General features: G+C 41.7%; 1 protein-coding gene across 1 annotated transcript; it reads left to right on the plus strand.

Moving 5' to 3' along the window:
• The first annotated feature begins 4,105 nt into the window (after positions 1-4,105).
• LOC124613402 (carboxypeptidase B-like) lies at positions 4,106-83,257 on the plus strand. Its single transcript, XM_047142106.1, has 7 exons — positions 4,106-4,249; positions 17,315-17,620; positions 33,244-33,331; positions 35,306-35,451; positions 61,534-61,590; positions 61,675-61,759; positions 82,991-83,257. Exons 1-7 carry the CDS (start codon positions 4,106-4,108, stop codon positions 83,179-83,181), a joined length of 1,017 nt encoding a protein of 338 aa, XP_046998062.1. The 3' UTR covers positions 83,182-83,257.
• Positions 83,258-136,770: the final 53,513 nt, after the last annotated feature.

The following is a 136,770-nucleotide window of genomic DNA, read 5'->3' on the forward strand; positions in this document are numbered from 1 at the left end:
GCCATCACTCAAAATCCGACGCTGTCCATGCCCCTTTTTCCTACGAGGCCTGGTAACAACACTAAACATGAGCAATACTAATGCACTCTGGTGGCCACAGTCACTTGTCACAGAGAATTGCAGCTCTGATTATTTACATACACACGAAGGTGGGTTCGTATATAAAGTTACGATGACATCCGACCATGTCTTCTGTGTGCTACATTTTTTTTGTCAGTACATATATATATATATATATATATATATATGTGTGTGTGTGTGTGTGTGTGTGTGTGTGGTGTGGTGTGGGGGGGGGGGGATGTGATACGGTCTACTTTTGTCAAAAGCTTGTAATTTTTGAGTTTGTTTTGTTTACCTTCAGCCTCTAAGCTCCAGCGAACAGTGAATGGATGTTGAGCGAAATTTTGAGATGCAATGGGCGCTTTGTACGACAAACATGTGGTTGTGCAGTACCCGTACAGTAGAGGAAGTGGCTATTTGAATTGCAAGCAAGATTTCGGTGTCTTTCATTGCTCTCATCGACGCAAGCTATTTGTGAGTGAAAGCGAATCTTAAAGGAACCATGACAGCTTCGGAACATCGAGGGCAGCATTATCACTACATTCGCTGGAAGTGCGAATGAAGGATCCTCATTTTGAAATTTCAGTGAATTACAAACATCAGCTGTGTACGGGACGTGATAGAATCAACGGGCAGGGTTGAAAATGTGTGCCCGACTGGAATTCGAACTCGGGAGCTCCAGCTTACTAGGCAGGCATTCTAACCCCTAAGCCACCGAGGACACAGGACCTCAGATGTTAAGTCCCATAGAGCTTAGAGCCATTTGAACCATTTGAATTTTGATTCTTGTCAGTGTTGTCATCTCGTTTGTTTGGAGCTACGTATTTGATATTACAGATTATCCATCTGTAATGACACATTCCTATGCAGAGACATACGATATCTTAAAAGCTGCGCCAAAGATAAATTGAGAGGCATGTATATTATAATCTTTGTAAAGTTCACATTGGATTCTCTTTTGTTTGATACTCCAAGGAGCTAAGGGACACTTTCGATTGTTGCCTTGTGGAGGATGGACGTGATTTTGGACTGTGCGGGAAGGCAGCCATGTGGTTGGTAATTATGGTTTGTGCGATGAGCACAGCAAGTCTTATTGTGTTGTGAATAAAAAATAGTGAAAAGTATCGAAGTGTTACGAAAATTATTTATAGCGACGTAGCATAGTATTCCTTGGTTTCCACCGTCTTCGTGAAGTGAACCGATGCCGACTCATGATGGTACACACGGTCAACAAAGAGAAGAACGTCGATGGCGACTAATGAATTAATATTGTGGCAGAAGGACTAATTCTACGTCTAAGGTGAGAACTCTGATTAAGTCAACAATGACGTGGAATTTAAAATATAAAATGTTTTTTATTTATATCGCCACACTGGCGACCGCTGACAGGGACAGTGCTGGTGGAACAAAGAGTAAGTACTTCATTGTTGTGCTACAAATGTACTTGTACTAATTACTGTTTCTCTGTTACATGACGCACATGGAAAATGACGAATAAAGTGAAACAATATTAACTGTATAAACGGATGGCACAATAACCAGAAGGAACAAGGACAAGGATTTACAAAACTAACGTAATCGTGAGTGACGCAGCTCAGTCGGAATTAAGGTAGGAAAGCGCAAACGCATGCAGTGGCTGCACCTTGGCTTAGCTCCACTTAAAGCAGAACCTTTTCCGTCCATATTAAAATCCTGGTAGTGTTTGTGGCAACACACAATTACACTTTGATAATTACTTTTTTATGTTCAACAATCGCAGAATTAGAAGACGTAGTGCGCCAACTTGTAAATTTCCGACGCGCAACAAATAACAATCGCGAGATATTTTTATTAATTCAACTGCGAGAGAATTTAAAGATTTAGATTAACAGTAAAGTACAGATAAAAATAATATCTTCACAATGGAATCGAAGAACTTTAATTTGACAAATGTTCATGGACACGTCACCGATTCTGACAATAGTGACGTAAATGATGACGCAATTAGTTTTTCAGCACAACATAATGTAGAAGTAAATACAATTCAATTGCACTCCACAGGGATTAACAATAACGAAGCACTTGCAAATGAAACCTTGTGCACAGTCGATGAAGCATCGATTACCAGATCAGATGAAAATATTTCGCGTGAAGTCAGTGAACCTAGCCCGGTTTCGATTCAATCAGACCGTGGCAGAGAAACAATGGCAACAAATAATGGCATAAATACAAACACACAAGCTTCGTCAGTTACGCTTGAGGCATTATATAGTCTGATGTCAAATGTGAGCGAGAAACTGGCGAATCTAGAAATAATGACAAACACAAAATTGTCAAACATGGAAATTGGGTTCCAACAGCAGTTTTCAAGTGTAAACACGCAATTTGAAAACATACACAGACATTTCGATCAACGCTTAAATAAACTCACCAATGAAATCGATCAAAAGATCGAAGACAAAGTCATCAAAACCGTCAATAGTGTATACAATGTATTGGCAAATGACTTAGAAAAGAAATTGTCAGATCTTACAACCAAACAGGAACAGGAACTGTCAGAAATAGTAGAAACACACAATCAAACACAAACCGTACAAAAAGAAATACATGAAAACGTACAGGCTATTCAATTAAATTTAACAAGAGTACAGTCCGCATGTGAAGAAATACCTGACCAAGTTAATAAAGTTAACGAAGAAGTCGGTTTTCTGAAACAGGAGACTCGATGTATCAACGCGGACATTATCAAAATAAATGAAACTTTAGAAAACGGTAGTGTAAATGAATCAATAACTGACCGGGAAACAAAACTTTTTGAAAAATTAGGTAATGAAATCAAAGTAGCCGAGGACAGAATACGCAAGGAAATTGCTGGTAGACTGAATGTTTCAAATGACTTGCCTACGTCAAGCAACAGGCAGTGCGACACTTATTCGCCCGTGCCAGATTACGATGTCAATAACGCAGAACATCACGCGCCCAGTCCGGCGTATGTGCACGCACCGGCACAGGCAAACAATGGCTATTCGCCAAACGCGGTGCTGCAACAGGCAGTAGGCGTGTCGCCTTGCATCTCGACGATTCTAGTCGATGAGAGCCTGTTGAAACATAGACAGTTTCCAGTTTTCTCCACAGAATCCAGAAAAACTCATCCAGTCGTATTTGTAAGAGCATTTAAAAATGTCTTACCAAGAAACTGGACTGAGGCACAGAAGATTAGATATGTAGTAGGCTTCACACAAGGCGACGCACTTTTGTGGGCCACAGACATGGCTGAACAGTGCGTCACCTACGAACAATTTGAACGGGCTTTCTTGGAGAAATATTGGTCTGCTGGGGTCCAAGAAAGACTGCGCCGTGAAGTATTCAACCCACAACCGTTCAACCTCAAAAACGGCGGGTTGAGAAAGTATTTCGAAAAGTATTTGAATAAGACGCGCTATTGGAACAATCCAATACCGCACGTAGATGTTCTCAAAATTCTGAAAAACAAACTACCCGCGAACTTACGCGAAAAATTGGTAACCATACCGGAGAACGACCTTGAATACTTTCTTTCCGTGCTTGACTCAATTGATCTAATATACGAAGAAGAGCCGAGCACAGGTAATCGGAATGAATATTCCGGAACCAATCAAAACAACGGTAACGGATATCATTTTAATGGCAGTGGACAAAACCCACACAGTTGGCATCCGTATGCGACAAGGCCAAATAATGGAACCTGGAATTACGGGAATCGGAGGAATTCGGCGCCACAGAGACGTGAAGACCGAAGGTATAGTACAGATTACGGTCCACGCCGGTACGGAAATGATAGAAATCACGTGAATGATTGGTCAGGCCCGCGTGATGAAAGGCGGCACACAAATGAAAATTACAATAGTTACAGTAATAGGAATGACAGACCAAGGAGGAATAGCGACGGCCGGTCGCAAGAAAATGTTGCACGCAGCGGTTCGGAAACTAATTGGCGACAGAATAACCACTCAGTACACTTTGTAGAGGTAACGGACAGTACTGAAGCAACGCCTTTGTCTCCCCCGGTAAACAACAATCGGTCGTAATGAGCCCCCACCGGCCGACCGATTTGACAACAGGGGGCACAAACAAGCACACATTACATCTTAGACAATTATTTTTAAGATATGATCAGGATGCGACCGTAGAAGATGATCTATGTGAAGAAGAGATGAAAGCACTGGACAAGGTAAGTGACCTCGTGCAGGCTGTAATAACAGCAAAGATAGGAACTATAATTACCAACGTAATTTTAGATACAGGCGCATCTACGAATATTATTTCTAACAGTTTATTTAAGGAAGTTTCGAAAGTATTAAAAGTACCAGTGTTGCCAACGGAAAATTGTAAAATCTTGACAGCTATAGGTAACAAGTCACAAAGTATTAAGTGCCAGTTGTTGTATGACGGCCCTTTCATTATAATAGACAAACCTCACCCAGGATGTTATCTGTTAGGTAACACACGAACGGGCAAGGTGAAAGGGTTATACCCCCACAAGGACATCAAGGAATTTTTTCATTAAAGGTTATATGTTATTTTAGCAAAATTGAAATTGTACAACCTTGGATCACATAGTAAAATTGCTGTCATTAACCTAAGAAACTTGCGAACAACTGGGGGCATATGCCAGCTTAAAAACGCAGATTTAACCAAACCTAATGAAACATGTGTTACTGTGAGTCTTAACACTATAAAAATAAACCATACAGTACTTTTGTAGTCTAACTCAGTTATTTAAGAGAGGGGAACAAAGACAAATTAGCGCGACGGTCAGAGTTTGTTCGCTTGAGACGAGCAAGAAACCACGCGTCGAAGTTGCAATCCAATGCTCAGCTCATGAGCACGCGATAGCTGCATGTCAAGACGAGGTCATTGGCCGCGCTGTAGGCAGCGAGCCGGGGTGAAATCTTCCCCCCTTCCATGTCCGATCAGCTGAGCGTATACAAAGCGCGAAGGCGCATGCGCGGTCGAGTCCAGGTGTCACGTGACTATTACACGATGGTGGCTATCACGAATAATGTTCACCAACAATGCAGAGTTTTCCCCGCGCCTACAGTCCAGTCGTGGTACGTAAGCGCGCATGCGCGGAACGTTTAAAAGTTTTGAGACCACTCTTACTATGAGACACAGAGACGAAAGTCATTCAAAAACAAGAAAGGAAAGGGTACACAAGTCTTGTAAATAGTAACTTAGAAAATTTAATTATAAACTGGTATTACGTAATAAAAGTGAACATGCAAGTACATACTGGTCATGGACGGTATTGTAATATTATATTATACTGAGTAAAATCTTAGCTTGTACGGAAGGAGAAAGAAAATAGAAAAAAAATAGATAAATAATGCAGATATATAACCGGAAGAAAGGCTATGTACACGAGAACAGCACACAATTACATATAGGGAAAAAGCAGCAAAGAGGAAATCAAAGAGATAACGCATACATTTACATTACACAGTAGATAGCGATTTTCAGAATGAACAACAAGGTAAACGCGGGAATTTTTGTGACTAAGGAAAAGAGTGACACAAGCTTTAAAATAGGAAAATAATAAACAGATCTATGCAGCGTGAGTAATGAACTGAATCGCTCTCAAAACAAATACCTAGAGTTTATAGAGAGAGAGACACACATTAACGTTAGGAAACACCTGAAGCACTCAGCAAACAACTTTGTAGAATATATAAGCTATACACGAGGGTACATGTACGAAAGCTAAAGTGTAAAGGAGGAAAATAGGGAATGTTGCGCATTAATGGACTGTAAGGCAGTTATGTATGTAAGAAGAAATATTTAGTTGTAAGTATCGTTAGTATAAGGGACGATGCTCAGCACACCCTGAATTATTTTGGAATATTGAAGGAATGGTGTAGGATACCGAGAAAGGGCCCCACTAGCAAAGTGTATATTATAGTGGTAGATATTTTTTGTGTATAAACGTATGTATGAATGTGTGAAAGGCGAAAGAAGCTCTGTACATGTACGGAACTTAAACAACGTAGAAGTGTATAAGGAAAATTAAACTGTAAGACAACCTCGTATAAACAGGTATACCTAACGTCAGGAAACAACTTAATTAAAACTGTAAGACTCTACGAGTGTACGAGAAAAGGTGAAAAACCTGACACAAAGTGCAATATTAGCGATGCTTCACTCATGTATGCAAAAGGAAGGTATGAATTACTTTACCCACTTGAAACATGAAAGGAAAAAATCATGTCAAAATTATATGTTTCACACATATTACAATTTACAGTCACAAAGAATGAAAATGATCTCGCCGCTATACGAGAAACAGGTAAGTAGTGTGATCGACGACCTGTAAGCAAAGGAATCGTCTATAAAATGAATTATGAACAAAAGCGTCGTAAAGAATTTCATGCTGCACTGAAGCTATGAAAGTCTGATTGTTCGTGTACATAGATTTTCATGACAACCGATGCATTAAAATGTCTGTATTTTTTCTCCCATGATAACACAAGACGCCTATAAGCGCACTTTAATTGAAGATGATACACGCAAACAAGGGCGTGCCGCTATTATGAAACTCTGTACATAGTAATAGTAGTTACACCCTGAACTTCAAAATTTTATGTTTGTATGTCCATGTTAAGGTAGGAAGTTTTATTAGGGTTAATGATTTACAAGCACACCAGAATGTGCTTACGCCCAAAACACTGTACATATTAGGGTTATGCTGCATAGAAATGATTATTTCGTGCATTTTCAGATTTTATACGCAAAAAACCGTAGCATACACGTAGTCGTTGCCACTACCCTAAGTAGAAGGTAGAAAATTCCCTTCCCAAGCTTCAGTGGAGCGGCTACAGCTGTATTCTCTGCATGCTGATGCATGTCGTTGCGTATGAAGAATACGTAACGGAGGTAAACCTTAACTTATACTCGAGTTCAAGAAGGAAAACAAAGGACTTGTTCCTTCTAACAGATTAATGGAAAAAGGCGAGTGTGTGTGTGTCAGTAAAATCCAAGACGAAGAAGCCACTATGAGTGGTCAAAAATTTTTTCAATTTTAGTTGATAGTTTTTTCCTGTAGTTAATGTAAACAATGTATTGTATGTATTATATGTTATTCCATTGTATGTGATGTATTTTGTATTTCATGCCAAGTCCCGTGACTTACAAATTATGTGCATTGACCAGAAGTATTGAGGGGAATGAATCTCAGTACAATAGGTAAAAGGGGTTAATGCGAAGAAAAAAAAGTGTAGTGAAAAGGAAGTTTCGATCGCAATACTCGCGGTTAAAGTGGTGTGTGTGTAGAAATTAAAATTGTGCAAAGTAGTGCTACGTTGCAAATGTCAGCGACCCTAAACAAGTGACAGCGAAAATTGAAGCTTGTATCGTCAAACGACCCATGGCGTCACAGTAGGAAAGGACAATGCCAAACAAGTTTGACATGGTACGCTTCTTACTAGGAGCTGCATCGACGGGATCGTCCTCCGCCTCGCACATAGTGTGGTGTGTTGTTCGGGGCACATATTCCAATGTACCTCGTTGTATCCAGTCTAAGTACTGGAAGGAACTACAAAAAGCACACGCATACTGAGGTTCGGAAGTCTCGACGGTACCCGCACGTCGGTGTATATTCAGTGCACTGGCGCGCGTATTCAACCAACGTCGCCCGCTAACGGACGACCAAACAATCAGGCGCGCGTATCACCCGCCCATATTCAACACGGGCTAGCGAACATAGCTCGTCGCCCCAGAATAAATACAGAAGGCAATACAAGGACTTAATTTTCACCTCGGATGAGGAAGGAAACATTTGTATGTAACGTTGTATTCAGTGTATATTTTATTGTACAAACTTTACTACATGATGTCATTTTCTCAGTATTAACCAGAACTTTGTATATTAGGATTAAGGTTTGTAAATATTAGCATAAGTATACCAAAAAACTGACACACACTCAGAAATACCAAAGAATTCACAGTGCCATGAAAATGAGACAATAAAAATGAAGTTTGTAAATAAAAGACCCCCAAACCTATCAATTGCAAGGTCGACTACTGTATCCTGTCAATCAAATAAAATTTTCTAGTGACAGTATACAGTAGGGGGGCAGTTGTAATGACACATTCCTATGCAGAGACATACGATATCTTAAAAGCTGCGCCAAAGATAAATTGAGAGGCATGTATATTATAATCTTTGTAAAGTTCACATTGGATTCTCTTTTGTTTGATACTCCAAGGAGCTAAGGGACACTTTCGATTGTTGCCTTGTGGAGGATGGACGTGATTTTGGACTGTGCGGAAAGGCAGCCATGTGGTTGGTAATTATGGTTTGTGCGATGAGCACAGCAAGTCTTATTGTGTTGTGAATAAAAAATAGTGAAAAGTATCGAAGTGTTACGAAAATTATTTATAGCGACGTAGCATAGTATTCCTTGGTTTCCACCGTCTTCGTGAAGTGAACCGATGCCGACTCATGATGGTACACACGGTCAACAAAGAGAAGAACATCGATGGCGACTAATGAATTAATATTGTGGCAGAAGGACTAATTCTACGTCTAAGGTGAGAACTCTGATTAAATCAACAATGACGTGGAATTTAAAATATAAAATGTTTTTTATTTATTTCGCCGCACATCAAATGTCCGTTTCTGAACTACGGCTCCAGTATCTGGGAATATAACCGCGGGACTGACATTTTCTAACTGATCTAATACAGCCTTTACTGATGTACTATCTTGATGCCCAACGTGGGGTCAATACATCCCACTACACTGCTGGAATGAAAACTGTAGCATCACGAAGACAAACGTAATGCCATCTACATTCTGTGCGTAAGTAGACAATACACAACCGGATTCTTATTCAGAAACGGCATTTGAACGTCATTTGTTTGTGAGAGGATCGTGTTACGCTTCGTGTATGAAGGAGAAATTTCTGTTTTTAAGTGCCGGAATCCAACAGTGGCAGCAACATGGTAAATCAAAACTGTGCTTTGTCGTTCCGCGATGCTGTTGCTCACATCGTTCGGGATCCCACGACTGTCAGGTGAATATTGAATCGATTGGTTCAGGAGGGCCTCAGTCGACGCCATGCAGGGTCTCAATGGCCCCACGCAACTAGTGCCTGAAAGACAAGACATAGCTTTTGCTCTGCCGTGCAGGATGTTACAGTCAAGTCCTGTACATGGAACCAGGAAATAGGCTGGTTTCCAACAAGGATTTCCTGAACTTGACTCGACCATAGGTGTATTAGTAGTAAAGAACAAATGTATTAAAACCTCATGCATGATGCGGTATTATTTCAGGTATCTGAGTGTTTATCAAATCTCCTAATATATGTGTGGTACCATGATGTAATTGTGTAGTTGTATTCAACGGCATATGTGGATACCATCTACGAAATTTATTGCGAACAGAGTTAATGACACAGAAGCAATAAATTTGAAAGCCATGCAATATGCGGCAGTTTTTTACGCATCTCATTGTTAATGACGCCGTAGCTCCTGAACTGTGATAAGTTTATGGGTCTTACCCCGACAGCGATTACTGCCTGACACTGAGGGATATGTGCAGCACGTTTGGTTGAAGTCGGTCCTATAGGTTAGGGGGAAATGTGGAAAACACACACACACACACACACACACACAGATATATATATATATATATATATATATATATATATATATATATATATATATATATACACTCCTGGAAATTGAAGTACGAACACCGTGAATTCATTGTCCCAGGAAGGGGAAACTTTATTGACACATTCCTGGGGTCAGATACATCACATGATCACACTGACAGAACCACAGGCACATAGACACAGGCAACAGAGCATGCACAATGTCGGCACTAGTATAGTGTATATCCACCTTTCGCAGCAATGCAGGCTGCTATTCTCCCATGGAGACGATCGTAGAGATGCTGGATGTAGTCCTGTGGAACGGCTTGCCATGCCATTTCCACCTGGCGCCTCAGTTGGACCAGCGTTCGTGCTGGACGTGCAGACCGCGTGAGACGACGCTTCATCCAGTCCCAAACATGCTCAATGGGGGACAGATCCGGAGATCTTGCTGGCCAGGGTAGTTGACTTACACCTTCTAGAGCACGTTGGGTGGCACGGGATACATGCGGACGTGCATTGTCCTGTTGGAACAGCAAGTTCCCTTGCCGGTCTAGGAATGGTAGAATGATGGGTTCGATGACGGTTTGGATGTACCGTGCACTATTCAGTGTCCCCTCGACGATCACCAGTGGTGTACGGCCAGTGTACGAGATCGCTCCCCACACCATGATGCCGGGTGTTGGCCCTGTGTGCCTCGGTCGTATGCAGTCCTGATTGTGGCGCTCACCTGCACGGCGCCAAACACGCATACGACCATCATTGGCACCAAGGCAGAAGCGACTCTCATCGCTGAAGACGACACGTCTCCATTCGTCCCTCCATTCACGCCCGTCGCGACACCACTGGAGGCGGGCTGCACGATGTTGGGGCGTGAGCGGAAGACGGTCTAACGGTGTGCGGGACCGTAGCCCAGCTTCATGGAGACGGTTGCGAATGGTCCTCGCCGATACCCCAGGAGCAACAGTGTCCCTAATTTGCTGGGAAGTGGCGGTGCGGTCCCCTACGGCACTGCGTAGGATCCTACGGTCTTGGCGTGCATCCGTGCGTCGCTGCGGTCCGGTCCCAGGTCGACGGGCACGTGCACCTTCCGCCGACCACTGGCGATAACATCGATGTACTGTGGAGACCTCACGCCCCACGTGTTGAGCAATTCGGCGGTACGTCCACCCGGCCTCCCGCATGGCCACTATACGCCCTCGCTCAAAGTCCGTCAACTGCACATACGGTTCACGTCCACGCTGTCGCGGCGTGCTACCAGTGTTAAAGACTGCGATGGAGCTCCGTATGCCACGGCAAACTGGCTGACACTGACGGCGGCGGTGCACAAATGCTGCGCAGCTAGCGCCATTCGACGGCCAACACCGCGGTTCCTGGTGTGTCCGCTGTGCCGTGCGTGTGATCATTGCTTGTACAGCCCTCTCGCAGTGTCTGGAGCAAGTATGGTGGGTCTGACACACCGGTGTCAATGTGTTCTTTTTTCCATTTCCAGGAGTGTATATATATATATATATATATATATATATATATATATATATATCCATTTTTATAATATGCATGAATTATAGCGCTGATGATAGCTGCAAGGTTACCTGACATCTAGATCTGCAATAAAAAAGACAGATGACATTACGAGCGATGCTATCTTCTTCCTGTCCTGGATTACATCACGGTCGTCGGACACAGTCATTCCCATGTAATGAAACATAATGAATATTCTGATCCTTACTGCCTCTCTAACATTTCCAGCGTTTCTTGTGAAAAGAAGCGCAGCCAAGGCACATAAAAACTCTTTTTCAGGTTAACATTATTTGGGAGCCTAAGGACACCATTCCATGCACTGTGTCCATTTCTTTATGCTAGTCTTCGGAGAAACAACCACTGTAGAATGTGCATTCACTGTCTTCGTCTTCAGACTGCACACCCAAAGCATTATCTCCAGTTAAATTTGAATTAGACTACGAATGACTGGAAAACTGTCTTCTGTATTTTCCTTTTCTCCTTATTGATTTCGCTACGGCTTTCATCTCTTTGAATTGTTTCAAATATTCCCTGTACGCATACGATGTTAGCTATTTAACCGATTCAGAACATGCTGATATTACTAGATCAGATGGCTCCAGATTTGGCTTGCCGATTTTAGGAGCTGGCCTGATGAAAATTTGAATCCCATTTGCTCCGTTGTTTGCATCTTGTGTGTCAGACTCCTGGTGTACTGAAAAGTCATTGTCTCTAAGTATACGCCTGTTAATTGGAAAGAATCACGCTTTCCAGTGACCGTTTTGGAGTGTTTTTCATTTTTACGGCTCTCAAGTATGCTTCTTACTGCTCTCACGTATGCCGCTCCAAATAATCTCGTAATCAAAAGCGATGTTGCTACTTGACCTGTATTATTTGCACACCAGATTTCTACTTCTTGAAGATAACACGTTTTAAACAGTCCCGTGAATTCTACACATGAGGCTGTATTTTATGCGTGGATTGGGGTGATAACCAGATGTAGTGGACACTGTTTTCTCTTGCTTTGTCTCTCACACAAATGTGATATGATACCCCTCAAGTATTAGCGCTACAGGATTATCGCTAGATTGATCCAAAACGTTCGCAAATTTTTCAGACCACTTAGTAAAAATAATACTCTGAATCCATCTACTATGGTCGAAAGATAAAGACATTCTAATATGAGATACCATATTCTAATACGCAATACTGTTGCGTATTAGGATATCCATGGTATCGCATGTTAGGAATAAGCCATCTAACGCTAGAAACCTAGCCCTATAGTTACGCTGCCTGGCTTGAACAGTTCACTATAGCGAACGAAAGAGTACTTTATGAAGAATATGTTTTTGTTTCGTTGTTGTGGTCTTCAGTCCAAAGACTGATTTGATGCAGCTCTCCATGCTACTCTACCCTATGCAAGCCTCTTCATCTCAGAGTAACTACTGCAACCTAAATCATTCTGAGACTGCGTACTGTATTCATCTCTTGGTCTCCCTTTACGATTTTCGGGTAAAAGTGCAAAAGGACTGCTATTGAACTTGGTTCTTACTTTCGACAGCATAATTTGAAAAGTAAATAATTACCGTTTAGATTCGCACCAATGAACTGAATAGTTACTCGATTGGTTACCCTCTCCTGCATTTTAAAAACGAATTTCGTGAAAAATAAAATTTTGCTAAAAATATAACTAATCAAGAATCAATTTCTCATCGAGATAATAACATTCTCTCAGTCCCATAAAACGAATGCCCGTAACGTAAGTTGGATGAATTTTGTATAAAATTTTGTCAGTTTTTTGACATAGCTTTTTAACTTGTACTATAATAGTTCTTATATTATGAATGAAAACACACACAACACTGGTGTAAAATTCTACAATATTTATCATTTATTTCACAAACCGGTTTTCGACTGTTACGACATCATCACGTACAAAGGTAAAAGAGTATCTCCATTTCCAGAGATGAAAATAATAAGATTCAGGAATAAAACGAGAGCAGTTATTTCAGTGTCAGTGTGATTTAAGATTATTTAACTAAGATGAAATATGTGACAAATAACTAATGAACTATACACAAATTACAGATGGTGCAGATGGCTCTATGCACTATGGGACTTAACATCTGAGATCATCAGTCCCCTAGACTTAGAACTACCTAAACCTAACTAACCTAAGGACATCAGATACATTCAAGCCCGAGGCAGGATTCGAAGCTGCGACCTTAGCAGGAGCGCTAATTCCGAACTGAAGCGCCTAGAACCGCTCGGCCACACCAGCTCATCTTGCCTAGTAAAGCGGTGCGGGTCTCCCGCATCGTTCCCCTACGCTCTGTAAAGAAGCATGGGACTTCATTTCATTTCACAAATTGAACAATAAACTTTGGTGAGATGGTCGTCTTATAGGAGTGAGAGAATACTATTATGTCGATGAATAGCAAAATAATCATGTCTTTAATGGATCTTAAAATACAAACAAATAAAATATACTAGTGAGATTAAGCAGGTAACTGAAGCAGCGGTGGTTGTGCGAACAATTTTTTTCAGCACGACAAGGTAAATAATGGTAACTATAATAAAGGAAAAATGCGGCGTGTGAGTAAGAGGAGTAATTTATAACACGACCTGGATGATATTATGAAATGGTACCAGCAGCTAGAAGCGGTGAGTAAGGGAACTGTGTTTCGTCATTCAGTACTAAGCTTGGGTAGATGGACATATCTTTATTAATTTCCACAACTTCAAGACAGTTCATCTTCCTTCCTTTATGTATGTAATATAATACTTGAGGTTGCACCTCATGAATATGTCCTTTAAGCAGATGGTCTGCAAAAGTAGGGTTTCCTCTTCTAAGTGTCCAACTTCTGCGATGTCCTTTCAAGCGGGTGCATATTGCCGTGATAGACTGACCTATACAGAATTTGCCACAATTAAAAGTAATTTTACATGTTTCACGCATTTGCACAGCTGGAATTACAAGTAATTTTATACGTTCTACTCTTTGCCAAGGCTGCAAAAAAATGACCTTGTATAATCAGGGCTGCTTCAATTATCTGATTAATATCACTAGTATAATTTACCTGTTTGTGTTTAGGAACTATTGAAGATGTAACACCCCACCTGTCACATATCTGGTTTTGGTGTGTGTTGACCCCAGGTAATTGACTAACAGATCAACAGAGAGTGCAAAACTGCCGCGATGTCAGATTACGCAAAGAAAGTAATAAGACCATGTGACTCCTGATTGAATCTTTTAATTAAAAAGGGGTGCACTTTGATGTTATATTCAGCTATTGAACACCAGATGAAAATGTTGAACATAAAATTAATTAAGAAAGTGACTTGGGATTTCAACTACTTGATTGAAAATAGATTGCAGTCGATTAGCACAGATTTATTTTAACTCACGACCTTCAATCATCACATTACATGACTCTCCTAACAGGCAGTGGTAATAAATTGCGTTTGCGTGGAGTAAAGCGCGATAAATCAAAAGTAATCCCTATTGACTGACCCAGGCGTAATGCGAAGTGCAAGAAGAATTCTACAATACACGGCCCATGAAACCCTCTTGGAAACTTTGCCGACGTGATCCAACAAATTAATGATTGGCCGGAGCGGGCGCAATATCACCGAATTCAGCGTGGCAGCACGGCATCATTATACGGGCATCAGCCGACCTCGTGGTGCTGCAAGGCTGCGCTCGTCTATTCACTTCTAGCTATCTTCCTCAGTACATAGCTGAACTAAAACTTTCTATCTCCAAGCTCAATCGTTCTGTTTGCTAAGTCCTAAACTGCAGAGATGCTCACTCTCTCTCAGGCAAGCTGAGTAAAGAACGCCATGTCCGCACTCTAGGCAAGCTGGGAACTGAAAACCACTACAGAGACTTTTCCCAGTCTGCTCTTCGCCTCGGTTTCCCTTCCAGCAAAATCACTTACGCCAATTGCAGCGCAACTCGCGTTAATTATGCATCGCTTCCAGGTGCCGACCAGTGCCTGCTCTCGGAAGTGAACAAATTCCCACAAAATTTCCCTTCCTCTCAACTTCTGCTATTTAGCTCCTTCCAGGCCACCCATCAAGGTCAGCATCTGCACAAAACACCAATTTTTCCGGAATTCTGGCTCCCAGGAGAGTACTTCAAATTCCTTGGTCCTATGTTCCCATCAGAGGCCGGCATATTTCATTCTGTCGCTCCTCACCTGATTTACTTCAGACTCTGTGGACCGTGAATTCAGCGTGAAGTTACTATAGTCACAAACACGCATATTTTGGCCTCTGTTGAGCGCTCCACCACAGCTTTGTGCGGCTTTCTCGCATGTTTCACTGAAAACGGGATGAAGGACATTTATCAACAGGCATACAAGTTCTCTGTCTGCTTCCCGGTACACCAGCATGGGGTCAACCACCCCCCCTCACTGTCACTCATCTTAAGGCAGCTGGAGGCCTCGCCCCACTACCGCTTTCTCAAGAGTTTGAGCGCCATAAGCTGCCTATTGTCACTTCCCTTCACTGCTCCCCAGCCGTGCACTGTGGTCAACTCGAATACTTCCCTGGGATAAACTAGTCTCCAGTAAATTGATGCGTTTCCACAAAGTTTTCATGTCGTGTCAATTACTTTAAAACCATCGCCCAACATTAATTATTCCAATACGTCCATACTATACCCTCTACAAGATGTATTGTGCCTTGTCAGTCATTTTTGTTCAGCCCTACTGTTCACTCAGTGTGAGTTAGGTGATCTTTAATGACTTCATGTAAGGGGCATAGTTCTTGCCATCTTACAAAGACAAGATTAGTTTGTTCAGCCACACCCTTGGTATACGTCATTGAGGTTTATTGTTTAGTTTACTTTCTTCTATGAACAATTTTTGTAATTTGTATACAGTTCATTTCTTAATTGTCACATATTTTATCTTAGTTAAATAAACTTACGTTGCAAGTACAATGAAGTAATTTCTCTTGTTTTATTACTAAATATGGCATTATCATTTTGATTTTTAGAAATGGAGAAATTCTGTAGATGCACTAGTTTAAAATCTATTGTGATGGCTATAAAGTTTATATGCTGGAAGTCAATAAAATAAAAAAGGTTTAAGATCTTTGATCCTACAAAATTTCACTGCAGCACATGTTTATCTTTGTAACTGATGATGGTGTAACAGCTGAAAACTGGTTTGTGAAACAAATAATAAATATTGTAGAATATTAGACCAATATTGCGTGTGTTTTCATTCATAATGCATAAAATATTCTACCAAGGATTGATGGAACAATCAAGGCAGTATAATAGTTCTCTTAAAGAGTACAAATAATACTACCTGTGTTGTATTCATCAAGACAAGAGAAGCTACCAAAAAAGGTCACTGACACCTACCATGATGGAGGCATAAAAAGTATTGGCCAGATGACCAAACCAAAGTCTGATTCAACGAGTGACGTCCAGGCACCTTGACGTGAAGCTGCTTGCACAGTGATGCTAACACCTCCTTCGGACCACATCTAGCGCTAGCACTACATATATGCTGAAGCTGCCAACATTCAATACTTCCGTGTATAACGTTTCACTAATATTAATTTCCTTTGTTGTAGTTAATGTCTCCCTGCCATGATCATATTTTGCAGCTGTAGCCCAACATTGGCAGTAATAGGGCGAAAGTGTTGCACCTGTTTGCGACATGTCTGTTCATGCCAAGAATGCCCGATGTGAGAGCAGTTTTGTCGACTGCTTGTTTTCTACATGAAGAGGGGGAAGTTTTCGTTCCCCTGTTTTTTTTCTTGAAATAAGCGATATTCTCACATTGAGTCATCCCCTCCACATAGGGTTCTTTGAAAATAGAGAGCTGAGGATGGAGAACCAAGTTTCATAACATTCATGTTCTGAGTGCCTTGGATTTGATCTCCCGCCAGCCATTTGGTGATGATGGATGCACGCTGTGCTGATTTTGGGGCACTGTATGTTTCACAAACTGCACTAGTACCATCCGTACTCTGAGCTAATTGTCTACCGAGGCAGCACTGGGGATGATACAGGCATATCCTTATACTGTACACTTACTTATTACTAAACAACATCCCTTTTATCATGACAGTATGCTCTGACCTAATGTTATATGGTCTGTGTTCTCCACCATGGTTTATAGATTCTGCAGTACCTGTCGGATCTGGCTTCAAACTACTCTGACACAGTGACGGTAGAGTCCATCGGGAACAGCTACGCAGGCCGCGATCTGGATATCATCAAGATATCCTCCGGAGGTGACGACACCAGGCCTGTTATACTGATCGACGCGGGCATCCACGCCAGGGAGTGGATCGCGCCTGCTGCTGCCCTCTATGTCATCAACCAGCTGGTCGAGAACCCTGCAGAAAGTGCGCTGACAGACAACGTCGATTGGCACATCGTCCCCGTGCTCAACCCTGATGGTTACGAGTACACCTTCAAAGAGGTAATGACAACAGGAACTACAGGGGAACTTATATTTATACACTCTAAGAAAAGAAAAGACGCTCCATCAAGGAATTATCCCAATGGGACAGAAATGACAGATGTGATGTACATGCACAGACAAACAAATGATTACAGTTTAACGAAAATTAGATGATTTATCCAAGAGAAAGAGCTCCACAAATTGAGCACGTTAGTAACACTATGGTATACTTCTAGCCCTTATGAAAGCAGTTATTCGGCTTGGCATTCATTGATAGAGATGGTGGATATCGTGCCAAGTTCTGTCCAATTGGCGCTTTAAATAATAAAAATCACGAGCTGGATAGAGGGTTCTGCCCATAATGCTTCAAAAGTTCTCAATTGGGGAGAGATCCGGTGACCTTGCTGGCCAAGGACAACAAAACGGGGCGTAGAATATCATCGATGTACCACTGTGCTGTAGGGGTGCTGCGGATGACAACCAAAGGGGTCCTGCTACGAAAATAAATGGCTCTCAAGACCATCAATCCTGACTGTCGCGCGTGTGGTGGGCGACACTCAGCTTTGTATCCATCCCTGTCCAGGCCGTCTCCAGACACGTTTCGGGACTGGAATCTCGTCTGTAATAGAACTGTCTTCAGTGATGAGTCCCACTGTTAATTGAGCCCCAATCACCAGAAAAGAAACGTCTGGTGACGCCTTGGACAGCAGTGGCACACCAACCTGACTCTCGCCCGCCGTACTGCCCGGTAGCCAGGAGTGATGGCCTGGGCTGCCATTTGTTTTCATAGCAGGACGCCATTTGTTGTCATCCGTGGTGCCTTTACAGTACAGTGGTACTCGATGATATTCTACGCATCGTTTTATCTGCCTTCATGGCAAGTCATCCTAGACTTACATTTAAGCAAGATAATACCCGCCCTTGCAAGGCGAGAGTTTCTGCAGCTTGTCGTCGTGTGTCCCAAAGCCTACCTTGTTCAGCAAGATCGTCAGATCTTTCCATAATGGAGAACGTTTAGAGCATTATGGGTAGGACCCTCCAACCACCTCACTCTGGAGAGCATCCAACAACTCTGTCAATCAGTATCAAGCCAAATAACCTCTTGCATAAGGGGCAGTGTGTAGTAGTTCCATTGTTGTGATATTTAAACTTTTCCCAATATAATGACTATTCCCAAAAGAGTATTTTTGTAGATGATTATTTCCCTAGGAGATTCCATAACAATTACATGGTTTCTCGGGAATGGGAGGGGAGGAGATAAAAACCACCTGCCAGCTCCTAGGCAATCAGTTCATCAGCCTACCTGATGATGGCAAGGGTGGATACTTGCCGAAATATCGTGGCCATCGAACACTGACATTTGGTCATTTACCACGAACTATTCCGTAATCTAACCCTGTCTCCTGTAGGAGTGAGACGAAGGTGCTGAAGAATATTTACAAGTTCTTCACATTAAAAAATACTGGTTCTTGATATATAACGTTGTAAGTGGCCTTTCGCGGTATAATAGGCGTCTATCTTCAAGAGTTTGCAATTCATGTTTTTCAACATTTTCGTGATGCACTCCCGTAAGTCATACAATACTGTGGCTATTCGTGGCATCGTTCTTTTTTATAAAATATATGATCAGGCTAACATCCGAAACTGAGAAAGTTATTGGTAGAATAAAACTTCCCATTCAGTTGCCATTAATTTTTTATTTATTGCACTGACAGTTTCGAATCCTAAAGCATGTCTTCAGGTGTCACGAACAGCGAACGAGAGAAGCCTCTAGCATACACGAATTATGGGGTTAACATTAAAAAATAAAGGTAAAGCCATTAAAAGTGATGTTCTTATGAAACCTTAAATCTGTGGCAGTGAGGCCAATCGGTCACGGGGAGGGGAGGCGGGCATACCCACGTCAAACAAACGCATAGGACTGGGACGAATACGCTAACATAGAGGGAGGGATCAGGACAAAAAAGACATCTATAGCAAATAAATAAATAACTGCACTCACACGTAGGACCAGAAACCACGTTGACCACATCGACAGCACTACACACAAGTGTGTAAAGCAGAGACGGACCAGATGCCAGCTGACAGCGGCAGCAGAAGCGACTGACACACTAGCCAATGAGGTGGGAACCACAGTAGATAGCTGAGAAACTACGGGACACAGGGGCTGATTCGTCTGCTCGCTTACGTAATGGTGAATCACAAGATCGATACAAAATATAACTACAAATGCAAGAATAATTATAATAATGATGAACACGAGTGTTGCGCAAAAATGCTTAATATATACTTGACAGAGTGCCCCAGGACAAAAACGTGAAAGATAAAAATACAACTAAAATAGAGGGCACAGATAGGTGCAAAAATGTTTCTAAAACTGAGCTATAAGACGACAGGTGAAGTATGGTAGGAGAATAATGTCAACATCGGTAGTGAAGTATGGACTCGTCTTAAGGAGCCAAAACAAAGTTTACAAAAGGTTAGGCTGGTTTAAAGAGATACACGCAACAGAAATAGCAATGTAGACATATAAAACGGCACGGTGCATCCCCACACTACCAATACGTAATAAACGCAAGCGAGAAGAAAAGGACTAACGAAAGCGAGTAAAGAAACTAAGCCTACATGTAGTGTACGAGAGCACTCTAATTCAGGTACAATAGGATTACGTTAAAATGGAGTAATACTAACTATTTTAAATATATGGAAGTATCACCGGTGAGACACTAAACAGAATAACATACAAACACAAGTGTTCAGCAAGAATCCCTAAAAGTCAACGTGACAAAAAACACAACAATAAAAAGATAAAAATACCAATAAAATAGGGCCTACTGATAGTATAAAGAATATACTAAAAATTAAGCAGTAATATGACGAGTTCATTTTTGTCCAAATTCCTCCCTCTATATCAACGTCTTTGTTTTAGTCCCATGCGTTTACTCGATGTGGGTGTGACCGCTCCATTACTGACTGTCCCGACCACCTCACATTTATGTTTCCATAACTACACCACTTTTCGTGGCTTCACTTTTCACTTTCATATGTGAACCCCATAGTCCTTGTACGTTAGCAGCTCCTATTGGTCGCAGTTGGTGACACCTGAAGATGAAGCTTTAGGCTTTGAAACCGGTGGTGCAGTACATAAGAAACTTATCTCAAATGAAGCAGATTTCTTCTTGCAGCGGGCCTCACACGTTTGAGAAGTATTCGAAGATGGGACCCACAGAAGATTTATAAGCAATATTTTTTGTAGACTGACGGCATTTACCCAGTATACCGCCAATGAACTGAAGTCTATCATCCCCCTTATCAAGGGCTGAGCTTATGTGATCATTCCATTTCATATCACTACAAATCTTTACTCAAATATTTGCACGAGTTGACTGACCGAAAAACTCACTGTTTTATAAGAGACTATTTTGTCTGCGTATTGTGCAGTGCACAATTACACATTTGTGATCATTTAAAACAATGTGCCAGTCTTTGCATGTTGAAAACGTGTCGAGATCTGACTGGATATTTGTGCAGCATTTTTCAGATTTAGACTGGGGGAGTAGTCCCCCCAAAGGATGCATCCGTGGTGGGCGTGCCAGGCCTATCGTCAGCCGTGGTCGGAATCCGATTCCTCTAGGATGGTTAGAGGAACCGGATGTCGATGCCACCGGTGTGGAAGTGTAGTCCCAACGTGGCGTAACCCATGGACAGTGTCCCGCAGGGAATCCACTTTCTCATAGAGCCGCCGCACGTTGTTGCGTGTGGTCGTCTATTTGACTGCAGATAACTGCATCATCTGCAGAACGTCTGAGGTTATTGTTAATATTGTCTGCCAGGTCATTAAGATGACAATATGAACAACATGGGTCCGTTCACACTTACCTGGCGCACACGCAAAGCTACTTTAACTTCTCCTTACGATTCTCTATCCAGAACATGCTGCGTACCCCCCCCCCCCCCCCCCCCCATTTCCGAAAAATCCTCAATCCAATCACAAATTTTGTTAGTTACAGCATATAATCGTAATGGTTAGGGGCGACTCAAATGCTTTTCTGGAGTGAAAATATACTGCATTCATATGATTGACTTGATCCATGAATCTCAGGATTTCTTGCGTGAAAACGGCAAATTGAGTTTCGCACGATCTATGTTTTAGAAATCCATGCTTGTGCGGTCATTCTGCTCGAGATACCACTCTGAAATAAGTTGGCATCTGTTATACTGTATCCAGTCACGATTTGGCACATACAATCAGACTAAAGGACCTTTAAAATTTCTGCCTCGAACATAAGTGATACACTCATTTTAAACAGCTAAGCAAGTCTGCGATGTCGCGCGATTGGAGCTCTGCCTAACTTCTGATCAAGCAGAGTATTACTCTAGCAGAAAGGTCTTAGGCACTTTCAGGCTATTGGGACTGTATGATGAACGATTCCATAGAAACGAAATTACTGTTTGGTCTCGTAACAAGGGCGGATGGTTCGGATTACATTTTATGTGGGAACTACCCGTCTCTCTGTTAAAATATGGGAGTGGTCGAGTTGGCACCACCCATTCTTCTATGCGACATATTCTTACCATAAAAATATTGTGGCTGTTGTAATGTTTGCTTTTGGTCTCCAGAAAGCACGCATTTGCTAACTAGGTGCATTTTGTCTCCCCGAGTGTCCTCTTCTATGTTCAGCGACACCAGTGAATTGTAATAGAGGCGGCGAAAGATGATCCCTGACAGCTGGCAGCGCTGTTGCCAGCTTTCAATTGCGAAGCTCAAATGGCTGCAGCAGAAAACAATATAGTCGCACAGCTTCGACAATACTAACGTGTTGCCGGGGAGACGTACCAAAACGCAGTATGTTATTGATTTAGGGGGATGCCGCATGGAGCAACCACAAGAAAACCCACTGCAACTGTCAGGGAACTTCTTTCGCTGACTTTACTATAAAACGTGGTGAACGAGCAATTTCGCTTGGAATCCCACATTGCTCTCCACAGAGTAATACTGGCAAACTACTACTATTAATGTGAGGCAAACCACCTTCCGTCAGACCTAAAGTAACCTCCTCATCTACATGTTCGACCCAAACTACTTCACACCCCTACAAGTCCCCAACATTCTCTTCATCGAGTTATTTATTACTGCTCTGCAAATTACGTTTCTGGAGAACGAAACTCTCCTCTATAAGAATAAACCTGGTTTCCTTACGCAGAGATGTTGCAAAACACATCTTGCTCTACATGTCCATGTGTGGTGTGCGTACTGTAAGACCTTCGGTACACACACCATCAGATTATTTGACTTGTCGCTCTAACGAAGTAAGCGAGTGTCAGCAATATGTCTCGTGGTCTTATCGTGGCGTGTTCATCTTCTGCCGTTAGGTCAGACGATAGAAATGCCACTTGCACGATTAGAGTAGCAGATTGACGTTGAACAACTTTAAACAGAACTTGCTTAATTTTCACACACATTTATTAAAATAATAAAAATCGTAGAAATTACTTAACTTGATTCTGGATGCTGTTTACAACTGACAATCTGAAATTCCTTTGGTCTTGGTGCGTTAATCTTATTCTCACATATCTCTGATACTTGACGAAGTGTCCATTCATTTATCTTCATGGCTATGTAAAGGAATATGATAATCTTATTAGGCGCAGACTGAAACTTGACTATAGACTAACGCAGACTAATGCAGACTGACTAATCGGAGGTCTGTACACTCGTTATAATACATCGAGCGTTCAGGTATCACTGCGCGAGGGTGATCCGCGAGGAGAAAAGGTTCTACGTTAGCAGCAATCTCATTGGCTGCGTTACATACTAATACGCGGATCGGCGGAAGCAGAATTTGATCCGTCTCTAAGACAGCTCCATCTCGTAGTGCGGAGACGGACGAGCGCTGCGCCTGCGCTGTTGTGCTTAGCGGGGCGCGCTCTAGTGGGAAAGTTGTGTATGCGCTGACTACGCGGAACTATGTACACAACACCATGGAATCCAGAGCGCCGTACATAGAAATTCCCAGGTTGATACCGTGTTCTTTGAGTTCTAGAAGACATCTGATACAGTTCCATAGCGTTGTTTAATGAAGAAAATGCGAGCTTACGAAGTATCAGACGACATTTGCAACTCGATTCACAACTTCTTAACAGTTATAACTCAGTACGTAGTTCATAATGGCACCAATCTGATAAATTTAGAGGTAACGTCGGGAATGTCGGAGGCCACTAATGGTTATAATTTAAATGAGTGATGCAGTGGATTCAGTCGGAAGCTCTATGAGGCTGTTCCTAGACTATGCTGTTACCTACAAGAGGTTGCAAGCTCAGATGAGTGTAAAGAAATGCAATAACATGTTGAGTATCGACGATTGGTGCAGTCACTGCCAGCTGACCCTCAACGTATTGTATATAAAGATGCGAAGACGCCCATTACTGTTCGATTACGCGATTGGCGATGAATCACTGAAAACAAGACACTTTGGAGCTACCTGAAATGGAATAACCATCAAAACTGAGAGCAGGGAAAGCAGGTGGCAGGCTGAAATTGATTGGCAGAATCGTAAGGAAATGTCGTTCAACAGTGAAACAAGAGGCTTACAAAACGCATGAGAGACCATGTTGGTTGTTTTTCACTAGTCTGGGACCCTTATCATGTTGCATTGTTACATAATGTAAAGAACATCCAAGGAATGTCACGTTTCGTCAACACATCGATTAATAAGTGCGAGAAATTCTGCTGAGTTGCTCAACAAACTCCGGTGATAGACACTGCAAAACAAAATTATACATTACAGAGAGGTTTACTGTCGTATCATGACTCGGACAACACATTAGTTGCTCCCACATGCGTCTCGAGAAATGGCCAAGACGAGAGAATCAGAAAAATCAGAGGCCATACGTACGTTTATCGACAGTCTTTCTTCCCACTCACCAGCCGCGAATGCAAGGCGGAAGGAAAGTATTGATAGTGGTGCCGGAAGCACTTCCCGCCACCCACGACAAGGTGGCTTAGGGAGTGTAAATATAGATACCCACCCCTTACCACGTTTTCACATTCTCTAACAAGTCACACAGTATTAAACCTAAATTTCACCACCGCTTACTCCCGAAACCTACCCCCATTTTATTCCGCACAGGAGACAGAATCCTTACACATCTTGAGCCATCCGCAAACTTGATGTGATCCCTTACGTTTACTCGAAACCCCATAAAGCTTTCTAACAAGCTCCATCCAATTTAATACTTCCATTTCTCACACAGTTTCAATCTCCTTTCTCACGATTCTATTTCGTCTCGATAATGGAAACTTAGGCTGGTCGCCAAGCCTCAAGAGATCATTCCCATTTGACGTACGTCAGCAACACAACTTCAACACCAGTATCAGCAGGAAAAGATAATCACTATGCAAATCGCCACCTAAGTCAATACCGTGATACGCCAGTATGGTGATGACGAATACACGCTTCCAACGTGCGTTCACCGCGATGTCGCCATCGCAGATGCGACCATCATGATGCTGTAAACAGAACCTGGATTCATCCAAAAAAATGACTTTTGCCATTCGTGCACCCAGGTTCGTCGCAGAGTACACCATCGCAGGCGCTCCTGTCTGCGATGCAGCGTCAGGGGTAACCGCAGCCATGGTCTCCGAGCTGATAGTCCATGCTGCTGCAAATGTCGTCGAACTGTTCGTGCAGAGTCGAACTGTTCGTGCAGATGGTTGTTGTCTTGCAAACGTCCCCACTGTTGACTGAGGGATCGAGATGTGGTTCCACGATCCGTTACAGCCATGCGTATAAGATGCCTCTCATCTCGACTGCTAGTGATACGAGGCCGTTGGGATCCAACACGGCGTTCCGTATTACCCTCCTGAACCCACCGATTCCATATTCTGCTAACAGTCATTGGATCTCGAACAACGCGAGCAGCAATGCCGCGATACTATAAATCGCAATCGCCATAGGCTACAATCCGACCTTTATCAAAGTCGGAAACGTGATGGTACGCATTTCTCCTCCTTACATGAGGCATCATAAAACGTTTCACCAGGCAACGCCGGTCAACTGCTTTTTGTGTATGAGAAATCGGTTGGAAACTTTCCTCGTGTCAGCACGTTGTAGGAGTCGTCAGCGGCGCGAACCTTGTGTGAATGCTCTGAAAAGCTAATCATTTGCATATCACAGCATCTTCTTCCTTTCGGTTAAATTTCGCGTATGTAGCTCACCATCTTCGTGGTGTAGTGATTTTAATGGCCAGTAGTGTAGTTTTCCAGATTTTGTATACCAGAAATGTAATTATCTCCGTAATAAGTCTGCTAAAATGTTCTACGCCTTCTCCATAGAATGATGAATACATCGCCACTCAATTTGCGGATATTCCCACTCTACGGTGTCGACATTGTGAGGCCTTCTGTTAGGATCAAGATTTTCCTCGACAAATCCCTTCTCTTTCGCGACATCTAACATTCTCACTTGATCTGTACTGCCACAGAGACGTGTACTGGTCATGATACCCAGACAGACGACATTCCTTTGTGTACCAAAACCACCAGGGTAGCACTTTTAGGAGAGGATTTGTGTTTCAGTATCTATCCGCACGAGCTAGTCTCCAGAATTACTGATTACACTGAACCGTGACTCGCTTGGCAGTATATTCCTAGCCCATTACCAATGGCCCAATCACAAGCGTTCCAGTCCCTCTTCTGACAACAAGCTCTGTTAACCACTTAAGGTCAATACGGCGATTCTTTCTTCGAAAATGCGCCGGCCGGTTTGCGTCTCCGTCATTGTACCGTTGTCGGGTGGACGTTAAACTCTAACCTTGCTTTGTTCGACAAGCACCATGCTCGGTGCAGTACTGGATTTTGTCCTGGCGGCGAACAGCGGTAAAACGCTACACACTGTTTTTAAGAGGATCTCTTGCCGCTCTGGAATTCCGCTGAAACAGCTGTGAAGGCCACCAGAAGGGCACAACTTTTCCTCCAGTAACAACACTTTTTTCAGTCGTAGGGTGACTTTATATTTGGTGTTTCGAGTGGCACATTTCTGTTCCACTACCCTTCAGCAATCATAATAACTGACTTGACGCCTTGTAGCTGTCCTCTAAAAGGATTAGACAGTGTAGGTGGCAGTTCTGCCACTGATTTATTCCAGCAATGACAATTCACAGAGAGAATTTGCGTTCCACGACTAATCATTATTAACAAAAGTACAGTTGGGGCATGAAACAAATTTTTTACTCGGCTGGGGACATACACGTATTCAGGAAGGACGCAGCATGTGATCCCGGATGGAAAGTCATCGACGGAAGGAAGTAACTTTGGGCGTGACACAGAGAAGCATGTTGGGATCCTTGTTCCTCATACTGTATTTGAATGGCCTGGCATCCAAAATTATTACTTACCTCATTTATTTCTAAGATTTTTCAGTGATCTACAATGAATATCTGAAAAAGGTCTCTCAAATATTCACGCAGATCTTGCTAAGATTTCAGAGTGATACAAAGAATGACAAATAGTTTTAAACACTCATAAATGTAATATTGTGTATTTCACAAAACGCAGAATTACGGTATCCTACGACCAAAATATTGTAGAGGCCCCAGGTTGCTGGCCTGAACAGTAGGTGATGGAGCTGGGTTGTCAGAGGTCAAGAAGCCAGTAGTTCACCTGAATGGGATAACGGTGGAGTGGCGAGTGCCTGGTTGTTGTTCGATGTTAAGTCGAGAAAACAGCATCGTTAAAAGATTAATTTATTGCTCAGCAAACTACAATAGTCGTGACAAAGTTCGGAGAAGCCGATGCCCCCATAGTATAAGCTGTACACACTGTCCTGCAGTTAGTGAGTGGGCTATTGTCCCTGGCAGCCTTCAGCATCACTCAGCCAGTGAAGTGATGGAAGCAGCGACTCAGTAAGGTTGCTGACTTTGGCAGTGGCCAGCAGCAGGCTAGCAGCAGCAGGTTAGAGGCAGCCACGCGACTCAAGGCAGGGCGCGCAAAACCACGTTATGGACCCATCGTGGAGGGGGCGACTCTCAGCAACACTGCTTGCGTACACAAGTGGAAATGGACAGCATAGAGTTTGACCACGCAAGCAATGATGGTTGAGTGGTTGCACGTCCCCTTGCTCGAACTGTAGACCACCAGGGTAGGAGGTCGGTAGTGGCTGCAGTAAGTCTGCTGGTGGCCTTCGGTTGCAGGGCGCTAAGTCGGCAACATCAGGGTCAGTAAGACAGGGCAACAGCTAGCAACGCCACGGTCCAGTGGTAGCAGCGTGCAGATTCATGTCAACTCAAAGAACAGCGTGGACCTCCCGTCAAAAGTGGCCGCAGTCAGACTGCCTACTTCTGTCAAGAAATGAGTTGTATTCATACGGGATCAGCCCATCCTTCTTATGCCAGACACCGAATCCTATCAAGCAAGCCACAACAGAGCCACAGTTTGGACACGACGGGTCATCCATGCCACAGTGGCTTTGCCTTCTGCTGTGTCGGTGATATTACAACTCTAGCCCTGCTGCTGGCTGGGGTATGTTGTACCAGCAGGTCGCTTCTGATGTAAGCGCCAGGCCACTACAGGTCCGACCCACTTTCTTGAGGCTCTTACGTTACCCCTGGCGGCATCTTTATTTTACCTAGCCGCGCCGAGTACACTACTTGCAGCACAACTATATAATTCAGACAACTCATACCAATACCTCGATGTAACATTTTGTATAGGCTAAATCATAGGTGAAGGACCTGCCAGTTTTCGATTTATTGTCAGGATACCGAAAGAATGCGACCGTTCTACAGAGGTATCTGCTTGGATATATCTTCCATGACCAATCTAAGAATATTCAAGAATGTGGGACCCCATACCATATGCCACTAACGGGAGACATTTATCGCTTGCACCTTTGTCGCGCATTTTGCGCAGGGTTGGCGTGGTTAAATCAGATTTGGCATGTTAATTTGAAGGGGTGGCCGGATGACCTTCCTGCCGCCATCTCGTACCCCCTGGCACGGAATCAGAGTACCCCATCTGTCTGCGTCTAGTGGAAATCATGAAAAAGTGTGGATGTGTTGCAAATGTCTGTGAGTCTTGTAACTGAGGTGGGACGTGGGGACCACCCCAGTATTCACCTAGAGGGATGTGGAAAACCGCCTAAAACCACGTCCAGGCTGCCCGGCACACCGGCTTTTGTCGTTAATCCGGCAGGCGGATTCGATCCAGGGCCGGTGCGCCTACCCGAGTCCAGGAAGCAGCGCATTAGCGCTCTCGGCTAACCTGGCGGGTCCACTAACGGGAGAGATTGAACGTATACAAAGAAGGGCGACACGAAAGACCACAGGTTGGTTTGAATATCAGGAGAGCGTCGCACAAACTCTGAAAATTTGAACTGGCACACTCTTGAAGATAGAAGCAAATTCGCCTGCGGGAGCCAGTTTAAAAGGTTTAAAAAACAAATACTAAATGAAAAGTTTAGGTGTTCTCTTTATCCTCTTCGTATCGTTTCCGTGAAGACAAGATTACACTATTTGCAGTACACTCAAAGCCATGTAAGCAGTCGCTCTCCCCACGCTCAGAAGCGCGACTAGAACGGGAAGGAATCCTAACAATGCTCAGTACTGTCTGTCATTGACTTCACAGAAGTTTTCACGGTGCACGGAGGTGACAAAAGGCTGGTATTGTGCTATGCACATATAGAGATAGCGGTAGTATCGCGTACACTAGGTATAAAAGGGCAGAACACTGGTGGAGCTGTCATTCGTGCTTGGATGATTCATGTGAGAAGGTGAACGACGTGATTATGGCCGCACGACTGGAATTAACAGACTTTGAACGCGGAATGGTAGATCGAGCTAGACGCATGGGACATTTCATTTCAGAAATCGTTAGGGAATTCCATATTCCGAGTTTCACAGTGTCAAGAATGTACCGAGGGTACCAAATTTCAAGCACTACCTCTCATCGAGGAAAACGCAATGGCCGACGCCCTCCACTTAACAGCAGCGCTAGCATTGAGTAGTTTGTGCTATCAGACAACATCACTGCGTGAAATAACAGCAGAAATCAATGTGGGACGTACGATGAACGTATCCGATATGACAGTGCAGCGAAATCTGGCGTCAATGGGCTACGGCAGCAGACGACCGACGCTAGTGGTTTTGCCAACAGCACGGCGCCTCCTGCAGCGCCTTTCCTGAGCTCGTAACCATACGGTTTGAATCCAGGATGCTTTTTCTTCGATGGCTCACCTGAGGATGGCTGGCAGTTGTCCAGTTGAAATATCGTGGATGGAAGCTAACGATGACTGGCTGCAAGCCGGAAATCTTTTTGAATATTCAGTTCGCAGGGAAAATTTTAAATTTCACTCCTAGATGGCTGTTAAAACGTGGCCTGGTCAGATGAGTCTCGATTTCAGTTGGTATGAGTTGAGGGTAGGGTTCGAGGGTGGCGCAGACCCACGAAGCCATAGACCCAAGTTGTCAACAAGGCACTGTGCAAGCTGATGATGGCTCCATAACGGTATGGTCAGTGTTCACGTGGATTGGACGCGTCCTATGGTCCAACTGAAACGGTCATTGACTGGAAATGGTTATGTTCGTCTACTTGGGGACCATTTTCAGCCATTCTTGGACTTTATGTCCCCAAATAACGATGTAATGTCACCGAGCCACCATTATTCGCAACTGGTTTGAAGAAAATTCTGGACAATTCGAGCGAATGATTTGGCCATGACATTGCATTACACAAATCCCGTCGATAATTTATGGGGGATAAGCGACAGGTGACTTCGTATACAAAGTCCTGCACTGACAGCACTTTCACAATTTTGAACGGCTATAGAGGTTCAGTATTTCTGTAGGGGACTCCAACGACTTCTTTATAACACGTCGGGTTGTCGTACTACGCCGGGCAAAAGAGGCCCGTCACGGTATTAGGAGGTATCGCATGACTTTTGTCGCCGCAGTATATGTATGTAAATGTAGATGTGGATGTAGATGTTTATGACAGGGTGTAATTGCTGCGCGACTAGCTCTCTGTAGGCTGCATTTTTCGAAGTGGAGAAAGGAAGGCTGATAAGAGTTTAACGCACCGTCGTTAGCGCGGTCGTTAGAGAAGGAGCACAAGCTCCGGTTACCAAAGGATGGGGAAGGAAACCTGCCGTGCCCCTTCCTAAGCAACCATCCCGGAATTTGACTGGAGCGATTTAGGGAAATCACGAAAAACCTAAACCTGTTTGGGCGGACGGAGGTATGAAGTGTCGTCCTCCCAAATGCGAGTCCGTTGGCTGACTACTGCGCCACATCGCTCGGCTGCATTTTTCGATACGTGCTTTTTATGACTCTCCTTGCACGCCATGCGACACCATCTTAAATTGCAATGTGCGGAAAATAATGTATCGACAACAGAAACTAGCTCACCACACCTTGTCTGGTTCCCATTGGTCTCTGTCCACGGTGAAAAATTCATTATAGTTAAGATAATGCTTGTTACGAAACAGCTTTCTGCTGTTTTCCTCGAGCTACATCCTTCTGCATCATACGTTAAATGCATGTTTACAAATTTCTGTGACAAATGATGCTTCATTTTTGACAGCCAATCGCAAATGTAAATCTCCATCCCAGATTCCTACTTACTGGTTTACTAAATAGGACTACCAACGTCGATGACACGTAGAGGTTTTTGTTGTAAAATCACTCATTTTACATACTCGTGTGTCACAGGCATCCCTCATTCAAGACCTCAGTCCAACAGCAATATTAATTTCAGACTATTGACTCCTAGTCTGAAAATACTCAGTTTAAGATGCTCTAGCGGCTGTATAGTTTTAATCCAAATGCTGAGACACTGTTCTTAGCAATACTAATACTACAATCGTGTTGCACAAGGACTGTTTGTGCGGTTATATATATACATATGAAGAATCGAAATGGAAAACATTCTACGTGTCATTAATGAAAGGAAAAAAGAAAAAGAAAACAAAACGCGTTCTCGGAACTCTGTTGCGTATTCATAGCTTTGATAGAGGTGGTAAAGCACGTATAAAGTGAAACTTCCAGGCAGATGAAAGCTGTGTGCCGGACCGAGACTCGAACTTGGAGTAGAGTCTCGGTCCGGCTCACAGTTCTACTCTGCCAGGAAGTTTCATATCTCAGCTGCACAGTGAAAAATTTCATTCACGTAGAAAGTGTTTAAAACATGCCTTAGTAGATGGCTCATTGTCTTTGACCCGAGCTGCGCTTGCCTTTGGTGTTTCAAAATTTAAGGAATATTAACAGTGGTTCTTATTCACTACAGTTCTACTTCTTAAAAACGTAAAGTATTATTTCTGTGCTTGTATTATCACAAATAAAACTTAGTGCCGCAGTATTAATGGTATTTGGAAGAAAAACTTTCTTTTTATTTTGTTGAAACCACGTCTTTCACACCACTGCTATGTACAAAACACAAGTTCATTCTCTAAAACAAAACAGTAACCAATGAAAGTTAATAATGATTTCTAACTATATAAATAGCGCCATTTACGATTTAGAAACGACAGGCCCGTCTTCACACGACTGTTTACTCTTATAGTACATTTATTGTTGGTTACATTAGCTGTTGGCCAGTTTTCTTCCAACGAGTAATGTAAACAACAGGAAATGTAATATGAAGATGAACAGCCGTCTTGAGATGAACTTGTCGGTTAGAAACCGGTAACGGCACTATTTATATAAATAAATAGCATTATTATCACTGGTTGTTTGCTGTTTTATTCTTTGCAAGAATCAGCCTGTAAATTCTTTCTTGTACAGCAGCAAGAAACAGCATGGAGAAAAGCACAGCTCAAAAAGAAATGATGCACGTAACCCAAAACGGAATGGTTGATACCCTTTTCTTCTCCGCACGCACCTTGTTAGAAAAATCTATACCACTTTCACGGAGATGCTCCTTGAAATGAAGCTAAGTCTTGCGACCGCTACGATGAGCACTTTTGGGCGTAACCTAACGTCATACCAACTACGCGTCGGTATTGTGACGTATACCTACATCTATAGCAACATCCATACTGTGAAAAGCCCTGTGGAATGCATGGCATAGGTAGCGTCTCACTTTCTCGGTCATTACTGATCTTTCCCCCTCCATTTGTGTGTGGTAAGTGGAAAATTCTTTGTGCACGCCTTACTTATTAAAAAAGCCTATTACTGCATAAGCCAATCATTTGCTGTGGAGCAACATTTGTAATTGTACCTTTCTGTTTGTAATGCGTATCAATCTTTTGTAGGAGACATACTTATTTAAGAATTTTAGCATATTGCCGCTGCCAACCGATCGAGTGGTGAAGAGATGCCGGGGCTGGACTTCAGTTAAGTAGTTTTAATTCGACATGGTACCACGGTACTATAGGTTTTAATTTTAATGTTAACTGTGCCTTACTCTGCCATGTTATAGTAATTTTATGCTTCTGAAGAAGGCTAGATTAATTTAGTCGAAACCTGGTAAAGACTAGAAAATTTGCGCAACTGAGGCTGATTCTTCAAAATATTAAATATTAGAAATACGAGCATATGCTTAATGTTAATTTAAAAATTAAAATTTCCCCATCAGTAAGTGATTCTGCTTGTACCCACGCCTCGAATACTTATACACTTCTACTTACTTGTGTTTTTATATGTCACAGGACCGAATGTGGAGGAAGACCCGATCCACTGAAATTACAGGATGCGTTGGAGTGGATGGTAACAGGAACTTTAATTTTCACTGGAATGGTAAGAGGAATTGCATATAGCACATGGAATTTTTATTTTATTGCCTAAGACTCAAACACACATAATACTTATTCCACACAGCACAGGGGTATAACCTTCGATAGTGTCACAAATGAAAATCATAAAATTGTAGGTGATTTACAGTATTAAGTAATTTGGTTAACCAGTTTTCCTGTTACAAGACAGTCATCAGACTATAACAGAAGATCGTCATCAAACAAGATGTAGCGCTGGTTAACAACACTCCAAAAGACATTACATGGGGGGAACGAGAGACAAATACAAAGTAAATCTAATCTTTGACAATGCAATAGTAACATAACTGAAAATATTAAAGCCGAATAGTTTGTAAATGTAAAGGGAACACAGCAGGAAAATACTAAGACAAAACATAAAGAAAACATGAGCAAAGCATTACACTCAAAAGAAGAGAAGATGTACATGTGGTGAAACAGCCCAATAAACCTATACAACAATTTAAATGAATTTAATATTTAAGTAACACAAAATATGATAATATGAATCAAGATCACTTAGGAACAACTTGAAAAAGTTTTACATGTGGAAGGTGATTTAGAAAAAGATTGAAAGATATAACTGGAAATTGTAACAGGAAATACAAAACTAAACTATGTGTCAGTGTTTTGAATAATTAATCTCACTGCATGGAAAATGTACTTATAATCAAACAACAGAATACATGAAGCAGACGCACAGTCACAGTTAAATAAATAAATGTAGGGAAAATGGAGAAATAGGAAGTAACAGACTGTGTGGAAAGAATTGGTCTCATAAGAGGCTTGAATGAAGTTTAGGAGAGGGGAAGCATTAAGCGGTGTCTGGTCATTTATCGTTAGATGAGGACTGTGTGACAGATGTTTATCGATTTCCAGGAGGTTCCAAAAGATTCAGTTTTTACCCTCTTTTAGCTAAGTGACGGCCATGGGACTGTGACTGGTAGCTGTACCTTTCATATAAAATTATATACTTAATTAGGTATAAACCGTTCTGTGTTGTCACCACAGTGTTTTTGGGGAAACTAAAATATTCAATTTGCGACTTGTTTCCAAAAACTGAAACGAGAAGAAATATATCGCTGAATAACTAATTAGAGTGGATTAGATACATTTTTGGTTCTATAGATCTACTGTGATATAGAACGTGTCATAAAAAAAACATATAATACGTAAGTACAAAAAAGAAAGAGAAATGTTGATGTCCCTTCCTCGGGTCCTAAGTGAAATGCCCCTCTCGGGAATCGCATGAGGCAAAAGCATTGTATAAATATTTTCATTAAATAAGTAATAACAAATGTGTTCAAAACATATAATCGTGCAATAAATCAAGTTGTAGATGAATAATTTTTAGCCTATTGTAGTAACGCTTCTTGTAACGGAAACTCAGTTTACAACACTTATAACTCTGATTACACTACTGCACTCGATTTATGCCGAAGTAAGGTTTTATGTAACATCCACATCTTTGGGTGTTATTAATGATATACACATAGGCCGGTTCTATTAAGAAACTCTCCAAAGGAGCGGAAGAAATTAGACACCAATAAATCATTATCCTTTAGGCCTTAGGTTTTTAGCTCTCTGAGTTTGTCTGAAGGAGCTGACGCATTTCTGCTGCCGAGGACAATGAATTACCGCCCCATATTCCACTTTACCAACGGTCTGCACCATTTTGTTTTGTCATTATAACAGCATGCCACAGTGGTGTGGGACAGAACTTTGTTGTGTACCAGATGTAGACTAGTACTTGCACACACACTCACTTACACACACGCATACACACACACACACACACACACACACACACATACACTCTCACTCACTTTGGAACGATATGTTGCCCTGTGTAAGACACTATTTTCACCAAAATATGTTTTGCAACATTTTGTTCACTTAGGCCTAGAATGATACTTGTATTATGTATTAATCTGCAAGCTGTACATTTCTGCTTTTTCAGAGACGGGCTCCAGCAACGACCCCTGTTCTGACACTTATGCTGGGCCTATGGATTTCTCCGAGGTGGAGACCAGTTATCTGAGGAACCACATCAACAGGAACATCGATCGTATCAAGCTCTACCTTACGTTCCACAGCTATGGCCCTGTGAGTACTTAATGCACTATTTTCCAAAGTTACATAAAGTGCTACTTGGTAAACAATATATTATAACCTAATATAGAACGAATATGAAGTTTTGGTGCTTCATAAGTAAATGAAAAACAATTGACATGGGGAAAATTAACGTTTTTCAAATGAACAGTAGCATTTTGTTTGTGAGGAAATAACTTTATTTATAGAAAATCCAAGATCTGTGTAATTTACATTGTCGCTTAAGAACAATTATTTCAATCAAGTAACGACCATTATCTTGTATACAATTATCAATTCTCTGCTAGAACGTTACTCATAACTCGAGCAAACAGGCGCTGATCAATCGTACACTCCACTTTCTTAGTACACCTTTCAGTTCTGGTCAACTTTGGATTTTCTTACATAGACACACCAGTTCAAATGCCCTCACAAAGAAAAGCCACACGTGGACAACTCTGATGTTCTGAGTGGCACGGCAAGTCATCAAAATGAGAAATGAAGTCTCCAGTGAAAATGTTCGACACAATTGACATGGTTGCAGTTTAGATGTGTGATGTTCCATAATCCTTTTGAAAACAAAACTTTCTCACGTGCATCAGTCGTATTCACAATTCTATAAAAAATAATGCGTTGATCATGCGTATGTAACGTACGGAGCCCATCGCCATTGTTGGACAGTCCTCCTGCAAAACGTGAGGTGCAATTACGTCAGCAACTGCTGCAGTACACCGCACAGTCTCACGTGGAGGTCTAAGAGGCCTATCATGAACTGCACAAGGCTTTTCAGGGAACTAAAGAACGATAATTCAAGTGAAAATGGGTGCATCACTCGTAAACACAGCGGCATTTGAATCTTCCTCAAAGACCTTTCTCCCATGCGCAGCGATGATTTCTCATTATTGGAAGTCTCTGAATCTGTTGGACGGATGGTAACATTTTCCTCTCTTACTCACAGTTTCTCATCCAAGAACAGCGTGCATACTGGTGTACGAATCGTCTTCTGCTAATTGCTGCTCTCGTAATGGCTGTGCTTCCATTGTTCTCGCTTTTTTCCAACAGGTCTTGGCGGCTTTGTTAACTGTTGTTCCTAAAAGCTGTAACCCACCATATGATCATAGTACGACTGGAAGTTGTGTGATTAAAAAAGCGACGAAATATTCGACACGTTACTGCACAGACTCAGTATTTAGCAATATGGTATGGAAACCAGACACGCGATGCTCTATAGCCGATTTTTTCATTGCAACTGAAATGGCAATCAGTCCGGAAGTGAATGACAGTGAAGTATGAGCCATCTCAAAAAAATGGTTCAAATGGCTCTGACCACTATGGGACTTAACTGCTGAGGTCGTTAGTACCCTAGAACTTAGAACTACTTAAACCTAACTAACCTAAGGACATCACAGACATCCACGCCCGAGTCAGGATTCAAACCTGCGATCGTAGCGGTCGAGCGGTTCCACACTGTAGCACCTAAAACCGCTCGGCCACTCTGGCCGGTTGTGCCGTCTCCCTCCCACCACTGACAACTGTGTAGCAGCCAGTAGCCAGTCCTTTTCCCATACGTCACCCTGCATTTACTCTAGTTTTGAGTCCTGTCAAACTGATAAATTTTTACAGTGATTCAGTCAAGTACTCTTCCATTATCTCACTCAACCTCAAAACACTGAGTTGACATATTGTGTTGATTTAGCAACTTCATTAAACTTATTCTATTATACTGAGTATTGTTTCTATAATTCCACTGAAGTAGATATGATTTGCCTGTTCTGCGTCACACCCCTTTGATCACAATTTTTAGCCAAAATCATTTAGTCAGCACAAATTAATTAAAGTAACATGGGCAAGAGTAATTATGCAACCTCATCAGCGCACTGCACCACATGAAAGATAATATGGAAGAGTTCAGTCCTACATAAGCACATAACAAATCTAAATCAGAAAATCGAAATCAAATCGTAAGTAATTAATGTACCCATACGTTTAAGAATAAAAATACAGACAAATGATCACCACCAAAAAACCAGCCGACGGTTAGTACGAACCCGCAATCATGTGATAAGTTACAAAGGCCTGAAACCAAATAGAAATCAATCCCCATACAAACTAAGGCATTGAAAAGTTAAACCCCGCACAAATGGCGGGTTTGAAATAGAAATCAAGTAAGAACAAAAACGAAAATCGTAAGTAAATACAACCACACATCGATATGAAGACAAAAACAGGTCTCTCTTTCTATAGTTATCAAAATCGAAATAAAGAAATCGTAAGTAAATCGGTTTCATAGATACAAGTTAAATCTAAATATCATAACAACTAATCAAGCAATCTTTCTGCTCCACTGTTCCATGTATACAATTAATGGTGGAAAATGGAAAAAAAGAAGAACATTTTGAAAAATCCATGGGGTACTCCCTTTGATCCTCAAAAATGGCCGAAAATGATTAATTTATTTTTGGTGAAGATAAAAATTTAAAGGCCATAAATAAGTTTTCTTATACAATAAATACGATGTATAATAATATAAGTGAAGAAAGTAATAATGGTATGAGTGAGAGAATGAATGAGAGTGTGAATAGAACAGCATTTGAAAGTATGTTGGTAAATAAACTACACCAATTATGTAAAGCCAATAATATTCGTGGCTATAGTACTCGCAACAGAAACAAACTAATTCAACAACTAACACAATATCACAACACACCTGACCAACTAAAACACATCTATGACATGACGCTTTTAGAACTTAAATCCTATTGCAAAAATAGCAACATTCGAGGTTACTACAAATTTAATAGAGGAGACCTCATCAGGCATATTATTAATTCGAATCCTCAACCAAGTTCCATAACACAAATGCCCTTTTACTATGACACAGATCAAAACACATTTATTAAGCCCACAGCACGAGATCGACTTAATGTAGCGATGAAAGATAAGGCATTCACTGAAAAAATTCAAAGCAGACTTGAAACATGGACGTTTGAACAACCGCACATCAAAACAAAAAAGGATCCAGTGGTTTCATTTATAAACAGAATAACTAAAGCTCTAACTAAGAGAATCGAAAGTGCACTACATAAGCACAACGTTATAAAGTTAATGTACAACTAACATGTGATTACATTAAAGGCAGAGAGGTGCAAGAGTTCAATTTCAAAACCCCAAACGATAAGATTTTAGAATCAACCAACCTAAGAGTGTACATGCGCTCTATTAAAGACAAACTCTTAAGAGAAATGAGTGAATTTCAAGGTTGAGGATCAGGTTGGTCATTACACACAATTAAAAAATTTGAACTAAGAATTAATCAGTATACACCATAATCGGGCAGGTAGGTTAGAAAATTTAAAAAGGGAAATGGATAGGTTAAAGTTAGATATAGTGGGAATTAGTGAAGTTCGGTGGCAGGAGGAACAAGACTTCTGGTCAGGTGACTACAGGGTTATAAACACAAAGTCAAATAGGGGTAATGCAGGAGTAGGTTTAATAATGAATAGGAAAATAGGAATGTGGGTAAGCTACTACAAACAGCATAGTGAACGCATTATTGTGGCCAAGATAGATACGAAGCCCACACCTACTACAGTAGTACAAGTTTATATGCCAACTAGCTCTGCAGACGACGAAGAAATTGAAGAAATGTATGATGAAATAAAATAAATTATTCAGATAGTGAAGGGAGACGAAAATTTAATAGTCATGGGTGACTGGAATTCGAGTGTAGGAAAAGGGAGAGAAGGAAACGTAGTAGGTGAATATGGATTGGGGGACAGAAATGAAAGAGGAAGCCGTCTGGTAGAATTTTGCACAGAGCACAACATAATCATAACTAACACTTGGTTTAAGAATCATGAAAGAAGGTTGTATACATGGAAGAACCCTGGAGATACTAAAAGGTATCAGATAGATTATATAATGGTAAGACAGAGATTTAGGAACCAGGTTTTAAATTGTAAGACATTTCCAGGGGCAGATGTGCACTCTGACCACAATCTATTGGTTATGAACTGCAGATTGAAACTGAAGAAACTGCAAAAAGGTGGGAATTTAAGGAGATGGGACCTGGATAAACTGAAAGAACCAGAGGTTGTACAGAGTTTCAGGGAGAGCATAAGGGAACAATTGAAAGGAATGGGGGAAAGAAATACAGTAGAAGAAGAATGGGTAGCTCTGAGGGATGAAGTAGTGAAGGCAGCAGACGATCAAGTAGGTAAAAAGAAGAGGGTTAGTAGAAATCCTTGGGTAACAGAAGAAATATTGAATTTAATTGATGAAAGGAGAAAATATAAAAATGCAGTAAATGAAGCAGGCAAACGTCTCGAAATGAGATCGACAGGAAGTGCAAAATGGCTAAGCAGGGATGGCTAGAGGACAAATGTAAGGATGTAGAGGCTTATCTCACTAGGGGTAAGATAGATACTGCCTACAGGAAAATTAAAGAGACCGTTGGAGATAAGAGAACCACATGTATGAACATCAAGAGCTCAGATGGAAACCCAGTTCTAAGCAAAGAAGGGAAAGCAGAAAGGTGGAAGGTGTATATAGAGGGTCTATACAAGGGCGATGCACTTGAGGACAATATTATGGAAATGGAAGAGGATGTAGATGAAGATGAAATGGGAGATACGATACTGCGTGAAGAGTTTGACAGAGCACTGAAGGACCTGAGTCGAAACAAGGCCCCCGGAGTAGACAAAATTCCATTGGAACTACTGACGGCCTTGGGAGAGCCAGTCCTGACAAAACTCTACCATCTGGTGAGCAAGATGTACGAAACAGGCGAAATACCCTCAGACTTCAAGAAGAATATAATAATTCCAATCCCAAAGAAAGCAGGTGTTGACAGATGTGAAAATTACCGAACCATCAGTTTAATAAGCCACAGCTGCAAAGTACTAACACGAATTCTTTACAGACGAATGGAAAAACTAGTAGAAGCCGACCTCGGGGAAGATCAGTTCGGATTCCGTAGAAATACTGGAACACGTGAGGCAATACTGACCTTACGACTTATCTTAGAAGAAAGATTAAAGAAAGGCAAACCTACGTTTCTAGCATTTGTAGACTTAGAGAAAGCTTTTGACAATGTTGACTGGAATACTCTCTTTCAAATTCTAAAGGTGGCAGGGGTAAAATGCAGGGAGCGAAAGGCTATTTACAACTTGTACAGAAACCAGATGGCAGTTATAAGAGTTGAGGGACATGAAAGGGAAGCAGTGGTTGGGAAGGGAGTAATACAGGGTTGTAGCCTCTCCCCGATGTTATTCAATCTCTATATTGAGCAAGCAGTAAAGGAAAGAAAAGAAAAATTTGGAGTAGGTATTAAAATCCATGGAGAAGAAATAAAAACTTTGAGGTTCGCCGATGACATTGTAATTCTGTTAGAGACAGCAAAGGACTTGGAAGAGCAGTTGAACGGAATGGATGGTGTCTTGAAGGGAGGATATAAGATGAACATCAACAAAAGCAAAACGAGGATAATGGAATGTAGTCGAGTTAAGTCGGGTGATGCTGAGGGTATCAGATTAGGAAATGAGACACTTGAAGTAGTAAAGGAGTTTTGCTATTTGGGGAGCAAACTAACTGATGATGGACGAAGTAGAGAGGATATAAAATGTAGACTGGCAATGGCAAGGAAAGCGTTTCTGAAGAAGAGAAATTTGTTAACATCGAGTATAGATTTAAGTGTCAGGAAGTTATTTCTGAAAGTATTTGTATGGAGTGTAGCCATCTATGGATGTGAAACATGGACAGTAAATAGTTTGGACAAGAAGAGAATAGAAGCTTTTGAAATGTGGTGCTACACAAGAATGCTGAAGATTAGATGGGTAGATCACATAACTAATGATGAAGTATTGAATAGGATTGGGGAGAAGAGAAGTTTGTGGCACAACTTGACCAGAAGAAGGGATCGGTTGGTAGGACATGTTCTGAGGCATCAAGGGATCACCAATTTAGTATTGGAGGGCAGCGTGGAGGGTAAAAATCATAGGGGGAGACCAAGAGATGACTACACTAAGCAGATTCAGAAGGATGTAGGTTGCAGTAGGTACTGGGAGATGAAGAAGCTTGCACAGGATAGAGTAGCATGGAGAGCTGCATCAAACCAGTCTCAGGACTGAAGACCACAACAACGAACACCATATTCAGGAGCAACTTACTCTGATTTACCATATCACATCAGGTCCAAACAGGTGGTACTAAACATAATGAATAAAGATGATAAGTGCTTTCTGTATTGTTTGAAGGGTCACTTGAATCCATTACATCGTTTATCAAATCCAACAAGTGTACATCAACATTACAACTGATATCGACGAAGCATTAAAAGACGTTGAATTTCCTGTAGCACTTAAAGATATACCAAAGATTGAGAAAATATTAGGATTACAAATCAGTGTGTTTGGTCATGATGAAAAACATATAATTTATCCACTATACCCACACAAACGAAGAATACCAGCTGAAAATCCTGTAGATCTATTAATAGCAACTGAAGATGAACAAAAACACTATTGTTTAATTCGTAACCTATCACGTTTACTTTCATCTCAAGTAAATAAAAACGAACACAAGAAATATATATGTAGAAGTTGTATGCTGTGCTTTAATGATGAATCTAAATACAAAACTCATATGCAGGGCTATTGTAATAATGAAACTGTTAAGATTGTAATGCCAGATAAAAGAAGCTAAATCTTCTTTAAGAACATTCAAAACACAATTAGTGTACCATATGTTATTTATGATGACTTCGAATGTTTAATCCCTAAGATTGATCCCAACACACAAGACACTGCCAAGAAAAGTAGATGTGACCAAAAGCATGAACCATGTAGTTATGCATACTGTATGATTAGGAATGGCACATTTATAAAGTTTAAGCGTTACAGAGGTCCGGAGGCACCAAAGAAGTTTATTGAAAGCCTAACAGAATAAACCAAGAAGATTCATCAAGTGTATAAAAAAGTTGTACCACTAGAAATGACTGAAGAAAATGAAACACAATATGAATGTTCTGAGAACTGTACATACTGCAATTGCGAATACACAGAAAAGAATATAAAAGTTCGTTATCATGATCATATTACTGGTAAATTCATAGCACCCGCATGTAATGAATGTAATTTAAAACTAAAAGCACCAAATTTTGTTCCTGTCTTTATGCATAATCTTAGTGGTTATGATTCTCGTCTGTTTGTTAAAGAACTAGGATGCACAAATGAAGACATAGAAGTTACTCCAAATAATGAAGAAAAATACATATCATTTAGCAAGAATGCTAAAGAAGGTGTGAAGTTAAGGTTTGATGACTCATTTAGGTTTATGCCTAAATCCCTTGCATCACTCATTAAGAATCTGAAACCTGAATAAATGGCTATTACAAAACGGTTTTTCGATGATGTGGCATTAAAACTTGTAACTAGAAAAGGTGTTTATCCATATGACTATATGAACTCTTGGGACAAGTTTAATGAAACACAACTTCCAACTGTAGAAGCCATTTACAATAGCATTGAACAAGAAGACGTATCAAATGATGATTATTAACATGCAGCAAATGTTTGGAATCACTTTAATTTACAGAATATGGACGAATATCACGTTTTATATTTAAAGACTGATGTGTTACTGCTTGCTGATGTGTTTGAATGTTTTAGAGCTACTTGTATGAAAGCTTATGATCTCAATCCAGCACAATATTACACAAGTCCAGGTTTAGCATGGGATGCAATGTTGAAAATGACTAAAATAAAATTAGACATGATAACAGATTATGATATGATTCTAATGATTGAAAAAGGAATAAGAGGTGGTACATCACAATGCTGCCAAAGGTATGCTCAAGCAAATAACAAGTGAACAACTATGATCCAACACAAGAAAGTACATACATCGCATATTTAGATGCTAACAACTTATATGGTTGGGCAATGAATAAATATTTGCCATACAAAGATTTCAAATGGTTAACGAGAGAATAAATAAAACAACTTGACATCAAACATATACCAAGGAACAACGACACAGGTCAAATCTTAGAAGTTGGTTTAGAATATCCACAAGAAATGCACGATCAACATAAAGACATTCCTTTAGATTTAGAGAACATGTGCTCCCAATTCAAAACAGCCAAAACGGCGTGGATCATTATACAACAAAGATAAATACGTTATACACTATAGAAATTTACAGCAGTGTATAAAATTTGGACTGAAACTTAAAGAGATACACAGAGTTCTTAGCTTCAAACAGTCTGATTGGTTAAGCAAGTATATACACTCCTGGAAATTGAAATAAGAACACCGTGAATTCATTGTCCCAGGAAGGGGAAACTTTATTGACACATTCCTGGGGTCAGATACATCACATGATCACACTGACAGAACCACAGGCACATAGACACAGGCAACAGAGCATGCACAATGTCGGCACTAGTACAGTGTATATCCACCTTTCGCAGCAATGCAGGCTGCTATTCTCCCATGGAGACGATCGTAGAGATGCTGGATGTAGTCCTGTGGAATGGCTTGCCATGCCATTTCCACCTGGCGCCTCAGTTGGACCAGCGTTCGTGCTGGACGTGCAGACCGCGTGAGACGACGCTTCATCCAGTCCCAAACATGCTCAATGGGGGACAGATCCGGAGATCTTGCTGGCCAGGGTAGTTGACTTACACCTTCTAGAGCACGTTGGGTGGCACGGGATACATGCGGACGTGCATTGTCCTGTTGGAACAGCAAGTTCCCTTGCCGGTCTAGGAATGGTAGAACGATGGGTTCGATGACGGTTTGGATGTACCGTGCACTATTCAGTGTCCCCTCGACGATCACCAGTGGTGTACGGCCAGTGTAGGAGATCGCTCCCCACACCATGATGCCGGGTGTTGACCCTGTGTGCCTCGGTCGTATGCAGTCCTGATTGTGGCGCTCACCTGCACGGCGCCAAACACGCATACGACCATCATTGGCAGCAAGGCAGAAGCGACTCTCATCGCTGAAGACGACACGTCTCCATTCGTCCCTCCATTCACGCCCGTCACGACACCACTGGAGGCGGGCTGCACGATGTTGGGGCGTGAGCGGAAGACGGCCTAACGGTGTGCGGGACCGTAGCCCAGCTTCATAGAGACGGTTGCGAATGGTCCTCGCCGATACCCCAGGAGCAACAGTGTCCCTAATTTGCTGGGAAGTGGCGGTGCGGTCCCCTACGGCACTGCGTAGGATCCTACGGTCTTGGCGTGCATCCGTGCGTCGCTGCGGTCCGGTCCCAGGTCGACGGGCACGTGCACCTTCCGCCGACCACTGGCGACAACATCGATGTACTGTGGAGACCTCACGCCCCACGTGTTGAACAATTCGGCGGTACGTCCACCCGGCCTCCCGCTTGCCCACTATACGCCCTCGCTCAAAGTCCGTCAACTGCACATACGGTTCACGTCCACGCTGTCGCGGCATGCTACCAGTGTTAAAGACTGCGATGGAGCTCCGTATGCCACGGCAAACTGGCTGACACTGACGGCGGCGGTGCACAAATGCTGCGCAGCTAGCGCCATTCGACGGCCAACACCGCGGTTCCTGGTGTGTCCGCTGTGCCGTGCGTGTGATCATTGCTTGTACAGCCCTCTCGCAGTGTCCGGAGCAAGTATGGTGGGTCTGACACACCAGTGTCAATGTGTTCTTTTTTCCATTTCCAGGAGTGTAGATCTAAACACACAGATGAGAACCAAAGCAACAAATGAGTTTGAAAAGGACTTCTACAAATTGATGAACAACAGCATTATTGGTAAAACAATGGAGAACATACATAATCGAGTTGACATACGACTAATAGCCGATGGTAGGAAGTGTGCCAAGCTTATATCAAAACTAAACAACGTTAGGCGGGTTATGGAGCCCCTCAGGAAAATAGCGGGTAGGTCGGGGAAGAATGCCAGTGTGCACTCGGTGTGCTTGCCGGGGGGTCTCGTCCGTAATGTGGAGGAGGCCCTTCCGGCAGCTATTGAACGCACTGGGTGTGACCGGCTGCAGATAGTAGCACATGTCGGAACGAATGACGCCTGCCGCTTGGGTTCTGAGGCCATCCTTGGTTCCTTCCGGCGGCTGGCTGATTTGGTGAAGACAACCAGCATCGCACGCGGAGTGCAAGCTGAGCTTAATATCTGCAGCATAGTGCCCAGAGTCGATCGCGGTCCTCTGGTTTGGAGCCGTGTGGAGGGTCTAAACCAGAGGCTCAGACGACTCTGCGACTATAATGGTTGCAAATTCATCGACCTCCGTTATTGGGTGGAAAACTGTAGGGCCCCCCTAGACAGGTCAGGCGTGCACTACACACCGGAAGCAGCTACTAGGGTAGCAGAGTACGTGTGGCGTGCACACGGGGGTTTTTTAGGTTAGAGGGACCCCCCCTTGGGCGAAACGATAAAATACCTGACGGCTTACCAGAGAGGACATTATCATCGTTGATAAAGAACGTCCGTCCTCAGAGACCAAAAACAGGAAAAGTTAACGTAATATTGGTAAACTGCAGGAGTATCCAGGGCAAGGTTCCTGAATTAGTATCTCTTATTGAAGGAAATAGTGCGCATATAGTATTAGGAACGGAAAGTTGGTTAAAACCGGAAGTGAACAGTAACGAAATCCTAGACACAGAATGGAATATATACCGCAAGGATAGGATAAACGCCAATGGTGGAGGAGTATTTATAGCAGTAAAGAATTCAATAATATCCAGTGAAGTTATTAGCGAATGCGAATGTGAAATAATCTGGGTTAAGTTAAGTATCAAAGGTGGGTCAGATATGATAGTCGGATGCTTCTATAGACCATCTGCATCAGCAACCGTAGTAGTTGAGCGCCTCAGAGAGAACCTGCAGAACGTCGTGAAGAAGTTTCGTGATCATACTATTGTAATAGGGGGAGACTTCAATCTACCAGGTATAGAATGGGATAGTCACACAATCAAAACTGGAGCCAGGGACAGAGACTCTTGTGACATTATCCTGACTGCCTTGTCCGAGAATTACTTCGAGCAGATAGTTAGAGAACCAACTCGTGAAGCTAACGTTTTAGACCTCATAGCAACAAATAGACCGGAACTTTTCGACTCCGTGAATGTAGAAGAGGGTATCAGTGATCATAAGTCAGTGGTTGCATCAATGACTACAAGTGTAATAAGAAATGCCAAGAAAGGAAGGAAAATATATTTGCTTAACAAGAGTGATAGGGCACAAATCGCAGAATATCTGAGTGACCACCATCAAACGTTCATTTCTGAGGAAGAGTATGTGGAACAAAAATGGAAAAAATTCAGAAACATCGTCCAGTACGCCTTAGATAAGTTCGTACCGACTAAGGTCCAAAGCGAGGGGAAAGATCCACCGTGGTATAACAATCATGTACGAAAGGTACTACGGAAACAAAGAAAGCTTCATCATAGGTTTAAGAGTAGTCGAACCATAGCTGATAAGGAAAAGCTGAACGAAGCGAAAAAGAGCGTAAAGAGAGCAATGAGAGAAGCATTCAACGAATTCGAACATAAAACATTGGCAAACAATCTAAACAAGAACCCTAAAAAGTTTTGGTCATATGTAAAATCGGTAAGCGGATCTAAATCCCCTATTCAGTCACTCGTTGACCACGATGGCACCGAAACAGAGGACGACCGAAGAAAGGCAGAAATACTGAATTCAGTGTTCCGAAACTGTTTCACTGCGGAAAATCGTAACACGGTCCCTGACTTCAGCCGTCGCACGGACGCCAAAATGGAAAATATTGAAATAAACGATATCGGAATTGAAAAACAACTGCTATCACTTAGTAGCGGAAAAGCATCCGGACCAGACGAGATACCCTTAAGATTCTACAGTGATTATGCTAAAGAACTTGCCCCCTTTCTATCAGCAATTTATCGTAGATCGCTGGAAGAACGTAAAGTACCTAGCGACTGGAAGAAAGCGCAGGTCGTTCCCATTTTCAAGAAGGGTCATAAATCAGATGCGAATAATTATAGGCCTATTTCGCTTACGTCAATCTGTTGTAGAATAATGGAACATGTTTTGTGTTCTCGTATTATGACGTTCTTAGATAATACAAATCTCCTTCATCATAACCAACATGGATTCCGCAAACAGAGATCATGTGAAACTCAGCTCGCCCTATTTGCCCAAGAAATTCACAGTGCCGTAGACACTGGCAAGCAGATTGATGCCGTATTCCTGGACTTCAGGAAGGCATTTGATACGGTTCCGCACTTACGTTTAGTGAAAAAAATACGAGCTTACGGAATATCGGACCAGGTTTGTGATTGGATTCAGGATTTCCTAGAAGAAAGAACACAACATGTCATTCTTAACGGTTCAAAATCTGCAGATGTAGAGGTAATTTCGGGAGTACCGCAGGGAAGCGTGATAGGACCTTTATTGTTTACAATATACATAAATGACTTAGTTGACAACATCGGTAGCTCCGTGAGGCTATTTGCAGATGACACGGTTGTCTACAAGAAAGTAGCAACATCAGAAGACTCGTACGTACTCCAGGAGGACCTGCAGAGGATTAATGCATGGTGCGACAGCTGGCAGCTTTCCCTAAACGTAGATAAATGTAATATAATGCGCATACATAGGGGCAGAAATCCATTCCAGTACGATTATGCCATAGGTGGTAAATCATTGGAAGCGGTAACGACCGTAAAATACTTAGGAGTTACTATCCGGAGCGATCTGAAGTGGAATGATCACATAAAACAAATAGTGGGAAAAGCAGGCGCCAGGTTGAGATTCATAGGAAGAATTCTAAGAAAATGTGACTCATCGACGAAAGAAGTAGCTTACAAAACGCTTGTTCGTCCGATTCTTGAGTATTGCTCATCAGTATGGGACCCTTACCAGGTTGGATTAATAGAAGAGATAGACATGATCCAGCGAAAAGCAGCGCGATTCGTCATGGGGACATTTAGTCAGCGCGAGAGCGTTACGGAGATGCTGAACAAGCTCCAGTGGCGGACACTTCAAGAAAGGCGTTACGCAATACGGAGAGGTTTATTATCGAAATTACGAGAGAGCACATTCCGGGAAGAGATGGGCAACATATTACTACCGCCCACATATATCTCGCGTAATGATCACAACGAAAAGATCCGAGAAATTAGAGTAAATACGGAGACTTACAAGCAGTCGTTCTTCCCACGCACAATTCGTGAATGGAACAGAGAAGGGGGGATCAGATAGTGGTACAATAAGTACCCTCCGCCACACACCGTAAGGTGGCTCGCGGAGTATAGATGTAGATGTAGATGTAGATGTATAGATCGAACTATATTAACCGAAGATTTAGTTCTTCTGCACATGAATAAGACCAAAGTGCTCTTTAACAAGCCTATATAAGCTGGGATGAGTATTCTAGAACTGTCTAAAGAGCTTATGTATGACCTCCATTATACCACAATGAAGCCTAAATACAGAGAAAACATAACTATTTGCTGCAAAGGTACAGACAGTCTGATCTACCATATAAAGACACAAGATTTTTACCAGGACATGACAAATATGATGAATCACTTTGATACAAGCGGCTACGCCAAAGATAATCCGTACAACATACCACAAGTTAACAAGAAGGTCTTAGGCAAGATGAAAGACGAGTTAGCAGGAAAGCTTTTGACTGAGTTTGTTGGTCTGCGATCAAAGATGTATGCTATGGAGTACGACGACAAAGAGACTAAGAAGGCTAAAGGTGTTAAGGCAAGCACAGGAAGGAAAAAATCTTGATTTTACAGACTACAAAACATACCTACTACAACAGACCGAAATGAATAGAAGTATGAAACTTATTCGAAGCAAACGACATGAAGTCTACACAGTTGGATTGAACAAGCCAGCACTGAGTCACAAAGATGATAAGTGATTCATACTACTAAATGGAATAAACCCATTGCCTTAGGGACACTATGAAATTGTGAACCAATTAAATCAACAATGAACGTCCATATCTAAATCTTTCCTTTATGTTACTTGCCATTTCTCTCTCTCTCTCTCTCTCTCTCTCTCTCTCTCTCTCTCTCTCTGTGTGTGTATATGTGTGTGTGTGTGTGTGTGTGTGTGTGTGTGTGTGTGTGTGTTTTAGTATTAGCGCTTTTATAGGCGGTGACGCTCAAAAATGACCAAAAATTAAATTAAAAATCATTTTTAAGCTTATGATCAAGGAACTTAAAACGAATGATAAAACTCTGAGGAAACTTAAGGAAGACAACCTCATTGCATTGGTACAGAGTAAACAAAACGCCATTGATAAACCCTTAATGACTATGCCCAATGACAAACTAGTTAAAAGTGATGCTGAAGAAATAAGACATGATGTAACAAAAACACTTAGAAGTAACAACATTAAATGGAAAAAAGTGTCAACATACCCTAACCTTTCAGAAGACTTCATAAGAGAATTTGAAAATGAATTAGATTGGTCTGAAATGTCATACAGTCAAAAGTTCACAAAAGCCTTTATAAGAGAATTCAGTCATAGTCAATTGGCATGGTATTGGCTGTTCACAAAAACTAAGTGAAGATTTCATTAGAGAATTTCAAGATAAAGAATTCAATTGGTTATATTTCATTACTCATCAAAAAGTGTCAGAAGATTTCATTAGAGAGATTGCATATAAATATAAGTCACTGAGCTGTTGGCGAATAATTCTAGTGTGCAGAAAATGTTTTTCAGAACAGTTTTTAAGAGATTTCAGTAGCAAGTATAATAACGAATTGTCGCATGTAGTTTGTCAAAATCAAAAGTTAAGTGAACAATTCATCAGAGACTTTAAAGATCAAGTTGACTGGACAGCTGTTAGCTACAAACAAGAGCTTTAAGATGAATTCATTACAGAGTTTGCAGATAAAGTTAATTGGCATGCTTTAATAAGTAAGAACAAGGTATCGAGTGTTGAAATCGAGCGACTCAATCACAGTATGTATGTAAACGTTGGGAAAAATAGAGAACCTTGTAGTGTATGTTTGTTCGTTAATGGTCATTCTAATGAAGTAGAAAGAGTTTGCAATCATTTTTTCTGTGAATTATGTTTAGAAACCTAGTTACAAAATAACAGTACCTGCCCATTGTGTAGACGCATTTTAAGATATGGGTCTTAGACACAAACACCTGAAGAGAATGAAATTATTGTTAACAGGATGCTTTTGATACTGATGATTAATTTGATTTTGATAATCCAACTGTTTGTGATGATGAATATGATATTCATTAAGAAGAAGCGGTTTCACATTGAACATCACAAAAACAAAAATGAAATTAAAAAATATTTTTACTCTTACAATAAATAGGATCATGGAATCTGTTATCACTAAACTCAATGAAATAGTTAAACCAAATATCCCATTCAAAAGCTTAAATGAACTTCCACTAAACAAAACACTATTAATCAAAAAGACTGAACTACTCAAAACTAAAGTTGGTGCTAAGATCGTTGTTTACATAGACAACTATAAGGTGTTTTTACCTGATCGCTACATCAAAGCGTTTGAAAAAAAGATCCAGAAAAGTAATTAACGATGGTAAAGAACAATTATATCTTGTCTATGGAGGTAAAATCAATTTGAGTGACAGTAGAGGTTTTCACAAGATTGAATTTACAGAAAAATCAAACAAAAACAATCAGAACTAGAAATTAGCGATAGTGAGTAACTGCTTTTTTAGTTTTAAATTTGTATATGCTTTTATGATATTAACCATTAAAGCTCAAGCTTAACTGTGTTTATGTAAAACCTAACCTTTCACAACTGTCTTTCAAGCGCAGCCTCAAGTTGTTTTTGTAATAAGATGTTTTTGTGTTTAAAACTTTCCATTTCTATTTCCATTTTTAGTTTGCCTATTGTTATGTTTTTCAGTTTAAGTTGTGATTCAAGCTGGTCTCGTTCGTTTACTAATTTTTGAAGGTCGAAGCCATACTTGTCGTTTAATTCTTCATAATGTTCTATTATCCTTTTGAGTTGTTTCTCATTAAGCACAATCAGCTCTTTGAAGTTTCAATAATCAATCTTTGCACCTAATGTGTTAAAGTGTTTAGAGATGGAACTTTCTGCATTTGTTACATACAGCAGATCGATATAAGAAAAACATTTAAGAGTTAATACTACATTATAATGTAGTCTTTTGTTCTTTCTTCTAAGTCTTTCGTTTTACCATATTTACACACAATGCAGTTATCAGCAATAACATCATTAATTCAAAACTCCTTGTGAAGGTCTTTAATGGTACCTAACGAAAACAAATAAACACAAGAAATAGAATTAGTTGCTGTCTTTAAAACAGCTATAATATGCGCTGGGGTAGCTTCTTTTGATCTTAGTTGTTTGTTCTCTCATTATAGTTGTTTAATTCTATTTTCTAGTTGGTATTGACCCGTCTTTCTTACTGATGGTAAAATTTTCTCGTAAACCCAATCTTGTTAATTTTCTGCTTCTGTCATGTTAGACTTCATAAGTAAAGAATACAGACCATGTTCATTGATAAAGATAGAGTGAGGTTGAATATTTAAATGGGATAACGATTCGTTACCACTTTGCGTCTGTCTATTTAAAGGGGGTAACGAATCACTACCCCTTAATTGTGTATATGTTTTTAGGTATTTAGATTTGATGTGATCTTTAATTGCTTTGTTTGTGTTTGTATACTCGAAAATCTCTGCCACATCTTTGTCTTTAAACCATATCTTAACATCATGGTCTTCATTAACTTTTGTTTGTTCATTTAAAGGGGGAGCAAATCGATTCTCCCTTAGTTCGAATGTTTTTTGATATTTAAGTTTGACATGACATCTAATTGCTTCACGCGTAGTAGATCTTTACATCATCATCGTTTTCTTCAATAATAAAACTCACAGTTTTGTTTTTAAAAGTAAGTAAGTTATTCTGTAAATCAATCAAACTATCTGTTTACTACGTAATGAATTAAAAACTTTGTTTGTGCTTTTATGGAACAAGAAGTCAGAAGCAGAAAAGTTTCAAGATTCCGTTACGTTTACTTTTTTTCGTGTTACATCTATGTTACGTTTACCTTATGTTTACGTTTTTTCACGTTGCGTTTACGTTACGTTTACGTTGTGATTAGGTTTTCTCGCATTACATTTACGTTGTATTTACGTTTTATTTTGTAGAATAAATGGTTGGTAAAATGAAGAAACCTTATGATGTAAATAAAGCACTAGAAGCAATTAAAATGAGAGAATATTTAAGGGATAGTTTTAGAGGATTTACAAACAAAAGAGTTGATGAATATGACAAATACAAAAAACAGGAACAACCTGTGATTGATGCAATTGGTAACCTTGGTGAACGACTTGAAAGCAAACTGGATGAAGCTCTTGAGAAAGTAAAGTAAAGACCTTATTCCATTTCAATTTAATACAAGTGAAGATTTGGGAATCAATAGAACGCTAAACGAATCGGAAGTAGATAATGTGCTTCGTGATTATGATGAAGAAACTAAGAAAAGAGAAAAGAAATACATAGCAAGTCAAATGGCTTATGATTATCAACATGATGAACCGGAAGGACAAACAACTCCAAAACCAAAACAAAACCAACTTTTATAGGAACACGTTTACTGAGATACCTGAACAACTGTATAGACGAAATTTTCGGTTTAAAATCAATTGGCGCTGAAAAATATATTGGCGATGAACCTGTAAAATTTAACACATTAACTGTTGAACGAAGACATTACGATTATTTAACTGTACAAAGAAAAGAATATCAAGCCACTGACGGTTTAATGATTCTTCTTACTCAAAAGTATATTACTTTGGATGATCTTGATGGTAAATTTGATCAAGAGGAATTACAAAATTACGCAGAAATCTTACTTGAATCAAACGCAATTTTTTGTAATGGGAAGCTTAGATCGAGTAGAGGGGCAAAATACAAATCAATAATTGAGCACATTCTAGGAAAACACTGTAGAAATGATAGCAGCTCAGAATCAAGATTTGAAACTAGTACTCCAAGACCAAAGAGAGGTAAAGGTTTTGTTAAAGAATATAATGAGCTACCAATCGAATACATTTGGATGAACGATGTTAGGGACTTAATTGATTGTCTGGCTGTTATTGATGGTGAAGAGAGAAAGCAGGAAACGATAATTTTCGAAATGCGAAAGTTGCAATAATGAAAATGTTGACGTGAAAGTTTAACGATTTTGTGATTAATAGCCCTAAAGGTACATCATACGTTATAAAATTCTTAAACATGTTACCACTATCATTCTGGGAAAATAAGAAATATGGCAAAGGAATAGTTAATTGGGCTTTGAATAATCTTAAAATGCCTGAGCTTCACATTCCTGGTTATAACTACTGTGGTCCGTTTACAAAGCTGGAAGAACGATTAAACAGAGGAGATGAAGGAATTAATAGGTTAGATGAAGCTTGTAAAGAACACGGTATAGCTTATGATGAGAATAAAGATTTAAGTAAGAGACATGAGGCAGATAAAGTCCTACAAGATAAAGCGTTGGCTAATGTTATTGGTAAAGATTCTGATTGGGATGAAAAGTTAGCATCGGCTGGTTTCGCAAGTGTCATGTACACGAAAAGGAAAATGGGCTGGGGTTTGTAAATAATTGTTTGTTAAGCTTAGTTTACGATGTTTTTATGAGCGAATCCATAAAAGCCGGTTTTAATTAGAGGCACTACAACGTTCTGCTGCGTAATCGGTAAGAGGAAACGATAGCTGTCAAGGTTGGCGTGCTTTTTGCGCTGTGCGTGATGCACCCAGCTAGTGACCTTGTTAGCCTCGCTATCTCTCACAGCTGCACGGCGCTGATTCACACACTGCGATACGTACCAGCTTTGAGCTTCCGTCAACAGATGGCTCTGATCTTTGTTCCGTTTGAGGCAATAAGAAAACATTTTTCACTTTAAACACAAATTAATTATTTTTAAAGCGGTTATCAGTATTCATACTAACATTTGCACAGAGCTTACATATCGTCTCTTCAAATGAAATACAGTAATGTGAAGGAAATGATATATTTATGTCCAGAATATGCTGATGAGCGTAGCGCTTTTTGAATATACTTGATCACTAGAATACCAACTGTATATACAAACTGCAAAGGACTACTTGTCCTCCCGGTTGCCCCAGGCGGGAAGTTGAGCTGGCCACTCAAGCTATGGGGATCATCGTTGGTCAAGACGCTGCTGTCTGGAGCTCTGCCCCCTCAATTGAAGATGACGGGTGACGGAAGCGGAAGGGCAGCTACCATCAAGTCGCTGGAAGAAGAATTTGGACTATGAGAAAACTTCGAAAAAAAAAAGAGAAGTTGGAATAATTCCCTCCGGGGTTTCATTCAATGGTGCCGAAGGTTTTTGCCGTTCTTGAGAATGATTTTCAGATCTGATTTATTTTAATTTCATTATTGCACTGCGAACTTGTTCATTTCGTTTTAACCCCGTCGTTTTGGCGGGTTTGAATTGTTTACAGTCGTTCTTTTTAAAGGCTGCTCTCTGTTTAGAAAGACAACCGTGTTTCAAAGCGTATGGTTTATCTGCTTCTTTCATATTAGCTTCATAACTAAAGAATACAAGCCGGGTTCATTGATAAAAATAGCATGAGGTTGATTATTGGAAGGGAGTCTATAGTATAGACACCTTGAACTAGAAGGGAGTCTACAGTATAGACTCTTTAATGCTTCAAATGTTTTCCGATTTTTTTGCCTTTTGTTGTTTGTTTATTTGAAGAGAGTAGCGAATTGCTACCCTTTGTTGTATGTTTATTTGAAGAGAGTAGCGAATTGCTACCCTTTATTGTTTGTTTATTTGAAGAGAGGAACGATTCGTTCTCCTTTATTTGTGTATATGTTTTTTGGTATTTAGATTTAACGTGATCTCTAATCTGTACATAACCGTCTTAAACAACAATAATGAAGTGCACATTTTTCGATTTTGTTGGTGCGGTTTCATTCATTCATTAGTTTTAAATTAGAGAATATAAGCCAACTCGTTCGTAAAAATTGTTCTTCTTTCGTTAAAATTAAACTTGTCGTTTTTGGCTGGATAGACCTGTCGTTTTGACTGCGTAGACCAGGTGTTTCACCAGGTCTCACTTGTTCGTGTGTTTTATTATTTTCTATGTCTACATGTTTCCTAATTGCTTCATCTGTATCTGTTTATTAAAGTATATCAGTCATATCTTTACCATGGAGTGTGCAAGTGTCTGTTCTATTTGGTTTCAGGCCATTGTGACTTATCACATGATTGGGGGTTCATAGTAATGGGTGGCTGCTTTTTTTTTTTTTTTTTTTTTTTTGGTGGTGATCATTTGGCTGTATTTTTATTCTTAAATCTATGGGTACATTATTTACTTACGATCTGATTTCGATTTTCTGATTTAGATTTGTTATGTGCTTATATAGGACTGAACTCTTCTATATTATCTTTCATGCGGTTAAGTGCGCTGATGAGGTCGCGTAATTGTTCTTGCCCATGTTACTTTAATTAATTAGTGCTGACTAAATGATTTTGGCTAAAAATTGTGATCAAAGGCAGGTGACGCAGAACCGACAAATCATATCTACTCACTGAATTTACAAAGCCTGCAGTTAAGACGAAAATAATGAAGCAGTTCACTACACCCTGTCAGTCTAAAAAGTTTTGATGCTGGATTAATAAAAATAGAAAAAAGGTTAAGTTTGTGATTTTGGCGCTTCAGGGTTTCTAGATAGTCTCCACTCACTTGAGTACAACGCACTGAACGTTCATACAACCATGTGAAATGTTACATAACACGTTCTTTGGGATGTTGTTCAACTCGCTTGTCACATTGGGTCGAACACTGTTGTCAAAGAATTGACTTTTCATGTGAGTTTCTGCGTTTTGTCCTTTTGTGGTAGGCTCACGTTGATATCACCAAAGAGTTGTCCGCATTTGCCATTTCAGTCAAGTCGTGGAAGGCGTACATATCATTGCCTGTCGGTTGGGGAAGTTAAGCTAGGCTGTTCCCTTGGTGCTCTTCAAGAGTAGTAGCCTTTGTGTCGGCACCAGGTTTCAACCTCCCCCATCTCTTATCACCTTTAGTGCGAACACGACGTTACCTTCTGCACACATACACCACAGTTACCTACACTTAACGGAAACACTTCAACATACAGCTCTCACACTTCGCGAAGGAAAGGTATCTGCGGCCGCGAAGGATAGGAAGAAACCGTTCCAATTTTGGGGCTGAATCTGCACTTCCGTGTTTCCTATCCATTCATGCCATACGAATTTACTTTTATTTTATTGTTTTCGTCTGGGTGTCGAGGTTTGTAGGGCAAAGTTTGAACACACTTTTCTCCTCTTCAAAACATTCTGGAAAATGTCTTGGACATTCGATTTAGAGATGATGTCTGGGAGACTAGGTGTGAAGGACAGAGTCTGGACGCACTTTTATCTTCTTCATAACATTTTGGACAATGTCTTGAACACTTGACTTGCAAATCTTCAGTTCGTTGCTCCATCGCGATTTGTGATGCAAGAAAGCTGACAAATTATAGTGGCACATCCACTACGTAACATTGTCTGCTCACAAGTCTGTTGTTTACAGTTGTTAGTTCAAGCTGTCGCCGTAGTTACTCCGCTGATGACGCGTACATGGCAGAGCAAAACCAGCTCCGCAACTTTTTGACGTACGGTGTATACAACACCTCCTGAAAGCACATCACAATGTTCAACATATTATGATCATGTAACTTATGCTTATGGTACCCTTACTTTCAACTTGTTATGTTGCACCTTTCTGTAAAAGACTTAACTCTGAAGCGAATGATGGTAATATCATTTGAATAGTTTGCTTCTAATGAACTATGAGTTATGTATAAGTCTCAAGAAGATTAAAACCGTGTTTTGGGCTGATTCTCAAATTTCGCTCTCAGTATCTCAAAATTTTGTTCAATCGATTATGCAGACACCACTCGTAAAGCTTTTTCCATGAAAGGCAAAGCTCTGTGATTGATCCTGGTTTAACGAATATATGAGGTGTATTCGAAAAGTTAGCATCTTTCGGTCAAGACAAAAAATTCATTCATTAGAAAAAGATTTTATTTGAGATTTCAGTTAGCTACAAATCTTTTTAAAGTATCCGCGCATCACTTATCGTAAGGTTTCAATATCTTCTTCAATCCCACGGCACAGAAGGCGCTCGTCATTTCAAAACCATTGTTTAACGTGCAACAAGATCTAATATTTGCTGGGTGCGAGGTCGGGGCTATAGCGCGGGCGTACGAAAAGTTTCTAACAAAAATCCTGAACTGTCGTTAGTATGGCCAGTAGTCTAGTATCACACGTCGTATTTGGACAGCCAGCCGCTGTGGCCGAGCGGTTCTAGGCGCTTCAGTCTGGAACCGTGCGACTGCTACAGTCGCAGGTTCGAATTCTGCCTCGGGCGTGGATGTGTGTGATGTCCTTATGTTAGTTAGGTTTAAGTAGCTCTAAGTTCTAGGGCACTGATAGCCTCAAATGTTATGTCTCATAGTGCTCAGAGCCATTTGAACCATTTTCGTATTTGGATATGTTCTTATACACACAAACATCGAATTGTAGCACACATTTTCAAAGTCAGTATTGGATATTTATCTGACCTTTCTTCATTTAAATACATCGCCTGACTAAGAAAGTGAACCATCCAGAAGGGAAGGAGGAATTTTACTGCTTGAGAGGAAATGTAATGATATTTCGGTGTTTCTCTATTGTGGGAGCTTTAGGATATGTTATGTCACAGTATGACATTATGTAGAGAACTGGAAAACAGTATGCTCCTTGTTATTTCATTTTGGTATATACTATCGTGCCCTGAGAGGCAGTTAGAAAGACACGCGCAAAGAGCGACAGGGAGACTTACCTCGTTCGAAGAGATCGATGAGGAACGGTTTGTGGACCGGGCTGAAAGTAGACTACTGAGTGGTGTAGAGCACGGAACTCGGTAGGATTCGCTCGGGAACTGGATGTAAATCATGTACTGGTAGGAAGGAATACACTCCGTGGAAGTGCCTCCTGTGACATTCCCTATGTATAAGGGACTATTTGCAAGTATGCAGAAATGCTTGTATTAGATTGTACTACTATTGTCTTCAAAGTACAAGTTCTACTATGGCGGAGGCTAGTGAATCTTTCTAAGTACTGCCTGTTCCAAATAATTCAAGTCCAGCCCTTGACCCCGAGCGACGCGGAGGTGGTGTCCCAAACAACTGTCGATCTGCTCTCCCCTCCAGTCGGTGGTTGGCCTATTTATAAGGAGCCGTTGCACACTGCACCAACCTTCTGGAGTGTCCCATGATGACTGTGTCGATTGCGATCGTCATGCGGCAACCGCATGACGTCCGCCGTACTTTCCCGTCGTATTTTTGTCGACGCTGGTGCCTGTACCGTTGAAGGGTCAAGTTGCTTAGCTCACCAGTTGCCTCGTAACGCTCCAATATCGCTTCTTGTTAGCTGATCAGACACTGGATAGCGGCACCTATCTCGTCACACAAATATTTCACTTCCTCTCTCCAAGAAACGATTTCCCAACTTTCTTACTAACTTAAACTGAATACTTTACTATTGAATATTTTACCCATCCCGACAATAAGCTTATTTCAGCTTTACTGCCTTCATCAGTACATGCACTGACGTTGTAGATAGACATATGTCAACTCTGAGTAAACCATTATTGCTGTCTGTAGTTGTTGGTTTTAATAATATTATTCTCAGCAACGTTTTAAAGCTGTTCAATAATGTGCTGTAGCATGTGTACTACAATCCGTTTTTTACTATCTGACAGCTATAGAATTCAAAGTTGACACTAGCTGTTCTCTCAAAGACTGAATAAATTTAACATACTGTGCACAAATATGCGAAGAAATCCACTACTGTTCTGTTACACTATTGGCGAGAGATCACTGATAAACGCGAGGAACTGCCAAATGGAAATCTGTAGTGTGTGCATGAAGTACCTAGAGAAGAACCAATGGCCACACGTAAGGAATAGAAAATTGAAAGTAAAGCATAAACCACAACCATATCTTTGTAAATAGTTAGATACTTTAAATGTGCCGCCAGGAAACACTACAGATCTCCTAACAGAACAAGCATAATTAAATAATTTTCTTTGTGTTACAGACCACTGGTGCATAGGACAAATAGACAAATTTTTCTTATTCACATGATAAACATAATAATTATCAACTAGTTACCAAAGCAAATAATTCGAGCTCTTTCCTGATCAATCACTGATAGGCAATGTAGTAATGGAGAAATAATCAAATGTGAGTATTTATTAATAAAAGGTATCATCTTCTGAACAGAAGTGACAAATATTAATCTCACTGCAAAAAGTTGGCATCATTATGTAAAATATGTTTAATTGTAAAACATATAAAAAGCAATACTATCTGTGTCAGATTAATTTTTTAAACTTATTTATTTTACAAAATTTATTTGAAAAGAATGGTAGCAGTTATAATGTGATCTTCGTTTACTTTTTGACTCCACATGTGTTTACCACAAACATAAACATCACTGAATGTGATGAAAAAGCCGCTTATAACTGTCCACGCAAAAGAACGCCTGGTAAATAGAATACTGCCTTTTGAAGTGTTTGATCTTATGCTTTATCAATGGTCATTGCCAAAGCTACTTCTGTGGTGAATTGTTGTCTTATCATAAGGAAAGGCATGGCTGGATCATGAGGTGTGAGGTTAATGTGGAGTATGAGCACAGTTTATCGGAGTCAATTAGTTTGACAGTCATGAGGTACTTGCATATGTGAGTTACCACTAATCTTACAACATTAGTAAATGTCAGATTAGCGTTAAGAATTCAATTTAACAAAATAGCAGTACTTTTCTTTCAAAGCAGACGATAAGGTGATAAATCGGACGAACTGAAAGAGTTCAAAAATTCTGTGTGGTACAAATGAACATTATTTATTTCTTCGAGTAGGATGGAATCAGAACTGAGGTAAGCCATTGTCGCTCCAGGTAACGAGTTGGAAACGACATATACATTATATGTTGTACAATCATAATCTTTTGACGTAGAATTCCATTGGATCCAATTTCGAAACATTTTGTTCATTGATTTCTGTAGAATTGAATACAGTGGTAAAAAACTATCGTGACTACAGTAAAAGTATTTCGCAATTTTGATACGGATCAATGGTATTGAGGTTAGGAGACGTGTAACACAATGTTGCAGACCATATAAAGTAATGAAGAATTAAGTTATAAAAATAAATATGTAGATTAATGGTACAGAGATCAGGATACGTGTAACGTGACGTTGCAAACGCTGTAAATGAATGAAGAAATAGAAAATAATATTTAAGGTATAAAGGTAAGCGGTGCTTACCTGTGTTGGTGAACGCTGATTTCACTTTAAGTGAGCAGTACGCATTGCTTGCTTAAAGAAAGTAAACAACTCCATTCACTGTTGTGCATAAAAGTAAAATTGGATTGTCAATAGATGGCACCTTCTACATTGGCTTTATAAAATAAACCTTCTAATAAAATTTGTTAACGAAAACAATAACATCAAACTGTGTAGTTTTCGTTATTAGTGGTGAAAAAGACCTTGAAAATGATGTCGCAGTCATTAATTCTGTTATCTTACGCTCCATTTGTGTTTTTTTTTTTTTTTCAGTTCACTCTTCTAAACTTCGTAAGAAGAAAAAATACTGTAGTTTCACGTATTCTGCACTCAGCACAGTGTATTCATTTATTCATTTGGTTTCTGTGTAGGTTGTATTGTCAACTTTGTGAGAGTAACTTTTTTTTAAAATTTAGTAGTCGTGTGTATGTGAGAGAGAGTATAAGTTACAGAAGATATATTAGGTATTGTTAGTGACTGCCGTCGTTATATGTGGGACGAGACCGCATGCTAATAACTGGCTTTAGATTCACACGATGTTCATTTTCAGGCTCCTCAGACGAAACTAAATGTTGTGTATAGAAAAATGTCATGCATTTGATTGTATCTTGCATACTACTTTTGTTTTAAAGTAGTTTACGAGTCTTAATACACTCTGTGTTTTCAGTGGAGATAAATAATGAATGTGTAATTTCTTTGCAGTACATGCTTTACCCCTGGGGCTACACTAGCGAATTGCCTGACGACTGGGAAACTCTGGTAAGCTGAACTGAACATTCCCTTCAAGTAATAACTGCTTTAATGTATTGTAAGTTGAGATGATAAATTCCTTTCCTTGTATAGGACGCCTTGGGACAAGAAGCAATTGAAGCCCAGCAGGCAGTGGGAGGGCCTAACTACACCATTGGCAGCATCTACAACGTCATGTGTGAGTTGTCCTGCTGCTCTCATTTTTAAAGGGCATTGTTTTGGGGAAACTGGAGCTACTTGCGAGACAGTATTATTCCTTGTATCGTTTCTCTCGGTATTTCGCTACTACTTTCAGGTTGAAACTCCGTGCACGACTAGCTCGTGTGAAGTCGTGTACTACACGGACCTGGCATATTATCTTAGCAAAACGCAGTGAATGTCTTGTAAGTCTTTTAAGTTACATTTTTTAGCCTCAGCTCACATTGCAGATTTCGACTTATTGCCAAGACACTATCAGATTATATGAACAGGTGACATCGGAACTGTGCCTCTTAGTTTTAGGTGCTTTGTCCCGTGTACAAGATGATACCACGACAATGTTACGAACCATCATGGGTGATGGAGAAGGATAAATGTATAAATTTCAAAGTGAAACTGGTCTGGAAACGAATGAGTTGAATGTAAGCGTAGGCTTCCGCGGCCGTTGTCTTCTTCAATAAAATTCTTCAGGGTATCAGACCGCATCGTCATAATTTAAAATGCGCCAACGTTTCGGCCAGCGTTGCAGCTAGCCTTCATCAGGGCCTTACGTTAACTGCTGAACGAACACACTTGATTCCTTAAATAGCTGCATGAGGAAACCGTGTCGTTACTTGATTGGCTGTAATAGGAGGAGGAGGAGGGGTGAAAGGTATGCTTTATTGGTGTTTCCTTTATTATCTGTCATTGGCTGAAATAGCTGTTTTCTATTGGTCTTTATATTAATCCACCCCATTCGAGGAGACGGACGAATAGCGAACAGGTGATGGCTGTGACGTCACACTGTTTCCATGCTGTCCAGAAGCCGGCTGCGGCGTGCCATTGCTTTGTGTGCTCGCGACCACTACTGCGGCTCTCCGCGTGTCTGCATGGGCCGCCACGGCTCTGCCGCCGCTCCGTAGCCCTGCTATTGCAGGCAGCCAAGACCTCGGAAGCTTATACCCGTCCTCTCTATTCATGTTGGTGGGTCTTTTGGCTATTTCTATTGCCTCTATAATCTTTCTTTTGAAGTGAGAGGCGAGTGCGGGAAACCGATATTTTTTCAAGAAGCCCGCGTCCTGGCGAAACAGCCGCAGCCGGCTTCTGGACAGCATGGAAGCAGTGTGACGTCACAGCCATCACCTGTTCGCTATTCGTCCGTCTCCTCCAATGGGATGGATTAATATAAAGACCAATAGAAAACAGCTATTTCAGCCAATGACAGATAATAAAGGAAACACCAATAAAGCATACCTTTCACCCCCCCTCCTCCTCCTATTACAGCCAATCAAGTAACGACACGGTTTTCTCATGCAGCTATTTAAGGAACCAAGTGTGTTCGTTTAGCAGTTAACGTAAGGCCCTGATGAAGGCTAGCTGCAACGCTGGCCGAAACGTTGGCGCATTTTAAATTATGACGATGCGGTCTGATACCCTGAAGAATTTTATTGAAGAATGAGTTGAATGTTATAAGAGGAAATCGTTCGCATATCTCTGACTGTGGATTGCATTTGCCGGTACTGTTGTTACTAGTATTGTAGGGTGGCAACTTTCACAGGTGGCTCCAAGGGACCAAAACAAGAAACAAGTGGCCAGTAAACATGATCTCTAAAATGCATACCTTTTGAGCTATGAGCACTTGTTCATCTTCGCTACTATAAAACATCTCATCTATTGAAATACTTCCAAAAAATGTTTATTTACGACATAGGGCTACCTTACAAGTATCAAAACAAATAAAATATATTCGTCACAATGGACAAACTTTTGGTTATAAGGATCAGCAGACTGAAAACCAATCCGTAGGTTTTGATAAATTTACTAGAATTCAACAAAGATTTCTGCAACACTTCTGGTACTAAAGAGTAAAAGATGGCTAAGATTTAAAAGCGGTAAGCACGTCTATGAAGCAGATAGTTAAACAGTAAATGCCATATAATTTTCAAAAGTAAGAAAGAGCGCTATTCTGTGATGCTGACGCAGCAGTTTGTTCAAAATTTATCAAGTCATATGAGTAAAACCATTAATGTACAAAATTTGAAAATAACATGAAATTAGACACGTCTGTGAAGCAGACAGAGCAGAATGTTGTTAAAAATATTTTAGAGAAAAATAAGTTATTGAAACGCCCCTCATCGTCAGTTTCCGTAGCGTCTGGTGAAGCTCAGAAGCAGCCGTGTCCACAGTATTGCTCCGTAGACTCCCTCCCACACCTTTGTCGGCGGGCCTGTATAATTTTAGGTCCTGTTACACCTACGCTATAAAGCCACATTAGGGTCCTCAGTCTCGCTTAGACCCAATAGACAGGGGTAAAACGCTCTCTTCCTCTATACCACTATTCAATCCTCTGAATCCATCTGACTACCTTCAAAAGCACACAAGTCCGACCACTAGACTGGACAACGAGCACTGAAATCCGTCACCACACCGTCACCAGTTGGGTTCTCCCGTCTCTTCTGCAAACAATTGGTTAGTACGTACACGAGAACATCCACACTTCTAATTTTTATTGAAGAAAATCTCAATTTATTCTTCTTCTGATAACCCCCGCTTTGTTCGATACATTATGCCTGCAGCCAACCAGTTGCTCCACACTCTTTTAGACAACCTATTCGTAAAAAGTCTGTGTACGGTCGCTACCATCAACATCCACCGCCAAAACAGTCAGTAGACTGAGATGTTTCCCACGCCCGCGCAAGGGAACATACTTCACAACACTTTAGGAACCTTCCATACACTGAAAAAAACCTTACTGACTTTTGACTACGAACTCCCGTAATACAACTTCACACCACCTCTGGCCAGAGGTCGCAATTCGCCTCCTACACTCTATCAGAGCCACCGAAAGACTCCGATTTTTCGTGAGCTTTTTATAGCCCACCCCATGAACCATGGACCTTGCCGTTGGTGGGGAGGCTTGCGTGCCTCAACGATATAGATAGCCGTACCGTAGGTGCAACCACAACGGAGGGGTATCTGTTGAGAGGCCAGACAATCGTGTGGTTCCTGAAGAGGGACAGCAGCCTTTTCAGTAGTTGCAGGGGCAACAGTCTGGATGATTGACTGATCTGGCCCTGTAACATTAACCAAGACGGCCTTGCTGTTTTGGTACTGCGAACGGATGAAAGCAAGGGGAAGGTAGGGCCGTAATATTTCCCGAGGGTATGCAGCTTTACTGTATAATTAAATGATGATGGCGTCCTCTTAGGTAAAATATTCCGGAGGTAAAATAGTCCCCCATTCGGATCTCCGGTCGGGGACTACTCAAGAGGACGTCGTTATCAAGAGAAAGAAAACTGGCGTTCTACGGATCGGAGCGTGGAATGTCAGATCCCTTAATCGGGCAGGTAGGTTAGAAAATTTAAAAAGGGAAATGGATGGGTTAAAGTTAGATATAGTGGGAATTAGTGAAGTTCGGTGGCAGGAGGAACAAGACTTTTGGTCAGGCGAATACAGGATCATAAATACAAAATCAAATAGGAGTAATGCAGGAGTAGCTTTAATAATGAATAGGAAAATAGGAGTGTGGGTAACCTACTACAAACAGCATAGTGAACGCATTATTGTGGCCAAGATAGACATGAAGCCCAGTCCTACTACAGTAGTACAAGTTTATATGCCAACTAGCTCTGCAGATGATGAAGAAATTGAGGAAATGTATGATGAGATAAAAGAAATTATTCAGGTAGTGAAACGAGACGAAAATTTAATAGTCATGGGTGACTGGAATTCGACAGTAGGAAAAGGAAGAGAGGGAAACGTAGTAGGTGAATATGGATTGGGGCTAAGAAATGAAAGACGAAGCCGCCTGATAGAATTTTGCACAGAGCATAACTTAATCATAGGTAACACTTGGTTCAAGAATCATGAAAGCAGGTTGTATACATGGAAGAACCCTGGAGATTCTAAAAGGTTTCAGATAGATTATATAATGGTAAGACAGAGATTTAGGAACCAGATTTTAAATTGTAAGACATTTTCAGGGCCAGATGTGGACTCTGACCACAATCTATTGGTTATGAACTGTAGATTAAAACGGAAGAAACTGCAAAAAGGTGGGAATTTAAGGAGATGGGACCTGGATAAACTGAAAGAACCAGAGATTGTACAGAGTTTCAGGGAAAGCATAAGGGAACAATTGACAGGAATGGGGGAAAGAAATACAGTAGAAGAAGAATGGGTAGCTTTGAGGAATGAAATAGTGAAGGCAGCAGAGGATCAAGTAGGTAAAAAGACGAGGGCTAGTAGAAATCTTTGGGTAACAGAAGAGATACTGAATTTACTTGATGAAAGGAGAAAATACAAAAATGCAGTATGTGAAGCAGGCAAAAAGGAATACAAACGTCTCAAAAATGAGATCGACAGGAAGTGCAAAATGGCTAAGAAGGGATGGCTAGAGGACAAATGTAAGGATGTAGAGGCTTATCTCACTAGGGGTAAGATAGATACTGCCTACAGGAAAATTAAAGAGACCTTTGGAGAAAAGAGAACCACTTGCATGAATATCAAGAGTTCAGACGGAAACCCAGTTCAAAGCAAAGAAGGGAAAGCAGAAAGGTGGAAGGAGTATATAGAGCGTCTATACAGGGGCGATGTTCTTGAAGACATTATTATGGAAATGGAAGAGGAGGTAGATGAAAATGAAATGGGAGAAATGATACTGCGTGAAGAGTTTGACAGAGCACTGAAAGACCTAAGTCGAAACATTCCATTAGAACTACTGACAGCCTTGGGGGAGCCAGACCTAACAAAACTCTACCATCTGGTGAGTAAGATTTATGAGACAGGCGAAATTCCCTCAGACTTCAAGAAGAATGTAGTAATTCCAATCCCAAAGAAAGCAGGTGTTGACAGATGTGACAATTACCGAACTATCAGTTTAATAAGTCACAGCTGCAAAATACTAACACGAATTCTTTACAGGCGAATGGAAAAACTGGTAGAAGCTGGCCTCGGGGAAGATCAGTTTGGATTCCGTAGAAATGTTGGAACACGTGAGGCAATACTGACCCTACGACTTATCTTGGAAGCTAGATTAAGGAAAGGCAAACCTACGTTCCTAGCATTTGCAGACTTAGTGAAAGCGTTTGATAATGTTGACTGGAAAACTCTCTTTCAAATTCTGAAGGTGGCAGGGGTAAAATACAGGGAGCGAAAGGCTATTTACAATTTGTACAGAAACCTGATGGCAGTTATAAGAGTTCTTTCTTCTTCTCCCACTCTTATTATTCCCTCTTGGTTATTGTACATATTGTGTATTACTCGTCTTTCTCTGTAGCTTACCCCTATTTTTCTGAGACTTTCGAACTTCTTGCACCATTTTACATCATCGGTTGCTATTTTCACGTCGACAGATACTATGAACGTGACTTGATTTTTCTTCAGCCTTGCTTCCATTATCAACCACAGCGTCAGAAGTCAGAACTGCCCCTCTGGTGGCTTTGCCTTTCCTAAAGCCAAACTGTTCATTATCTAACACATCCTCAGTTTTCTTTACCGTTCATCTGTATATTATTCTTGTCGCCAGCTTGGATACGTGAACTGTTAAGCTGATTGTGTGACGCTTCTCGCACTTATCGGCTCTTGCAGTCTTTGAAATTGGGTAGATGATGTTTCTCCGACATTCTGAGTCTAATGCCGGATCCCCCATTTTTTCTGTGCCGACTCCTTCCGGAGTACAAAATACTTAAATTTACTAATACAAGCACCAACAGTGCAAAGTGAGATTTACAATCAAATGGGCGTTAGGCCTAATGACATTCAGGATGCTAAGCCCCCTCAATGCTTTGGCCAGTTTACGATCTGTAGAATGAGAGGTAAGGACGACAAATGATTGATGGTGACAGTAGATAAGTCAGGTCAGTACCGCGTGCAATCACGAACACATGAATGATACGCTTCCCCATGGTATCATGCAGTAGTCTAGTAGTGGTGATGTTTATGAGGGAAGCGTATGTTGACAACGTCTAGTAGACAGAAGAAGAAGTTTGATAATTTGCTACCTAATCAGACTGTTCGGCATTTAGACGTTTTCCGGACCGTTATCAATTTGTCCAAAAGTTCGTTATCTGACGATGAGCCATCTGTGCTTGCCAAGGGAGGAAATTTTGCTGTTAGTCCGCGTTTTGTGCCGATGGAAGAAATTATAGCCAGTGTAGAAGCAGGAATTCGCAGTGTGGATTCTGTAACAGCTGAAGAAATCCGTATAGAAACAGTAAGAATATTAGCCAATGCAAAACCGCCGAAAAGTAATATAACTGTGGGTGAGAGTAGAGCTTTAAAACTCCTGAATGACGACGATAGTATTTTGGTTCTCCCAGCTGACAAAGGAAGCGCAACGGTGGTTATGGATGTGGCCGACTATCGGAGTAAAATTACTGATCCACTGGATCCGCAAGCATATAGGAAGCTGAATAAGGACCCCACTAACAGCGTTTTCAGAACTGTGTCGCGGTTAGTAAAAAAGTCCTCCATTGAAGAGAGTGTACAGAAAGGTCTCTGCAGTTCGGTTGCGCTACCACCGAGGCTTTATGGATTGCCCAAAATTCATAAAGAAAATGTGCCGTTAAGACCGATACTAAGTGCCATTGGTTCGCCCACCTACTGTTAGCCAAGTTTTTGACTACGCTGCTAAAACCACATGTGGGCCGTTCGGACTCTTATATAAAGAATTCGACACATTTCATCAGCAGATTGAATGGCATAGCGGTCCAGCCGGAGGACATGTTGGTCAGCTTCGATGTGGTATCGCTGTTTACCATGGTTCCACTTAATGATGTGTTGGAACAGCTGGATCGAATTTTTCGTGCCCATATTTCAGAACTGTTTAATTGTTGTTTGACGACCACATACTTCAAGTGGAATGAACAGTTTTATGAGCAAACGGATGGCGTGGCTATGGGAAGCCCCCTAAGTCCCGTAATTGCAAACTTCTTTATGGAGAAATTCGAAGAACAAGCCTTAGGTACTGCCAGCAAAAAACCAAATGTATGGTTCCGATACGTGTATGACACGTTTGTGCTGTGGAGACATGGTAGAGAGGAACTAAGCCGGTTCCACGAACATCTGAACAGTATAAACTCGAGAATTCAGTTTACAATGGAGGAGGAGGTAGACGGCAAATTACATTTCCTCGATGTGCTTGTTTTTAGAAACGAAAATGGTAGTTTGGGCCACTCAGTATACCGCAAACCCACGCACACGGACCGTTATTTGCACCGGGATTCGAACCACCACCCACAACAGAAGCGGGGTGTTATCAGGACGTTAGCGGACAGAGCTAGAAATATTTGTGAACCTGAGTTGCTCGACGCTGAGATGGAACATCTCCACAATGCACTAATGAAGAACGGATATTCGTGCGCCGAAATAGAACGTGCGTTGAGGCAGCCAAGCAGAAATCATACTGACGTACAGGATGCTGCAAAATCTAAGGTTTTCCTGCCGTTTGTTAAAAATGTAACGGAAAGAATAGGGAGGATCTTGACGAAGCGGAATATTACCGTAATTTACAAGCCCACCAGGAAGATACAGGAATACCTTAAGCCTGCCAAGGACGCTCGCAAACCACTGGAAAAAGCTAGAGTGTATAGGATCCCATGCAGCTGTGGTGATGTTTATGTGGGTACCACTAAAAGAACTGTTTCTAAACGTTTGGAAGAGCATAAGGGAAATTGTAGAAGAGGAGAAACGGAACGATCAGCTGTTGCGGAGCATGCTTTCCAGCCAGGGAACTACAATATTCGTTTCGAGGAGACGCAAGTACTAGCGGCCACAAGCGGATATTACGAAAGGCTCTACAGGGAGGCAATCGAAATTGCTAAACACCCAAATAACTTTAACCGGTGTGAAATTAAACGGTATATGGATGCCGGTGTTAAAGAAGATGTGTACCACCCGTCCACTACTGGGTGATGGCAACGGCCATCGACGGCGACGGACAGTGGCCAATTGCACTGACGTTTTCAAAACACGTGACGTCACGCCGCGGCGTGGGAGCGCGCGGACACGTAATTTAGCGGCAGTCAGTAGCGAGCCGGTGTGTTGGACCTTCCATTAAGCTACGGACCCTCTTGAAGATGTCTCCCGCAGTCGGAGACGAAACGTTGGGAATCGACACAGAATTCATCAACCGAACATGGCATAACAGCCCGGATAATTATAATGGACATAATCCTCCGTGTAAGCATCCCTCCATGAAGACAATACTGAGGGCAGAAAGGGGAGAGTGTCATGTGAAGTTACAGACGTTTGATTGTCGTTATTATCATTTATTTATGTTACGATATTTACCAAGACCGTGCTCTGCGTCGTACGACTAGCCGTACACTTTATAGAACGTATTTCTTAACACGTACAGGTAACATTTTAAATGAGGACGTTCAGTAATACCTTTAATCAATTTTGGCAATTTATTCCACAGTTTTATTTCGTGATAGAAAGAGTCTTACGTGTATTCTCTCTAGTAAAATGTAAGTTTGGTCTGCATCTTGTTCCATAGCCACCCACAAAGCTGTTTGTGCAATAATTGTCAATGTTATTTTGACGTGCACAACTGAGTGGTAAATTTACTCGCATGTATGGGTGTTCAAAAAAATAGCTCTGAGCACTATGGGACTTAACAGCTGTGGTCATCAGTCCCCTAGAACTTAGAACTACTTAAACCTAACTAACCGAAGGACATCACACACATCCATGCCCGAGGCAGGATTCGAACCCGCGACCGTAGCAGTCGCACGGTTCCGGACTGCGCGCCTAGAACCAAGATGTATGGGTGTAGGTAACAACCTACAGTGTTTTGAACAGATCGTCGCTATCTGCTCGACTACCAGTTCTGGTTATTATTATTATGGCCCTTTTTCTTTGTCTGAAAACAGTGTTCGTATTTCGCGCATTTGCTCTCCAAAAAAGAATTCCATAGCGAAGAACTGAGCATGTATATGAGCAGTGTGCAACTAAAAGCCGCTGCCTCTAACACGCTGATGAGAGAATTCTAAGGGCGTATAATGTTGATGACATTCTGTTAGCAAATATCTCACATAACTTCAACTGAGAATAAATGTTCTCTCCTACAAGTTTTGTCTTTGTTACACACTCTATAGATGTGCCATTACGTTTAATTTAACAGTCTCATTTTCTTTCTTAAAAATGAATTTCATGGCATTTATTTTCCTTTTGTTCAATGTCACTTCGGTGTACATTGACAAATTGTAAACTCCCTAGAAGTTTCCACTTGCTTTCGCTACGAGGGCTTCTCTTATTTTCTCAGTGGTAATTTTATTGCTGTCATCAGGAAATAGAATTTTCACCTTGACTGGCAGTGTTGGGAAAGTCGTTGCTGTATATTAATAACAGTATTTCTCCTAATATGCTAACCTGAGGAACTCATATTAACGTATTTTGCTTCTGTTAAGTCTTTTACTAAAGGTTTAGCTTATTTGAAGTATGTGTTATTTCTACTTTATGTATGTGTCTGATAGCTATGGTCTGTACCACTCGTTAGCTACACCTCTTAGTTCTAATGTTTTCTTTAATAGAATCTTGTGTTTAACAGTATCAAAAGCCACAAGAATATCGAGAAATATGCCTGTGACTCACTTATCTTTGAGAAGAGTATCAAGTACCGCTTTAGTGAATTCTATTTCAGTTTGTGCTATACTTGTATCACTTTCGTAACCACACTGTTATTAATGTAGAACGTTGTATTTATTCGAGTAATTCAATAATCTCTTTTATAAATGAGCATTATTTTCAAGAATGATCACATCAGAGGAATTGATCGGTAGTTTTCTAAGTCTTCAGCATTAGCATGCTTTAGCAGAAGCTCAGTTCTTGCCTGTTTTAAATACTCTGAAAATTTTTGCGTGGTGCTAATGACTCATTGACCATTTTTGTTAAAAGAGCTTATAGACTCTGCTTGCAGCATACATACTCGTACTTCATCAAAGTCCACAAATTTTGCAACAACTGCTCGAAATTAACGTGGTCCTAAAATAGCGTAAAACTTCTCTGATTTATTTTATGAGAATAATATGGGGTTATACGAGCAATGATGTACAGAGCATAATTTTCTACTAAAAATCACCCATAAAATACTTGAAAATGGCCTCAGACCGAAATTGTACAATCGCACATGAAATAAAGAGAGTGGTAGCTGAAGGCATCATGAAATCGTTCAAAAAATTCGTCGCAGCTTCAGATTCTGTCGCATTGAAAAGTAAGTCTAAAGACTTTATTTTTTAGGTTTTCTACAGCTTTACTCACTTCGTGTGCTGTGACTGACCGCTGCTCTTAATTCTCAATTATTTATAGGGCTTATAATAGTTTTTCGGAATTTTTGTTATTCATTTGGTGTAATACTTAAAATACACATTCACACAGTTTACTAGATGGCGGGTATTATTTCTTACTTTATCTCCCTCTCTTATTATGTAGCTGAGAGTGGGCCAAAACCTGCCTGTTAACTTATATCTCATGAAAATCTGACTTCTTCTATTTTTTTTTTTTTTTTTGTAGAATGAGGTTTTTAATATTATGTGCATGTTAAAAATGTGTGATACTCATGTATAATGTGATTATAAGTGGTTTAATTTTTGTGATTTTTTTCCTGTCATTTACCCCAAAGATGGGGTAAAACAGAAACCCATAAGATTTAAATATAAAAAGTAAGTTCCAAAATTTTTCCAAAAAAAAACCTGTACAAATGAAATTTTAAAAAGTGACGAGACATTTATCAATATGAAATAAGAAATTAACACTACATGAGCTTATATTTAAGTTTTAAGGACACAAGTCACAAACGAAATTTTAATCTTCTTCGACACAATTTGTACAGGCCTCGTGGGCCCATTCCTTACAGTTCAACCGCTGAATTCACCCTCCCTGTCCTTTGAGTTACAGTATAATTCACTGAAGAACATGCAGGCCTCTTCTTCATTCAAGTCGTCGTCATCTTTATCGACGTTAATTTCCACTTTCTTTTCTTTTACCTTGCTATTTTCAGATTTTGTTTGGAGCTTAGACTGAAAATAAGGCTTTCTCTTTGGATATCTTTTACTTTTAGTATCTTTTTCCAGTGCTCCATTGTTTTTAGCTTTCATTCTTACTTCTTTAATTTTCCATTGGTCTTCTTTTTTCTTCTCCTCTGTCTCCAGTTTTGATTTTTAAGGTGAGGATGTGAGGATGACTGTCTTTCCTTTTTTCCTTCCATTGTTCTTGTGAACCCTCCTATTCTTGTGGGGGTGCCATTAGTAATTTGGATGATATTAGAAATTCTCCTGTTTCTTCCAATGGTCTTTTTCGTAGGCCTAGTGGGGTTGGCCCGTATGAAGTATGTGGTGAATGTGCTGCTCCAGAAATGAAGGCTGGTTCCCTTCTTCATTTCGTGCTTCAGAAGTTGAATACCGAAATCACGTAGCATTAGGTATCACAGATGTAAATGGCTGAAGACGATTGTCATCAGGTATTCCAGAATCCACACTCAGGAACATTGCAGAGCCCTGGGACTGTGCAGAACCTAGTGCAGTGTTCGATGACTTAAGATAGAATTTTCAAAATTTTTAGGTGTGTCCATTGATGAGAGGTTAAACTGGAAGCAACACATTGATGGTCTGCTGAAACGTCTGAGTTCAGCTACGTATGCCATTAGGGTTATAGCAAATTTTGGTGATAAGAATCTCAGTAAATTAGCTTACTATGCCTACTTTCATTCACTGCTTTCGTATGGCATCATATTCTGGGGTAATTCATCGTTGAGTAGAAAAGTATTCATTGCTCAAAAACGTGTAATCAGAATAATTGCTGGAGCCCACCCACGGTCATCCTGCAGACATCTATTTAAAGATCTAGGGATCCTCACAGTAACCTCACAGTATATATATTCACTTATGAAATTTGTTGCTAATAATCCAACCCAGTTCAAAAGTAATAGCAGTGTGCATAGCTATAAAACCAGGAGAAAGGATGATCTTCACTATGCAGGGTTAAATCTGACTTTGGCACAGAAAGGGGTAAATTACGCCGCCACAGAAGTCTTTGGTCACCTACCAAACAGCATCAAAAGCCTGACAGATAGCCAACTAACATTTAAAAATAAATTAAAAGAATTTCTAGATGACAACTCTTTCTACTCATTGGCTGAATTTTTAGATAAAAATTAAGGGAAAAAAACACATCCAATATTTTGTGCAATGTAATATCTTGTACAGATGTCTTTTATTAACCTGACACGTTCCACATCATTACGAAGTGTCGTATTCATGATCTATGGAACAAGTATTAATCTAATCTAATCTAATCTGTTGATGTTGATGGCTGCCAGTTTGTAGAATCCAATTCTTCTGGCCTATAAGTAGTTTCACATTGAACATACAGGTAATCAGGGAACACGTTTGTATTGAATAGCTGTATTCCGGTCTTCTCGAAGCCGTTTATGGGAATCTGTATTAGAGCAGCTCTTGTAAAAGTCCTATTCACAAGGTTAATGATTTGGTAGATGGTGATGCAACGTCCAGGATTCCCAATTAACCACTGCCTAGCTTCTTGCTCCGTACTATGCATTCAAAGGGGCCATCTATGGGTTGAATGAGGTGTGTGATTCATATCCGTCAAAATTAGCAAAACTGATTTTTCCAGTGAAGGGTTAGGATATTCGACGAATTTCTTAAGCCGGATTTGAAAAGTGTCCTTATTGATTCACCCCAAGTCATGATAACAAGCGAAACATCATGGAGGAGCATCATTCGTTAACAGCGGACTTTCCTTCTTCCTGGGAAATACAAACATTGGCGGCATATGCTTCCCAGATAAATCATACATATTCCTGAAGTAACAAGTACACCACGTTTTGCAGAAGATAAACATCCAGCTTTTTTTTCGGAAGGCTAACACCTTTCAAGGTTTGTTTGGGACTGTGAGAATCCCTGTCTCATCCGCATTGTACACATCGCTTGGTTCAATTTTGGACTTCGTATAAATTGACTCCAAAAGATCAAAAAATTTCCCAATGTCAGCTCTATTAAAACCTTTAACTCAAGCTAAGTAACCTTAGTTTTAATTCAGTATGTCGGTTAACGAAACCGCAGTAACAGTCTTTACCTTCCATTTTTTCGACTCTGTTAAAGGTATGATTTATGATATTTTTCTATGCTAAATCAAATGCCAGTTGGCGTAGATTAGAAATTGTAAGGCCAAACAGTCTCTCTCATAAATAATACGCACTCAACTATTTCCTTTTCTTGAGCTTCAGAAAACACAGTGTCATAGCCACCTAATCGCTTTTCAGATGCCAGGTCAGACCTCATTTCATTTTTTTACGCTTTTTTCATCCGGAAAATCATGGTTGTTCTAGGTATGTTGAAGGATTCACATGGTGCAGTGTACTCCATCTATCCTTCAAGGACTGCATTCACTGCCTCCTTCATTCCTTGTTGTGACAAACTCTGCCGAGTTGTTCCTCAGCGAGTAGCTCCTCACCATATCTGAAATGAAATTGCAGGTGCGTTAGATTTAGGAACATAAAAATTCCACAACAGTATTTGCCGTGAGTATTAAAAAATTAAAGAAGTTGCTTTGTTAATTTGAAGAGAACTTTCTACTTGCCTTAGGCCCTACTAAAAACACCAATTTCCTGCGGCTTTAACTTTTTTGTGTAACAAGTAAAACAGTTTTGTGTTAAGTAAAAAGTAAAAATTTGGGCAAAGCCTTTTTATTTCCTGTTAACTTCCATCCCCATTTAGAGTAAATTTAATGAAACACTTAAGATTACTAATTCAGAGTTTTAATTATTTTATAAAGTCGTATAATAGAGCACTGAATTGAGTGGTATTACACTGTACGGCAAAACCGATCTTCGATCTACGGATTTGCCCCACAGTACACAACGAAACAAATATGGCGATTTGAAGTTATTGAGCAACAGTTGGTAGGCTATCTTTACTTTTTTTTTTTGGTCGTCAGTCTACTGACTGGTTTGATGCGGCCCGCCACGAATTCCTTTCCTGTGCTAACTTCTTCATCTCAGAGTAGCACTTGCAACCTACGTCCTCAATTATTTGCTTGACGTATTCCAATCTTTGCCTTCCTCTACAGTTTTTGCCCTCTACAGCTCCCTCTGGTACCATGGAAGTCATTCCCTCATGTCTTAGCAGATGTCCTATCATCCTGTCCCTTCTCCTTATAAGTGTTTTCCACATATTCCTTTCCTCTCCGATTCTGCGTAGAACCTCCTCATTCCTTACCTTATCAGTCCACCTACTTTTCAACATTCGTCTATAGCACCACATCTCAAATGCTTCGATTCTCTTCTGTTCCGGTTTTCCCACAGTCCATGTTTCACTACCATACAATGCTGTACTCCAGACGTACATCCTCAGAAATTTTTCCCTCAAATTAAGGCCGGTATTTGATATTAGTAGACTTCTCTTGGCCAGAAATGCCTTTTTTGCCATAGCGAGTCTGCTTTTGATGTCCTCCTTGCTCCGTCCGTCATTGGTTATTTTACTGCCTAGGTAGCAGAATTCCTTAACTTCATTGACTTCGTGACCATCAATCCTGATGTTAAATTTCTCACTGTTCTCATTTCTACTACTTCTCATTACCTTCGTCTTTCTCCGATTTACTCTCAAACCATACTGTGTACCCATTAGACTGTTCATTCCGTTCAGCAGATCATTTAATTCTTCTTCACTTTCACTCAGGATAGCAATGTCATCAGCGAATCGTATCATTGATATCCTTTCACCTTGTATTTTAATTCCACTCCTGAACCTTTCCTTTATTTCCGTCATTGCTTCCTCGATGTACAGATTGAAGAGTAGGGGCGAAAGGCTACAGCCTTGTCTTACACCCTTCTTAATACGAGCACTTCGTTCTTGATCGTCCACTCTTATTATTCCCTCTTGGTTGTTGTACATATTGTATATGACCCGTCTCTCCCTATAGCTTACCCCTACTTTTTTCAGAATGTCGAACAGCTTGCACCGTTTTATATTGTGGAACGCTTTTTCCAGGTCGACAAATCCTATGAAAGTGTCTTGATTTTTCTTTAGCCTTGCTTCCATTGTTAGCCGTAACGTCAGAACTGCCTCTCTCGTCCCTTTACTTTTCCTAAAGCCAAACTGATCGTCACCTAGCGCATTCTCAATTTTCTTTTCCATTCTTCTGTATATTATTCTTGTAAGCAGCTTCGATGCATGAGTTGTTAAGCTGATTGTGCGATAATTTTCGCACTTGTCAGCTCTTGCCATCTTCGGAATTGTGTGGATGATGCTTTTCCGAAAGTCAGATGGTACATCGCCAGACTCATATATTGTACACACCAACGTGAATAGTCGTTTTGTTGCCACTTCCCCCAATGATTTTAGAAATTCTGATGGAATGTTATCTATCCCTTCTGCCTTATTTAACCGTAAGTCCTCCAAAGCTCTTTTAAATTCCGATTCTAATACTGGATCCCCTATCTCTTCTAAATCGACTCCTGTTTCTTCTTCTATCACATCAGACAAATCTTCACCCTCATAGAGGCTTTCAATGTATTCTTTCCACCTATCTGCTCTCTCCTCTGCATTGAACAGTGGAATTCCCGTTGCACTCTTAATGTTACCACCGTTGCTTTTAATGTCACCAAAGGTTGTTTAGACTTTCCTGTATGCTGAGTCTGTCCTTCCGACAATCATATCTTTTTCGATGTCTTCACATTTTTCCTGCAGCCATTTCGTCTTTCCTTCCCTGCACTTCCTATTTATTTCATTCCTCAGCGACTTGTATTTCTGTATTCCTGATTTTCCCGGAACATGTTTGTACTTCCTTCTTTCATCAATCAACTGAAGTATTTCTTCTGTTACCCATGGTTTCTTCGCAGCTACGTTCTTTGTACCTATGTTTTCCTTCCCAACTTCTGTGATGGCCCTTTTTAGAGATGTCCATTCCTCTTCAACTGTACTGCCTACTGCGCTATTCCTTATTGCTGTATCTATAGCGTTAGAGAACTTCAAACGTATCTCGTCATTCCTTAGTACTTCCGTATTCCACTTCTTTGCGTATTGATTCTTCCTAACTAATGTCTTGAACTTCAGCCTACTCTTCATCACTACTATATTGTGATCTGAGTCTATATCTGCTCCTGGGTACGCCTTACAATCCAGTATCTGATTTCGGAATCTCTGTCTGACCATGATGTAATCTAATTGAAATCTTCCCGTATCTCCCGGCCTTTTCCAAGTATACCTCCTCGTCTTGTGATTCTTGAACAGGGTATTCGCTATTACTAGCTGAAACTTGTTACAGAACTCAATTAGTCTTTCTCCTCTTTCATTCCTTGTCCCAAGCCCATATTCTGCTGTAACCTTTTCTTCTACTCCTTCCCCTACAACTGCATTCCAGTCGCCCATGACTATCAGATTTTCGTCCCCCTTTACATACTGCAGTACCCTTTCAATTTCCTCATACACTTCCTCTATCTGTTCATCTTCAGCTTGCGACGTCGGCATGTATACCTGAACTATCGTTGTTGGTGTTGGTCTGCCGTCGATTCTGATTAGAACAACCCGGTCACTGAACTGTTCACAGTAATACACCCTCTTCCCTACCTTCCTATTCATAACGAATCCTACACCTGTTATACCATTTTCTGCTACTGTTGATATTACCCGATACTCATCTGGCCAGAAATCCTTGTCTTCTTTCCACTTCACTTCACTGACCCCTACTATATCTAGATTGAGCCTTTGCATTTCCCTTTTCAGATTTACTAGTTTCCCTACCACGTTCAAGCTTCTGACATTCCACGCCCCGAGTCGTTGAACGTTATCCTTTCGTTGATTATTCAATCTTTTTCTCATGGTAACCTCCCCCTTGACAGTCCCCTCCCGGAGATCCGAATGGGGGACTATTCCAGAATCTTTTGCCAATGGAGAGATCATCATGACACTTCTTCAATTACAGGCTACATGTCCTGTGGATACACGTTACGTGTCTTTAATGCAGTGGTTTCCATTGCCTTCTGCATCCTCATGTCGTTGATCATTGCTGATTCTTCCGCCTTTAGGGGCAATTTCCCACCCCTAGGACAAGAGAGTGCCCTGAACCTCTATCCGCTCCTCCGCCCTCTTTGACAAGGCCGTTGGCAGAATGAGGATGGCTTCTTATGCCGGAAGTCTTCGGCCGCCAATGCTGATTATTTATCAAAATTTAGGCAGTGGCGGGGATCGAACCCGGGACCGAAGACGTTTTGATTATGAATCAAAGACGCTACCCCTAGACCAGGAGTCCACAGCTTTTCTACAAAAACATAACTAAGCTCACTGAATAAAAATACTTTCTTACCGATCTAGGTGACGCTGTGGTTAACACACTGGACTGTCTTCGGGAGGACGATGTTCAAACCCGCGTCCAGCCATCCTGATTTAGATTTTCCGTGATTGCCCTAAATCTCTTCAGACAAATGCCGGGATGAATGCTTTGAAGGGGCACAGCTTTCCGATGGTAACGATGACCTCGCTGCTTGGCCCGCTCCTCCCAAATCCCAAATCAACCAACCAACCATACTTATTCCCTAATAGTAAATCAGATTGGCGTATTAATTCTCAAAACCATAGACAAAGTTTGTGCAACTTGGAAAAGAAATTGTCAAAAACTCAAAAAATTCACACAATCCAAACAATGGCCAGTATGCAAACGAAACCAATTTCGAACTTCTCATAATCGCTGACTTCAGTGCTTCATAATGTTGTCGCCCGATAGCTGCACCTGACAGGCAATCTTCTAGGGGTCGGTTTGGTCTGCCCAGTCAGTATTGTCCCACTCTCCCCTGTTTATCACTCTCTGTTTCCTGTTTAATGACATCACAGACCGCTTTGCATTTGATGTTTGCAGTGTATATGATTTCATCATTAAATAACTTTTTTTACAGCAATCAGCATCTTATACATATTTTTGTACCTATGATAGAAATTTAAGAACTCTGGTTCATCGCGGCGACTTTTATGGAACTAAAGTACTTAAGGGTTGTGAGGACTTCCTAATACCTGCCAGTATCAATTTGCTTTTTAGTATACTGGTAGTGATTTCACGATTACATTAGTTTTTTTGTATAATTTACCCCATCTTTGGTTTGATAGTTCTCTTTGAAAACCTTAATTTTGATTTCTGAGAAACATCTTTTGCAAGTCTATAGTTGGGGATATTTCTCCATATCCTATTTTACTGTATTTGCAGTGTATATGATTTCATCATTCATGGTCTGAGAGTCCAAGATCTTTTCCAGCTACATCTCACTGCCGATATTTGTGGTCACATTGTCGATAACGGATGAAGTCATTGTGGCATACCTTATCGCACTATTGACCAAAATGGACATGGTCTACCATATCTGCTAATGACAACAGGGGGTGGGACTAGAGGTATCCAGTGGTGTGCGCAGCATTTGGCTACGGAGCGTATTTAAACTGTTTAGTCAACTAGGTACTCACAACAGTGCTGCAGTGCAAGTGGTGTTGACACAAAGCAGAGTAATGGCAACCATAAACAAAGCAAACATTTGCATTATATCTACAACAACAGTTACGAAGTTGAAATTTCGTCAGAAATGAAACCAAGGAATTTCGCAGAGTGAGAAAGAAGTGACAGATGCAATATTAGGGTTTCTGTATGATGAGTCAGTGGAATGTGGTGTCTCCTATACGCTCGATTGTGCGGACAGTGTAAATGAGGAATACAGCGATGACAGTACGAGTATGTGCTTAACAAGTGAAAGTAATATGGAAACAGGTGAAAGGTAGTAAAGAAGCATCGCTGTCCAAGGAGCGGGAACTAAACATAATTACCTACATGGAACATCATCCCCAGCACGGTAAAAAAAGGAAAAAAAAAAGCATTATACATAGATTTTGATGTGACTGTGTAGCTACGGATAAACTACGGATATCGAAGAAAGCCATGGGAGACTTGTTGCAAAAATTAGTGTTTGCGCTTTTCAAGGATGCTCCACATAATTTATAAAATGTTCCTGATAGTCACCTATTACGTTATGCACTCAAACTGTGCATGATATGAGTTGCAGTGAATGGCTGCGTAACTTCAAACAGTGCCACAGAATTGGAAGACGTAAGATAACCAAATTTCAAACAAAGCGTCAACTTGACGATGTACAGCAAACAGCGGAACCGGCCCGAAAATTTGTAGATGAGATAAACAAACGTATTCCATCGTTCAGTAAGGAATTTGTTTTCAGCTCCACCCATTCCGGATCTGAAGAGCAAATGCATATGAGAGGAACCCTGGAAATCACGGCTACAAAGAGAGTTGTATAAACACCAACTAACATTAGTGTCTTAACGCATTCGTGTAAAATTATGCCGACTGTTAATCTCGATGGTAAATTAGCTGGAACGTTGTTTCTGTGCTGCGTGAAGTTGGAAGTACTTTGCCCCCTGCTGCCCTTTTAAGTGTCCGAGGTATAGGAAGGGCAGTAAGCAATATTTACGTCACAGCAATAAAGAGTGGGAAAATTGGCGTAAGAGAACTACAGCAACGGTATGAGCAGCGCGTTTGGCCAATAGCTGGTCAAAATACTTGCTTTTTCTTGATTCCTGGTCTGCGTATAAAAATTATGTCGCTGTAGAGCAAACTATCACTTCTGCAAAGCGTTTGGCACTGCAATTCATATCATCTGGAACGACCGGACAAATTCAGAATCTGGATGGTTGCTTTTTCCGTGCCTGTAACATATTACCGCACTATCTGCAGCTACTCCGTAAATGATAGCCTAAAGGATAGCCAGTTTCGGCCGGCCGGAGTGGCCGAGCGGTTCTAGGCGGTTTAGTCTGGAACCGCGCGTCTACTACGGTCGCAGGTTCGAATCCTGCCTCGGGCATGGATGTGTGTGATGTCCTTAGGTTAGTTAGGTTTAAGTAGTTCTATGTTCTAGGGGACTGATGACCTGATAAGTTAAGTCCCATAGTGCTCAGAGCCATTTGAAACATTTTTGATAGCCAGTTTCACAATAACCTCTACGACAAACAGTTTCGCATTCCATCAGTTTTCATCGCCCCGTTACACCAATACGATTCTATGTGCATTGTTTGAGGGTGGATACCCAGCTGACCACCCTGCACAGTTTGTAAACTGCCAAGAAGTTCGCCTTCGATCTTGATGGTGCGAGCCTTTGTCATCACGTTGGCGCGCCATTTTTCATTCGGTGTTGATGGTCCAAGTTAATGGTTTGTTTTGAACATTTCTTGACTGTCGACGATGTCCCTTTTGTTAAGTGTAACGCATACATCTCATAGAAAGCTGATCTCTGCACCTCCCGGACACTCATTTTCTGTCACCCTCCTGATGCACATGGTAAGTCATCAGCAGCTAATAGTTTTCCTGTCATAATTGTTCACGTAACAATTTCAATTGAGCCTTACTAATGATTGCGCTGAAGGGGTTCATTGTCAGCTGAAGTGTGCTACACATTTCCTGCTCCAAGTCCTACCTGAGACTTCTTTCCACTTATCTGTGGCAGTGGTTGATACATGTCTTTAGTGTTGGTCATAAAACTATCATACTGAGTTCTCTTTCTCCCTGACTGCCAACTACAGACAATCCTCCTCTCCTCCGTCTCCCTTGACCCTGATGAATTCTCTCCTTGCTTCCTCTAAATATGCCTGAAGGCAGCAGATTTTACCAGCCAGTCACGCAATCAAAATGTTCCTCCTGCGTACTCCCACCAGCTCAGCATGGATTGTTGTAGTGTTGTTCCATCTGTAATGTAGAAACGAATTGCAACCATAATACACTTTATCAAAGCCCTGTGCCATTTTGTTTTGCAGCTCTAGCGGCATGCTATAGCACTAAGGCGCGGGAATTTCAAAGTGTACCATGAGTACAGACATGTACTTTCAAATAAAAAGAAAATGCAACTTTATTTTTTGGAAGCGATAATTAAACTTTATGCCTACCTTTGTGTTGATGCTCTCTGTTTGCGAGTGAAAAAAATGACTAATAGTATGCAGTGGCTTACGGAATATGTATATAGGCGTAGATCAAGAAGCAGTTGTGAATGAAGGCCGATTTATCACTTAATTGTCGAACCTGACAATCCCAAGAGGCTTCTAATCTTTAAGAATTTGTTGTTTTTTTCTTAATTTCTAAGATTTCGTTCTCTGTTCTTGTAGACTGACGTATATGTGTGAATAATAAGAAAGATGTGTGTTTCTAACCGTTTGGACGACCCCTGTTTTCACAGACGCAGCGTCTGGCGTGAGCAACGACTGGGTGAAAGGTGTGCCCGGAGTGAACCTCTCCTTCGTCACTGAACTGCCTGGTGGCGGAGACACAGGTTTCGACCCTCCAGCATCCGACATCCTCAGCATTGTGACACCATTCTTTGAAGCAATTCGTGTTTTCGGACAATATGTTGCTGACAACTACGGATAAAAAAAGACTGCGTGCTGAAGCAGCGTCTATAACTGAGACTTGATGCTTTATAATAAATACTATTTCGTGAATCATATTCTCATAGTCATTGTAAGGGTAAATAATAAAACCATTCGTACCTTTCGTTACCTCGCCCGCAGTTTAATACATTCTTTGAGGCGCCATAGTAAGCAAACTATGTAAATGTATATGAACATCATTTATCTCATGGGCCTAAGATTGTGGTTGCTAAGTTAACTGCTATATCTATTCGCCATACAACACACACTAACGCTATATTAACACCCACCTACGTATTTCGTGAGCTACGTCATCATTATCTGTCTGACAATATTTAGTCAGTCAGAACTATTTGTAATTAGTGGACAAATAATCGTCAAATAAGCGGATTTAAAGATTCGAGGTATTGTCTTTAGTACACAAAATTAGAAGATGTTGGAACAAACTTCAAAATATTTGGGCATTTCTGTGGTACAAAACAACGAACATGAAAACTTAAATTAGAAAGGGAAAACCTATTCAAACCGCACAAAGATTTTGTTCTCCCTTTATTGTTGTATGAATTGCAAAAGCTGGAGTCTAACTTTTGACGAAAGAAGACAAACTAAGGAGACTGAAATGAGATTTCTCCTATAAGTAGCGGGGTAATCGCACCCAGATCACAAGAAAATCAAAATTAGACGAGGAACACTTACAGTAAATTTCCATTGTATTTATTATTCTTAAAATTATTGATTAATTTTCTGAGGCACAAAACACTGGCAACGCCTTCAGTTCATACACGGAGTATTTAACTTTCAGAGTGGAAAAACCGCGAAACGTCTAAACCACAGGCCGCCAACTAGTTGGATGTTCTTGATATGTGATAGCGGCAACCCTAACCATAGATGTGTCCATTTCCACAATAAATTCTTTCCCAAATTGGGCATCGTCAGTACAGGATCGCTTGCCAGGGCCCCTTTCAGTGCTTCAAATGATCAAATGATGCCTGCTGGGACGGACCTCACTCAGATTTTCTCCTTTTTTCTCAGCTCATTAAACGGAGAAACTCCTTGAAAAAAAAAAAAAAAAAAAAAAAAAAAAAGGAAGATCGCCATCGCCATGCCTGTGAAGCGTGCCACAATCTTAAGCGATGAGCCGGCACGATTTTCTTCCTTCCGTGCCTGATCGATGCTAACTACCTCAGTTGGAACTAAGTGGCTAAATAGGAGACCTCGGGCTGAGCGAATTTCACGTTAGTTGGCTTAATAGCAGATCCTGATTCTTGCAAACGTTCAAGTAACGCCCTGATATTGCCAGATGCTCTTGAAAATTTTGACTAACATAACAATAGCACCTGAATAGCTACATGCAATGCTAAACTTTCTATCTGAAACGACATTATCCGAAATATGAGGTGGTGGACAGGCCAAAAGAAACCTGGTTGTATTCGAAAGGATTCTAATCAGTCACAAAAGCAGTTACTGGTTTTAATTCCTCAGCCAAGGACAGTTGAAAATAAGTTTGATTGTGATCAAAGGTAACGGACGCTTTTGCCTTCTGAAACCCTGAAATATATGGGTGCAAATCAGGCAAGAGTAAAGAATGTGGAAGAATTTTAGTATTGGGGGTGCGGTAGTCCGTAAGAGGTTGCACCCCCATCCTCTCTGGTTTTGGGACCAGAAAAATAGGGAGGAATGCGGAATAGTGGTGGGCCTCATAACTCCCTCTCGCAGCATCTCATTCTCTGAGACGCTTATTTGCTTGATTTACGGAGGAAACAGATGATAAGGAGGATGCCTGACCATAATAGTGTCTGTTAGTTCGATTTTACACTCTTAGCACCTTGCAAGTCCGAAATGGCTAGTGAGAACGTCTCTAATTTCTTATTTCTTCATACAAATTCTCCAAATTTTCACGCTGCTCCGCATTCAAATGTCTCCACTCATAAGGAGACGTCTCCCGAGTACGATTTTCAGCAACCGCGGAATGCACGCCCAAGTGAACTACAAACCTGCAAAATTCAGTGACAGTTTGAGGAGCAAAACGAAAGAAAAAACTATTCTCGGGCCAATTAGGAATTAACCCAACAGGACGACGATCAGTGGAACTCACAACCTACGAATGACCCGGACCTTAAACCGCCATATGACGTTATGTATACCCAATCTAACAACCAGAACACATAAAAAGTGCATTTCGATGGAATTGGTCACCTTGCACGATTCACCTCGACCGCATGATGCCATAAATATATTCTTGTGTAACAAATAAAAACCCTACTGATTAAGGTAGGAGAACGGCCCGTATCGAGCAGTGCACATACCGGTTCTGTATTAACACTAGCTCATACAAAACAAACCCGAGAAGCAATAGTCCCATAACACCTTTCCACTCTTTACAACACTTGTTTTCTCCACCGTCATCTACTGACACATCCACCACTATGCGGAGAGTCCCTGGCTAAAATGACCATCACGGCGACACCTGAAACATCTAACGTTTTCCCAGATGCGTTCCCTGGCCAGAGGCCCTCGATCCTACTCCAGCACTAACGCTGAGCTGTTCCCTTCTCGTCTTTTACTATCAGATTCCCATACGTCCTCAGCTAGCTGATCCCGTGGCTCCAGTTGTATAAAATTTCCTGGAAGAGTACTAGATGTTGTTCGTGTGCTCTGCACTGAACATATTCCCTCCAGCATGTTGTTAACAACTTATTCCTCAGAAAAGGAAAGAGACGTACACTAAGTACCATGTTTAATTGTATTAACATAGTCCTTCGTGGGTCTCTGGAACACTGCACCCCGAAGTACAGTTTTTCCACCAATTCATGTTATCCTGCAGTTCGAGGAGAAATGTAATTGTATGTCCAATGTCTTCACTAATCCAAGTTGACAAAACATCTCATTCACATAATAATGCTACCAAGTGGTTAGCCAGCCTAGTAAGTAATTCAGACACACCATCAAGGTATCTGAAAATCACTGCTTCAGTATATCCTTACTTGTTCCTGGTAAAGTTTTCACTGTCTGTAATAAGTTCCGTTATCTTACTCAAAAGTGGCTGTGTATGCTCTCTTACCATTTCACTTGATCCTGCACCAAGGTGATAGGTTTCCTAACGTCTTCTATCCCATTGGCGCTGTGCATACCTCCATGTCTGTTCATACTAGAGGAGCTGATTAAGTAATGCAACACATTTTTTTCTGAAAGCAGGTTGGTTTTATACAGTATTCCAATACACCATATTGTTACTCACTCTTTTGACTACAAAACGTATGTTTCAACATAATTTACGTTCAACGCGACGGCCTTATGCCACCTTCTGGGACGGACTGTATGCTCACGGGGTACCACTTTACTGGTCAACGTCTCAGCCAGTGTCTTGCTAGATCAATAACCTCGGCATCATCGACATATTGCTTCCCGTGGAGTGCATCTACCATTGGACCAAACTGATGGAAGTCGGGAGGTGCGAGATCAGAGCACACACCTTTGAGTACTCCAACTGGTGGACGAGTGTACCAGCACTACCAACAGAAGTGTTTGATTGTGATCCGTCGATCAGCTTGAATGAGAGTCTTCGCATGTTCCGACGTTGCAGGAGTGACAGCTGCTGACAGCTTGAAGATGGTCGTACTGTTATCAGTCGCAATATCAGAAAAAGAAATACGAGAGGCATTCAATAACTAATGCAACACATTTCCTTCCTCAAACCAATTTCGGTTTATTCAGGATTCAATACGCCATATTTTTCCCAACTCTTTTGGCTTCACAACCATATTTTTCAACATATGTGACAGCCGGCCGCGGTGGCCGTGCGGTTCTAGGCGCTCCAGTCCGGAGCCGCGCTGCTGCTACGGTTGCAGGTTCGAATCCTGCCTCGGGCATGGATGTGTGTGATGTCCTTAGGTTAGTTAGGTTTAAGTAGTTCTAAGTTCTAGGGGACTGATGACCACAGCAGTTGAGTCCCATAGTGCTCAGTGCCATTTGAACCAATCAACATATGTGACGGCCTTGCGCCACCTTATGGTAAGCCTGTATACCCTCTTGGTACCACTCTATTCATCGACGTCAGAGCCAACGTCTTGCTAGATCAACAGTTTAGCCACCATCCACGTAATGCTTCCTGCAGAGTGCATCATTCATTGGCCTAAGACAGAAAAGTCGGAACGTGCGAGATTAAGGGCTGCCGGGTGGATGAGGAAGAACAATCCAATGAAGTTTTGTGCGTTCTTCTCGGGTTAGCAGACTCATGTGAGGCCTTGCGTTGTCATGGAGAAGGAGAAGTTCGTTTGCGTTTTTGTGGCGACGAACTCGCTGGACTCACCTCGAATGAGAGTGTTCGCAAGTTCCAACTCTGCGGGAGTCACAGCTATGTGCGGCCGGCCGGCACGAGGGAGGTTCGACTGGTTAGCGGGACCTTGTTCAGATAATGACAGACGCCTCGCCCAGCGACTCAACGTGCTTTTGTTCACTGCCACGTTCAAATGGTTCAAATCGCTCTGAGCACTATGGGACTTAACATCTTAGCTCATCAGTCCCCTAGAATTTAGAACTACTTAAACCTAACTAACCTAAGGGCAGCACACACATCTATGCCCGAGGCAGGATTCGAACCTGTGACCATAGCGGTCGCGCGGTTCCAGACTGAAGTGCCTAGAACCGCTCGGCCACTCCAGCCGGCTCACTGCCAGGTCTCCCTAGACATTCTGGAAGGGTCCTGTATACATCCGCGACGTTTTAGTTTTCCGTTAAAAGAAACACAATGCAGTTCTCAGTTTGGACCGCACCTCAGTTATAGAAGCTATTTTGAAGGCTATGTATAGCGCCGCCACCTACTGGAACTTCATGAACCTAATGGGACTGGGCCGATGTCCCACAACAAATTCTGCATTTTGTTCGACAATTCCTCTGTAGGTTTCCGGAGGTATATAACACCAGACGTCTACACGCTAGTCAAACAATTACCGTAAATCACGAGGGGGTTGGCGGCTGCGGAGCTGGCGCCCTACAGTGCCCCAGATGTACTCCATCTGGGCCAGACCAGGTTCATTTGGTGGCCGAGACATCACTGTCGTGCTCCTGAAACCGCTCTACCAGCATTCTGGTCTAGTGACATGGACAATTATACTGCTGAAAGACTCCATCGCTATCACGGAGTTAAGTATGAAGCGCAGCAGGTGATCTGCAGTGATGTTCATGTAGCCCATAGCTGTTGAAAATGGCTTAGATTCCTACTACTAGTCCGATGGAAGTCCAAGTGAATGTCCCCACAGCATAATTTTGCCGAAACCGGCCCGCGTTTCGAGCACCCGTTTACGTAGATCACGGCGTATTCGGACACAATCGTCGACCTGGAGTAACGAGACACGCTTCTATTGATCCACGATCCAATGCCGATGATCCCGTGCCCACTGCAGTTGTAATCTGCTGCAGAACCTTAAGTCATAGGCACACTGACCGTGCATTTGAACTTCAGTGTTGAGCATGCCGAGTTTCTGACGTCATAGCGCAGAAAAAGCATGTTGGGGTGTTTTCTCAAGGTGTAGAGCAACATCAAGTACATCGTCAGAAAGTTCTTTTCAACATAGGCCAATGAAATGAAATAACGCCATGACGTCACACGCGCACCGTCTTCAGAGGCTTTCAGTTGACGCCCATATATGGTGGCTTTTATACACACATCAAAAAAAGTTTTGCATCACCCCGGTTCCCAGAACTCCTTAAGATAGACGTTGACTGTGGATATTGTATCACAGACACAGCCCCTTTGACTGTTCAGAGATGTCACTAAATTCGCCCAAAGATGTCAACAGCCATGCATGAGCAGCGCTTATTAGACGGAGGGGGACCGACAGCCTATCAGTTTCAGTCATTCCACCACGAAGGAGGTACACGGCGCGTGTTGTCTGTAGTTCAACCATGCCTAGACAGTCAATACCACGGTTCGATCACGTCCGCATTGTTACTTTGTGCCAGGAAGGGCTCTCACAAGGGAAGTGTCCAGGCGTCTCGGAGTGAACCAAAGCGATGTCGTTCGGACATGGAGGAGATAGAGAGGAACTGTCGATGACACTTCGCTCTGGCCGCCCAAGGGCTACTACTGCAGTGGATGACCGCTACCTATTGATTATGGCTCGGAGGAACCCTGACAGCAACGCCACCATGTTGAATAATGCTTTTCGTGCAGCGACAGGACGTCGTGTTACGGCTCAAACTGTGCGCAACAGACTGCATGATGCGCAGCTTCACTCCCGACGTTTATGACGAGGTCCATCTTTACAACCACGACACCACGCAGCGCAATACGGATGGGCCCAACAACATTGCCGAATGTACCGCTCAGGATTGGCATCACTTCTCTTCACCGATGAATGTCACCTAGCAGACAATCGCCAGAGACGTATTTGGCGGCAACCCGGTCAGTCTGAACGCCTTAGACACACTGTCCAGCGAGTGCAGCAAGGTTGTGGTTCCCTGCTGTTTTGGGGCGGCATTATGTGGGACGATGTATGCCGCTGGTAGTCATGGAAGGCGCCGTAACGGCTGTACGATACGTGAATGCCATCCTCCGACCGATAGTACAACCATATCGGCAGCATATTGGCGAGGCATTCGTCTTCACGGACAATTTCGCGCTCCCATTGTGCACATCTTGTGAATAACTTCCTTCAGGATTCGGAAAGAGGTGCTGGCTCGGATGAAGTATTGTTTGTGGTATTTCGATGAAATGAGTTTTCTTCTTGACCAGATGTAGTGAACTCGGCAACAGACTGGAATCTGTAGATGGCCTGGAAGAACCACTCCTGTGAAATACACATCAGTTGTTGATATTAAATATGTCAGATTTTAAAATACGTATGCCCGCTTATCAAAATACATTGAAGCGATACTAACATGGTTTATCTTCCGAATGTACTTCAGCCTCATTATTGAAGTAACATATGAAAAAAGAAAAGTTGTTTGGGCTTTCAATTCAGCGTCATTCTGATTACTGATAAGCTTTACTGCAGGTCAATGAAACAGAGGCTGCAGGTTGCGCATTGTCTCCAGTCAAAAGAAATTAGAAGTTGTCAAGAGGAGATCCTAACTTCAGCCCGTCAGTGCCTGCTTACCAAAGGAAGCGACACGATGCCAATTGTCAAAGCTTGGGCTGTGAAGCTGCAAAGAGTGACTCCAGAACAACACATACATACCAAGAAAGAAATTTCATATAGAGATGTACCCACCTCCCACAACCACAGCTTTGTTCTCTTCATCTACTTCTATCTCAACAGCACTGAGTCTACAGGAGACTATAACAATCCACACAGCAGATGCAGCGCAGTTTTTTTCGCAGTTTGAGTCGTTCGTTCACGTTATTCTCGTCGAAATACCATAAAGTACGTTCCAATACATCATCAGAGCCTGCACTATTTTCAATGGAATTTTTTATTCTTTTTCACTTTTTTATGATTATTTGTCCTTAAAGAATTATTTTCTTTAGCACGTTATCCTTTGTGGCTGGGTGATAATTTTCTCTGTGTTTTATTAGTAAAGCATTATAGTAATCATTCTTTATGTTTGTTTTTGTAACAACGCAAAGTTTGCACGTTCTCAAACAATTTCATAGAAAAATATGCAAATAATTAATAAAGGTTATATGATTTTCCAACCTTAGGCTTTCTGCACCGTCATAACTGCACCAAGTGGACTATTCCTGTCATTGTAGGCTAAGCGTTTTGCGTCCACAGGTCAACATTAACGGCTTGTTCTTGCCACATGTACCATCGAAAAACATTCTTCTCCTAGTAGCTATAATTATTAGTCTGCAAATGAAGTAAATTCTGATACAGTGTTGTCCAGTGCATTGTTCTCAGCCACCATTAAAATATCTGCAATTGTACCCCTTATATATACTGTTGGATGCCATGTTTCCACAACTATTTCTGCAATACTGTGTTGTGTTGCTATTGTGTAATGTCGTGAGAGTCTGGAATGAGTGGTAAAAAAGGGAGAGAGCCTTTTCATTAGAATGACATCATTTCTAGCAATGTGGCATGTGAGGGGAGAGCTTAACAAAAGTAATTGTGTAAATATTTTTGTAATCCACTTCTTCCGGGCGTGAAAGTCGTGCCAGTCCCCAGCACGAATCCCTCTGGCGGATTAGCGTCTAGGTCCAGTGTGCCGGCCAGTCTGTGGATGGTTTTAAAGGCGGTTTTCCAACTGCCTCGGCGAATGCGGGCTGGTTCCCCTTATTCCGCCTCAGTTACACTATGTCGGTGATTGCTGTGCAAAAACTACCTCCACGTACGTGTACACCATAATTACTCTACCACGCAAACATTTGGAGGGGGGGAGGGGGTGTCACTGGGGGCCGAACCGCACAATAACCCTGGTTTCGGTATTGTGAGGCGGGGGGAGGTGGGGGGGGGGGGCTGGACTACTATAGCCTGTTGTGAGGTTGTGTACTGCCGAGGGCTACGGCGGGGACGAAGCCTCTCCGTCGTTTCTAGGTCCCCGATTCCATAGAATACAATACAAGACATTCATGTGAAACGCACAACAATAAATGACTATTTATTATTTACAAAATAATAAAAATTGGGTGCACATGAGAACTGGATAATACATGCCAGGTTATTATAATCCTTTCAAACACAACTAACAAACTTTACCTTGTCCAAATACTTTATCCTCGGTATTGAGGTAATTACGGACAGTGTGGTTGTTGTCGTCTTCAGTCCTGAGACTGGTTTGATGCAGCTCTCCATGCTACTCTATCCTGTGCAAGCTTCTTCATCTCCCAGTACCTACTGCAACCTACATTCTTCTGAATTTGCTTTGTGTATTCATCTCTTGGTCCCCCTCTACCATTTTTACCCTCCACGCTGCCCTCCGATACTAAATTCGTGATTCCTTGATGCATCAGAACATGTCCTACCAATCGATCCCTTCTTCTAATCAAGTTGTGCCACAAACTCCTCTTCTCCCTATTTTATTCAATACCTCCTCATTAGTTATGTGATCTACCCATCTAATCTTCAGCATTCTTCTGTAGCACCACATTTTGAAAGCTACTATTCTCTTCTTGTCCAAACTATTTATTGTCCATGTTTCACTTCCATACAGGTCTACACTCCACACAAATACTTTCAGAAACGACTTTCTGACACTATACTCGACGTTAACAAATTCTTCTTCTTAGGAAACGCCTTACTTGCCATTGCCAGTCTACATTTTATATACTCTCTACTTCGACCATCATCAGTTATTTTGCTCCCCAAATAGCAAAACTCCTTTACTACTTTAAGTGTCTCATTTCCTAATCTAATTCCCTCAGCATCACCCGACTTAATTTGAATACATTCCATTATCCTCGTTTTGCTTTTGTTGATGTTCATCTTATATCCTCCTTTCAAGACACCATCCATTCCGTTCAACTGCTCTTCCAGGTCCTTTGCTGTCTCTGACAATGTCATCGGCAAACCTCAAACTTTTTATTTCTTCTCCATGGATTTTAATTCCTACTCCAAATTTTTCTTTTGTTTCCTTTACTGCATGCTCAATATACAGATTGAATAACATCGGGGATAGGCTGCAACCCTGTCTCACTCTCTTCCCAACCACTGCTTCCCTTTCATGCGGCTCGACTCTTATAACTGCATTCTGGTTTCTGTACAAATTGTAAATAGCCTTTCGCTCCTGTATTTTACCCCTGCCACCTTTAGAATTTGAAAGAGAGTATTCCAGTCAACATTGTCAAAAGCTTTCTCTAAGTCTACAGATTCTAGAAACGTAGGTTTGCCTTTCCTTAATCTATCTTCCAAGATAAGTCGTAGAGTCATTACTGCCTCACGTGTTCCAACATTTCTACGGAATCCAAACTAATCTTCCCCGAGATCTTCTTCTACCAGTTTTTCCATTCGTCTGTAAAGAATTCGCGTTAGTATTTTGCAGCTGTGACTTATTAAACAGATAGTTCGATAATTTTCACATCTGTCAACACCTGCTTTCTTTGGGATTGGAATTATTATATTGTTCTTGAAGTCTGAGGGTATTTCGCCTGTCTCATACATCTTGCTCACTAGATGGTTGAGTTTTGTCAGGACTGGCTCTCCCAAGGCTGTCAGTAGTTATAATGGAATGTTGTCTACTCCCGGGTCTTTTTTTCGACTCTGGTTTTTCAGTGCTCTGTCAAACTCTTCACGCAGTATTACATCTCCCATGTTATCTCCATCTACATCCTCTTCCATTTCCATAACATGGTCCTCAAGTACATCACCCTTGGATAGACCCTCTATATACTCCATCCACCTTTCTGCTTTCCATTCTGTAAATAGCCTTTCGCTCCTGTATTTCACCCCTGCCACCTTTAGAATTTGAAAGAGAGTATTCCAGTCAACATTGTCAAAAGCTTTCTCTAAGTCTACAGATTCTAGAAACGTAGGTTTGCCTTTCCTTAATCTATCTTCCAAGATAAGTCGTAGAGTCATTACTGCCTCACGTGTTCCAACATTTCTACGGAATCCAAACTAATCTTCCCCGAGATCTTCTTCTACCAGTTTTTCCATTCGTCTGTAAAGAATTCGCGTTAGTATTTTGCAGATGTGACTTATTAAACAGATAGTTCGATAATTTTCACATCTGTCAACACCTGCTTTCTTTGGGATTGGAATTATTATATTGTTCTTGAAGTCTGAGGGTATTTCGCCTGTCTCATACATCTTGCTCACTAGATGGTTGAGTTTTGTCAGGACTGGCTCTCCCAAGGCTGTCAGTAGTTATAATGGAATGTTGTCTACTCCCGGGTCTTTTTTTCGACTCTGGTTTTTCAGTGCTCTGTCAAACTCTTCACGCAGTATTACATCTCCCATGTTATCTCCATCTACATCCTCTTCCATTTCCATAACATGGTCCTCAAGTACATCACCCTTGGATAGACCCTCTATATACTCCATCCACCTTTCTGCTTTCCATTCTGTAAATAGCCTTTCGCTCCTGTATTTCACCCCTGCCACCTTTAGAATTTGAAAGAGAGTATTCCAGTCAACATTGTCAAAAGCTTTCTCTAAGTCTACAGATTCTAGAAACGTAGGTTTGCCTTTCCTTAATCTATCTTCCAAGATAAGTCGTAGAGTCATTACTGCCTCACGTGTTCCAACATTTCTACGGAATCCAAACTAATCTTCCCCGAGATCTTCTTCTACCAGTTTTTCCATTCGTCTGTAAAGAATTCGCGTTAGTATTTTGCAGATGTGACTTATTAAACAGATAGTTCGATAATTTTCACATCTGTCAACACCTGCTTTCTTTGGGATTGGAATTATTATATTGTTCTTGAAGTCTGAGGGTATTTCGCCTGTCTCATACATCTTGCTCACTAGATGGTTGAGTTTTGTCAGGACTGGCTCTCCCAAGGCTGTCAGTAGTTATAATGGAATGTTGTCTACTCCCGGGTCTTTTTTTCGACTCTGGTTTTTCAGTGCTCTGTCAAACTCTTCACGCAGTATTACATCTCCCATGTTATCTCCATCTACATCCTCTTCCATTTCCATAACATGGTCCTCAAGTACATCACCCTTGGATAGACCCTCTATATACTCCATCCACCTTTCTGCTTTCCATTCTTTGCTTAGAACACGGTTTCCATTTGAGCTCTTGATATTCATGCAAGTGGTTCTCTTTTCTCCAAAGGTCTCTTTAATTTTCCTGTAGGCAGTATCTATCTTACCCCTAGTGATATACGCCTCTACATCCTTACATTTGTCCTCTAGCCATCCCTGCTCAGCCATTTTGCATTTGCTGTCGATCTCATTTCGAGACGTTTGTATTCCTTTTTGCCTGTTTTATTTACTGCATTTTTATATTTTCTCCTTTCATTAACTAAATTCAGTGTTTCTTCCGTTACCCAAGGATTTCTACTAGCCTTCGTCTGTTTACCTACTTGATCCTCTTCTGCCTTCACTACTTCACCCCTCAAAGCTACCCATTCTTCTTCTACTGTATTATGGACAGTATCTCTGACTATTTTGATACTCTGTAACGGATTTTTTTGGGTATGCGGCCTGAAAACAAACTAAATCGCCTTTTTTTCTCTCCATGATCAGGGTATCGTACGTCTCTGCTCTATGTCACTGTCTGTCTGACCTGTGTGGCAGTAAGATACATATTCCCTCCTCCTCAAGAAGTTGCTGCAGGCAAAGAAGGGGCACGGCCGGTTTCCTTCCCCATCCTTGACGTAATCCGAGGTTGTGCTCCGTCTCTAATGACCTCGATGTCAGTGGAACGTTAAACCCAATCTTCTTATACGACTGAGACGGTAGTTGGAAATTCTTTGTTGCATAGTCAGTCCTGTCTGACTGTATGGTTTCAACGAATTATCTGTCATTGCAAATGCCTTATCTCCGGCAAATACAAACGAATGAGAGATGACACTCATTGGTAGGTCTTCTTCTGGTAGGATACTACGTTTGTTCGATCTAAGCAAGTCTCCAGACTTCGAATAACAAAGAACACCGCTATGTGATGCAAGACCATTCATTCAGACATTCAGCATCAACAACTCGTAATTGGCATTTACAACTCCCAGAATAACTGTGCTGAAAAAGTGTTTGTGGTACTGGTAAAGGGATCCAGTGGCCAGGTGGTGTTTTGATGGATACATGTTTCCAGCCCATCCTCTTGGGATTCAGTGATCAAGCAAGCTGGGGAAATACAATTAGCAGACAATGCGCTGAACGGAACCGAGTGTTCCAGCCGGACAGATCATGGGAACCACACTTGTCACTTCTACGTCCTCGAAGGAGTTATTGTTCTAAGTCTTCACTGCCTGGCACTCCGGCGCGTGACATTTAATTTGATAATCAACCACTTAATTCTGAAGTACTGTAAATCTGCTTCCTTTGTTTTACTCTTAGATACATGAAGTTTTATCTGTGACTGAAGATCCTCTTGCCGACAAAGTTATCTCTGACGCACGCGCGTTTGCTCCATAGTACTGCGCCGACTAGTTTAAATTCTGCCACCGACTCATCTTGAAGATGGTCGTATTGTTATCAGTCGCAAAATCAGAAAAAGAAATACGAGAGGCATTCAGTAAATAATGCAACACATTTTCTTGCTGAAACCAATTTCGGTTTATTCAGGATTCATACACCATATTTTTCCCAACTCTTTTGGGTTCAGAACCGTATTTTTCAACACAAGTGACGGCCTTGCGCCACCTTATGGCAGGCCTGTATGCCCTCTTGCTACCACTCTAGTCATCGTCGTCAGAGCCAACGTCTTGCTACATCAATAACCATGCCAGCATTCACCTAATGCTTCCTGCACAGTGCATCATTCAAAATGGTTCAAATGGCTCTGAGCACTATGGGACTTAACTTCTGAGGTCATCAGTCCTCTAGAACTTAGAGCTACATAAACGTAACTAACCTAAGGACATCACACACATCCATGCCCGAGGCAGGATTCGAACCTGCGACCGTAGCAGTCGCGCGTTCCCAGACTGTAGCGCCTAGAACCACTCGGTCAACCCGGCCGGCAGTGCGTCTAAGAGAGAGAAGTCGGTAGGTGCGAAATTAAGAGCTGCAGGGTGGTTGAGGAAGAACAATCCAATTAAGTTTTGTGCGTTCTTCTCGGGTGCGCAGGCTAATGTGAGGCCTTGCGTTGCCATGGAGAAGGAGAAGTTCGTTTGCATCTTTGTATTAACGAACTCGCTGAACTCACCTCGATTAAGAATGTTCGCAAGTTCCTAGTCTGCAGGAGTCACAGCTGTGTGCGGCCGACCGTCACGCAGGAGGTTCGACAGGTTAGCACGACCTTGTTCAGATGATGCCAGACGCCTCGCCCAGCGACTCAACGTGCTTTTGTTTACTGCCAGGTCTCCCTAGACATTCTGAAATGGCCTATAAACATCTGCGACGTTCTAGTTTTCCATCCAAAGAACTGAAGGCAGTTCTCAGTTTGGACCGCACCTCCGTTTCAGACGCTATTTTGAAGGTTACGTATAGAGCCGCCACCTAATGGAACTTCATGAACCTAATGGGACTGAGACGATGTCCAACAACAAATTCCTCATTTTGTTCCGTAGTTCCTCCGTAGGCTTCCGGAGGTGTATAACACCAGACGTCTACACGCTGTTCACACAATTACCGTAAATAACGAGATGGTGGTTGGCGGCTGCGGGGCTGGCGTCCTACAATGTCCTAGATGTACTCCATCGCGCCCAGGCCAGGCACATTTAGTAGCCGAGACATCACTGTTATGGTCCAAAAACCCCTCTAGCACCTTTCTGGCCTAGTGACATGGACGGTTATACTGCTGAAAGACTCCATCACCATCATGGAGTGGAGCGCTGTAGGTGATCAGCAGTGATGTTCACGTAGTCCACAGCTGCTGAAAGTGGCTTCGATTCCTACCACAAGTCCGACGGCAGTCCAAGTGAACGTCCCCACAGCATAATTCTGCCACAACCGGTCTGCTTTTCGAGCACCCGTTCACCCGTCCACGTGGATCGCAATCGTCGGCCCGGTGTAAGGAGACACTCTTCCATTGATCCACGACCCAAAGCCGATGATCCCGTGCCCACTGCCATTGTAATCTGCTGCGGAACCTTAAGCCATCGGCATGCTGACCGTTCATTTGAACTTCAATGTTGAGGATGCCGAGTTTCTGACCTCATAGCGTGGAAAAAGCACATTGGGGTGTTTTCTCAGGGCAAAATGTAAATGTCGGGTGACTAGGGCCTCCCGTCGGGTAAACCGTTTGCCGAGTGCAAGTATTTCAATTTGACGCCACTTCGCCGACTTGCGCGTCGATGGGGATGAAATGATGATCATTAAAACAACGCCCACTCCCTGAGCGAAGAAAATCTCCGACAGCCGGGAATCGAACCCGGGCCCTTAGGATTGACATTCTGTCACGCTGACCACAGAGCGGACTACTTCTCAAGGTGTAGAGCAATATCAAGCAGATTCTGAAAGTTCTTTTCAACATAGGCCAATGAAATGGAATAACGCCATGACGTCACACGCACACCGTCTTCAGAGACAGGAGACGCCATGTTGGCTTTTAGTTGACGCCCATATATGGTGGGTTTTATACACACATCAAAAAAACTATTGCATCACCTCGGTTTCCAGAACTCCCGAAGATAGATGTTGACTGTGGATATTGTGTCACAGACACAGTCCCTTTGACTGTTCAAAGATGTCAGCAAACCCGCCCAAAGATGTAAACAACCATGTATGAGCAGCGCCAATTAGACGGAGGGAGTCCGACAGCCGATCAGTTCCAGTCATTCCACCACGAAGGAGGTACACGGCTCGTGTTGTCTGTAGTTCAACCATGCCTAGACTGTCAATACCGCGGTTCGATGCCATGCCGTCCGCATTGTTACTTTGTGCCAGGAAGGGTTCTCAACAAGGGAAGTGTCCAGGCGTCTCGGAGTGAACCAAAGCGATGTTGTTCGGACATGGAGGAGATAGAGAGAGACAGGAACTGTCGATGACACGCCTCGCTCAGGCCGGCCAAGGGCTACTACTTCAGTGGATGACCGCTACCTACGGATTATGGCTGGGAGGAACCCTGACAGCAACTCCATCATGTTGAATAATGCTTTTCGTGCAGCCACAGGACGTCGTGTTACGGCTCAAACTGTGCGCAATAGGCTGCATGATGCGCAACTTCACTCCCGACGTCTATGGCGGGGTCCATCTTTGCAACCACGACACCATGCAGGGCGGTACAGATGGGCCCAACGACATAGCCGAATGTACTGCTCAGGACTGGCATCACGCTCTCTTCGCTGATGAGTGTCGCATATGCCTTCAACCAATCAACCGTCGGAGACGTGTTTGGAGGCAACCCGGTCAGGCTGAACGCATTAGACACACTGTCCATTGAGTGCAGAGAGGTGGAAGGTGGAGGTTCCCTGCTGTTTTGGGGTGGCATTATGTGGGGCCGATGTAAGCCGCTGGTAGTCATGGAAGATGCCTTAACGGCTGTACGACACGTGAATGCCATCCTCCGATCGATAGTGCAACCGTATCAGCAGCATATTGGCGAGGCATTCGTCTTCATGGACAATTCGCGTCCCATCGTGCACATTTTCTAAATGACTTCCTTTAGGATAACGACACCGCTCCACTAGAGGGCAATAAAAAGGGGGGAAATGATGTTTATGTTGATCTCTATTCCAATTTTCTGTACAGGTTCCGGAACTCTCGGAACCGAGGTGATGCTAAATTTTTTTTGATATGTATAGAATAACTTACTTCTTGTTAACATATGTCGTTTCAAAGCACCAGAAGAGTGATCTCTCGAAAACCTGTTGTTTATTGGTACGATTGCTTGTGATAAAATGATGGGAAATGTCGTATTGGAGGTTAAAGGACTTTCGAATAGTAACTCGCATGTTGTGAAACCATGTCGTTTCAAGGCAGAGCCATCAAAAATGCATTTTTCTTGCCACGTTGCGTAAAAATTAAGGTTCATTTATGACATACCCGCGACTGAAGCCTTAAGAACAGAGTAACATACAAAATAAAGTCACATGGTACGGAAGTTCAGCGTATCGTAATGGATAGAGACGCTGAATTACAATGTGATGTGTGACAAGTTGCAGGTTTACATTTCACAAAATCTGAATTGTTTTTACTCACCTTTGCGATTTCTTATAGGTTCTGAGACTTTATTATTAATGTATTAAGAGTTTATTCTACAATATTCGTTGTTATGTACACACACACACACACACACAGGAGCGGTTGTTAGATTGGCTATATCTGCAAGAGAGCTTGCAGTACTTACAGCGAGATATATAGCCCTTTTTTTATTAAAATATCTTGTATTTCACATGTCCTAAAGATCCTGTTGCTGAATAGAAACAGTGATGAAATACGAATGACCTTAGAGTTTTACTGAAAAGTGAGAATGGTGAAGTAATAAAAATCTACGTGGAAGACTATCGTAAATTTGTGTCGCATCTTTTGTGATGGAACATTCATAAGCTGATGTCCTTACTGACTGTTTGTGGAAATTTCCCTTTTTTGCCTTACAACTGTGGAAACTTCCCTTTTTTACCTTACAACATGTTCATGGATATTAAAGTTTTCATCTATGTATGACATATCATCATGACTGGAATATTTACAAGGGAGGAAATGTGCGTTTTAATGAAGCTGATATAGGAATTTTACGCTCTTCCGTGCTGTAAATAAACTGTGTGATTTGCGAGCCTGATAGAGCGGACAACCGCCGCTAGAGTGCACTGCAATCGCGTGTACCACATTGAGATACGCGTGCCGTATGCACGAGCCGCACAGTTCTGTTCATTCAGCAGCATGTTGGAATGGACACGCTCAATTTTGACGTTAGAATGCACGCACGGTTCGTGTAACGACGATTTTATGTTCATCAATGTGCGCTAAACGGTGTGCTCCGAAACATTTGGCATCTGCACCAGTATTGTATTACATCGTCAGTCACACAGATCGCTGCTTATCATGCCCTACAGAGAGAGAGAGAGTGTGTGTGTGTGTGTGAGAGAGAGAGAGAGAGAGCCTTTGACCTCCTTGTTTTGCGATGAGCCGTTGACGTTCACCACCTTGTCGCGCACTCGTGTTTTCGCCGTCCTTCTCCGTCCACGACAGCAGCACACAAACAGCCGATCAGCTTCGCAGCTCCTCAGATGCACGCGTTCATAACATTCTGCCCTATGCCAAAGTCGCTTATGTTAGCAAATTTCCACATTCGGGACCCGTATTGTCGCTATAATGATCCACCGTTCGTCTTTTCTCCGCTTGTGAACTTTCCTGACTGCATAGCGTACCCGCAGTGTCAGCAGCCGGCTTTCAGTGTCAAGACGGACTGTGTGCAGGGTAAATTTCGTTTAACTAATTGTCATCACTCACATTATGCTGCTAAGGAATATCGAGAACAAAGTTGCAACTTTTTCTCGTTGTCCAAAGAATTTAGACCATAAAGGAAAGCAAGGAGTTTGTTGTCACCGTATGTACTACTATTATTATACAGGGTTATTCAGTTGCTCCTACTGCTGGGTTTTTGCATCTTGCAACACATTCAAATAGAAGTGCAAGATTTTCATATTCTCTCCCTCGATATGCGTAAACTATTAGTCCTAAAAAATGAACAGAACCCTTTTGTAGGAAATTTAATATAGTTACATTTTGTACTGGGATGCATTTTCGCTAGAGGGCATAGTTTTCTAATTACTCAATAAAAACTTAAACTGACATTCGAACGCGTTTTGCTTGCACAACTCTAAGACTGTGGCCTCCAGCCGGCCGGTATGGCCGAGCGGTTCTAGGCGCTTCAGTCTGGAACCGCGTGACCGCTACGGTCCCAGGTTCGAATCCTGCCTCGGGCATGGATGCGTGTGATGTCCTTAGGTTAGTTAGGTTTAAGTAGTTCTAAGTTCTGGGGGACTGATGACCACAGATGTTAAGTCCCATAATGCTCAGAGCCATTTGAACCATTTTTTGTGGCCTCCAGTGAACACGTAACCCCGTACAAAAATAACTACATTAAATTTCCTACAAAAGGGTCTTGTTAGTTTTTGTTAGGACTAAGAGTATGCACATATCGAGCGAAAGAGTATGACTATCTTGTGCGTGGTATTTGAAAGTGTTGTGAGCTCCATAAAACCTTGAGGTTTATGCTGAATCACGCTGCATATGGCAAGAATCAAACAATATCAGGGAAATATTGTTCAATGCTTAGGTCAGACGACTTCAGTACGTTACTTTGTGATTGTAATTAGTCTATATGTTTCGTTCAAAAGTGATTTTGTAGAACTCATGAAACATTCCGTAAGGAATGTGAAATACTAAGATGAATCCTATAAGCATTCGACGGAAAAATTCCCCCGACTGAGCGAATCAAAAGTCGAAGATGGTATATGTTTGTTGAACCACAAATTTGAGAGTTTTTCATTGACAGGAAATTTGATGTTTTGAATGTCAATAAACTTCACCAACAGCCGTATAACTTGAGATATTTTATTTTATTCTGAAAGCAACCAGTTTCGGCAATTCATTTTGCCGTCTTCAGGCCCAATTCGCTGTTATCCAAATAACGAACGTATCGTGTAGCGCTATAAACACTTGATATCGTGAATCCCAATCGTTATACAAATGTCATGTCTTCGTGTGAAGTATTTGTATAAGCCACGTGGTCGCATCATGACGCTGCTGCTCTTATTAGGGAATATACAGAGGCCATCAACACGTTCTCTCAAGAGTCCACAAATACATTCAAGTAGACAGTGGGATATTTGAACTGTGATTGTGAACTGTAAAACTGCTGTTATATGACGTGCATAATAATGTTTAGAGGTGAATGTGTTAAAAAACATGTATTTTCAATTAATACTTTGTAAAATGTATGTTGCAATGTTTATTAACTGTTGTATAAGTACATGTGCAAACCTAAAAAGGCTCTGAATAAGACATTAAATGTATTCGGCCTCGGAAACTATTCGGAATACGGCATATGTCCATATGAAGTTTTTTTATTTCAAATCATAGTTAAGCGTACACAGAGAGTCTGAAAGTTTGCCAACACGATAAATCTAAGATAAAAATAAAAGCCCCATCACTGTTTCCTTAAGGAATCGAAGTTCCAAGTATGAATCAGTTTAAAACATGTCATTACTGTACAAATGTGTTACATATTTGATGTTAAGCATGTAAGCGGGAGAAAGTTTAGAAAAGTCTGAACTTATGTTTATTGGGAGCTGCTAAGTGCCCTTATTATCAAACACTGAAAGAGTACATTCTGGGTAATTTTCACTCCGTTTTAAACAAATGTCAGTGTTTTACGCATCATTTATGAGGTCATATCTCCTGAGCTATGTGTCGCACAATGATAATGTTTTGCAGGTATATCCAGTTGTATATCTGGATACCTGCGAATAGAATTAGCAGTAAAGAAGTAATAAATTGAAACGTCGTTCCTAATGCGGAAGATTTTTTGCGTGAACAGTGAAAATCAGTAAGCGATAAATCTTTTCTTTTCATTATTTTGTGGTAGGTGTCAACGAGAAAAAGTTTCCTAAGGGTTTCAAATTAGGTGTAATATTTGTTGAGTCGCTTAGTTCTCTCACTCTCAAAAACTGGATGAATATAGTCCGGGTATTTGCACGCCATGAGCTACGCTGCCTCAAGACATGTTTTACTGCGTTAAATTTTCAAATTCGGTCAGTTGTTATACGGAGTAATGAAAACCAATTTTTGTTGCTACTGGAAGCCGTTGCATAGGCAACGTACAACCGAATCGGGTTAGCCGCTTAATAATATAAACAATTCAAGGTTTTTGGTGTCTCTGATGGAAAAAAACCGGACAAATGCGAATAGAACACACTCCCTACGGGTTCCGTACAAGCTCAGTTATCTATATGCACAGTTCATCTATAGGTTTTGATTAGTGAGTTCACGTGTATCAAACTATGTAACATAAGTAAACGTATCTTTTGATTACACTGGCTTAGAAGATTACACTGTTTACACCGTCAAGGGACCGTAGACCTTCGTAAATGACGCAAATATTCAACTTGAGAAAAAATGGTTCAAATGGCTCTGAGCACTATGGGACTTAACTTCTGAGGTCATCAGTCCCCTAGAACTTAGAACGACTTAAACCCAACTAAGCTAAGTACAACACACACATCCATGCCCGAGGCAGGATTCGAACCTGCGACCGTAGCGGTCACGCGGTTCCAGACTGTAGCACCTAGAACCGCTCGGCCACTCCGGCTGGCGATACGTGAGAAATGGAGTATTTACAGATGGACAGATAGACGTATAACAAACTGATCCTATAATGGTTCCGTTTTTACCGATAAAGGTACGAAGGCCTGAAAGGAAAACTCTTAGAATGTAATGATAAATATCGCAAACTACAGCATCAGCTTATTGCTAGATACTCTACTGTAATTAAAATTAGTACTCGTCGTTTCATAGCAAAAACTGAATTTCATTCTATTTGAAGGAAATGCACTGTCTCTTATTAAACATTTTCTTTATCGCTATAGGGACCAATATAAAAATTAGGTTTGAAGTGTCTATGTCTGCTTTCACGCTGTGGAAATAGGATGTTAGTTGTATATTTCAACCTTTGGAATTTCGCGGTGGATGTTTTGTGTTATTCTCCTGATATGTGAGAAGTAGGCTAACACTTATCGGAATAGTTGGTAACAGATCAATGAAGGCCTGTCCTACTGGCAGGTGGAGGAACCAGCGACAACGAAGTTTTTGAAATTTATTTAATTAAAGTTTAAGGAAGCACGTCTGTTTTCAGTGATATCGTACTGAACATCTCCAGATAACTGTGACCGTAGAGCCACCACTGTAGAATAACCTCTATAACCTGATGGTGATGGGTAGTTGAACGAATCCAATGAGAAAAAAAAATTTATGCGAAATTAGTCTGCAATAGTAGGAAGTTCACAAGCACGTGCGCTCTACTCGCTATAGTATAATAAAATAATGGAATAGATAATAATAAAATGCGTGGCTTTTTAAAATGTATTGAATTAATGAGATTAATTTTTCGGCGTGAATGACAAGCACAATAAGCTGAGCTATGCCTGGAAATAAGTCCGTATTAGTTCATATTATTTTGCAGGGCGGAGTAGTTTCTTTCTCCGCTGTAGATTTGTGCTTACCATTCTTTATAATACTACGTTTGGTCGCCGCGTTCACCTTTGAAGTCTTGACCGTGTTCCTATTAAGCTTATCGGATCTTCGTAATTTTCCAAAGTACACAGGTGGGCTTCAGTTATTGTAATTATTGTACTATTTGAAATAACAACTCACACGACCTTTCTGTTAACAAAACAATACTGTATTTTTCTAAACGGTGCACATATGAAATCCACACTCCTCACTTATTCATAGCGACCCCAAAATGGCGGTCTACAATTACTCGCTAAAAAATTGACGCGCTTCTCACTCTTTCACTAGCTGAGCGCGAATCCCTCCTTCCTCCTACCGGTACCAGAAAAAATCCTCTGTTTATTAACAACTGAAAGTCAAAAAATACCTTAGGCATAGGCTCTATGATGGGCTACCGCTTCATCTTGTCTCTTTGCCTTTAAGGAAGACGAAAACATAAAGGAAATGCAAAAGGTTTATCACATCGCCTCTAATGATCTACTAGCCTGCTATTGCTACATTACGAGGAACAGTGGACAACCCGAGTCATAGGTCACAAAAAATAAATAAATAAAAATAAAAGGAATTGCAAATATAGGAAATGAACACTTGAAAATGTATAGAAAAGAAATTAATTCAATAGTGCGAGGTACAAGTGGCACTTCTCACAAAATGTGTTGTTGTAGTTGTGCCGGATTTCAATATCGCGAACTGATGGTATCAGTAAACTATGCTGGGTGCTTGGGTAATGTCGGTTGCGTAAATGGCCTCGAAACTTTTTTACTAGAAAGATCAAATCACAAAATCATGAATGATCTTCTAAGATATAAGTAAGTTATCTCTAAAGGTTTACGCATGAGCTTCGCAATCAGACAAGAACGGACTATCGGCGTAAATATCTGTAAAACACTTGATAAGCCCAAAATACACAGCTGGACGCTAACAACTGCGACGCCGTGAAGACAACCTGCAAAAAATTTCAAATTGGCATGAAGTGTAGTACATGTTTGGATGTGCAAATGGTTAGCATTTCACTGTAAGCGCACAGAACTACACTGGTCAGCTAGATCATTATGGCTACCTATCTAATAGGCGGTATGTCCAATTTTGGCACGGATAACAACGGCGACGCGTCGGGGAATAGAAGCAATGAGGCGTTGATGGGTCGCTGGAGGGAATTGACACCACATCTGTACACACAAGTCACCTAATTCCCGTAAATACCAGGGAGGAGGGTGATCAGCTTTGAAGCCACGTTCACTCACATCACAGATCTGTTTCATCGGACTCAGATCTGGCGAGTTGGGGGCCAGCATATCAAATGGAATATCAATAGGCTGGGAAGACTGGTAAATCAGGACAGGCGGTGAGGTGCGGCGGAACTAACATCATACTTTAATGTTGGCAGATTACAAATGTGTCTGAACGTCCAGTGCGCCGAACAGTCCTAAATATGGGTCTCTGCAGCCGACGACCCATGCATGTGGCAATGTTAACACCACAACTTCGGCAACTACAGCTGAAATGGGCAAGTGACCATCGGTACTGGGCGTCGGCGCAGTGGAAAAGCGTTGCATGGTCTGATGAAAACCGATGCCTCCTTCATGATGCCAATGGAAGAGCGCGAATCCGTCGTCTTCAACACGAACAGTTCCTTGAGACCTGTACTATGATAGACAAGCTGCCGGCGGCTCCATTATGCTCGGGGAACAATCACGTGGGCATCCATGGGTTCAGTGGAGCTCGTGCAACGCAACGTGACGGCAAAGGAGTCTCGTTGCAGACCACGTACTCCCCTTCATGACGATCATGTTTCCCGACGGCAGTGGCATTTTCCAACAGACTAATGCGCCGTGTCACAAAACCAGGAGTGTGATGGAGTAGTTCGAGGATTATAATTACAGGATGTTTCCAAATTCATGTTACTCACTTCTGCAGGAGTTAGATCACGTTTTACATAGGAACCCATGTCCTGAAATGGTTTGTTTTTATGTTATTAGGAAAATAAGAGCTACTCAATCGCTTGCTGTATGTTACTCATTCAGATCGCCTGTTATGGTAGGCCACCCACATTCACGAACTGTAGGATGACGCAATATCACGTAATGTCCTCTGTTCCCACCTGCCTTGTTTTCATGCTTCCTTGTGATGCGTCAGTTTACATTACGGCGATTAGTACTGCACTAACAGAATGCCTGAGTACATGTTCGCAGATTACATCGATATGTCGTTAATTTACGGTGAACCTCGCTGTAAAGGACGTCTCTATGACGGGTACTTTCTAAACCGTGTGTCTCTATCTCATTCCATGTTTACCAGAGTGGGGCAACGGCTGCGGGAAAGTGGGAAATTCACAAGCGCTAGAGCAAACTGTGATGGTCCAAGAAGGTGGCGCAGTGTAGTACTGGAAGAGGAAGTCCTTCACCAAGCCGAAGATCACCCATCGACGCGTACTCGAGACATTTCACGCGACTTGCATGTGTTTCAGTCGTCTGTCTGCATGAACAGTAACTCAACTCATACCGTTCTCAGAAGGTACACTAGACAGCAAAATAAGTGGGTGACGCCTGAATTCCAACGTGTAGGCTGCACCTGAATGTATGCAAGCAACATAGTATATCTGTGTTGCACATCGTCGCTACCCTCCACAGTACAGTCGTTGTAAGATATACAATGGTTACCGCTAGAGACTACTAGAGAACACCGGTCTTTATGACAGTCCGTACAGATGTAAAGTAACACCATGGTAGTACAGAGGAGATCAGAGAGTCCATCACGTTTGTAAACTAAACTTAATTACAGTAACTGACATCTCAAACGTCATGGGACAACTAATTTTGCCACATAAATCGTTCAGTAATCCTTAGGCACAATTAAATATTTGAGACAGTATGTGGATTTATAAAGTTGTATGGCAATTGGAAACAAGTTCTTTGCTGTCTAAAAGGTTTACCCAACACATGCTGAACGTCGATCAACGTTCAACGGGAAGTGGTTTCGCATCAACTTTATGTAATACTAAGCAGTTAAAAGAAAACGTGATTAACGGCGGCAACCACTCTACGGAAATCTCAAGATTAACAGCGAATCACAAGTAATATCATTGTTCACATTACTCATCAACAGTTACTTGTACATAAAGTTGTACTTTAAATGACACGACCAACGTCTTCGTTCTGGATCCGGATGCAAACCCAGATCGTAAAGATATTGTTAACCAAGCAAAGCTTTGTGCCTTATCGAGACTCAGTCACTAAGCAGAAAGAGACGTCAAATATTGACGTTTGCACCAATATCAGTTATCAATTCTCAACTTGAACGAAAATGACGATAATGTTTGTACGAAACCAGGCACCCTAACCTGACAATAACCTTCTTGGTAATTAACCTCGAAAGACGTTGTATATTGTTGCATTGTCAAGGAACAAAGGATGCACATGTTTAAAATTGAAAGGCCATCAAATAATACTGGTGACAAGGATGCGAACCCAGCACCTAATCAGATTGTTGAATATGTACGTAAAATCAGAATGTAGATATCACAGTTGTCACCAGTAGTGAGATTGGAACCTTAAATGACGGCTGAAGTTGTATTGCCTGACCGGGATTGGAACCCGGCGCCTACCGCCGTCGTTGTCTAACCAGGACAGACGAGAAATGTCCGATGTTGGTCCACCATTAGCGAGATGTGCGCACGTTTAACTAGAAATAAGGCGACAAAAACGTCTGCCGGCCGGTGTGGCTGAGTGGTTCTAGGCTCTTCAGTCTGAAACCGCGCGACCGCTACGGTCGCAGGTTCGAATCCTGCCTCGGGCATGTATGTGTGTGATGTCCTTAGGTTAGTTAGGTTTAAGTGGTTCTAAGTTCTAGGGGACTGATGACCTCAGATGTTAAGTCCCATAGTGCTCAGAGCCACTTGAACCATTTGACAAAAACGTCTACGCTGACTGAGAGTCGGACGCCGCGCACGTGGTTATGAAGACAGGTTGATAATCAAATTCTTATTCAGTAGTAGCTAGGAGTAGCATATTTAGTTGCAAACCTTAAGGCCTTTCTCATCCCTCATGCCTAATATCTGCGATATCAAATGGCTCTGAGCACTATGGGACTTAACTGCTGTGGTCATCAGTCCCCTAGAACTTAGAACTAGTTAAACCTAACTAACCTAAGGACATCACACACATCCATGCCCGAGGCAGGATTCGAACCTGCGACCGTAGCGGTCACGCGGCTCCAGACTGTAGCGCCTAGAACCGCACGGCCACTCCGGCCGGCATCTGCGATATCATGGTGTTGATTTACAAGTGGATTGACTGCCGTAAAGACCAATGTTCTCTAGTAGTCGTGTATCATTGAGATGTAAATGAAGTGCCTCAGCAGAAAGTAATTTCCGTCGTGCAGCACGTATTGTTTCAGAGACACTGAGTACAAGTTGTAAGTGCACAAAATTTGTATTATATACTTCGTATATACCATTATTTGGAGAAGCTGTCGTAAAACCTGTTTACTTTTACATTCCGCTTAGTTGCCGTGGTTGAATACACGTTTTCTTGCCGGCCAGAGTGGCCGTGCGGTACGCAGAAGGGGACGTCACATTGCAAGAGGACTTTTCTCCCATTCACAAGTCTGCATTTGTTCAGCAGCGGCTCTCCACGATTGGCGTCAACGTCATGGACTGGCCGCCACGGGCTGTTGATATGAACCCCATGGAGAACATGTGGGCTGAGGTCGCCAGAACATTAGCAGAGAACTGGCCACGAAACCAACCAACTACTGCGAACGCTCTTTGGGACTGCGTCCTGGAAGCCTAGGAAGAAGTTGCTTCTTCAGGCTGTTGCGTCCGACGGCTTATACATTCTATGCCAAGACGCATGATAGAAGTACAAAATAATGAAGGAGTCCATAAAATAATAGAGTCCTTAAAATGTTTTGTTATGTTTTCTTTTCCGGCATTTTTCCTCATTGGGAGCTAGTGGAAGATCGCGTGCAACAGAAAAGATACAATATGGGTTAGTTTTCCTTTGAGTTGCTGTTTTAATTCAAGTGGGTTTCTTTTGAATTTACAATTTGTCAGATATTCTGTTTTGATTTCATTTATACCCTGTCTAGATACTTACAAACTAATCAGCGTAGATGGACTCTGTCACAGTAGTTTTTGCTATTTCAAACACATCTCTCTCTTCCCCTCCATTCATGAATACACCCTCCGTCCTCCACACAATACGAAAACGATTTCATATTATGTTTACTCGTTGTTAATGTCTCCTCTATTCTCTCTCACACACTCTCTCTCTCTGACACTATCGCCGCAAGCGCCCTTCTATTCCATTCTCCCAAAACTTTGTAAACAAATATAGCGGTTTCCATTGACGCTACATTTTCTCTTTTAATTGCTGCTGTCTTTACTCTCTATCATTCCTCTCAACACCTATGAAACCGTATTCTATGATCTCCCCTTCCCTATAACCCAGTCTTCGTTCTGAAAACAGTCCTTCCTTATCTCTCGGTCCTAAGATAAAACAAACTGTGGCACAGATCTAAGTAAGCAATACTCCGAACTACTAGTGAAAAATAGTTGCATTTTCAACGTCTCTTCGTGCGTTGTCAGCTGTAACGTGTTCGTTTCAACTAACAGCCACATGATGAGCTTTTTATCACAACATTATAAGATCAAACATTTCCTTACATCTCAAGTTCAAACATTCCTCTCCATCCTACTGGCGAAAATGGATTTGGTTTGACGTTGTGTCCGTTGTGATCACCAACGACGATATGTTGTGGATTCAACTTCTAGCCAGCAGAGTATTTTCCATCACATCATTGAAAGTACAAACATGTCACTCCTAGCTATTACTGGAAAAGAATTTGATTGTTAAAGTCTCTTCATGACCGCATGTGCGGGGTCTGAATTCCATTCAGCACAGAACTTTTCGTCGCCTGATGTCTAGCTAAACATGAGCACATCTCGCTTCTGGAGAAACCAACAATAGCTATTTATCGTCTGTTCCTGGCTAGAAAACGACGGCGCTAGATGCTGGGTTCGAATCCCAGTTAGGAAAAAACAATTCTATCGTCATTTAAGGTTCCAACATCTCGATATTGGTGAAAACAGATTAGGTACTGGGTTCGCATCCCTGTCACAAGCTTTACATGACGGCCTTTCAATTTTAAACATGAGCATACCTTGTTCCTTGTGAATGACACCATATTAAACGCCGTTGGGGGTAGTTTCTAGGAAGGTAACTGTTATGACAGGATTCCCAGTTCAATACAAACATTTTCGTCATTTATTTTCAGGATCTGAATTGATAACTGATGCTAGTGCAAACGTGTATACTTCACGTCTCTTTATGCCTAGTGATCGGGTCTCAATAAGGCACAAACAAAGCTTAACTTAGTTAGTAATGGCTATAGGTGCTGGGTTTGAATCCAGGTCCAGAACGACGACGTTGGTCATGTCATTTAAAGTTCAAATTTGTGTGCACGTAGCAGTTGATGTGTTACGAGAACAATGATAGTACTGGTGATTCGCTGTTAATGTTGAGATTTCTGTAGAGTGCTTCTTGCAGTTAATCGCGTTTTTTTACTGGTTCGTCCAATATCCAGTTTCCAGAGCCACTCGCCGTTGAGCGACGTTCAACACGTGGATGGGAAACCTTTTCGAGAGCGAAAAACGTTTTTCCAATTGCCGAACAGCTTTGTAACTCCATATATTGTCTCAAGTATTTAATTTTGACTAAGGATTACCGTACGATACATGTAAAATTATCCGTTTTCTCAGAACTTTTGGAATGTCACTTGCTGTAATTATGGTTAGTTTATGAGTGTTATGGGGTGTCTCATCGATAAGAACGTGTTTTCTAATATGTTTTGAGTGACGATATTAGTTGACGCTTAGACTGACTGCCATAAAGACCTTTGGTCTCTAGTAGTTTCTTGCGGTACCTATTGTGTGTAGTCAAACGACTGTACCCCACAGGGTTTTGGTTTTTCAGAGGACCTGCAACACAGCTACGTTATGTTGGTTGTATTCGGCAGTGACCCATCTTTTTTTGCTGTCAAGTGTGTTCCTCCCAGAGGAATTTGTGCCACGTGTCACTTCCTGTACTCGGTTTTTACACCATTGTGTGGATTTTCGTCAATTTCCAAGGCGAATTTTGTTCACTGACCAAGCGCCTTTCAACAGACAGTGTGTTTTGAACGCTCAAAATAGCCACGTTTGGGATCAAGAAAATTCCAAACCCACACGTACACAAAGATTTGAACACACCTTCAGCATCAATGTCTGGCCAGGTATCTGCGATGGTCGTGTGATAGGGCCACACATCCTTACTCCCCACCTAATGGTTGCGAGGTACTTGATATTGCTGCAACAGGTGCTGAAGGACTTTTTGGAAGATGTGCTGCTGGACATACGGCACGAATTGTGGTTCCAGCATGATGGCGCGGCAGTACATTTTGCAGTTCACGTACGAAACCATCTCAATATATTTTATGGGGACAGGTATATCGGTCGAGTTGGACCACAAACTTGGCCACGAAGATCCCTACATGTAACTGCTTTGGACTTTTTCTTGTGGAGCAACATGGGGAATCTTGTTTACGAGACCCCTGTTCAGTCATAGAAAGAGCTGATTACATGGATCATTGCTGCAACCGAAGTGCTTAACCATATATCATGCATGTTGGACAGAGTTGATACGAACTTACTGAGCAGCAGATACACTGTGTGCACTGAACTTTGTAGTCGTCATATAGAACAGTTCTTGTAATATCACAGAAACAGGAACAAAATTTGTTCAATTTGTTTTCCATGTAACATGGAAACGAACCGTTGGTGGAAATGGATTCCTATGAAAACCTGATCTACTAAGTCCCCTCTGCAACCTCTAGAAGCACTTAACATGAATTGTGAAACACCCAGCATAAAGAAAGATCACACAGAGCGTTTCTCATTCAGGAACGGTATTTGAGTGTTATTTTTTGTGTGAGGGGAACGTGTTATGCGACGTGTAAGAAGCGCCTGTCAGAATATAGTGGCCTATCGAGACTGGAGATTATTGTTCCATGATAGGCCGCTCGCATTCTTCCAGATACGAGACTGTCATACGAGTATGGAATCGTTGGATACAGGCTAGCGATTAAGACAGGGAGTGTTAGGTTTCTAACGAATAAAGGACAGTGGCTGTGCCGTATCTTGGTGGTCCACTTGAAAGTATCTTTCAACAAGATAACACAATACTGCATGTTGGCCATGCTGTGCTGACCTACCTCGACATACAGAGTGTTCGACTGTTGCCCTGGCCATCACATATTCCCCCCCCCCCCTCCCCCCCCTCCCCCCCCCCCCCCCCAAGAGAGACTGGCATGATTGATGAACTCTGGCTTAGAGTTGAGGACGCATGGAATGACGTACACGCACCTTTCGACCAAGCTCGATTCAACCCATTGCCCTGCCGGGCTAGAGCTGTTGTTGCTGTCCATTAAACTTCGCACGCTATGTACCCCAAAATCACCTACAAGTGTGATAATGTATTCTTCATATGTGAGGACACGTCGTGCGTCGTGCTTGGGTAGCTCAGATTTCCTAGTCGAACTGAGCTGCATGACCGAGGATCTACCGGTGACGAGAGCGCCGAGCACGAGAGACAATTACCGCCTCCACCAAGCACGACAACTCCGCAACATGGTCGAACATCAGCTCCCGAAAATCCGCTGGACTAGGGTGTGGCGGGCTGTCCACGCCCCATACCTCCCCACGCACGCTCGTTCCTTGTGGTACATGGCGGTGAATTAACTACACGCCGTTTCTCCATTTCATGCACCTAAAGGACGACCCTTTGTTCCAGCACTGGGCAATCGTCAATTTGGACACTCACCGCTTGACATGTGTTGCGACGGGCAGCTGCTGGTATCTTATACAATGTATGCTGGCGCTGCTGTTGAGGTGAAAGCCGGAGTCCATCACGCCGGACGAACTCCTGCGCCCAGATACTGTTTACTCTCCCCAGCCAGAACGAACGCCGTCGACTGGCTGGAGGGCGTGGTGCTGTATTGCGTTCTGCAACCGCGCCCCAAAAGCGCTCTAGACTCATGAGGCGTTCCACCGCCGTACATTGTACCAGACACGACTAGCAAATTGTTTAGGCGCATTATTCTAGGATCCTCCTGCCCATTAGGGCGTTGCGGGTACTAGAACGCACACTTGAAGACGACTCACGGAACATGATTTATATTCCAGGTTCCCCCCTGGCTCCGGCTCCGGGAGGGCCTCGGAAGGCGACCCTAGCCCTTTTTGCCCCCGACCTTCCTCTCGGGCTTCTACATATTATAAAAAATTAAAACGATTGGTAGTGTGCTTGCCTGTGGAAAATAAAGTCGATAGAACACTTGCCCGCGACAGGCAAAGGTCTCGATCCAGAACTGAGTTTTAATCTAACGGGAAGTTTCATATCAGCGCACACTCCGCTGCAGAGTAAAAATCTCATTTTGGAAACATCCCTGTGTCTATGCGGTGTCTCCGCAGTATTCTTTCTTTCAGGAGTGCTAGTCTCACAAGTTTCGTAGGAGAGCCTCTGTGAAGTTTGGAAGGGGGGAGATGAGGTACTGGTGGATGTAGAGCTGTGAGGGGGTGGGAGGGGGGGGGGGAGGGGCGAGTCGTGAGTGTCGTGCTGGGTAGCTCAGTCGATAGGTCGCGAAAGGCAAAGGCCCGAGTTCGAGTCTCGGTCCGGCACACATTTCTAAGCTGCCAAGAAGTTTCATTCATCATACTGTTTTGTATCGGCACAAAAAATAAAATCTCATTATTTACTGCCCAACCTTGTGTCGCAATTTTGTTTAGAATTAACTACAGCAAACTGATATTGGTATTACTACGTATTTGACCAGGCAGTGAATAACGCTGATTGAAGCGGAACACGCAAAACCATTTTTGTTGCCATGTTATCCTCATCTGGAATCGAGGAACATCGCTTAGTAAAATCCCCTAACGAAAACGAAACGAACTGGCAACTTACAACTGACGACAAGGTAAACTATTAGTTGTTGTTGTTGTGGTCCTCAGTCCAGAGACTGGTTTGATGCACCTCTCCATGCTACTCTATCCTGTGCAAGCTTCATCTCACAGTACCTACTGCAACCTACATCCTTCTGAATCTGTTTAGTGTATTCATCTCTTGGTCTCCCTCTACGATTTTTACCCTCCACTCTGCCCTCCAATACGAAACTGGTGATCCCTTTACACCTGAGAATATGTCCTACGAACCGATCCCTTCTTCTAGTCAAGTTGTGCCACAAATTTCTCTTCTCCCCAATTCTATTCAATATCTCCTCGTTAGTTATGTGATCTACCCATCTAATCTTCAGCATCCTTCTGTAGCAACGCATATCGAAAGCTTCTACCCTCTTTTTGTCTAAAATTTTTACTATCCACGTTTCACTTCCATACATGGCTACACTCCATACAATTACTTTCAGAAAAGACTTCCTGACACTTAAATCTATACTCGATGTTAACAAATTGTTCTTCTTCAGAAACGCTTTCCTTGCCATTGCCGGTCTACATTTTGTATCTTTTCTACTTACCATCATCAGATACTTTTCTCCCCAAATAACAAAACTCATTTACTACTTTAAGCGTCTCATTTAATAATCTAATTCCCTCAGCATCACCCGATTTAATTCGACTACATTCCATTATCCTCGTTTTGCCTTTGTTGATGTTCATCTTATATCCTCCTTTCAAGAAACTGTCCATTCCGTTCAGCTGGTCTTCCAGGTCCTTTTCTAACTCTGACAGAATTAAAATATCATCAGCGAACCTCAAAGTTTTTATTTCTTCTTCATGGATTTTATTTCCTACTCCGAATTTTTCTTTTGTTTCCTTTACTGCTTGCTCAATATACAGATTGAATAACATTGGGGATAGGCTACAACCCTGTCTCACTCCCTTCCCAACCACTGCTTCCCTTACATGCCTCTCGACTCTTATAACTACCATCTGATTTCTGTACAAATTGTACATAGCCTTTCGATCCCTGTATTTTACCCCTGCCACCTTCAGAATTTGAAAGAGAGTATTCCAGTCAACATTGTCAAAAGCTTTCTCTAAGTCTACAGATGCTACAAACGTAGGTTGCTTTTCCTTAATCTATTTTCTAAGATAAGTCGTGGGGTCAGTATTGCCTCACGTCTTCCAACATTCCTACGGAATCCAAATTGATCTTCCCCGACGTCGGCTTCTACCAGTTTTTCCATTCGTCTGTAAAGAACTCATGTTAGTATTTTGCAGCCGTGTCTTATTAAACTTATATTTCGGTGATTTTCACATCTGTCAACATCTGCTTTCTTTGGGATTGGAATTATTAAATTCTTCTTGAAGTCTGAGGGTATTTCGCCTGTCGCATACGTCTTGCTCACCAGATGGTAGAGTTTTGTCAGGGCTGGCTCTCCCAAGGCTATCAGTAGTTCTAATGGAATGTTGTCTACTCCCGGGGTCTTGTTTCGACTTAGGTCCTTCAATGCTCTGTCAAACACTTCACGCAGTATCATATCTCCCATTTCATCTTCATCTACAGCCTCTTCCATTTCCATAATATTGTCCTCAAGAACATCGCCTTTGTATAGACCCTCTATATATTCCTTCCACCTTTCTGCTTTCCCTTCTTTGCTTAGAACTGGGTGTCCATCTGAGCTCTTGATATTCATGCAAGTGGTTCTCTTTTCTCCAAAGGTCTCTTTAATTTCCTGTAGGCACTATCTATCTTACCCCTAGTGATAAACGCCTCTACATCCTTACATTTGTCCTCTAGCCATCCCTGCTTAGCAATTTTGCGCTTCCTGTCGATCTCATTTTTGAGACCTTTGTATTTCTTTTTGCCTGCTTCATTTACTAAAATTTTGCATTTTCTCCTTTCATCAATTAAATTCAGTATCTCTTCTGTTACCCAAGGATTTCTATTAGCCCTTGTCTTTTTGCCTACTTGATCCTCTGCTGCCTTCACTATTTCATTCCTCAAAGCTACCCATTCTTCTTCTACTGTATTTCTTTCCCCAATACTTGTCAATCGTTCCCTAATGCTCTATCTGAAACTCTCTCCAACCTCTGGTTTAGTCAGTTTATCCTGGTCCCATCTCCTTAAATCGCTACCTTTTTGCAGTTTCTTTAGTTTTAATCTACGGTTCATAACCAATAGATTGTGGTCAGAGTTCACATCTGCCCCTGGAAATGTCTTACAATTTAAAACCTGGTTTCTAAATCTCTGCCTTACCATTATATAATCTATCTGAAACCTGTCAGTATCTCCAGGCTTCTTCCATGTATACAACCTTCTTTTATGATTCTTGATCCAAGTGTTAGCTATGATTATGTTATGCTCTGTGCAAAATTCTACCAGGCGGCTTCCTCTTTCATTTCTTACCCCCATTCCGTATTCACCTACTACGTTTCCTTCTCTTCCTTTTCCTACTATCGAATTCCAGTCACCCATGACTATTAAATTTATTTTCGTCTCCCTTCACTATCTGAATAATTTCTTTTATCTCATCATACATTTCATCAGTCTCTTCGTTATCTGCGTAGTTAGTTGGAATATAAACTTGTACTACTTTGGTAGGCGTGGGCTTCGTATCTATGTTGGCCACAGTACTGCGTTCACTATGCTGTTTGTAGTAGCTTACCCGCATCCCTATTTTCCTATTCTTTATTAAATCTACTCCTGCATTATCACCATTTGATTTTGTATTTATAACCCTGTATTTACCTGACCAGAAGTCTTGTCTTCCTGCCACCAAACTTCACTAATTCCCACTATATCTAACTTTAACCTATCCATTTCCCTTATTAAATTTTCTAATCTACCTGCCCGATTAAGGGTTTCTAACATTCCACGCCCCGATCCGTAGAGCGCCAGTTTTCTTTCTCCTGATAATAACGTCCTGAGTAGTCCCCTCCCGGAGATCCGAACGGGGGACTATTTTACCCCCGGAATATTTTACCCAAGAAGACGCCATCATCTTTTAACCATACAGTAAAGCTGCATGCCCACGGGGAAAATTACGGAAGTAGTTTCCCCTTGCTTTCAGCCGTTCGCAGTACCAGCACAGCAAGGCCGTTTTGGTTAGTGTTACAAGGCCAGATCTGCCAATCATCCATACTGTTGCCCCAGCAACTACTGAAAAGGCTGCTGCCCCCCTTCAGGAACCACATGTTTGTCTGGCCTCTCAACAGATACCCCTCCGTTGTGGTTGCACCTACGGTACGGCTATCTGTATCGCTGAGGGAACCAAGCCTCCCCACCAACGGCAAGGCCCATGGTTCATGGGGGATATATATATATATATATATATATATATATATATATATATATATGGGAATATTCAATTCGGATATATATACGTCACGTAGAAATTATCCGAATTGGATGGAATTGGTAGAAGTGATGCACATGTACAAATAAACGATGATTATGTAAGTCAATAACGATTTGATCCACCTGTGGACCTTATACTATGTATAAGCACATGGTGAAAGACACCCACAATGCCGCAAAGTTAATATTTATTAAAGAACAAAACAAAAATAAAATACCGACCGACCAGAGCACTAGCAAAGACATAAATTATGAACGCGCGGTAAGGGGCAGACAAACGAAAATATTTTTTCATTCTTTTTTTGTGCGGTTTTTTGTTTTAGACGCAGTCAGACTCTCTCGTATGTAGAAGGACGATGAGGAGTATCAGTAAGTCGTTTCTGAAAGTATTTGTATGGAGTGTAGCCATGTATGGAAGTGAAACGTGGACGACAAATAGTTTACACAAGAAGAGAATAGAAGCTTTCGAAATGTGGTGCTACAGAAGAATGCTGAAAGTTAGATGTGTATATCACTCAACTAATGAGGAGATAATGAATAGAATTGGGGAGAAGAAGGGATCGGTTGGTAGGGCATATTCTGAGGCATCAAGGGATCACCAATTTAGTATTGGAGGTCAGCATGGAGGGTAAAAATCATAGAGGGAGACCAAGAAATGAATACACTAAACGGATTCAGAGGGATGTAGGTTGCAGTAGGTACTAGGAGATGAAGAATCTTGCACAGGATAGAGTAGCATGGAGAGCTGCATCAAACCAGTCTCTGTACTGAAGACCACAACAACAAATATTCACGCACACACACACACACACACACACACACACACACACACACACATATATATATATATATATATATATATATATATATATATATATATATATATATATATCACAAAGCAATTATCCGAATTGGATGTATATATATTTAACTCGATATTACGGGTGCACGCTATGCGGGTTTGTGGTTCATCTTAGTTTTTCGTATGTGGATTATGGAGTCAGTCAAGTCACATTTTAAGCTAATATTAAGGATTATTCTCTTTTTAAAACTAGTGGTAGACAATTGCGGATGCAGCGGCAGAGGTAGATGTATACTGTATACGAAAATTTTTCTTGTCTACATTAACAGTTTCTTTCACGAAATATTCAGTAACTGTTTTCGTTCACAAACTGTCGAACGTGTGGCGTATTTTACAGCCACCAATCAGTGAGAAATGCGATTTTACTATTGCACCGCGTTGGCAAAAGATCAGAGTGGTGGACTGATGTTATATTTGCTAATGAAAGCAAATACAAGTTCTTTTCAACAAATGGAAGAACTATAATTTGGCGAAAACTATTTGACTTGCTGCATGCTAAACATTTGCTACCTATTGCAAAATACAGGGGGTGGGGGCTGAGGGAGGATTTTGGTATCGGGCTGTGATTTGTCATCTGGTGTGGGAGATATTACTTTCATTGACAGCACGTGAAACGAGGAGAGATACCTCAACTACTCGTAACAAAGTTTGCACAGGTACAGAGAAACGTCGGTGTTTAGATCATCTACATTCATATTTTCCAAGACAATGACCCAAAACACAAGCCTTACCTTGCAAAGCAATAACTTCATCATAACTGTTCATTCGAACACCACCTTAGTCGCGAAAGCTTATCCCTTAAAGAATTCGTGAGAATGACAACGAATTCTAAAGAACGTTTGAAAAAGAAGCTGAAGCAATAATGGTAACTAACTGTGTCTGAATAAACCGCAAACGTCGTTCCCAACTCGCAAGAGCATCTGTAAGAGTTTCTAAAGCAGAAGTGATGCCCCACAAAGTACTGAGTTACAACATTACTCATGAAATCCAAGAATTTTGTTGTGATGGAATATTAAAGACACGGCAGTGTTAAGCTGTACAGTCTTATTTAAGAAAACACTGTCTTGCCACGTAATTTAAGAAATTATATGCCGTAATTTACACGTATTAAGAAAGTGAATTTTTCGTTTATTGGAATTTCATTTATTAGTTGACTACATGTGTGAAAGAAACCCTGTACTACTAGAAATAATGGAGTGCCGGAATGTGAATGTTAGCCGGGTCTCTGCGACTAGAAACACGTATGGCACTACACAAGTTCAAGCGGGAGAATCCAATCCAGAGCGCAAAACACCATTACGTACGCGCATAAAATGAACCGTACACAACCGTTAACAGCCCAGAGGTATCAACGACACGACAGTACGCTGCCGCTGCTGATAAAGACAATGGTCCCCGCGGAGGTTCGAGTCCTCCCTAGGGCATGGGTGTGTGTGTTTGTCCTTAGGATAATTTAGGCTAAGTAGTGTGTAAGCTTAAGGACTAATGACCTTAGCAGTTAAGTCCCATAAGATTTCACACTCATTTGAACATTTTTTTGATAAAGACAACCCAGTCATACTATGAACAGACTAGCCGTTTCCCAGTACATTCAAGACAGCAACAAGAAACAAACGAGTCAGCTGCACAGGGTCAAACGACGGAAATGCAACAGAAGTACCTCCATATTCAGACAGCGTAGGCAGACTTGCAATTGAAAGAACAAATTATGCCACAGGGTAGAACTGAAAAACCTACAGTTGATACATCTAATTCTATGCTAGATCGTTTGCAAAATGGTAATTAGGTTGTGAGGATCCTACACTGAAGAGCCAAAGAAACTGGTACACCTGCCTAATGTCTTGTAGGGCCCTCTCGAGCACGCAAAAGTGCCGCAACACGACGTGGCATGGACTCGACTAACGTCTGAAATAGTGCTGTAGGGATCTGACACCATGAACCCTGCACGGCTTCCATACATCCGTAAGAGTAAGAGGGGGTGGAGATCTCTTCTGATCTCTTCTGAACAGCACGTTGCAAAGAATCCCAGATAAGCTCAATAATATTCATGCCTGGGATGTTTGGTGGCCAGCTGATGTGTTGAAACTCAGAAGAGTGTTCCTGGAGACACTCTGAGCAATTCTGGACGTGTGGGGTGTTGCATTGTCCTGATGGAATTGGCGAATTCCGTCGGAATGCATAACGGGCATGAATGGATGCAGACGATCAGACAGGATGCCTACATTCTTGTCGTATCTAGGCGAATCAGGGGCCCACATATCGATTCAACTGCACACGATCCACAACATTACAGAGCCTCCACCAGCTTGAACAGCTCTCTGCTGACATGAGTGGTCCATGGATTCATGAGGTTGTCTCCACGTCCATCCATTCGATACATCTACATCTACATCTACATTTATGCTCCGCAAGCCACCCAACGGTGTGTGGCGGAGGGCACTTTACGTGCCACTGTCATTACCTCCCTTTCCTGTTCCAGTCGCGTATGGTTCGCGGGAAGAACGACTGTCTGAAAGCCTCCGTGCGCGCTCTAATCTCTCTAATTTTACATTAGAACGAGACTCGTCCGACGAGGCAACATGTTTCCAGTCGTTAACAGTCCAATATCGGTGTTGACGGGCCCAGGCGAGGCATAAGCTTTGTGTCGTGCAGTCATCTAGGGTACACTGTGGGTCTTCGGCTCCGAAAGCACGTATCGATGATGTTTCGTTGAATGTTTCGCACTTTGACACTTGTTGATGGCCCAACGTTGATATCTGTTGCAATTTGCGGTAGGGCTTAGGGCTGCATTTCTGTCACGTTTGACGATTCTCACCAGTCGTTGGTCCCGTTCTTGCAGGATACTTTTCCGGCCGCAGCGATGTCGGAGATTTGATGTTTTACCGGATTCGTGGTATTCATGGTACTTTCGTGAAATGGTCGCACGGGAAAATCCCCATTTCAGCACTATCTCGGAGATGCTGTGACTCATCTCTCATGCACCGACTATAACACCACGTTCAAACTCACTTAAATCTTGATAGCTTGCCATTTTAGCAGCAGTAACCTGTCTAACAACTGCGCCGGACACTTGTCTTATGTAGGTGTTGCCCACCGCAGCGCCCTATTCTGCCTGTTTACATGTCTCTATATTTTAATACGCATGCCTGTACGAATTTCTTTGGACTTCAGTATCACTTACTATTTTTGGCTGTTCTTAAGCTTACTCTTTAGTTTGACTGCATATTGAGTATCGATAATCATGCAGCAGCAGCAGTTTAAGGTGTATCCAGTAGTTGTTTGCTGACTATGTTTTATGAATTATTCGCGTTGCGCGCGCGCTGTACGCAAATTTGAATCAGTGAAGTCTATTTTACACAGAAATAAATAAGAGTGAAAGGTGAATGGTATAAAAAAAAGCGCGCGTGAGCTAACGACATTCAGTCGTGTTAGATTCGCCTTCACTAGTGTTCCGTTGTTGTTTGTCATTTAGCGAGTCATCGAAGAAAGTTCGCGTCCTCTCAGGATAGGCACTAGCAGTGCAGAAAACCTTCGTCTGCCACAGTTTATGCAAACAAAGGTGAACGCCGTGAAGACGGCGCGCAGTAAACCCCTCTCAGTCGACCGTCGGCGCCGGACGTGTTACCATCGAGTTAGGCGGAGCGCTCCACTGCTAAATACTCTGAGAGAAGATATACGAAGTTGAAGAAGCCACCAGTACAAAGTCAATTAAAGGACAAAGTTCTTCATAGTCAGTCATACGGAAAGGTTGCAAATGTCTACCAGGAAGCTGTGATAGGTGTTCCATTGAAACTACAACCCACACTGAAAAGAGTGGCTGAAGCAACCGGTGTACAGTTTACTTCCGTTCGGCAAATCAATAGGGAACTGGAAATAGTCGAGGCAGGTGAATACTCGACATCTTCTGTACCTCATAAGGAAAGGTCCAGAAGACGCCGGAAGGCCAGTTTAGACAGTTTTAATAAGCAAATCTTTCGCCGCGCGGTGAATAATTTATGCATTACAGTCAAAAGAAGACCCAGTTGGAAGGAGAGCTCAATAAATGTTGAACGAGGCAAAAACACACTTCGTAAAATTCTTTGCACTCTAGGATTTAGGCGGAAGAAGGTGGCGGATGACCGAAAAGTTCCCCAGGGACAAATTAGTATCAGGGCAAAAACTGAAAAATTATCCGAGACTACAGACGTGAGTGTCGTTCATCAGTCTGTATGGTCGAGAAATATGTTGACATTTGTCACACAATAGCATACGGACAGACTGACAGTTCACATAAGCGTCAGCTGCAACTTGTTCCGAAAGGAAGCAGAGTTATCAACACTCATGCTGGTGGGGAGAGCGGTTTTGTAACGAATTCCTATGTAAGGTTTAAATCTGCTGGTTATCATAACGATATGGGCTTCTAGAATTATGAAAAGTGTCTCAGGGAATAAGCAATCTGCTACCTAATACTGTCCTCGTTGTAGGTAATGTCACTTACCACAGTGACCAGCTGAGATGTACTTAGACTTCTAAGTCTACAAGGAGAGATACGATCTCCATCACAAGGTCATTCTGAGACGCAAGTTGTATTCACTGATCAAAGGGAACAAACTAGCCAACATCCTTTATAATATATTCAGTGTTTTAACCGCTGTGTTAAGACTTCCTCCAAACTACTCGGCATTGAATCTTATAGGGCTGATAGGAGCAAGGGCCAAGAAAGGCGTTTCTGAAAGTAATGTGACATTCGAAATGGACTTATAGATGAACAAAGTGCCTACCTAAGGAAAGAAACCTGGAAGAAACGCTGTCAGCACGTAAAGAATATTGAAGAGCAATACAGGGTGATTACAATTAAAGTTAAACATTCAAAACGCTGTAGAAATAACACCACCGATCAGAACTACGTCAAGCTGCAACGCAATATTATCGGAGAACGAGAAAAAAAGTATGGCAGAAGGAAAATAAATATAGGGTTATTACAAATGTTTGAAGCGATTTCACAGCACTACAATAACTTTAGTATTTGAGATATTTTCACAATGCTTTGCACACTCATACAAAAACTCAAAAATTTTTTTTAGGCATTCACAAATGTTCGATATGTGCCCCTTTAGTGATTCGGCAGACATCAAGCCGATAATCAAGTTCCTCCCACACTCGGCGCAGCATGTCCCCATCAATGAGTTCGAAAGCATCGTTGATGCGAGCTCGCAGTTCTGGCACGTTTCTTGGTAGAGGAGGTTTAAACACTGAATCTTTCACATAAGCCCACAGAACGAAATCGCATGGGCTTAAGTCGGGAGAGCGTGGAGGCCATGACATGAATTGCTTATCATGATTTCCACCACGACCGATCCATCGGTTTTCCAATCTCCTGTTTAAGAAATGCCGAACATCGTGATGGAAGTGCGGTGCAGCACCATCCTGTTGAAAGGTGAAGTCGGCGCTGTCGGTCTCCAGTTGTGGCATGAGCCAATTTTCCAGCATGTCCAGATACACGTGTCCTGTAACGCTTTTTTCGCAGAAGAAAAAGGGGCCGTAAACTTTAAACCGTGAGATTGCACAAAACACGTTAACTTTTGGTGAATTGCGAATTTGCTGCACGAATGCGTGAGGATTCTCTACCGCCCAGATTCGCACATTGTGTCTGTTCACTTCACCACCACTTCATCACTGAAAACAAGTTTCGCACTGAACGCATCCTCTTCCATGAGCTGTTCAACCGCGCCGAAAATTCAAAGCGTTTGACTTTGTCATTGGGTGTCAGGGCTTGTAGCAATTGTAAACGGTAAGGCTTCTGCTTTAGCCTTTTCCGTAAGATTTTCAAACCCGTCGGCTGTGGTACGTTTAGCTCCCTGCTTGCTTTATTCGTCGACTTCCGCAGGCTACGAGTGAAACTTGCCCGCACGCGTTCAACCGTTTCTTCGCTCACTGCAGGCCGACCCGTTGATTTCCCCTTACAGAGGCATCCAGAAGCTTTAAACTGCGCATACCATCGCCGAATGGAGTTAGCAGTTGGTGGATCTTTGTTGAACTTCGTCTTGAAGTGTCGTTGCACTGTTATGACTGACTGATGTGAGTGCATTTCAAGCACGACATACGCTTTCTCGGCTCCTGTCGCCATTTTGTCTCACTGCGCTCTCGAGCGCTCTGGCGGCAGAAACCTGAAGTGCGGCTTCAGCCGAACAAAACTTTATGAGTTTTTCTACGTATCTGTAGTGTGTCATGACCATATGTCAATGAATGGAGCTACAGTGAATTTATGAAATCGCTTCAATCATTTGTAATAGCCCTGTAGTTACAAAATGTAGCAACAGAGCATCATAATTTAACAGTGGTCTATTACAAATGACAAACGAATCATACAACAATGCCAAAGGTGTACCTTTGACGTTAAACAGAATGTACTACTCAGTGTGCGTGGGTGTACAGTTGTTATACTGTTAGTTACATAAGCCCATCCGCCACGGCAAGGTCACATCACATCGGATGGGAAAAATCGGTTTTTAATTGCCCTGAGGCCTAAAACGGCATAAGTAGCATCATTCACATAGGTTTTTAACTGTCCTGAGGCCAAAATCCGTATAAAAAGCGTCGATCACATCGGTTTTTAATTTTCGTGAGGCCAAAAACCACATAAAAATCATCACTTACGTCGGTTTTTAATTGTCCTAAGGCCAAAAACCGCACAAAAAGCATCAATAACATCGCTTTTTAAGTGTCCCGAGGCCAAAAACTGCAGAAAAGACATCAATCAAAATCAAGCTGGATTATTAATTTCCGTGTGACTGGCGTAAAATATGTTCAACATGCTATCCACCATTTTCTGCAAGTTGAAACCGAGAAACAGCATGTTCCACGACTGATCGAAGTATTTTAGGAGTCACGTTCAGAATGTGCTGCGCTATGCGTGCCTTCAATGCGGCTAAGTTTGCAGTCGGAACACTGAACACAACATCTTTCAGATAGCCCCACAACTAGAAGTCACACAGATTGAAATAAGGTGATCGGGACGGCCAGGCTGTAGGGAAATGGCGGCTGATAAGTCTAGCATTTCCGAAATAGCGCTTCAGCAGCTGCTTAACTGGATTTGCAATGTGCGGAGGTGCGCCATCTTGCATACAAAAATTATCCCATCCACACATCCACGCTGGAATGACGAGGTTGTGCAAAAGACACCCATAGCGCTTACCAGTAACGGTACAGGTAACAGGACTGGAAGCACCTGTCTCGTCGAAAAAATATGGCCCCATGATAAATGATGCCATAAACCCGCACCACACAGTGATATTTTCAGAATGAAGTGGTACTGTTTGATTTCCTTGTGGATTTTCCGTTGTCCTTATTCGACAATTCTATGTATTGGCATTTCCTGTCAGATGGAAGTGGGCTTCGTCTGTCCACAAAACCTTCAACGGCTAATTATTGTCCTCTTCCATGCGAACAAGAAATCCTGAAGTAAGTCTCTCTTGCTGACAGGCCAACAGGAAGCAACTCGTGCACATGGATAATTTTGAATGGATAGCAAAATAGCACTTTGTCGTAGGATTTTACTCACAGTGCTCACGGGTTTGTCCAATGTTCGGGCAATTTTCCGTGCACTGCACGTTTGCACACCACCCCTCTTCTCAACCTGCATTGCTGTGGCCATTGCTTCCACTGACGTCGAATCAATTCGTTTCCTCCCTCTACCAGGTTGGACACCAAAACGAACAAGTCTTCGAATTTCGGAATCATTTTCTCCAGACCCACGGAAGTCATTTGACCAACGCCTTTTTCAAACCTTTCAGTGTCTGGAACTTCAGCAGAGCGATTTGTGCACAGTCATCATTCTTGTAATACAGCTTTACAAGCAGAGCGTGTCCTGCATTGAGACATTCATGGCGAACGTCGCAGACGCGAAAGGAGGAAAAGCCGTGTACCCGGCGTGTTTATACCTACTTCAATGGATCGTGCACATGACAAGTGTTTTCATTTACGTACTTTACTTATTCTGACACATAGAGAGCCATCTACTGGTCAATTTTTTCACAACTTTTTTTCTTCTGCCGTACGTTTTTCCCCTTCCCCGATAACATTCCGTTGCAATTTGACGTCATTCTGACCTGTGGTGTTATTTCTACAGCGTTTTGGAAGTTTAACTTTAATTATTATCACCCCGTATATTTCAAGTAAAGATTTACTGGAGCAAGCCCTGGACATGATTGTAATTTGTGGGAATAGTGACACTGAGAGCGATGGAAACATTGCTGATTCCGCAAATGGACAGTGTATCAATTGACACTACCAGTGGAAGTGAAACAGATACGACTACTAAAAATAAAGAAACGTTGGATGACAGTGAAATATCCTTATTATTATATCACACAATGAACGTGACACTGATGAGCCAAAACATTACTACCAACTGCTTAATAGCTTGTCTGTCTGTCTTTGGAACGAAATACACCACTGAGTCTAAGTATCAGGGATACGACAGTTCGTTAGTAGGTTTGTAGAGGTGTGTCGCTTTAGATGCTTACGCACAGATCCTGTAATTCGCTCAACGGACTGCTGCAGATTTGCGTACTCAGTGATGACACCCGATAGCAAAAAATTTTTGGAAATTTGTAGTAAGTCCTATGGGACCAAACTGCTGAGGTCATCGATCCCTAAGCTTACACACTACTCAATCTAACTTAAACTAACTTGCCCTAAAGACTGCACACACGCCCATGCCCGAGGGAGGAGTCGCACCTCCGACGCACCCGGTAGCAACCGAGATGGATTCCATAGGATTTACATAAGGCGAAGTTGATCGCCGAGATGTCAACTTGAGTTCACTACAATCCTCCTCAAACCACTGTAGCACTGTTGAGGCTCCGAGACATGGGGTTCTGGAAAGATGACATCGCCGTCAGATAAGGCTCAAGCATATAGGGATGGAGATGGTTCGAAGCTGTCAGCGTGTCTTCGATCACACCACAGATCCCATGCAGGCACAGGGGAATGCCTCCCAGCATAATACTGCTCCCAGTAGCCCGCGTCCGTGGCGTGCTGCAAGTTTCGAACCGCCGTTCACCTCGATGATAGCGTTTATGGAGACGACCATCGACGTACTGTAGCAAAAGTGTGATTCTTCGGAAGAGCCAACACTTTTCCATTGATCTAAGGTCGAATCCTGATAGTCCCGTGCCCACTGCAATCGTAACTGACAATGTCGTTCGGTCAACAATTGAACACGTGGGGGTGATCTGCTGCGGAGCGACATGTTCAACAATATGCGATAAACTGTGTTCTCCAAAACACTTGTGCAAGCACTGTGTTCTTTCAGCAGAGATGCCACAGATCGCCATCTGTCCTACTTTACAGAGCAGACAAGCCTCCAAACCCCACGTTCTGTGAAGACCTGTGGACGTCCAACCATTTAGCGCCTAGTGGTAGTTTCACTGTGCTTCTACCTCTTTCCATAGATGTTCACGACTGTAGCACGTGAACATTCGACGAGCTTCGTCGTTTTCGAAATACACGCTCACCAGCTCGGCGTAACAACAATCTGTCCTTTCTCAAAGTCGTTTACTCAATGGATTTCCCAATTTTGTTATTACTGATATACGTTGCGTGAGCGATTGAGAAGTCCTAAGAGCATGTGATTTTGCTGAGAGGAGGATACAGATGTAATACTTGCTTCTGGGACACACTAGTTGCACTTTTTTTTCGCATTTCGAGTAGTGGCTTGTTAACAGGCAGTTAACATTCGTGGTAAATGTTGTAGTGGAAATTGCTGTACAGTGTCCTTGCTGTATAAGTTCATACCGCTTGCACTGCAGACCACTTAACAGAAAGGTGATGCGCAGATACTGTGCTGATGACAGACGTGCAATGGTTTGTTACCTGAGTTCATTTCACTTGCTTTCGAGACCTCATAGCACATAGGCGATATGGTACGACGGTATTTTCACTATGTGGGCGGTAGCAACACATGAATATGCTAAAATCGACGCCCTCCCCCCCCGCCCCCCCCCCCTCCCTCTCCTGGTCACCCTGGTTGGCGCTGTTCAGGTTTCTGAGATGCGGGTCGTTGTTTTTTTTATTTTTTATGGAGCTACGTATCTGTAAAATATTTAAGAGAGAGGGAGTTGGATTGTATCTCACCAGTGGTATTGTTACAAAGCGACATAGAGTCAACGCCAGCGAAGTAGGCTCTGACGCCAATGGGTAAGTCATATGGACTGAACTTCTCGCACGCGGGCGCCCGCGCTCTTGCTTGTACGTGTGTGTGTGTGTATGTGTGTGTGTGTGAAACATGGAACTTGCATTATGAACAGATAGATTTACATCCTATATTTCAGTGGACTGATTCATATGTAAAAAGAATAATGATCATGGTACTGTTTTCTTGTGTGAACTGGAGGAGTTGCATAATGTTATTTACAGCTTCACATTCATAAAAGATGGAAATCAATTGTCAGTAGACAATTCACTCCCACCACCACCTGAGGAGAATTTATTATGTGCGAATGAGAATTTTTGGGTTATGTGAACGGTATTTTGGATACACCTTTCGCCCTGCGCCTCTGGTGGCTCCAAATGACAATGTCGGCGAATATAGAAGATGATAATGATGCTGATGATGATATTTATGATGCTGATGATGATATTTATGATGCTGATGAGGACGATAGCGTGTTCATAACTGGTGAAGCAATCACTATTTATGATGACAATGAAGGAGATGACATGAAATAAGTAATGTTGAAATGTGAAATAAAATCTCTCACATCTTTCTTCTTGTATTCCACCGCCTCCCCTGTACTGTATGCGAGATATATACCGGGTGATCAAAAAGTCAGTATAAATTTGAAAACTGAATAAATCACGGAATAATGTAGATAGAGAGGTACAAATTGGAACACATGCTTGGAATGACATGGGGTTTTATTAGAACCAAAGAAATACAAACGTTCAAAAAATGTCCGACAGATGGCGCTTCATCTGATCAGAATAGCAATAATTAGCATAACAAAGTAAGACAAAGCAAAGATGATGTTCTTTACCGGTAATGCTCAATATGTCCACCATCATTCCTGAACAATAGCTGTAATCGAGGAATAATGTTGTGAACAGCACTGCAAAGCATGTCCGGAGTTGTGGTGAAGCATTGGCATCGGATGTTGTCTTTCAGCATCCCTAGAGATGTCGGTGGATCACGATACACTTGCGGCTTCATGTAACCCCAAAGCCAATAATCGCACGGACTGAGGTCTGGGGACTAGGAGGCCAAGCATAACGAAAGTGGCGGCTGAGCACACGATCATCACCAAACGACGCGCGCAAGAGATCTTTCACGCGTTTAGCAATATGGTGGAGCGCCATCCTCCATAAACGTCGTACGTTCCAGCAGGTGTTTATCGGCCAGACTGGGGATGATGCGATTCCGTAACACGATTGTCACGCGCAGTCACTGACGTTTTGCTGTCCAGCGCCATCTGTCGGACATTTTGTGAACTTGGTTTTTTTTTTGTTCTAATAAAACCCCATGTCATTCTAAGCATGTGTGTCAATTTTTACCTCTCTATCTACATTATTCTGTGCTTTATGTTTTCAAATTTATACTGACTTTTTGATCACCAGGTAAATTATACGTCTTGCGTAGAACTTTACACACAATGACGTCTTTAAGAAATAACGTTCACTGAGTTCTAGGTATGCTAGCTATCTAGAACAATCACCTAAAAAAAGGAAAAAAAATGGATGCTCACTGTAGTTTACTGCAGCAATGTCGGCGCAAGGCTACAGAAAGATTCCTATGGCATCGTTAGAGAGCAGGTGTGACACAGTGTATTCATTCTTATTTGTGTTTATTACCAAACTCCGAGCCCATAACCTAACTTGATTGCGTACTTATCTTCAAATCTAACTATAGAGACAAATGCAAGCGATAAGGTAAAGTCCCCTTATCCAAATATCGCCACACTATCTAAACACTCCAGCAAGTGGTGCAATCATGCGGTATTACTGTGAACTTCTTCAGAGGGCGCTGGTGAGCTACGAAGGTTGCGTGAAACAATAAGATTTCTCTGTGATAGTCCGGAATCTTGTGTTTTCTTTTCGGAGCAAAGGATAGTTTTTTGCTACACTTTAGTTGGAGAATGTGTTTTACTGTGAAATATTAATGTTAGAAAATAAGTTTTTTCATCACAGGAAGGTAGCATTCTTTGCTTTATTTTGGATTTGTTGAACATATTTTACATCTACTGTACCGTTGGCAATTACGCGCTGTATGCAATGCTTGCCTTTTTCCTAATATGGCCCCCATGCCGGATCTAATTATGGTCCCCAGGCCATATTTGTGTAAACAGCTTAGCATATCAACAAATAGTTTCTCTTCCTATTTTCAGATGGCAAAAATACGTGACTGAGATAAGAATGCAATTTTCTGTGCAATTAAAGCTGGTCAATTGGGAAATATGCCTGCTAAACAAGCGGTACGTTAATTTGGAATATCGAGAACAACACTGAGGACGTATATGAACACTCTAAAGTCGCAAAACGCTGAATCTGCGGGTGTTTTGAAGGTTTGACTAGAATGTAAAATTATTTTACCTTCCAAGACAGAGGCTCAGCTCGTCTCACACTGTAAAACAACGGAGCGCACATATTATGGGCTACATGCAGATGATGTTAAACGTATGGCTTTACAGCTAGCCGTTTGAAATAATATTGAACATCCTTTGAAGTCTCAACAAGGACTCTCAGGTAAGAAATGGTTGCAAATGTTCACGAGACGCCATCCAGGTATCTCTTTCAGGACACCGTAACTGCTATCGAAAGCTTGAATGCAGGGATTGTCAAAGGAGAACGTGGACAATTTTTTCTCGATTATAAAACCAGAAATAGAGAAAATAAAACACAATCCTATGAAAACCTTTAACGTTGATGAAACAGGCTTGACGACAGTTCAGTATAAATGTAAAAAATCGTTGCTGTAAAAAGCAAACGTTAAGTTCACCAATTGTCTTCTGTTGAACATGGTTCACTTGTAACTGCGGGACAGCTTAGTCTCCCCATGACCATTTTTCTATGCAAGAACTTCAAGGCTGAACTACTAGACGGAACTCCTCCTGGTACAATCGAAGCAACTCATCCCTCTGGATGGATACAGCTGGACTTGTTCAAGAAATGGTTCCAGCACTTCATCGACATTGTCAAGCCATCCAGAGACGATCTAGTGGTCCTGATTTTAGATGCCCACATTATACACGCTCGTGACATCGACGTTATTCAGCTTGGCCGAGATAATTGTACTTCCATAGTTTGCCTGCCTCCGCACTGCACTGATAGAATGTAACCACTGAACGTTTCTTTTATGTTCTCATTAAAATCATACTATGCCCAAGAAATTGGAAAACGGTTGGATGCTCACGAAACAGTGTCGTTAGTCGCTGCGATACGTCGCGCTTATACTAGAGCTGCAAATATGTCAACGGATATCAATGGGTTTAGATCCACGAGAATTTTCCCATGGATGAAAATATCGATGCACATGTTATGCAACCAGACCCTGCTCCAGAAGTTGATAATCGTACTATATCACCTAAGGGTATTCGAGCTGTGCCTGTCATCGAACCAAGCATTTCCACTCAACGAGGTTCAGCTACCCGTATCACAGGCCCACCTCGCAAAAATACCATCGTGGAGTCACATAAGAGGAAGCAGGACTAGGAGGAATCAGCTGCAAGAAAGAAGACGTATTGTGCAAACCGAAGGTGGAAAAGAAAAGTTTCTTCCTCTGAATCCTCTGAAGATTCTGTGGCTGATGAAGATTTTCATTCAAACTCTGATGAAGTAGGTGTACTGAAAGTGACGGGGGTGAAGATTCCCAGTGCGTAACAAACTGTATTCGCAGGTTAACAAATGACAAAAATGGATTCAGTGCGTACAGTGATTTTTTGTGGAGTCACAAAAAATGCAATGGACGAATTTCACGTAGAACGACATTTATTTGCACTCTTTCTTTGAAAAGTAATTGTTAATACTCAAGAGTTTCCTACTATTTACTAATTTTGTAAGTTCTTATGTGTTTTGCGATTTTATTACCAACTGTCAAAGTTTTGTGTGCCTTTAATACATAGCGGCCATATTTGGATCACCTTTATCATAAATAAAGGAATGCCACTTTTTTATATTACCATTATTTTTTACGTTCTTCTTAAATTTATTACAAAAGTTGAGCTTGGCACATACAGTAAACATAATTGGGTAAATAATTACATATTTACTTGTCTTCCTTCCAGCAGTTTGATGGATTTACAAGTGATAATAAGAAAGGGAGCCATATTTGGGGACCTTACCTTGGTATATTTTTATTACTCAGTGATCAGGGTGTCTGTGAAAATTAGCTTAAAGTTTGGTAAATTACAAGACGATGCGAAGTGCTTATACGAAAATGTACCCACTTCTTATGCATATTGTTAAACTGCAGGGAAATGATCGGCTGGCTTATGGTAGTAAAGGAATGTGTGTGCTTGTCAGTTTTATACTGGAGACCGCTGAGCAGGACTGCCAGTCAGCCAGCTGCTTGGAGAGCTCATCTCATACTGTGACTTCAAGTGCCACCAAGTAAGTTTTTGCGATGATTCGAGTTCAAGACGTAGGTTTACAGTTCCAGTCTTCACTACCTCGCGTTGCTTTGAACAATCTGTCACCACTAAAGGTGATAAATATTTAAACTACTGTGGGCTGAGTGTGCATCCTAAACCATAATCAATCTTGCAGTAAGATGGTGTACGTACCATACGACAGTCCGTATATGTTTTTGTCCCAGTCAAGCTGTAAGCTATCCCATGGAAAAAATTGGTTGTTTCGGTACACTCTAGCACTGGTTAGTTTACAGTTGTCAAACACGCTCGAATAATTTTTCCGATTCCCCTTTTTGCCAGCTCGCAGCACTAATAATACGAGTAAAGCAAGGCATTGCTAGCTCAACGGATGTCTTAATCGTCCACACTTGGCAAGATGATTCTGGAAGGATTGGATATTCGAACAACTTCTACGAATGGAAAGTTAATGGCAGCTGAACTCCAGAATTCAGTACATGTAAAAGATTCAGGTTCTAATCATCTGATAGATATGCAATACTTTCCATCTTGAACAGGAAATTATCCATACTAATTTAAGCAATAATTATTCGTTACATGATTTCTGAAAATATCTCCATTACAATTTCTAGAATACTAATACAACATGAGATGCATCAATCATATCCAACAATGTCTGCTCATTCTGAACTGGTAAAAAGAGTGAGAGAAAAAATCTATGATTAGATCACACAATATATATAATTTTATACACATATATAGTAATGCATTTAATTTACTTACACTCAACATCAGCACCGCAAATAGAACTCGCTTGCATATTATTGCCAGTACTCTCATCAGGTTATGCTATGTAAAAAAATTTAAAATAATTGAATGTTTAGCAGTGTGACATTTTTTCCCTCAGATACATATGTTACCATCCAAACCCGATTTTAGGATGAACGAATTTCTCCTAGGTCAAATTCGTTCATTTTGTTACAGATAGGATAAAACAGTTTAGCCTAGGTCGAATCGGTTTATCCTAATTAGAATTTACATGTCTTAGAATGAACTCGTATGTCCTAGTCTGAACTAATTTTGCCTAGTTTGTATCTTCTATAAGCTTTTCAAAGTAACTGAAAAAATGAATAGAAATAAATTTGTCAATACGATCCATTAAACTTTTTTATTAAATAATAATAATGAGCGTATGGCATTGGTGGCCGGGAGACCCCTCGCGGGGCGGCTCGGCCGCCGCTCCAGAAGTTCTTTAACGCCACTACGGCGACTTGCGAGTGAATGAGGATGAAGTGATGATGAAAGACACACAACACCCAGTCATCTCAAGGCAGAGAAAACCCCCGACCCCGCCGGGAATCGAACCCGGGACCCCGTGCGCGGGAAGCAAGAACGCTACTGCAAGACCACGAGCTGCGACATTTTATTAGATGATCAGTATTTTCACATCTGAACTAGATCAACAGCAATCACCTTATCTGCAATTTTCTTATTTACTTATTTTTGCAAGGTTTCCTTTGGTGGCACTTAGAACAGGAGAGTACTTGGTTTCTTTACAGTTGCATTTGTTTGTTGTACAGTTTTTCATGCAACTGCACTTCACGAAGCCTTGCCCTGATCCAACTGCAGTGCTTAAAGATATTTCAGTGTCATGGTAAATATTTCCCACGTGTAAAAACTTCTGAATGCAGACGTAGAAATCAGTTATAAAAAAATAAAAAAGAAGTTAAAACAAATACTTAATATTTTATTACAAAAATTATGGATAATTTTAGTAAAATTATACCTGCAATAATGTTTCTGAAGTACACCATGTTTGGTGCCAACTTTGTAGAGACTTTCATCAGTCTTTTGAAGTATTACTCCCATTATATTTCGAAGGTCACCTCTGCCTTTATGTACATCTGGCATAGTTATGGTTATGTTTTCTCCAATGTCAGCTAGTGGATGGAATTTGTCAGAGGAAGCTTTCATTCTCTTAGCTTGTTTTTTAAATTTTCTGTCGCAATTTTTCTAGCATTTTGAATGTCGTTTCTGTCAATTTTCACAATGTTATCATCACCACTGTCTTCGTACTGTTCAGTATTGCTGTCATTTTCGATTGCCTTCTTTAGGTTATGATTTCTTGAGGCAACCAGGAAGTGGAAAGTCCTATCCTAGATTCGCTTCCGAATAATGCTTTATAAGGTGATTGTTTTATGCCAGAGTGGTAAGCTCGATTTTTCATGAATTGGACATACCTTAATCCTTCCGACCACATTGTCGAATTTTTGTCCTTTAACCAAGAACTTTTCATATTTTGAATGACTTGGTTGGCATGCTCAACAGACCCCTGACTTTGGCTGTACCTTGGTTTTCCATCCACAATTTTCAGTTCTCACGAAAGTTTTGCGAGTTCATTTATAACATTATTGACTAATTCTTTGCCATTATCAGATTTAAGAATGCACGGCGCCCCTACAGTTAGGAATATGTCATTCAAATGATAAGCCATTTCTTCAGCCCTCTCTGATGTTAATGCACGAGAGAACAAATTTGGTGAGATGGTCTTGGTAAACTAGCATGAACTTTAAATTCTTGTCTGGTTGTGTTTGGAAATCAGTCAAATCGACTTGGCATCTGCTATTCATTTCCGAATGGAGAGCCGGCCGAATTGGCCGTGCGGTTGTAGGCGCTGCAGTCTGGTGCCGCGAGACCGCTACGGTCGCAGGTTCGACTCCTGCCTCGGGCATGGATGTGTGTGATGTCCTTAGGTTAGTTAGGTTTAACTAGTTCTAAGTTCTAGGGGGCTAATGACCTCAGCAGTTGAGTCCCATAGTGCTCAGAGCCATTTGAACCGAATGGAGAATTGACTTTGAAACAGCGCTCTTTTCTTCTTTGTCTTCTTTTGTTGACAAGCATCACACATTGATGAATAGAGGCACATCATTTCCTTTGTGATATTGGCAAATTTTTTGGATGTCTCGGTTTGCATCCTATCGCGGTCACCATGAGCCACAGCTACATGAGCCGCGTCAATCATATCATAAAATTCATCAACTGGAACAAAGTATTTTATATTACCTTCACACCGTGCAATGAGTTTTTTCACATCACCAATTTTCAGAACAGCAAATCTTTTCAGTTTTCGTTTTTGTAATGATGTTTTTTTTCCAA

Source organism: Schistocerca americana, chromosome 4, assembly GCF_021461395.2.
Source record: "Schistocerca americana isolate TAMUIC-IGC-003095 chromosome 4, iqSchAmer2.1, whole genome shotgun sequence".
NCBI classification, from domain to species: Eukaryota; Metazoa; Arthropoda; class Insecta; order Orthoptera; family Acrididae; genus Schistocerca; species Schistocerca americana.

What these genes read in the sequence shown, in the direction of transcription:
- LOC124613402 (XM_047142106.1), top strand. Translation starts at nt 4,106, where the DNA reads ATGAGCCCCCACCGGCCGACCGATTTGACAACAGGGGGCACAAACAAG. An exon ending in ACGAGTACACCTTCAAAGAG is followed by an intron (nt 17,621 to 33,243) that starts GTAATGACAACA and finishes TATATGTCACAG; the next exon opens with GACCGAATGTGGAGGAAGAC. An exon ending in CTGACGACTGGGAAACTCTG is followed by an intron (nt 61,591 to 61,674) that starts GTAAGCTGAACT and finishes TTCCTTGTATAG; the next exon opens with GACGCCTTGGGACAAGAAGC.